The sequence below is a fragment of the Trachurus trachurus genome, assembly GCF_905171665.1.
Source record: "Trachurus trachurus genome assembly, chromosome: 13".
NCBI classification, from domain to species: Eukaryota; Metazoa; Chordata; class Actinopteri; order Carangiformes; family Carangidae; genus Trachurus; species Trachurus trachurus.
In genome coordinates this window covers 19,567,985-19,677,541 of record NC_139892.1, presented here as the reverse complement: position 1 = coordinate 19,677,541, position 109,557 = coordinate 19,567,985, and the positions used below count along the sequence as shown (strand labels likewise).

Below are 109,557 nucleotides of genomic sequence, written 5' to 3'. Positions count from 1 at the left end.
TGATGATGATGAAAACAATGTAGACTTAGTAAGGCGTTGTCAAAGGATGTGGCTTGTTGGCCAACATTGTCCAATGAAGACAGAGCAGGAACAGAGTTGTTTGGTTGTCTTTTCGTTGTTGTTGTTTTGTTTGTACCAGCAGCTGCGATCATCATCTTTATCACTATCATCATCATGATCAGTTTTGTGGTCATGTTCACAGCTCATGTTTAATTTCATTTAAGTCTGTGCTGGCTTTCCTGTTGGATTGTAGATATCAGGACGGTATCTTCCCCCAAAAAAAAAAAAAAAAATTAAAAAAAGAATGCTGCAGGCAAGTGTGATAGTCATAGTTGTCCTTTGTTTTTGTTTTTTCTCCGCCGTTCACTCCTCAGTTGTATTTCACTTGTCTCTTGTAAAATAAGTCAATGGCAACAAGAAAGTGAGATGATGATGCGCTGTGTGTGTTCGTGTGTTCAAGTGTGTAAAAGGTGTGTTCTGTATCTCTATGTCTGAGTATTTGTATTTGAGTTTCTGTAACTTTATCCATGTGTGTGTGCGTGTTACGTATGTATGCGTAGGTGTGTGTGTGTGTGTGTGTCCTTCCCGAAGTCTGTATGTTTGTGTGTCGTTAAGGCACGGCAGGTGTTTTTGGTTTTCAGGGCAGTCCAGAGGAGACCACTGCAAGGCCGGAGTGTCGGAGGGAGGCGTGGCCAGCATGCACGGCTTTGGGGCAGTCTGGCGTCAAGACGCGGCCATTCTCCCCCACACTTCCTGTGATGGACAGACGGGCCTTGTTCCGCATGGCTTCAGAAAACGACAGCTACATGAGGAAAGATGGAGAGGAGGACAGAGATGGCAGAGCGGAGAGCTTGTTTGGAAAAAAAATCATCTTATAGTCATAGAAACTAGTCATAGAAAAAAGCAACTATCTGTGTAAAGACATTTCTATACAAACACATGCACTAAAAACGTTTATACATGCATGTGCCTGTACACACACAGTACCCACGATACGATAACAGGTAGAAAAGTCTGAGGGTGCAATCACACTTACTGTGTATGTAGTTAAAACAATTCCATAAAATGTCTATGTTTGTACCATGTTCATCATCACAATTTTGAGCATTGCATTAAAAATGAACTGATTAATTACTCATCAAGATCATTGGCTGCAGCCCAAAAGCGTAAAGTTAGAAGTAAATTGCATACAGGAAACCTGCCAAATTGTGATTTCTTGTTTTTCATCTATCTATTTTGTGTTCCTAGCAAATTAGTGCATATCATATCATTCCTTATATCTATTTTTTAAAGCTAATTTTTATATTTTTCATTGTAGCTTGTTTGCTGCCATGTTTAATTACTAGAAGTCTTCTTCCCCGGCTTTGTCAGTGCATTACCATGTTTGTTAGAACATTACTGCCACCAACAGTTGATAAGGAACACCATGAAACTACAGCAGCATGTGAGTTACGCTCTCAGCATGCCTCTGTGTGTGTGTGTGTGTGTGTGTGTGTGGTGTGAATGCACCCCAAACATGTACACATTCAAATCTCACTATGGCGATAACACTGTCCAAATACGAGCACAGTTCTAATGAAGGCAAAAGTAAATTTAAAAAGCAGGCAACAACCAACAAACACGTACAAGGTGGATAAGAGGATTTAGGTTGTAGACATCTGCATTTCATAGGTGACCATGCATTTCTGGGTTTTGGGTTTCAGTAATCTGACAGATTCAGGTGAGGATTTGAAAGGATAGGATTTGGAAGGTGAGGACTTTGGTAAAAGACAAAAGGAAAACATGAAGGAGTGATTTTTTCATTCAAGGTTTCAGATTTATAGAGAGGGAGTGACTGACTATACTGCTCAGAGTCGGGTGACACTTCACACAGATGGGCTACTCTGTGTTTCTTATTTTTCAGTTCAGTCTGTGTTTCTATGTGCCAGAATAACCTCTGTAAATGATGCTAGGAAATAAAATATCATATTTGATTTCTAAAACTTAGCAATTCGATTTTTTTGTAAACAAATAGCCCTTATAAGCATCTACAAACAGCCAACTGAGTTTGGTAAGACAAGCGTCCTTCCCTCTGTTTCAGTGAATGCTATCACTTTGATGTACACCTCAATTAAAAACTAAAGACAACAATATAATTGACTGCTCTAAATGATCATTTAAGACAATTTTCAAGAAACCAATATGTTTTTTTAAAGATTGTTTTGTATTATATCATTGAAACTTGAATCTCTTTTGGATGATTAAAATAAAAAATATATGGCAAAAGTCCAGAGAGTTTCACAGCACATTGCAGTGAGGGAGGGAACGCTATTAAGAATAGCTTCTGAGTATAGGCCAAATGCTCCATTCTCAAATTGGTTTATCTCGACTTTGTGTTTCATCTCAAGTTGGTACCATTATCTTTGAACAGATAATAGCCAATATTTAGTGTACCACATTTAGCAATCTTTATTTTTGCATCCTCCGTATTGACCTGCTAATTATCTTAGGGTGGTCCTTAAATATAAACTTATAGGGCCTCTGAATGCTTGGCTCAGCCTATCACCAAAATGAGGTCCAGTGTTTCCTTTCACTTCAGTTAATTGCTTCAGTTAATTTCATTATCAATAAACATGAGTCATGTTTTTTACAACAATATCACTAAGTAGCCGTTCTATATGAAGTGTTAGATTCAACTGTTATTTCTCTGTATTCACATTAAATAGATGGGCTGTTTTGAAGTGGTTGGGGCTGGAATAAGTCAAAATGCCTGTGGAGCATCGATAGCAGGGGTGCACAACTCCGCTTCATGGATGACACATTTATACATACAGTATATACATAATGGCAATGGTTCTGAGTTTCAGCCATCATAGCTGTGAAATGTCCTTTCAGTAAAAATAAATCCTGGCTAAGATGCTTTAGGTTTTTTTACTGGTATAGTTGGTAAATTAAATGTACATGTGTATAGTAAATACTTGATACCCTCTTATGACCACTTTACAAAGTGGTAAAAATGTAATCAAATCAGACCTAGATCTGACAATAAGTAAACTCAGCTATTTCTCTACTCAACTTTTTCTCAACCACTGAATCAACAGTTTGACTCATTCAAGAGGAGGACACAAATTGTGATGAAAATCTCCAACTGGGAAAGAAAGTCACAGAACACAGAAACTTAACTTAAGCTGTCAAAACTCCATGTCTCACCTAAATTGGTTTGAATTGACTTAACAAGCACCAAAAACACTGACTATTTTCTGCTTTCATATCAACCTCACAAATAACTTCATCCTTACTTTTGATGCTGCTAGAAGTAACTGAGAAATCCAGTTATGGAAATTGTGTTGAAAGACAGAACACCCAGGCATAAAACTGTCTCACTGTGTATTTCTGGCAGATATATCTACGTATCACATTAAGGATGAAAACAATTTGGTCAGATGCAAATCAGTAATGACTAATTTTAGCCAATTAATTTGTAGCTAGGAGCAGTTACAGATTTTAATGAGAAACACTACACATAACTTTTTAGCAGAATAAATGTACTATCCCTACAAACTTTTAATAGCTTAGCCAGGAAAATACTGAAACATTATAAGTTAGCATCAAAAACCTGGACATTTTATAATGCATGCTAGAATATATGAGTGTGTTTCTTTTGCCATCAAAAACGGTTTGAGTTTTTGTATGTTTTGTTCGGACAAAACAAATGAAGTGAAATCACCAAATGATGAAACTATAAATGCTAAAACAATCAGAAGATTAATTGATGATGCAATTATCTATAACTTGAAGGATTATACAAATGGTAGACCCTGAGGCTGGAGTTGCACATCCCTGCTTCATCATTTTTTTTCCATTATTATCTAAGATTACAATGCAGGTGCCTAGTCAAGCCATTGACTAAGAGCATCACCATCACTGTCTTCATAATCATCATCATCACCATCATCATCATCATCTGCAGCCAAAGACGATGGAACCAAATATTTGGTTACTTAGCTAACCCCAATCTAGTGAGGTACTAAATGATAAAAAAAAAAAAAAAGTTATAACAAAACTCAAAGCAAATTTCAACCCCAAAAAATGGAAGAAAAATATTGGTCTAAAATCTAAATAAATAAATAAAAACAGGCAAAAAAATAATGTAAAATGTTACATTGGTTCCACAATGCTTGACCACATCCTCATCACCACATGAAGAACAACACGGTTGCGAGGGGCTGCTGCGACAGCCGCTACATTGACAATACAATAATCTACAGCACCATCACCATGATCAACACCACCATTACCCCACCTATATGGGAGCCTCTAAATCCTACCCCTATATCTTGACCCCCTCGGAGCCGTACACGTTGTACCCCTCCCTATAAGTGGCTAGATTCTGGGTGCTGGGGGAGGGGCTGGGGCAGTGGGGGGGGCTAAGGTCCACCTTCATGCGCTTGGCTTCGGCCCGTGACTTGTAGCAGAACTCGACCAGGGCCACCAGCATGGCCAGGCCCAAGCCGCCCACAAGGATGTAGAAGACCCCAGCCACGTTGGACAGGCTCAGAGCCTGAGACGACTTGTCCTGGAGAGAGGAAGCCAGAGTGGGGGAGGAGGGGAGGGGAGGGAGGTGTTGGCAGAGTTAAAGGACGGTTGTTGAGGGGAGGTGAGGTGAGGTAAGGTGGTTGGTTAGTTCAGGTGGGTGCATAGAAAAGAAGATTACAGAGGGGAGGGAGGTGGAGTGAAAAGGAAAAATAATTGAGAGAAGAATGAGAGAGGGGGGAGTGAACGATAGAGGACATGAAGAAAGCATGAAGAGAAAGCAGGAGGATGTTAGAATATGGAGGAGGGGTAAGAGCACAGATAAAGAGGTGGGAAAAAGCAGACAGAGAAAATAAGGTAGAAAAGATTAGACACAAAGAAGTGGATACCATCAGAGAAAAACAGACAAATTACTCATACTACATTGTTACTGCACTTCTACATCTATGTATTACAAATAATCACATTACTTCTACAGCTACAATTACTACTGTTACCACAACAACTTCTACATACTGTACATATACCCTACTTATCTCTAACAGTCAGTACAACTATAGCACACTACATTTCTACTGCAAGACATTCATGAAAAAACAGCTTGATTCAATATCTAATTTAAGTTAAAAAAAGGGTCTAAATCACTTTAAATAAATGACAGAGCTGGCTTTAATCTGAGTGGTGATGGCATTTCACAATACTTTTGCTGACACTTAAAGGCTCCAGTCTGTGTTAAACATCTATAGCAACTCCCATATCCTACATTTTATTTATACTAATTAAATACTTCCACTGTCCAACAATTTCTTTTCTACTCCTATTACTAAAATAATTGTAATTATTGTTTTTAAGTGCCAAGATATGCACAATAAATGAGCTGTAATAGCAATGCTAATATTAAACATGGTGGTGCTTTATTTCACAGGTCTGTCATTTCCAAATAATTTCATAGGAAACTTTCTGAATGAGAACAATGCAATTTGGTTCCAGAGGAAATAGTTATTTAGTTAAAGAGATGACCTGATGTGCACTGTGAACATTCATAAAGCTTAAATATTAATTTGCAATATTCTATTTAACCTATAATTAGTACCAAATAATAGAGTTGTCCCAGAAAGCTATCTAGGATATTATTTAAAACAACATGCACCTGTAAAATAAAGCATTAACAAGCATTCAAGTAAGAGAGATATATAGGTAGCCTATTCCTCATTAAATTTCAAAGATTAAGTCAAAAGCCAATATTGGCAAACAAGTTACTGTTACTGAAGCTTAAAGAGACAGATATATTTTCATCTGGTGGATGTGTAACAGGTTACCATAAATGGGCTGTGTATGAGATCAAAACAAAAACATGAGAGTGGAAATTGGCTGATGATCATCACAATTTACACTGGAGTTCTAATGCTGACTGTAATGAAGATGGGACTGCCACAGATTGCTACAGAAACTGAACAAGAATCTGAGTTTACTCTAATGCAGATTTAGATAAATGTGGTCCACCATCAAAATAGACATAGGAAAGAGAGTCTACTTTGGAGCACATTCAAGAAATGTTTCAGGCTAATTGAGAAGGTGTTTCAAAATCTATTTCTAAGACAGTAGTTGCAGTAATCTGGAGCGTATTCAGGATGAGAATTTCAGGCTAGCGTTCTGTGGGCCGCAGCAGCGTGAGACTGACCTTACTTCCAGAGTCCTTGGGTCCACACTCTCCCTTGTCATACCACCATTTGTTTTTCAGTTTGTCTAAGACGCCTGCTTCGCTCAGTTTCAAAACTGCAAGGTTTACCGGGGTTCTTTGCGTGTAAAAATAACATAAATAACATCATAGGTCATGTTATTTTATGTTATTACGGTATTTCACATTTGCATAGCACAGCTCAGTCACATAGAAACGTTTTGTTTAGATTAAGTGACCTAGCATGGATCCCACTGAGTACATGTGTGTATGCTCGTTGAGGAGGGGCTGGGGGGAGCAAGGAGCTAAGGCGAGCTACAGACATATGAGTGGGACCCACCTTTGTCACTTCAGGTAACACACCCATACTGCCCCAGCTAATCCTGAATTGAACCAGAGGCATGTACTGTTAAGCCAGGACTATTGGCATCTGGCTAGCACTGTGCTACAGCCGGGAGAGTGAGCTGCACTGAGACAGGTCTGAATCTCTGTGGATTTCATAAACTCTTTAAGGGTCAGAGGAAGCTCCTAACCTTTTACAAGAATGATCTTTTCTTGTTGCACTCAGGTCCCATGTCCCCTCCTTTACAGATTCACTGTACTGTTACCTAATAAATTCTTAAACTACTCTAAGATCATTTAAGCTATACTAGCAGTGTAGATGAATGCTAATGTTAGTTTAATGGTCGGCCCGACACTCAAGGCCCTTTCCGAATGAATTGTAATAACTTAAGCTGTGCCCTGACTGTCCCTCTAGTGCCTAAACTGGACACAGTATCAATCTGTCCAATACGTAAAATGTCCTGTGTAAAATTATTGCCATCATGCAGTCTTTTAATGTAGCACACGTTAGCACTTTAAATGAGGGGTGGGGAATGGTAAACACAAGCCTACTTCCAGAACATCAACGTGTTAGCATTATCAGTGTGACAAACGCCTTTTATCTCACTGTTAAACGATTTGAAGCTGGGTGGGCTGACAAATGGTTTCACATCTCAGTCTAGGGATTTGCTTTAGCCTATTACAAATGAGATGGGTTATAGCTACACTGGACGAAACCTTTGCTATTATTGGATAAAATAAGTAGAGGGCAGGATTTAAAGCCAGGTCGTGCTATTGACAACCTGGCTCTATACCAAACTCAAGACACATTTATTTACAACGGCTTTCAACATGCTGTTACACATTCCTGTTTTACATGTTTTTAATGTTTTAATGGTTGTTCTATTCTTGCTGTCAATTTAATTTGTATCTTTTTATCCACGTAAAGCACTTTAATGACCTTTCCAAATGTTGTAAAATTCTATAATAAACTTTGAATTGAACTGAATCGAATTACAGCTTTACTTAAACATACAGGAGATGACGAGTATTTTTCAGGACCTAAGAGTAACAAAAACTGTATAAATATTTGATTCTTCAACACAAAGCAGAAAACTGCACTGAGAGAAACTACCCCGAATAGAACAGTTGAAACTCTACAAACGATCAGGAGAACTAGGAAACTTTATCCTGTAATTGCATTCAGCTTCTATCAATTATTCATCCTTCCCTCTGCCTCGAGTCAACATGAGACTAAGGGAATCTGAGAGGCAGGTATAGTTTCACTTGGGTCTCATTTTCCCATTAAACACTTTAAGACCTGTTTTGTCTGCTGTGCACTTGTGCAACAGTGGAGTGATGAGGTTCGGTTTCACGTCTTCCTCTCATTCCTTTCGCTCCTCTCCCCAGAGCTGCCACTAGGGGGCAAATATTCCTGTCTCAGCAGTAACTGCTCTGCTTTCTTTTTCCACATATTCATCACTGAGCCATCCGCCCATTATTTCACTCTCTGTCCTTTCAGAGGGGCATAACCAGATCAAATTTGGAAATATTTATTATGATGGGTGCTTTATTTATCTTGGCAGGCACTCACCTGCAAACTAGACACATTTCCCTGCATGATTGTATATTTTTTTCTTTTTCTGATGATTCAACATAAATTTATATAATATATTGATCTTTTAAAAAGCACTTTGAGTCTCTAAAAGACAAATGACTGATTTCTCTCCAAAATCTCATTATTTTTGCTGTTCTTCCAGGATATAATATTCACTTTCTCCGCACCTCAACAAGCAAAGTGTTGTACCTTTGTCATTGAGTCTGAACCTTTTACATAAAAAGGCACACACCACTGACAACAGATGCAACATTGTGCCTATTTTTGAAGCCGCAGGGCATCTCAGGGGATTTTAGGGTGTCACTTTTGCCCTCCCTGTTTGCTGTTTGACTCTTTCCCAGGGCAGATGCATGCGTTACTCTCCCAGGACGGGGACTGTCGCAGGCTGCCTAGCCGGTGAGCAGCCCCCGTCCTCTAGTGGTGGGGTGGGCAGACAGAGAGGGCTAACCTTGGAATCCCCTCCCCCGCTGCCACATTCTCCTTTGTCATACCACCACTTGTTTTTCAATTTGTCCAACAGGCCCTGCTCGTTGAGCTTTAGCACGGCCAGGTTGACCGCATTTCTTTAAGTAAAAAAGGAGGGACAGATAAAATAGTTTGGTCAGAGCAGAGGATGGAGGGACAGACAGACAAGATGGGCGAGGGGACCACAGCCAGGAGGAAGAAGAGGGGGAGGGAAATGAGGAGGACAGGGAGCAAGGGGAGGACAAATCAGATGGGGTGAAGGGACAAAGTTAGGTTAGTGGGGGGGGGGGAGCACCCCAGACAACGCTCTCTCTTACTCTTTCTCTTTGACTTTCTTTCTACTTTTTTTAACCCATATTTAATTCTGTCCATGTCACACATTCTAACATTCGTTTTGTTATTTTGTGGTATTTGTTCTACACATCTTTCCTTTACCACTCTCTTTACTGCATTGCACTAACAGAGGATGCTCCACAGTGAGTGTCAGATTGCTAGTATAAATTGTGTTAACCAGGTCTCTGTAGCCTGCTGATGGTGTTCATGCACCCCTCCTGCTGTCTGTATGCCTGTGTGTGTGTATGTGTGTGTGTGCGTGCCGTGGCGTGCCTCCTGTTTCCTACAGCCCTCCTGCTCACACCCCTGAAGGGATTGACCTCAAAACAAATTTCAGGGACACAGGGCTAAATACTGGGCGTTCATGCTGCTTGTGCACATGTATTCATCTAAGCTCTTTACTCACGGCACGTTCATAAAGAGAGGAGCTGCAACTCATGTTAGAATACTATCCAAACATACTTTCTGATACTTTACAACCAATTACAAAAGGTAAAATCATTTTGTGGTTATTTTTCTAAAGCAGTTTTGATGGTTGCCTTGTAACACAGCTCAAAACGTGAATATTTTTCAAGAGCTTGAAAGGGTTGTCTATTTGAGACTCAGCTTCTAAAGATAACTAGACCATCTTTAGTCTGTTGTGTCAGTTCAGTTAGATTTGTCAGAACCTTGTGAATGCTGTGCCATTTAAACAAACTCTGCTGTCAGATGTTTGTGGCACTCCACTACATCAGTCACACTTCAAAGGATCCATGCTTCCAACTCTGTCACCGTGCAACAATAACTTCAACAGAGAAGTGGAGATGACAGAATGATCTGATATTATTTATCTTGAGAAATTTTCTCCCCAAGTTGCTTTCTGTGTGGTACTGACGTGACGTGTTTTTCTGGAAGGTAACACTCAATCTAAACTGCTGCGTAAGGTTCAGAATATGGATGGCAGCACAACACCCTTTATGTAAAGTCATGTAATATTTGGATAACAATGCCAATTTTGAGACATACAATCTGAGAGCTATAGTAAAACAGATAGAGACTCAAAACTTGAACTGCAATCAGCTGGACTGATGATTACACTTCAGTATTCCTCCGAGTGCCTCTCGATTGCCTGATGTGTTTCCTCACTGCAATGTCAACAAGAGCATCTATAAAACATGGCCATGGGAGCTGATGGATTTTTTCAATTTATTCAGAGCGTGTCCTTCATAAATTCATTTTGTCCTGTCTCTCTTTTTTAAGTACATCTCTGCTTTTTACAGCAACCCTATGAAAGACCCCTTTTTTCTCCTGCTAGTTGCCTGTCCACTGTTTTGTTTGCAAGAGATGCTGTAATCAGCTGGGCTAATCTCTACAAAAAGGTCACTGCAGCTACTGCCTGCTTGTTTGTTAGTCTACCCCTTTGTCTGTACACCTGCTTATCTGGAAGTCTGATCTCATCTCAAAAAAATGCTAAGTAAGTAAAACACTCTCCCTGCTCCAAAAATACCACTTTTCAATTTACTATTTACATATGTATTCACATTTTGCCAATGCTTAATTGAAAGGCGTGGAAGCCTCTGTGGGTTTAAAGATAATCAAGAGATACAGAGAGAGACAGTGTTCTCTGGGGGGGATCTGAGCTACAGGCCATGACTAATCTCATCAACAGAAAAGGTATGGATGAAAAACAGTTCACATATCTGTGAGTCATAATAATAACAGTCACACATCAACGATCATATCAAAAGGTGTCTAGACTTCAGAAAGAATACATTCCTAACGTTTGTTTCAATCATCAGTGTATTCACTCTTCTTATCATCATCATTAAGTCAAATTAACGTTGTCATTAGTGCAACCGAGAGGAGAGGCAGGCGCACCCGACGTGCACACTCCCAGCCACATGCGTGCACCAGGTAGATCGGGTTTCCACTGATTGAGAGAAGCCAGAGACAACCGTGGATAGTCCCGGGAATGTGTTTTGAGGGGGGCTTAAAAAGGGACCTATCCACCCGCTGTCTGTCACTTTTCCCCCATAAATGGAAAAACCTTTTTTATTTATTCATCTATTTTTGGAAATAACATGGGGATAAACTACAGTGACTTGGGTTTTTGTGAGACTTGTTTGCACCACACACAGGGGAAAGTTACAGAGACAGGATGTGAGGCTGATGCGCTGTTTGAGTTTTGCCTTTTATCAGGCAAATCTAAAATGCTGACAGAGAGAGATGGAGGGAGAGAAGAGAGAGCAAGTGGTCGGCTTTACTGAATTTAGTCAATTATTTTCCCTCGGCAGGCACTTGTCACTTTGTGAAGACAAAGTCTCTATACTGCTGTCACAGTCACCTGAGAAATGATTTTGCATTGCTGGCATACTGTACCTCAGTGAAGCCTATTGGGACTGTTGCTTTAGGCTCATGTTACGTAACAAGCCTGATAAACAATTGTCTGCTGGGGGAAAATCAAAACAAAAGGACCAACGTTCGTACGTATTTTCACTCACTTTCTCATTTGATCCCTCCATTTTATATTGTCCTTATTAAGAAACACAACATACACCTCTGATGACTCTGGGATTTGGCTTTTGATTTGGCATTGTTCAATTACCAACCAATTTAACTATTTTAAGAATTCAAATAACATTTCACTTTTTTTATTTGTGATCCAGGATTTTTAGAATGGGATCTTTGTGGTTACTTTCTAGTCCCCCCATTGTCCAGGCCCCTCTGCTTCCCATCTCTCACTTTTAGTTTCCTGCTCGTCTATAAATTCCCCTTTGTGGCCCTAGATGTAGTGGCAGCAGTCTGAGGCTCTGCCCCTCCTTGCGGTTATATTCAGTTAATAAATCTATCCTATAGTCATCATCATCATCATCATCATCATCATCATTAATCATCATCATCATCATCAACACCATTATGACTACCATTTCTAAGGATGAAAGGAACAAAGGGACGAGACAAGGGACAAATGGGCAGAGTTACCTGTAAGGTGGCCCTGTGGAGAAAGAGAGCACTCGAAGGAGCAACAGGGAGGAGAGGATGGATATGAGCATAAAGGGATGGACACGTGACAGTGACACGGGACTCAAGAAATGGAGCTAACAGGCTCTAAATTAGCAGAGAGATGGCAGTATAGAGTCAGGAAAAGAAAACAAGAAACAATAAGAGAGCCAGAAGGAGAAAGAATTTTTAAAAATCAAAAAGAGAAGAAAAGTATGATGAAATACATGATCTATCAACTCAACACACTATGTATATCGCTGCTGCCAGGTGAAAACCAATCAATTATAAATGAATAGATTGCACAGGTTCTATATTCTGTTTGATTTATCCTCATGACTAATAGCAGGAGAAAAAAATAGATCAAATTTGACTAAATCCATTTTTAGTGGGTGAGATGTTTCCACCTGACAGCAGTGACAGGCTAATCTAGGTGTAGCATAAAAGGCACAGCAGGGTAGGTGGAATATCGCAGCAATAGTACAGTATCAGCTTTGTTACTGTTTCCTATTGTTACACTATTCCACCCACCTTAACTGTGAGCCTTTCGGTGTAGCAATGCCATATCCTTTGGAGTCCAGGTTCCCCCCGACTTTCATGGTGTCACATGGCTTGCGCTGCTCCGTGTACTCGTTCATGGTGGACTCCAGGAGGAAGGCGTACTTCCCCTTGGACTTACGGACCCTCGCCACACCCTCCGCTGTGGTTTTGGTGAAGACAGTCGGCTCGGCAGATTTCATGTACGACCACATCTTCTCGTACACGGCTATTTTGGACCTCTGGGTTGGCAAAGGGTGAAGAGGACAGAGCAGAGGTTAATTAGGAGCGAGTAGGCATAATTTTGGATCGATTCTCTCCTGGATGATGGTTTTTGTACGTCAAGTGAGGGGAAGAGAAATTATTTCAATTGAAGGAAAAAAGATGACAGATTGAGAGAAAGATAGTCCCTCCTAAATAGACTGAGGTCTCACAAAGCAAAGAACACAGTGTGAGTTTTAAGACACTTGAACCTTTGAACACAATTCAAGTAATTGGACAAAAACTGACACTTAAGTAGCTCTCAGCTTGTTCCTATATGAGAATATGATTGGTGATAGTCTATATTCTTCATACTATTGGAAAATATATTGAAAAAAGGAAAACGAGAATTGATTAATCATCAAAATGTTTCTATATTGTAGAGTACAGACTCACAAAAACTGTCTTGTGCTGTGAATACTGAACAGCCAAACATGGATTAATCCACTGCGGAAAATAGTGCCTAGTAAATGAAGCAGTTACTCCTGACTGACTGAATAAAGTTTGCCAAAAACTACAGCGTCCAGCTTTTATGATAGAGGATTTAGCCCTTAATAAAACTAGAGCCACAGATATATGGAGGACCACCGGGAACACATCAATTAAAAAGAGGAATTTCAAAAAGGATTTGAAAAAGCAACTTTAAAACAGTCATTCAAAACAACCATTTAGAAAATCCACTATTAAATTCCCAAATTAATAACCAAATTTCAAAATCGATTTCAAAATGCATTGTGAAAAACAGAAATAAATACTGTAAATGAATTTGCAAACTGAATTAGAAAATACAACTTTTAATCAGTATTTTAAAAGGGCAATTCCATTTTCTATTTGGATTTCCATTTCCTAATTGTACTTTCAAATTCGATTTGAAAATGGATTTTCCAAATCAACCGTTGAAAGGCCCAGATAGGGTTTGGGGAAATTGAATTGAATTGAATGAAGTCTTGAGAAACCAACTAACACATTCTTGGCTTTCTGGGGAATTTGCTGACCCTTACAAATATGCTCAACAATGGCAGTGCTATCATTTAAGATTGGTGCATTATTGTTTAAGCACCCATGCAGTGTGTTTAGATCTGGATGGCCATTTACACCTCGCTGTGGTGCCCAAAGCAGCGTCTCTAACCACATATTTGATTATTCAAATCAACATGTCATCTTTACTGAGATGAATAAGAAAAATCTGAGATGTAAATATGAGGGCTGAGGAGATAACAACAACACACACTGTGCAGTACACTGACACAGTGGCACCAAATAATGTTTATTGATGAGACACAAGTGCTTTTTCCATGCTTCTTCCCTAGAAACAACAGTATGGTAGTGAGTTTTTACTGCATTTCATTTATTGCTCTAGTTTCTTATGATGTAGCGCAAACTGCTGAGGCTTCTGACTCTTAAAGTCCTTGAATAAAATTACGATGCTGATGGAGAGCTGTGTCTTCCATCTTCCATTTTGATCCTCCGGCATGTAATGACATTTATAACCACATTTAAAATGTAACACTTCAGCTCCCTTGACAAACGGGGCATCAATCTTTCGTCAAATGAGCTTATGACTGTAATGGTGGCACACTGATCTGATTGTGCAGTTATGAATTTGGTCACCTGCTCTAACTGAAGAGCTTTTCTGTGGATATCTGTCTGCTATGATGCATTAGATTGTATTATATTGTGTATATACCATGCATATGTGCATGTATGTGAGCGTCAGTGTGTGTATCTGCTTTTTCCATCTTCAAGTTTACATGTTAGAGTGTGAATTGTAGTGCGTGCGTGTGTGTGTGGACCGTGTGTACTCAAGAGTGAAAATAACAAGTGGAGGAGTCAAACTGTCATCCTCCACAAGCGTCAAGTTTCTTTCTTCCCCTTCTCTCCTGGTGATAAAGTGTTATTCTGTTGCACTGCAAGCGACAAGCCATGGCCTCAGCCACCGAAACCACTGCCTGGGGATGGTGTGTACGTGTGTGTGCACATGTGAGTGTGTTGTTAGTGCGTGACGGACACCTATCCCATAAAAATGTCATTCACATCCATAAGGACCAGCAAGTCCCCCATCTCTCATCCTACGCCTTTCCCTCTCTTTTTCTGCTTTTAGTCCCGCAGAGAAAAAAAAACCTTCTCATTATCCCAATTCTTTCCACCTCTGGCACTAACATCATTTTCATTCCTCAAGTTCCATCCATCCATTCATCCATCCATCATTTTTAACATTTTGCTCTCTATACTGTAGCTTCTCTGTCTTGCCCCAGCAAAACGTGTGCAGTGTGTGTGCATTGCTTTTGTGCACTGTATGTATGTGCCTGTGTATGTGTGTGTAGTGGACAGAGCGAGAGAGACGGCGATGTTGATGATGATGGCCGTGCACATGTAAGGCAACGTCTGGCCTTGGAGGGATGGATGTGTGACAATACGGTGCGACTCTTTCCAGATTCTTTAACAATGAGTGAGGCTGTGAAGGAGGAAATAGACGCTGCAAGTCACCTTCAGGCATCTGCACCATGGGAAACACTTTTAAATATACATCACCACGCAAAGTTTCTCATGTGAGCTCAACGCACTCACGCTGCACATATGTAAACACTCAGGCTGTGCATACATGGTTGAATATGCATACATGCCCGTTTGAAAACACGCTCGCACGCACACACTCACACACATACACACACACACAGATAATTAATGGTGGTGGCGAATCCCCCTCAGCTGTGGGAGAGTAAATTGCTTTTTCACCCTCCACAGATTTCAGTCCGCTCGTTATGTTGATGATGCCAGAGCCGCTCACAGAAGCACAAACTGTCTGCTACAACCTCCCTCCTCCTCTCTCCTGCCTCCCCCGCATCCCCAGATACACACTGCACATTTTTACAAAGCTGTAAATTGTAGACAGTATGTATATACTATGTGGTGGAACCAGATATCTTTTGTATTGCAGTTGCCACCCCCTAGTGGTTGTTCTGTGTAGCTCTTCCATTGACCCCAGCAATAAAACGTGTCCCAGTCACATTTGAAGCTGGCTTAATACCTTCCTGTTCTTCATGGTTATACATGGTATCACCTGTAAGTGACGTCTATCTATAATTGTTTCATGCTTAGATACAGTATTGTGTTAATGTATAAGAAAATGGTCTTGCTTTGTAATTACAAGTCTTGATTTTGTCTACAGTGTTTCTCAAAATCCCATTTACAGTAAATTACCAAGCCAGTGCCGATGAGCTTGTTTTGTTTTTTTTGTTTTACATGTGAATATGTTGCATTGTACATAACATGTATTGGTTGTGGTTTGAAATAAACAAATGAACGGAGCTGTCTGTATAGAGTATACGTCCATGGGGACAACCCTTAGTGAGGACACAACACATAATGCCTGAGAACACGATCAATTCTGTATATATCACAGACAATATGATGGAGCAGATATGTTTGTGAACATGCAATGATGACGCAGGTGTTTTGCACATCTCAGCAGAAAATTGTCTTTATCAGCATTGTGTGTGTGTGCGTGTTTGTTTGTTTATGGGGAACTTATGCAATTGCAATCCACATGGGTGAAAAGGTCACTGGGGGAGGCCACTCCAGGTCTGCTTAGGGTCAATTCACTACACTCAGTCATTTTCCTCTCGCTTTTTAATTGTTTACATCTCCCTGTGGTATACTTTCTCTGTTCCTGTTAAACCCACCTCTTCTGTCTATTGAGCCCACCCCCGCACTATATTACTTATTATTATGATGATTACTAGTTTATTTGAAATGCTAGGAGAGTGATTACAGTAAATGTAACATCGGTATGGTCAGTAATCACTGTTCCACTCTAATCATGATTGTTTGAGAGTTTCAATCAAATTTCCACCTGGCCCCTCCTCCTATCCAGTATATTCCTCTAAAACTTTAGTGTAAACTTGGATCAAGTCAACTTTTATAAACAAATTCACTGCAAAGTGAAAAGCAGACATTTCATCATAACGTCATTCCCAAAGTTAAAGTCTCTCTCAGTTCAAGATGAGGAGAGAGTCAACCATTCATTCTTCTCCTCCCACCTGGACTATTGTAAATCGCTTTACACCGTTATTAGTCACTCGTCCTTGTTCCGCCCACAGTCAGGGCAGAAATCTTCTGCTGAGCTTTTGTCTGGCTTCAGAAAAGGAGACAACACCTCCCTCATACATTATTTGCTTCCGCTCTCTGACTGCTTATTTACTCCAGAAGTAACTTAAAGTGTTTCTTCCTGATTTACCAACACTGTTTACGCTGCCACAAGATCTTTTATATTCCCGTTCATATCTCCATGTTACCCTTTTGCTGTAATGCTTACTGAAATGAAGAAGGTAAAAGATATAAGCAAGCAAAGCACAGAGAAATTCTCTAGTGAATGTACTGGATATATTATCCTGCACCATCATGCCATTGAAAGAACCAGAGATATATACGTAACGTAACAGTGGAGTTTTCTCATTTTTCACCAAAAATTCATTTTGAGTATCACTGATGCCTAATGGAGGCATTAATGTCTTTTCCATGCCCTTATAACATTTTCTTTTTACCCAACTTTTGCCATGGCAATGCTACATTTTGTAATATGTTACGGTTCTATCACTGTCACATCACTTATAAATACATCTTCTGGAATTCATCATTAACAATCTGGATGATTGTTTGACCAGGATCTCAAATGTGGTGTGAACATTGGTGGCGGTGTATGAAAGGTTAGGTTTTACAGTAATACGAACAGAGGGCCCAGCAGGATGAATATTGTCCTCCTGGTCCTCTGAGACATTTCTGCTTGAGCTCAGTAGCAAATTACCTCGATTTAACACTGTAAAAGCCTGAAACCTCTGAAGAAATCAAGTTAATGAGCAGAATGTGTGGAGTCCATACCCTGAAGAACTCCTTTGTAGAGCCTGAGTCCAATGTCCCGTAGGCGATCTCTGTCTGTTTGGCCAAGTCCTCTGCACTCTCTATGGGCGAGACCATCCTCTCCACAGTGAGGAAGGCAGCCAGGTTGGCTGTGTAAGAGGAGATGATGATGAGGGTGAAGAACCACCACACACCTCCAACAATACGTCCAGACAGAGACCTGTAGAGAAGACAGTGGAGTGGAGGTGATAAAGATGATGGGAGTAAGAGGTGGAAAGATACATAAGGTTAACAAGGAAGTAATGAGGAATGAGAAGATTCGGGAGATGAGGGGAAGGAATTGCAGATGAGAAATTAGAACAATGTTGAGAAAAAGACAAAGGAAAAGAAGAGAGTAAAGGATAAAGGGATACAAAGAACATGAAAGAAAGAAGGAAAAAAAGAGAGGGGAGGAAACACAATTAAGGCTAACTCCTGAATCAGAGATAAGCAACACAACACACTGCAGGGTAACAAAGCATTTTCAGCACCAAAGTGTGCATGACTCTGAATAAGACAGTGCTGCCAAGGTAATTGTCTTTCAACCCTCAAACTAATTCAGCACCAACAATAACAAAGGTTACATGAAACAGATTGTAATCAGGGTGCGCCTCCATCTCTCCAATCCTCATCTCACCTTCCCGTTCCTCCATGTTTACTTCCTTTATCTAGCAATTGTGAACAGAAGCACCAAAGTAAGTGGCAATTCACTTTGTTTACATGGACTTGTTTTTACAGAGTAAAGAAAGAAGGAGAGCAAGCAAGAGTGACCATATTAGAAAAGAAGGACACTAAGATGTGAGAAGGTGGAGCAATGTTGGGTTTCTTTTTGATCGCTGTGGTCAATAAAAGACCATAACATTTTGATCATCTCCATGATCTCTACAGCATGTATCCCCCAAACATCTTTACACATAGGCCTCCTGTATACAGAGTTAACATGATTAAATAACTCCAAGATAAATGTGCCATATACTGTAGCTCACTGGGTTGAGCAAGTGCCCCATAGACAGAGGCTATAGTCATCGCTGCAGAGGCCCCGGTTCAATTCCCCCAGCTGCCCTTTGCTGCATGTCATTCCCTCTCTCTTGTCTCCCCATTTCCTGTCTCTCTCCGACTATCCTGTCAATGAAAGGTGTAAAATCCCCCCCCCCCCCAAAAAAAATAAAAAAAAAATAAAAATAAAAAAAATTATAAGATGAATGGAAGATGAAAACCAAAAGCAGTTGACATGTAAGAAATAAAACAGCTTTAGCAAAAATATTTGAAAAAAATAAAATAAATAGAAAAAATATTTGTTTCAATACAGTATTAGAATATTGATACAGTAAACCAGAAAACTTGAGTTTTATTGAGACAATCACTTTGTCCCCCACTGCCAGTTGCAAGCCAACTAACAGCATGAAACATACAGGATGCTAACTCACTAATTGTTTTGATGTGTTTGTTAGTCACAGACTTTGGTGCACAACACGCTCCTCATCTGAGTCTGGGCCTGACGGAGGCTCAAACACATAACTGAGTCTCTCTGATGTTTCCCCCTGCCAACTACCTGGAAACACATCGTCCGTGTCAGTACAAAGAGTGAGAGTTTTCATTAGCAAAAGCCACTAACAGCTGTGTCAACCACTGCAAGTCATAAGCTAACAAACAAACAATAACTCTTCTAGTTAGCAATTTTGGTGCACAATAAACTGCCCCAAAACTCCTGAGTCTTGTCTGACTGAAGCTCAAACGTGGCTGAGTCTCTGCGACATTTTCTCCACTAATCATGTTGACAACACTGTGTCACCTACAGTAACACACGCAGATGTGGTGGGCGGGGCATAAGGCCTGATCCAGATTTCCTAATGAGGAAGTTGTTGTAGATGTCTGGAGAGGACCAGACTGAATCAAGACTGAATCTCTGGCTGTAAACACTGTTAACACCATGAAAACACTGTCATATTATCATCTTTCAAGTTGATTTGTCATGCCTCCAGATCATCTACAGAGTCAAATACATTAGTATTAATTTGGATTCAAGTTTCTGGCTCCTTGGCAAATGAGAGTCTATTGTTCCCTCCCTTGTAGCTCTGTTTTTTTGTGTGTGTTTTTTATGTGGTACAGTAAGTCTCCGCTGTGTTCACCTGTGAGCTGCCAACTTTGTCTATGGTCTGGTGCTGGGCAGACAGTGTATACTGGGTCTTAGCAGGGCTGAAATAAACTGCAGAACCATGTAAGGTTCATCCCTACATTTTTGTTCATATCCTCATACATGCATCCAAAAAATACGGCCAAACCTTCCTTGGACAGGTAGCTGCTTGGTGATGACCTCCACTCTGATGTGAAAGCAGCAATGTGTGAGTTATTTTTAGGGTGAGTTGGGTTTTAAGGAGTGCGTGCTGGAGAGAGAAAAGAGCAGTGAGGTAGCTGAGAGGTGCAGTGACGCCTGACTCGGCATAAATTGTCACCTTTCGGAGCAACTCCGCATTCTGCTGCTCTTCAAAAGCCAGCGCACCTCTTAATCCTCCCACACACACATACGCACACACTCACCTATGAATTGATAGTGTTTGTCCTTGAGGCATTGATCTGTTTACCTGAATTAATGAAACTGGCGTATACTGTAATGAATTCCCCCGAGAAGAAGTTGTTAGGTTGTGTTTTTATTTATTACGAGACCAAAGAAACTTTTTTTAAAGCAATGGTCAGGAGACTAAAGACTAAAAACATTTAAAGGACTAGCTCTGATTGAAAGCTGGTTGCTGTTATCAATGGAAAGGCTGGTTATAATGACAAAAGATTAAATAATATGTTTGTCTTGCATTTCCAAATAACAAGATGATCACCATGACAGTGTTTAAGAAGGAGGAGGACGTGCAAGAAGGTGAAGAAGAAGAAAAAGGGAAGGAAGGAATGAGGCTGCCATATTAGACATTCATTTTCATAGCTTTCTTAGGGTCTCCTACAGAGGACAGCAGGGGCATGTGATCTGACTGGTTGGATGCTAAATGAGCTGTGACAGCGTTTTTAATCTGACCTGATGGAGTGAGCAGACATCCAAAAGAGAAGGGGGGATAAATGCATGGCAAAGCAAAAGAGACCGATGGCCAGAGCACAGACAGAGAGAGAAAGACAAAAATGGAGAGGCGGAGAGAAGATTCAAAAGTCCCCTGTGTGTACCCTAATGCTTTGTATGTTCATGTTATTGCCTCATGAACTGCTGAGGCAGAGGGCAGTTGCATTGATTTGTGTACATTGCATTTTGGGAGAAACCTGTAACATGTAAGGAATCTGCCTTATTGATCATTTAAGTGAGATGTGTCCTCTGTTTCTGACCCATTGCTCACACTGGGAGCACTGGGCAGCTACAGCGTTTCCCGTCATCAGGGTTCAGGGAGTATTCTGGAAACACTTTACTGCAACCCCTCTAAGCTTTTGGACTGAAAAGCAGACAGACTTTAATAGAAAAGCAGAAACATTTTTTTAAAAACAACTGCTGTGTAAATGAACTCGTTTTGACTTGGATGAATAAAGTAAGATTTTTTAAATTTGGCTACAGCAGCGACACAAAGCTTCACAAATTATTTTTTTGTATGTGTGCAAAAGCCAACTGAACAAACTTCGAACACAAACCTTGTTAAGTATGAGAAATCAGTGTACTTGAAATGCTACACCCACAGACTCATGAGCACAGAGGGAATTTTGCTGAAAGAATTTAACCTTTTTATTATAGCATAACTCCCAAAATAAAAAGCTTGCTGCAAAACAACACTTTATTGAAATGTACAAAGATATGTCTATATTGGGGAATTGTAAGTGCACTTGTTAAAAATATTCTGGGATGCGCCAGCCCAAATACTTGGTTTATCTTGGGAACAGTGAAGGTGCTGTGATGAGAGAACATCACAGCACCTCTACCCGACCAAAGTTGTACAAAGTAAGAAAGCTGTTCCCAGAAATTGGCCAAAATATTTATTATTTGTTATTTTATTCCGTATTTTGTTGTTTACATGTGTCTTTTTTTGTATTGGTGTTGCCACACTGTTCTCTTCATATGCTAGTTGAAAACTCAAATTACGTGAGAAAAATAAATTGCATGCAAACAGTGTTCATCAGCTGATTGGAGCGGTCACCCAAAAACAAACATGCTGCGTTCTTGCAACTGCATTTCTAGCTGTGTTTTGTTGGAGGATATCTGCTTGATGGATGAATTTCTTAGGTCCATAAATATTCCTGCAGCAGCAACTGAATGCCTACAGTAGGCTATAGTGCATTTTCACAACAATTTGTTTTGGATAGAGACAACATTACTTTAGACTCAGTTAACCAGAGATGAAACATCCACAACTTGCTTGCAAAAAATAGGGGCTATAAAAAAAATCCACATCTTTTTATTCTTTTTAAGGTGTTCCTGCATGTTCCTGAAAGTTCAGGTAAGGATTTCAGAGCAAAAACATATGCTGGTGAAAAAAAAGATATTGTACATAAAACCAGATCTCACCCATATTGCATATAACTGACTGGGATGTTTAATCCAAGACAGAGCATCTACAGTAAAACGGCTACATATCTCTGGGGTCATGACAACTACACTGCAGAGAATAGAGAGATGGATTGGTTGAGGACAACATGATGAACAGCATGTCTCCTTCTAAATGTGTGTCCTTGATTTGTTTTTGAGTGTGTGTGTGTGTGTGTGTGTGTGTGTGTGTGTGTGTGTGTGTGTGTGTGTGTGTGTGTGTGTGTGTGTGTGTGTGTGTGTGTGTGTGTGTGTGTGTTAACCAGTGTTTGGCCTTGGAGTGAAGTTGGAGAACACGTTTACCCACCAAAGGCCAATGGAGCGTGTTTGATTCGGATGAGATATGTACAGTAAGAGTGTGAGTGCGTGCTCATTTGTGCACATACCCTTTGCTGCTGTTCAGCACACAGCCTATGCATTGTGGTGTATATCAGTGGTGCCGTCAGGATTCAATTTCATAGTACGCACAGTCATGGGTGGGCTTCAGAAGTGACGTCCTTGATTTTGAATTCTTTTTTATGCCTGTGTGAGTGAGCATTTGAGGCAGTGTAAGGCACTGTGTGTGGTGCTTGTGTGTGTAGTTGTGTGGCGTGTGTTGGTATGCAACAGGCGAGTCGTTCTATAGCGGGTCATGTATCATCTATGATAGCCAACAGATTGCCTCTGCAATCCTCTGTGTGAAAGATTAATGGCATGCTGTTCCTCTTTCTCTCGCTCACACACTCACACACACACACACACAGCACTGAGCTATGCAATTTCTTGTCATACAGTGGACCTAACATAAGTGCGTGCATGCGTCTTGCAAATGCTTTCTTTTTTTAAATCTCTATTAGACCTTATGGAAGACAGAGATGTTCCATGTAGTACAACTCTCTACTTAATTCTTCAGATCATGCGTTTTGTCAGTATGATCATCGCAATCTTCTAGGAATACCTGCTGACACCATTGCCACAGCAAAGCCACACACACACACACACACACACACACACACACACACACACACACACACACACACACACACACACACACACACACACACACACACACACACACACACACACACACACACACACACACACACACACACACACACACATCACCAACAACTGAATAAACAATTGTTGGATGTTGATTCCCTAACTTATCAAGACTGTCCCCCCAAGACAAACAACAGAATGAGACGATAAAGCAAGAGTCCCAAAACATATGTTTCCCTTCAACTAACCAAGTCCTCTGGTGGCTGTAGTAATTGTATGTGCACTGCAGAGGAGACGTTACTGTGATGTTATTGTAGAATGACAGAGTCTGTGTTGAGAGGGGGTCGGCTGCATGGAAGAGTCAACAAGACATCAGACGTCAATGTGTGAGAGAGCCATGTTCGCTCCTTGTCTCCCAACAGTGTGACCACAGTCCTTCACCAACCTTAACCACTTATTTATTGCTGTAACCTGACAAAACCAAATCTTAACCATGGCACTGTCCCCACATAAAACTATTCGCCAAATTATTAGAATATCAGATACTTAGTCTACTTAGCATTAGGTCAATTCATTTGAAGGACCTTTCAGCACATACAAATTGAAATTGTGCAATATTTTAGTTAATGACCAAATACTTGCAAAATCCAGCTGGTTGATATTTTTTTCTGTGATGCTACCTAAGTTTTGCTGCCACCATCAGCTCAGTTACATAAGTCAGGGCTTAAAATGCTACTATTTACGGTGGCATTACAATAACCTACATATGTCATTTGCCTGTTTTTGTATTTTTGTTGTTTATTCAATGCCATTTTACAGTACTGTAATGTCCTCCTATTGCAATATTTTGGCTATTTTACTTTGCTGTAACTTTTATTTCATTCTTTTGTCTTTTAAATACAATTTTAATGTCTTCTGAATATCTTTTTTTAATGTATTTATTTTCATTGCTTTTGGTTCTGTTTTTATTGTTATTTAAGTGCTTTTGTTTCTCTGTTTATTGTCTTTGAAATGCAATTTTAATGTCTTCTTAATGTCTATTTTTAATGTATTTCTATGCCTCAGTAAACCACTTTGAATTCCCATGTGTTTGAATGGAGCTACATAAATAACCTTTCCTTGCCTCCAAGAAAAGTGATGAAATCATATTTTCAAACTATTTCGGACACACCAGTCATCATGGGTGGCATGCGTTCCATTTGATTATGCAAATCATGAGCTTGTTAAAAACTCATTTCCGTGTTTGTTAAGGCCTGCTGACAGGGGAAATGCAACACTTTCTGCTGTTCTGCGATTGGGGAGCAAACAAGTCATGGTTTATCAAGTGAAGATTGTAGATATGTTAATAAATTCTGAGTTTGTCACTTACTAGTGTGTCTGATGTTTTGGGAAATCAAAGCGTGAATGTTTGATCAGGACACAATAGAGGATCAGAGGGACACTGAGAAAGTTTCTCCTCATTCTCCTCCTCATCTTTTACCTCTCTTATCGTTCGCTTATATATATAACACGGGTGTGAAACAAAGTAAATTGACTGATTGATTGAAACAGCCAGAGAGACTCAACGGTAGATTGAGGCAGAACAAAGGGCATAAAGGCAAACAGACACACATGAAAGCAAATCAGATGAACAGATTAAAGATTAAAGGTGCAACAGGCAGATAATGGAAGGCATAATAAAATAAAACAATAAGCGGGATCATGAAGGTGAAGTAGAAAAGAAGACACCCAGCATGAGTAGAACAGTGAAAGGATTATTAATAAGATTTATTGTACTAAAAAAAGTGTAAGGACTGGGTTGACTGGATTTTGCTCAGTGACCTTGAGAGTAATCATTAATAAGCGAGTAAGCCTCAGTGCTCCACTGTAGTTAGTTAGTCATGCCATTAGCTGGATCTGTTGCTACCATTAACTATTCAACACACCCACAGCCATTTACTCAATACTTACACATGACACTCACAAGCACACACAAGCACACACATAGAGAAGAGAGCTGTAATTTCAGATGTTTATTGACAGAGACAGATCCAATCCCTCTGGGATGTTCACTGGTGATCACTTTATCTATCTGCCCCTCTCTCCTGCACTTGCTCTTGGTCGCTCTCAGTGTACATCCTGTCACTTATTTTGCAATTTATTTATTTCCACTTTTTTTGAAATTCCAGCCTCATCACCTAACTGTCAATCACTTTGTTCCCTCCCTTTCGTGCAGCGACTGGGCCAATCACTGATATAAGGGTCCCACTAGCCTGGGCTTACGTAAAAGATGACAGGTGGGTGGTGCAAATGCCACCTCAAGGTCATTCTGACAATGTGTGTGAGTGTGTGTGAATGTGCTTATGCCTGCCTGCCTGCCATTACCTTCTGCTTGACAGAGCATGTATACATCTTAGAGAAAGAAATGTTTGATGTGTTTCATGAAACGGACAGACAGACATGCCAGATGGACAGACAGACAGACAGACAGACAGACAGACAGACAGACAGACAGACAGACAGACAGACAGACAGACAGACAGACAGACAGACAGACAGACAGACAGACAGACAGACAGACAGACAGACAGACAGACAGAGAGTTCAGAATGAGTGTGTTACACTGTGTCTCCCAGACTGCAGAGATGACTGCAGCAAGGAGAGAGGGACCCACACTGAATATAAATGGACCTACAATGGAAGCTCAATACACAACACACACATCCTCAAATGCACATACGGTATACACAGTGTATTAAGTCTAAACATATGGACCAGTTGGCCGACAGATGCTCATGAAGGTTATAAGACAGAGACGACATATAATACAAGAGGAGGATGCGTACTTCTAAGGAAAACACCAATACAACGTAAATAGCTAACCAGAGAGCCTGTAAAGAATACACATACAGATGCTTCAGAAGTCAACATATATAATAGACAATAAGTTATCTTCCTATAGGCTGCCTTTTCTATTTATTCCCACCTGCACTGTAAAAGTCAACCTCAATACTGCAGCAGTTGCAGCACAGCAGAGGACAGAGTGTTTTCAGATCAGGAGGTGTAGTGGGTATCAACAGTATTCACATCTCAATTAACACCACTTAAATCAGCTGGTCACAGGACTACTGTAGAATAAAGAATGAATAAAAGCTCATTTTTACTTTGATGGTATTCAAACTCATATGACATCAGTTTAATGGTTTAAAAGTAAACGTGAGTCTATTTTCTTAATACAAAATAAAATGTGAAATATTGGTTATTTCAGTTGGTTCAGAAACTCGAGGGACTTGCCTGGTCAGCGGGGATATGTCTGATTTGATAATATCTTTGTCTTTGTTGGAGCTACAGCACATTTCTGCTGTCAGTGAAGTTGGCATTATGACTTTGCCTGCCTGCAAAGGTGAACAAAGGCACGGGAGATTAAAGGAAATGTACAGAAGGGGAAAGAAAAAGATGATATGACATGATGATATGCATGATACGTCTCCCTTTCTAAGGACATGATCTAGTGTTTCTGCCAAGCACAGTGTTACAGTGGAGGCTCATCCATCACATGGTTTTTATGGCAGAAAGCCTGGTCTGCAGGCTTATTTAATTTCTTCATCAATTAATCTAATGAACAAGTTAATTTAACTCTTTGAACATGACCTCTTTTGAATTTTCTGCCTCTTCGTGTGTAATTATAAATTGTGTCATTACTTTGGCGTTTCAGTCAGTCAGTTTATGAGGAATGGTTTTTATGCGAGTACGTGTTTGATGTCCGAGCAAGTCGGTCAAAGCCCATCGCTCCCTGCAGCAGGAATGTAGCCCAGGGAGTGATGATTACAATTTTTCCTTCCCTCAGACTCCTTCACTACAATCAGTGGCTATAGGTTGATGCTGGGGCGGAGGTGAGGCTGATTAAATGCTATGCCCAGGCAGAATGATGATGGTGATGATGAAGCGGAGTGGTTTAGCAGTAGAAGTTTGACAGATTAAATAAGACTATGTGCGTGCTGGGGATGTGTGGCAAAGAGCAGACAGTCTAATGAGTGCAGCAGCACTTCATTTGTGCTTTGTTTGTGTTTGCCTCAAAACCATTGAGAGGCAGTGACAAGTGTCGCAGGCAGGGAGCTTGAGTCATGTCAACTGACCTGGATGATTAGTAATGATGACAATGACCTCTGGTGACACTATACAACTAATTGTATCCTGCATAGTCGTGAGAGGCTCAGTGCACTTAAAACAAACTGCTGATTAAATCACTCGTCACTTTTTATATGTACAGCTGAATGCAACACTAAGACTGACCTCGGGAAGAGACTCTCCAAGTCTGCACTGCCATCACCACTCAGATGATTCATTACATCTCACCACTCTCTTTCAACACTCCTGCTTTTAGACATGGTCAGATAACAAGGTGTGTGAATTAGTTGGTTCCAAACAGACAGAACCCCTTTACCTATGGTGCCACCACTGACACAAGGAAACACAAATTTGGAGAGCATCTTCATCAGTTTGACAAGACTATGCTGCAAATAATCACCGGAAACACAAATAAGTGGTGAACCTGGCTACGACTTGTTGTTTGATGCCCAGCAGTTGTTGTGGTGTAGGTTTTGAGCTGTACTCAGTCTGCAGAGAAGGACTCTCGTACAGTAAAACAAACAAAGATTTATCAAATCACAGGGGAAATAAAGAACACACGGACAGGAACATGCAGGAACACCAAGCAGGAAAACTGGATCTCTGACCATGAACACAAGGGACGAATGCAGGACCATGGGGCATGTAACACAGATGAACCGACAAAAGACAACAGGAAACACTGAGGTTGCAGCAAGTTTGTGTATTTGCATGTCTTGCAAACGTTTTTTATGTTGCAGCAAACATCATCATTCTATTTCTCTCACACCCCTCTAGCACCACAACCTCCCCCAACTCACTGTGAAAGAGTCATTTAGCTTATGTTTGTCACTGTGTCTCTATATTACAGTTAAATGCTACATACCTCCACAGCTCTGCTCTGCACACACCAGGGGGTTGCGTACCACAATTCAAATAAATGTTTTCATCAATTTTCTCCCACATTACAATGGAAACAGAGCCCCACCACTGAATATAGCTTCTGTGCCAGTCTCTGAACCAACAAATTATTAGTTTTTGAGATGCTTTTATGAGAAAGACACCTGAGACTTAAGTTTAGATGTGAAAAGGACGAACAAAACAGAAAGAACAAGAGGAAGAAAGGGCGTGCAAGTGACAGATTTCCCATTGTATGAATATAATCTGGCATTTTGACTGAGTAATCCTGACCTACAGAGGAGTTGTGCTGTATTGGAAGTGACAGGGCAGGGTGATTTACACGAACACTGGATTTGTGTTAAGTATCACATTATCGCTATGACAGGTGTAGCTTATGCACACACACCTGTATCAGAGCCTGCAAGTGACTGAAAGGTCTGAATGTGTGTGTGTTGGGATGTTATGAAACTGCACACAGGGCGTTTTATTCTGCATATGTGTGTGCAAATGTGTGAAGCGTCTGTGTATTTATGTGCACATTGTGCGTGTTTGCGTGAGTGTGGCTGCGTGCAGGTGCTGTGAGTGTTTTCTGTGTTGGGGGCTAGAATTGGCCTGTCAGTCACAGTAAAGTGGGAAGGAGTAGGAGACGACAGGTGTCGGAGAGGGGGGAGAAGAGGGAGTGAAAGAGATGGATGAAAGAGCAAAGGAGAAGGGCAGAGGAGCTAAAGAGGAAGAGGAAGAAAACAAAGTTTGGGCAGCTAATTTATAAGTTTGGTTACTTTCTCAAACACTGAGCTGATGGTAATGCAGTGGAAATGCTTGAGAGCAGCAACAGAAAGTTAAAGAATGTACTAAGTTCATGTCCATACAGTGTTTATATTACAACGTGATGAACCAGTGCCTTTATTCAAGTCAAAACCTCCCAACAACAACTGCTTCTCACTCCTTTTACCCAATTACATACAGTATCATGTTGGGGAATCAAAAAAACTCTGGATATTAAAAGTCAATTTGAATTTGTAATGATGCATCTCTTCCCAACACAATCACTGTGAAAAATATCACAGAATCTGGACTGGACATGCTCTGATCACAGCGTTGTAAGATGTCATATCAGAAAATCTTCAGATACGCTCCAGATATTAATCTCTGGATTCTCCGAGGTTTTGGCACAGTGAATATGAACCACTGACTGCTTCATCTCCACCTCTATGATGTAGTGAGAAGTGCCAATTCACATATTTGCAACCAGTTCTAATTATTCTACTCTCAAGCCCCTTTTGTTCAGTGGCTTTCACTTTTCCCTCTTCTTTCAGCTCATCACCTATCACTCTTTTCTGTCATTTGTTTTCGACGCACTCACTCCCAACTACTCCTTCTCTCCTTAGATTTGCTCCCTAAAGGTCTTGAGGATGACGGCCATGAATATTTCACTAAACTGCATTCTCAGGTTATCAATAATAAAATGCCATATTCTTATAAATATTCTAAAAATACTGCTGGACTCGGCCTCTTCAGTGGTGCATTAAAAATTCATACACACCTAGAAAACCCGCTAAATCTCCCACCATTGCACACCCATATGTACCGTGGAACTGCGTGCAGGTGGGTTCTTCTCACTGTTGTGTATGTGAGTGTGTTTGTGTGTTTCCAGCACATCTTAAGCTTCTGTAGCACACGGTGTCTTGGCGTATCAGTCCAGTTCAGAAAGCCAGAGAAGTGCTAAGAGAGGTGATTCACATTGTCAACAGTCTGAATCACCAAAGCCTAATACTACAGCACTCTAACATTGTAGGCAGTTAGACACACAGACACACTATTCACAGCCCACACACACACACACACACTCTCTTTTGAACACACCCTGCCTACTGACTCAAATACTTCCATTCTATGTCTGTCTGACTCATGCATTCACAAATGTTATCTGTTTGTCTCGCACACTACACTGCACCTCACTTACCGTGGTGAGATGTCGCAGCCCTGTTGCATGAAAGCTCCCAGTGAGAACCAGAGGGAGTTGAAGATGCCAAACTCGTTGGGCGGCTGGTCAGTGGGGCCCTGCTCCGTGGCACCCTCCTCTGGCTCCTCTGCGTGCCACTCATATGGACTGAAACGACTCACCTGGGAGGTAAAGAAAAGAAAGAGATGATGGAGATTGTTAAGGTCTATAAAGGAAGACAGGCCGTGTGGGTATATCGAAATGTGCATAGCACATTCATAAGACCTTTCACAAGGTGTTCGTAATGCATTCGCGATGGCTTCATAAGGCATTTACAGTATACATCGGGTTACATTGCTATGGAATAAAAAACTGGGAATTTGTTTCAGTTAGTCCCCTAATTGCACCTGGACATAAAAGAACAAAATACCCACATTCAGCATTCTATTGCAATGGTTCATGAAGGCCTCACAAAACAGTCACAAATGCGTAGTGTGTTACCCAGATGTTTCATCAAAGTCCCTTTATCACACCTGGCAGTAGGCCTGCTGGGATAAAATACCAATTTGTACGAAGGCTAAATTAAAGTCATCAATGTAGAATTGATGCATTGTTTGCTTTGTTCAAAGTTGCCCAGACACCAAACCATTCCAGTGGTAGCATCATTTGCCATTTATTTATGATCCTACACCACCTGTATAATAAAGTGACATACAAATTAACATTCATAAACCATGAACAACACCATGAAAGGTTTACAAATAACTCTTTGCCCTTATGAAGCCTTCACTGACTGTATTGTTAAGTGATCAGATGCTCTAGCCGAACTCTGAATTTTTTCCCCTGGAAGCCAAAAAAGAGCGCTACGCTTTCATCCCTGAACCTGAGTCTTTAATAAGTCTTCCAACAGCTGCAGTCCACCAACCAAGCTCATCCTCTCACTTCTGTGTTTCAAAACCACTCACCAAAAACAGCACAACGCTGACTCCAATGTAAGCGAACACAATACACATCCAGATCTCGTAGGCCAGTGGGTCCAGGAAAGAGAAAACACCTGGTTTAGACTTCTGTGGCTTCTTGATCATGATGGAGATGCCCAGAGACATGAAGGGCTTCGAGAAGTCGATCACTTCTTCTCTCACCAGAGTGATGGTCAACGGGGCCACAGCTATTTCTGCTTTCTACAAAAGAAAATAAAAGTGGGGGTTGGTGTTTTGTTTTGTTTATAAGGCAGTGCATGTGATTTGCTGCAGCTATATATAAAACAGGTGAGAAGAAACTGTCTATGAACCCTGCTGTCATTAGGGGTAGAAGGAAAAAGGAGAGAGGAAGAGAAACTGAAATAAAGAGAGAGTAGAAGTGTAGGATCAGTTTATTTGAAGCAGGAGCAATTAAGGGAAGGGAATGAAGGAAATAAAGGAAGCAAAGAAGGGGGAATGGTGCTGTGGGTGAGAGAAGAAGGGGAGATTGAAAGGTTGAGAGAGAGAGAAGAGCTGCAGGGAAAACTAGTACAATGACAGAGAAGTAATTCATACATAGGCATGAAAGTGACACTGCCAGAATATAAATTGGTCAGCAAAGTCTCATATACATCTGCATGTGTGCTCACCCCCACACACAAAATCTGTAAGAGTCAAAAACATCATTCATTCAGCACACTGAGTATCTGTTTCTAAGAGGCGAAGTGTGTCTAAACAGCATCTGCAGTCTTAACGGAAAAAGAGGCGACAATAACGGCATATCAAATAACCTCCCTCACTACAAGGATCGGATGTTGGGATGAAAGGAAAAGAAACAGCAAAAGAAAGAGAAGGAAATCAGAAGTGATATGAAAAAGAAAACCAGGGAGTAGAAAGCAGAGGGATATATATATATATATATATATAAAATTACAATGCACAACAGAAACAGATGAAATAAATTAGAGCTAGACAGTAGGAGACAAAAGTACACAACATGAAAGAAAAGGAGATGAAAGTCACACAGATAAACATAAAGTAAGGGGCATAAAGACAGAAAAATAACTGTGAAGAGACATGAAGGACAAAGTGCTGAAATGTTTCTCGATGTGGCAGACGAGTCATCGGAAAGGACGGCGAAATGTTGGGAACAAATCAGACCTGATTAGTCAATGCAGCCGTTCTGCTGTGTCACCTTCCACGACACGGATTCTGGAGGCTAATTAATTCTGTCCCTGTTCTGCAGCAACGTCTCCACTTTCACTCTTCCGCAAAGTGACGACTGACATTGTTTTGTGCATGCTGATAAAGTTTGCATTGAGACGAGTGATGTGAAATCCCAGACTGTGTATGGGCATCAATGGCATAATTAGCACGCTTGCCAAATTCTCATAAAAAATAAGTGCACCATTCTAGACACAGCGTATCTGCAGCAGACTACTACGGACGCAGGGTTAGAGAGTTTACTTCCAAAATGGGAGTCATAATGGAAGGATTCAAGGATAACATTAAAATTTAGTGTGATAGCACCAAAGTAGCCTATATATGACCTCTATGAAAATTACAATATTGAAGCAACGTTGCAGCCAGAGATGTGTTGATATGACTTAATTCCTGTGGCCAAAATGTGTGATATCGTTGCATTGGATTTATTTATTTATTTATTTATTACAGCATAGAGCTAAGTTGAACCAGTTATACTGTATGGGCCATCAACATCAACACAATCAACGTGTACTGTACAGTCCATTTCCATTCTTATATATGAACAAATCACTTCCGGGGTCATTGTGTGTACAATTAGAGATTTTAAAGTCTGAATTACTGGAGTCATCAATCAAGACAAATGAAATGACAGAAAATTCAGTTCAGATATTTTCCATCCAAACTTACCCCATACACAAGTTCTCCGACCATGCCATTCCATATCTTTGTCTCTGGGTCTCTGGCTCCATATTTCCCGTCTGGCACAATGGAGATCTTGTATTTGATTCCGATGTGTTTGGCGATCTCTGAAGCCAAGTCCACACAGTATCCCTCGAACTGGTCGTTGCCCTCATAGAGCTCCCAGTTCTTCTTTAGCATCACATAGGGACCCTCCTACAAAACCAGCACAAGGGGAGAAAGACACAACTGTTTGGAGGAACATGACAGCCACGATTATTTAAAAGAAGAAAAATAAAAATAAACTTATCAAAAGGCAACCACAGTTTGGTTGTAAACACTCCACCAGGGAAAAGCTGATACAAAGAAATGAAAATTATACCTCAGAAAAAATCTAGGCATATACATTCTCAAAATAAACATAAATTACTTTTTCTTATCATACCCAGAGGGGCACAACTCTGTGCAATGCAATGTTGCTGACAGATTTCAATTCTGTTGAACCTAGAAATAAATATATACAAAAGCAGGATTTTGATTAAAACATTAGAAGTGAAAAAAGAAAAAAAAAAAAAATCTAAATATATACAGCAGTACCAACTGCTTTTTTTTAACCACAGACCAAAGACAATCTTAAAGTCACACATGTGAAAGTATTTCTGATGATTTAAAACCCATCTTGTCAAGAACAGCCACCAAGGCCTGATAGAAACCGCTGCACAGTTTATAAAATGTGAAAAATAAATATATATACTGTATATATATTAGAACTGGATTTGAAAAGGCCATGTCTAAGGGAGATGTTTTATATCTTGTATTTCTGACTTCCACTATGTTTTATGCCTTTGTCTGACTCGACATGACTCCACTGGGACCTTCACCTGACTCAGAACAACACCAATGCTGAGAGGAGAGAAATGCACAAGAGAGATGAAAAATACAGAGTGGTAGAAAAAAAGGGAAGAAAGACTGCTGCTCTGATAATGTGCTGTGAAAGGTAAAATGATTGCTGTGCATGCGGTTAACAAAGATGAAAGCAAGGACGGACTCTAATGTCGCCTATGAGTGTTTTATGAATGACACATGCACACAGATCCAATCATGTACATGATCACAGAGAAACATGCGCACACACGCACACACACACACACACACACATTACTGCTGTCCACAGAGAAACACACGCGCACACACACACACACACACACACACACACACACACACACACACACACACACACACACACACACACACACACACACACACACACACACACACACACACACACACACACACACACACATTACTGCTGTCCACAGAGAAACACACGCACACATACACACACACACTTTTGAGTGACAGCATATCCATCAGGAGCAGTGAGTTATGGTATTATGCCTGAGGCTGCTCACCCTGTAATCCAACTGAAACCAAGCCTATTAAAATGCTATCAAACCCTTTTTAATCAAAGACTTATCTCATCTAATTAATCAAGCAGGCTTTTATAATATCCAACACTCCCAAGCTATGAAATGGTTTACGGAGATCATAAAACACAATAAAAAAAATGATAACATGTTTTGTATTGAATTTTTCATTCAGGAAATTGGTTCACATTGGAAACAAGGATTTTCAGACTGACATGTTTCACAGAGTGTCAAATGAGCAATAAAATTAGTCAGTTAGAAGAAACATGGGAATCTTAATTTGGTGTCTAAATTGAATAACAATGAGAGCAAGTCCAGATAAGAACAAGACAGGCAGAGGGATTTAAAATAAAACCGTACACTGGAAATTGAACAATACAAAGCACACCTAACATAGGGAAGCTGGATTTGGAAATTGATCCTTGTTCTTTTCAGCAAGGAGCATGAAATGAAGCCATTACCTTTCCTATTTATACACCTGCAGAAGTAATAATGTTCCCATTAGCTTCACCTGTACTTGTGTTTAGCGCTATTAATCAGATGTTAGCATGCTAACACACTAAGCCAAAGACAATGAACATGGTAAACATGTTATTGTGAGGTTGTCATTTTGAGTACCGTAAGTTAGCATTCTGATCTTTAGCTAATGTAAAAGCATCGGTGTGCAAAAGGCCTCCAGCCTTAAACAGGACTAGCATGGCTGCAGATCATTCTTGTTCCTAAATCCAGGATGTTCAGCATCATTTACTACACGGAAACTCCCCATGTTCACACCTGGCATTAACGCACGTCTCGGGTGGACAGCTCTGAATGCAGGTGTGAATGCAGCCAGGACGCACAGAGGACGCATTTGAGATCCAATCACCAGGTTTAGAGGTGATGTGGGCCACATGTGGTGTAAATGCAAGTCATTGAAATCCTCTGCCACAGTTTCATAACAAACCAAAAATGCAGCAGTTTTACATTTTTCACAGTATTTTCTCATACCTTGATTTATTTGTGGCTGCCTCAATGTCAACCTTGACAGTCACATATTGATTTCCATTTTCTTTTTCTTCCTTTTTTCCACAGTTTCAAATGGCTTAAACCTTATTTCATTGGAGAACTGCAGTGCATTGATTCACTCAGCCCCTCCTCCCCTCTGTCTCTCATAATATAAACACACACAGTCGCATTGACAATGGACTCGTTTGTCATAGTCAAGCTGGCTAAAGACAACAACGCATTTGGTCTATGCAAACACAAATTGCGTACATGTTTATTTGCATACAGAGCATAAAAGTGATCACTTGAGATGTATGTGGAGATGCATTTTAATGGCCGCTGTAAATTAACAAACTTAGAGCCGTCCATGTGTGAGCTGATCACGCAAGACGCATGTTAATGATAGGTCTGAACAGGGCCTTAGCTTTCTTTTTGTTGTCAGGTAATAAGAATAATCTTGAATTTACACATGAAAGGTCAATGTATTTAAACAAAATACCTTGCTTTGAAAAAACAACCACACAAATAAGAATCCAGTTGTTCATTTATACTGAACATTTTTTGTCAAACATTTCATCACCAAAATAAAAATAAAAAATAAAAAAGGGGTACATTGTGTAAAGTGGCAGAAGATACAAAAACATCATTATCAGAGCTATTAGCAGGTCCCAGGGTGCTCATGCCATTGAGCCAACATGAAGTAAATTCCCCCTAATACAGTACAGTAGATCAACACAGCCATCAAGACTGCTCTTTAGCAGGGATACAGACAAAAATAAATTAAGATGTGTGCAAAAAAACACGTTTTAAATTTGCAACCCCCTTTGATTTACAGTAAAGCTCACACAATGATTATTTCTTTTTGTTTTGCCCCCCCCCCAAAAAAAAAAACCTTGATGTTTTGCAACCACATTAACTGCGTAGAGACCCACCAAGTAGTACTGACAAAAATGTGACACTGCAGTTTGTCAGAGAACATGCTTGAATTTTGTGGCAGAGATTATTTGGTGCCTTTCCGCAGGTGAATGACACTAAGCTGCCTTTGATATTTTGGTGCATACTCAAAAACAACTCCATTTGAACACAAAGTCAAAAGCTAAACTTTCTACAAAAACAAAAATTGATCCAGCTATGTGTTACAATCAAATCTTTTTTTTAACAAGACAACAAATGAGCCTTCTTCTCAAAATGTTGATACTCATTTGCATTTTCACATAATGTACTGACATTTAAAATACCTTTTTCGATTAACATTTTGCGAAACTCCAGGTCAGAGGCAATACCAGGAGCTCTGTACAGCGAGACCACATCACCACCACATAACCAGTGTCTGGATCCTACAGTGGGAGATTGCAATTGTCTGGAGCCATGAAAAATTGAAGTGCTTTTATGCTTAAATCGCTGAATCCCAGGGAGAATCATTCCTTTAATTTGTTTCAACAGGGAGAATGTCTCTTCTTCCACCTCCATCAAATTACCTACAGGTTCATTATGTTAGAAGGTCATGTATTTGAATCAGAGCAGGTCACTTTGTTGAGTTGATTTAGCACAACGTAAGCAGCTATACTGTACATAAACAGACACACACACATACAGAAACACACATACCAATGGGAGCTCTGCCAAGAGTGGCACAGTTTCACTTTAAAGCATCCTTATGGTTTGTTATCAGTTTGCTCCAGATGCTTTTGTCTCGGTGTGAAGGTAGTAATGCCAACATTGTGTGCGAGTGCATTTGTGTGTACCGGATGTTAGTGTGTATAACCACTGCTAGGAGGAAAGTGTAATGTGGCATCATGAGTGAGGGCAAAAAGAAGAAGGTGAAAAGAGGAGAGAAAATGGGGGCTAAAGATCAGGGGGTTGAAAGGAAAATAAAGAGAAGAGAAATTGGTGGAAAAGCATCTGGAGAGAGGGATGTGTGGTGTGTTAGCCGCATGAAACTACAGAAGAAAGATGAAGGCGCAGATCAGAATACAAACAGAGATAGCTACAGGGAGAATAGACGACAGATAGAAACAGAAAAAGGGGAAAGTGAGAAGGAGAGATAAAGAGAGAGAGAGTGAGAGAATATGACAAAATGAAAAATGGGGAGGAAGGGGAGAGAGAAAGAGACAGAAAGGATGGGCTAAAAAAGACAGATGTAAAGAGGGAAAATGGGTGGGCGAAAGAAGGAGAACAGCTTTGTAGAAGCAAATGGTTGGGGCTGATAAGACATGAAACACTTCACACTGGAGCCAAAAAGGCAGACAGGACTTGCTATGTAAGCCAGTTAGAGAGCCAATGAAAAATACAGGCACCCAACTGGACGGTCACCTAACTGTCCAGTCATTCATTCAGGCTGCCAACTGGATACTCAATCAGTCCAGCATTTAAAAAGCCAGACTGTCACGTAACGAGTTAGCCAACTGCCGGGACGTTTAATCAGCCTGCAAGCATTCATTCAGATGGGGGGGGGGGGGTGGGGGGGGGGGGGGGGGGGGCAAGCCAGGCAGTCGGTTAGTCACAGTCTGTTTGACTCAGTCAGTTGGTCAATCAGTGCATTCATTAACTAATTACTGCGGTTACAGTACATAATCATCTATCCAGTCACACTGTTGGCCAGTGAGTCAGCATGATTATCTCCCAGCTTTTCAGCCATAAAGGAGGACAGGCAATGCAGCGGTTAGATAGTCAGTCAGTCAGTCAGTTGATGAGTCAACCAGTCAACAGTCGGCCAGTTGTTAAGTGAGTCAATCTAACCTACAGTTCAACCTGTTGACACCAGCTACTCCTTTCATCAGACACCCAGCCTTTCTCAGACCACCTCCTACACCATCATCTATAATACCCCAGAGTTTTTTCAGTCACAATTTGAGGTGCCACATATTGTGACGCAGCCAGTATATTCAGAAGCTTGGATATTTTGTCTTCTGTTTATATAATATGACTTAAAATTATAATTACAGAAATCATATATCCTGCATTTATGGTCCCGATCTTGAAGAAAAGCTTTGAAAGAGAAACATTCAATTGATAAATATAAAATTGAGGAAAGTTTAAGAATTCTAAGTTACTTGATTTATAGTGAGATATAGTATATCTATAATCTGGAATCATGTTTAAGTCAGTTAAACACACCATTAAATTAGCTTTTTGTACGTTGCAGCAAACTAAGGCCAAAACAAATTTATCAACAAATGATTGTCATATCCACAGGGGCCTTGTTAGGAGTTAACAAGCCCAGCAAGTGCACATTAGGCAAATTCCCAGATACTCCACAATCAATCTCCACCAATACACCCTGTTCATACTGGCCTTATTTGTGTAAATTTGCATGTATTTATACATGTGTGTATATATGACTTTTTGTACAAGGGTTTTAAAGCCTGCATGTGTAAATGATCTACACCACAGGGCAGATGTCATAATCCCTATAGTCATAGCAGTAGGTTTGTTACCTTTAATTGTCGGTGCAAGGCTATTTTTAGAACGGTGGAGCAGAGCTGCGAGCTGCTCGGAGCTATGCTATTGAGGCTAATGGGATGTCTTGGTTTCTCTCATCAAACTCATCAAATACACAATCCAACAACTCCAAAATGCTTTTGTGGACAAGTTGTGACCTGCACATTCACCACGCTATGAGATAATAACAGAACGTTACGAGACAGAGTTGTTTTAGAGGTAAATTCATGCAAAACTGCTGATGCATGTTCCTGTCAGGGGCAGTTTTTCAGCAAGCAGTCTCTGCATTTGCCTCCAAAACAACTCTCGTCTCGTAACGTTCCATTATATCTCATAGCGTGGTGCATGTGCAGGTTACAACTTGTCCACAAGAGCTTTTTGGAGTTGCTGGATTGTGTATTTGATGAGTTTGATGAGGGAAACCAAGAAATCCCATTAGCCTCCGTAGCGTAGCTCCGAGCAGCTCGTGGCTCGGCTCAGCAATTCTACAAATAGCTCGCACCGATAAATAAAGGTAACGTACCTACTGCTATGACTATAGGTTTTATAGTAATGGGCCAATTTGCCAAAATGTTGAACTATCCCTTTAAAACATAGATAATGATGCCAACCTTTAACATTTTCTGCTGTAGGATTTCCAGTAGAAAGACAGACCCAGTGCCTCAGACAACTGGCCATAGTGTTGAATACCCATAACTAAAAGGGTTTCTCGCTTTACCCTTTCATCCAGATGTGAGGATTCAGAAACCATTCTCAGAGAGAATTAAATGCAGAAGAGGAAAAGTTGAGTGAGTAGGCATGACTGAATAGATTTACAAAGTGACAGAGTGGAAAGATGAACACCTTCCCTTGGGTCACCCCCGCCCCCCCAAAAAAAAGAAAAAAAGAAAAAAGAAAAAGAAAAAGAAAAAGGAAATATAGAAATAATTTGTTGGGGTGATTTCTCCTGCAGGTGCTCTCTGGTGAGACAGAGAGCATGGCTGTGATTGTGGTGTCCTCAGAAAGAGTGAAAGAATCTGAATTAAAAGGGCTGTCCAATGGTCTGGTGGTTTTGTGCGGCTGAATGTCAGATCTTGACAGTGGCCACAGAATCCCTCGCAGAGCTCTCGTCCAACTGTGGCTTTTGTCATGAGAGGCAGACAGCAGCACAGTGAGCAAGGCATCCTGGTGCCTCACAGGCTCAGTGCCAACACACACAATTAAATCATTTCCATACAAAAGAAAATCAATGTTTTAAAGAAAAGATACATCACACAAAAAAAAGAGCGTACTGTGTCCTTGTAAAGAGCTTTAGAGACACTTAGTCTATCAGTCTGTTCTGTGTCTTTCCAGAGGTTTTGCAACTCAGGTGAGTTTGTGTGTCACTCTGTTGCCCTGTCTGCAGACCCGGCATCAGTGTCGAAGCAGAGGCTTCCTCATCATCAGAGGCTGCAAAGAGGAGGAGGTGGCTGAGCTAACATTAGCCAAGGCCTGCTGAGGTCACCATTCACAGAGAAATATGCAGGTGGGGGAGGCATGGAGGTAAAAACGAGGGGTCGCGGGGGTATTGAAGAGAGTTAAAGAAAGACAGCGTGACACAATGAGAGGGGGAGAGCGAAGGAGAAAGGGAGAAAACGGATAGGAGTGTTGGAAAAAGGCAGATGACAGACATGAGGAGCAAATAACAGGGAAGGAACAAACTTGGAAAACACAAAGACTGTTTTACTTATTTTACACACATAAAATGAATGTGATTGGGAACACAAGCCAAACAGCCAAAGTAACAACAACAGAGTCTGCTCTATTAACATTATACACACATATTTAAAATAGGTTTTTGTATCAGGCATAACAACTTGTCTTTTAATTTATTTGACTGCGTTGATGTGTTTGTTTCCTTGTCTTGCGTCTGGCTCTAGGCACCACACCACACACTACAGCAGGGATTTAATACATTCCCAGAGTGTGCATGTGTGGTGGCTGGGCTGTCACTGGAGACATTTAGTGAAACTGAATTATTTTGTCTAAAGACTTTCCTGCAGCATGTGTGGTTGTTTTCCTCAAAGCAGACCTGACCGTTACTACTGCGTCTAGCCACTCGGGGCGCTGTATAATCAAGGCAGAGGCTTTAAATAACCGTTTAGATATTTGGTCACATCACGACGCTACCATAAGTGCGATGACAGATATTTTGTTCGTACTCATGGGTTTGCTGGATGAAGCGATGGGCCTTGAAACAAAATACTGAACCTCTGAAGCTCAAGCATCTGTGACTTGTTTTTATCTCTGGGCTGAAATTAGTCTTTTCACTTGCTTTCACTTGCATCATTTTGCATGCCCAATTGAATTAGACTGATTGCATTTACAGGAAGGGGATGGCCACCATAAAAAGGCTGCAGATGGGTGAAGTGAAATCAAATGTAAGCAGAGGATGTGCAGAAATCCACCGATTAGCCCTCCTTTATCCTTGTTGGTAGAGGGAAAAGGAATAATTAAACTGGGCAGCAGACTGGTGTCTGTGTGAAAGCCATTAGAAAAGACTGGACCGAGGTCACTTCTAAATGGTGATCTGAGGTCAGTTTTAGATTTGCCTTCTAATGAGACATTAGTGTAATCTTCCAGCTGGACAAGTGCCACTCCCTCCTGGCTGTGCTCTGAGAGCTCTCATCATCTCGTACAGCTCATCCAGTACCAACCAGTTTTTTTTCTAATTCTGCCACGCGGCCTCTATCCCCTGGTTCTCTGACAGTGAATACATCTTGGTGAGGACCTCGAAGGCAAATGAACCTCTGATTTTCATGGGTATGGTTAATTGGAATTAATTGGAAAGGCAGAAATTTGGGTGAAGCTGTCCCACAGTCACAATTACACATTATCCAAACTATGTAGAACTGAAAGCAGTCAGAGGGTACATTACCATGATGGTGGTCACAACTACAGTCCGGTTCTCCATCGATGAGCTGTCATTGGACAGAGCATTTTCATTCTGGACCAACACAAGCTTGTCTATGTCGTTCCAGTAGCCGATCTGGAAGAGGCGAGAGGAAAACAAAGGGAGAAAAAGAGGATATGGATGACACAGTGGTGGGATGGAGATATAGTTTAAACAATCAGTCTTTATACTGTAGCAGAGTATAAACAAATATGTTATATAATAAAATCAAGACAGAGGGGAAAAAGAACAGTGAATCCGACATAAAAAAAGAAACTGAAGCTAAGATGGAGAGAGAGGAATTGAGAGCAAAAAATAAATAAAAAAAAGTCAACAGAATGAGCTAACTCCAGCAAATTTCCCATTGGAACTGTAGACGATATTGAGTTATTGAGTGTGAGCCAGGAATTTTCAATAAACACACATTGCTGTCGAAGGAACACTTCAGAAGCCAGAACATGGTGTTATTTCTTTATTATACACTAGGAGCTGCATGTATGTTATTTTCCTGGTAAAGAAGAAATTATGAATACTTTTCACCTGGAGCTTTATTCTCATCCTACTTTGTGCAATCATGAGGAAGAATCATGTTTAAATATTCCTTATTTACGTCACTGCAGAGTTTTATGTGCCTCCAGGATGTCTGGGAGGTGCTCCAAAAAGCTATTAAAACACAAGCTGCAGCGATTCACAATCATAGTTATAAAGATATTTATAACTGCAGGAGGACAGTTATTAATTAGGAATTATGGGGGAAATTATGCAGTAAATGTATTAATTTTTAACAATCACCCATCATGAGGGATACATGCAACGAACCCTGAAAATTACAGGAATACTTCTTGAACACTTAGAATAAATTCATGTCCTTTGTGTGAAGATTTAAATATAACTTTCCCACTGAGGAGTCACACTGGCTGACAAAACAGGCTTTCAGTTTTATGCAGTTTTATGTTGCCAATGGTGTCCAACTCAGAGATTCAAAGTGGTGTTTATCCTTGTTCATTGACCATTTGGAGAGTTTACCTTGCGTGGTCCGTTGCTCTTCAGTTCAAACACGTCCATGGTGTAGTTGACCCTCCGACCATAGTGATCAAACTGAATGTTTCCAGTCAGGCCCTGAATGCGCACCTGAAGTTAGAGCAACAATGACAGTGAGGACTGGGGGAAAATAAACATAAAAGACTCTGAATGTACTGTAAATTCACTGAATGCCTATTACAGAGAAAATGCTAACCACAAACATTTTCCAAAAATAGTGTTACTATAAGTATTTGAGAGTTTAGATTTACAACCAGGTTACAGTAAGAGTTAGACACAAATTGCTTACTGCGAATATTTATTAATCGATTGGAAGTCAATGCAATGGCCCTATAAATATAGCAGTACAAGTTTGTGTGTTAAGTTTGACTGTGGCCTCTTTATCAAAGTCCCAACAAGAATTTAAAATACATCAATGTCAGCATGGATTTCTGGAACATTCTTTCCTTTTACATGCCAGCTGTTTTGCTGGCACGGATATGTCTGTGTGTCTGCGAGTGTGTGTGTGTGTCTATGTGTCTGTGAACATCTGTTCTACTGTTTGCCAACCCATCCGAACCACACAAAACCATACAACATCAAAATTGTGCCAACCTGTTTGAGTGCACGCTCCATATCTATTCCTTGGTTCCAGGGAGCAGCTGGGTTGGCAAGGCAGTCACCGGCGTTGCCACGGCGACTGATATCAATTTTCTGACGGCGAAGGGTGCGGAAGGCCTCGGCCATCACAAGGACGCCATCATACGTTAGCGATGAGGTGTACTGAGAAATAAGAGAGAGCAGATAGAGGGAAAAGATAAATCAACAGCAAACTGATACCTCAGTCCAAGTACATTTACATTTATGGCAGAAGTTGCTTCTCTCATCTTCTCGTGTACAATTTGCTGTTAAAATTCAACGCAACCCCAACTTACTATTCAGAGGGAATGGGAATTACCGGCTTTTACTTGACTTCCTCAGTTAACACCTGTGACCACAAATCTTCACACCACTGCAAATGCAACATCCATGTAGATGTGCCAGTTTTAAATGGGCAGACAGTTTTGAACACAGTCTTTAGGCAAGAACCCAAAGTCATTAAAATTACATAAAAATGTGTTTAAATCGTGTCCTAAATACATTCATAAACTCCACTTCATCAGCGTTGGTGGCAGAGATCTTCAATGTCATTTTCTTATGTAATCCATATTATTTATCCATCTTTTTTTAATGTTGTTTATGTTTATACTCTTTCTATACTACATATTACTGTTTATCTTGTGTTTTACGTATCACTTCACTACAGTAGATGATGGGAGTGGAACTCTGTACAAGCCCCTTGGGCTTCGTTCCCTCCTTGCACTGTTTTTTAACTTGTGCTAAATAAATTCACTTCACTTCACTTCAAATTTGGACTCATAACAAGATTTCTAAAGGTGACTTCCATGGGGTTACAATTTAAAACAGGTCAGCCAAAGACTTAACAGGTCTACTGGACAAAGTCTCAGGTTTCAACAACTGAAGAAGTGCTACAAAGACACAAAAAACAAATACAAAACAAAAGGAGACAAAGAGCAGCCGAGCTTTTGTTTCTTTGAATCTGTGACTTGCTGTTCTGTGGGAGGTGTTGTGGCCTTTAGCATGTCTGCACCCAGGGACCCATTATCACATAAACCATCCCAAGTGAGTTGGAGTAAATTACAAAAATCCAATATGTGAAGAGCCCTTTGAAATGTAATAGCGAGTAAAAATAAAAGAAAGGCTAAGAGTTTATCAGTATCGCTTCTCTAATATAACTCTTAAAATTGGTTGTGATCTTGACAGATTGACAAATTCATTATAGGTAAAAAAAAAAAAAAAAAGAGAGAGAGAGAGAGAAGGAAAAAAAAGCAGCACAGCAGGGAACAGCAACACACACTCAGCAGCAACACCCCCATCCAGCCCACACACAGACACACAGCACCGCACAGACACAGGCAGTCAAACACACAGCAGGCTGCCTTCACATCACAGCAGAAACAAGAGGCAAGATGAAAATCGGATGGAAGAGGGAAACTCTGCTGACGCTCCCCACGCCTCCGCAGGTAGTTTTCTCTCTTACTGACATCCCTTGATTTGTATCCCACAAGGCGTGTTTTGGAAGGCTGCGCAACCATGTCATCCTCCTTTCATCTGTCCCCTTTGAAACTAAAGAAGCCTTTAGGCGGGCGACTGACAGATGACAACTATAGAATCCAAATCAAGGGGAAAACAACAACAAAACTGAGCCAACTAGCGAACAGTTTTCTGTTTTCTGTTTCTGTCAGGAGCAGGACGGAAACACCTTTGGGACATGTAGAAAACTGTGTTGGCTTTCAAAAACTCCAAATTTTGGATAATATTTCTAGGATCCACTGAAACCTCTGAGTACAGTAAAATCCATCACGTTAAAAGAGATTTCCTGTGAAAATGGGGATTTTCGGGGCGCAGTACTGTAGGTTGGGCAGGTGCCCCATACGTAGAGGCTACAGTCCGCAGCCCCCGGTTTGAGTCTTGCATCGGGCAGCCCTTTCCTACATGTCACTCCTCCTCTCTCTGCTCCCCATTTCCTGCCTCTCTCAACTGCAGCCTACTATCTAATAAAAAGGCATGAAAAGCTCCCCCCCAAAAAACTTTAAGAAAATGGGGGTTTTCAAATTGTAAAAAAAAAAAAAAAAAAAAAGCTTTGTTTAAGTTGACTATACTGTTCCATATCAGACAAACGGCTAGATTTATAAATGCTGAATGTACTAAAAGGAAGTATGCAGCACTTTTCACAACATACTGTAGTATGAAAAATGTATGCCAAGAATGTACACTCTGCATTTATACTTTACACATTGAGTACAGACTTTTATGTGTGAACAGAGGTAAAGCAAACAAATCAATCTTTTCATTATGTATTCATACTTTTTCTCACAAACTTGCTCTGGACGTCAAGGACAGCAATGTGTAAGCTTCTGTCTTTCCACCACTTTGGTCCAGATCAAAATGTTTCACCTATTGAATTGATTTTTATGAAATATTGTGTAGACTCTGTAGAGTTATTGCCCTATATTACGGCTTATGACCAAATACCTGCAAATGATATCAGCCTCAGTCGTCATTTGTGTTTAGCAATAATTGGAAAATGTTAACGCGATAACATACAATACATAGTGATTACAGTAAAGATTCAGTCATTAACATTTTCAATCAAGTCACTGTGCTCATAAGTAGAGCTTCACAGAGCAGTTAGCATGACTGCAGACTCTCAGTCTTGTTTTATGTTTTTGCCATATAACAATATGGACTCATCTCTCACTCAAATTATTATTCACATTGTAAAGTAAGATTGGAATGTGCATAATTCAACACAATTAACCAAATTGGAATCAATTACCAGGCAGTTATGAGTCACAACATCAGCAGAAGGACACAGTAATTAAAAGTTACACTATTAGAGGACGATGCCAGTGTCAAGCTAAGGACAGCGTGTGTGTGATTTGCATCCAAAAGTTTGTACCTGTACAAGTGGCTATTCCCCTCTTTCATGTGTGTAGCTAAACATGATGATATACAGTACCAGTATGCACTGCTCCATATTGATGCTTTTCATTGATATTAAAAAATCTACCATAAATAACATAAAGTGGATGTAGCGTAAATGCCATGGTACACCGAGAACAACAAATCAATAAAAAAAGTTATGTCTAAAATTATTTTTTATAGACATACTGAATTTAACTACTTAACTAAAGCTATTGATCAAGGTTGCCTGTTTATCGGTTAAGTATTCAAAACAGATGCTAAAACTATTTATATATTAAACATGCAATTAGGGGATGAGTGGGGGAAGAAAAGGGAAAATGCCTAAGAAGCAGTCTAACTTGGAGAAGATATGTGTAATCATAAGTACTGTGGCTTTGATGAACTTAAAGTATTACTTTGCCAGGTCACTGATCATTTTCATTACATTTCAACAAAATCTCCAGGCACACCGGAGCTCATTTCAGGGCACACCAGCCTACAATCACTGGGTTAAGAGATCTGGATTGACGGCCAAAAGCAGCTAGCTCGAAATCCAGTCTCCAGTGCAAAAGGGAGTCCCAACAGTGTTTTTCACACTGCACATTATTAGTTCTACTTGGCCTGAGGCTATGAGTTGGCCCAAGGCTAACTGAGCTCAGTTTTTACATTGCACCAATTAGCCTAGAGCTATTTGGAGGCATCTGTTGTCACCAGAGATATCTGGGTTTCTGTTGTTGTGTTAAATCATTAAACATGTTTTTTCGTGTTTTTTATTTGCAAATGGCAAAGGTACAACATCTTTTTTTGTGTGGATGCAATCAGGAGAGACAGGAAGAACGCACTTTGTCAGAGCAGTTTACAGGTCTGAGAGCTGAAAACACTAGCAGTTGTGTTTGTTGTGATATTGTTTATTTAAAGCTAAAGATATGTTTACCAAAATTACCATACAAAGTATTATATATGTAAATGTTAAGGGGTAATTTATGCAGCTGACATCTGCTAATGAGAATTCTTTAGGTGAGTCCCAGAATGATTAGTCCATTGACAGGTGAAAAATGACATGCCAATAATGAAAGAATATGATCATCAATATATATTTGCAACAACATCACCTTTTATAGTTACTACGTCATGTGTCTTCTGAAAGTGGCTGCATGCCTGCGAGCGTGAGCCAGAGAGCAAGGGACAGAAAGCTGCAGTGTGATGTATTTTTAATAGGTAGGTGGACATATTTCCAGTTAATATATGCACAAATAAACCGCAGTTGGCTGCAGGTCAGTACCCGGTCAATAGAGGTATGCAGAGGAAGGAGAGAGGGATAAAGAGACAGAAAAGAAGAGCAGAGTGGATAAGTCCTAATACAGGCACACAAAGGTGACAGAGGAGGAGACATGGTGAGAAGGAATAGACAATGAGGTTGGTGAATGGAGAGGGGAGAAGGGTTATACAGTGAAAGAGGCCCAAGTGGAGTCGTGCAAAACTGATGACAAGAAGTAGGAAAATTCTGAAAGGGGAGGGGCGAGGACAACTGAGCCATCAAAGAGGAATATCATGCTGTATAGACATTTCAAAGAAGTCTTTAACCTGGAGAATCTGAATACATCACTTTAACCTTGACGCTAAATGACAGAATCATTGAGGAATCTATCTACTCTCTCACAAGCTAATTCACCTCTCCCATCTCCTGAGGTCACAGTCTGATTGGACAGGGAGCTGCACCAAATGTACCATATCACGCTCTGAAAGGTTCAAATGCAGCAAATCTCCCAGTGACTGGTTACCTGATTGAAGAAGCTGGTGAATCTACACACAAGGAGAGCCAATGCCACCACCACAAAATTACGCTGTGTGTGGACATTTCAAATATTTGTATGAACTGCAACTGTCATTTAAGATATTTCAAAAGCTACTCGATGAGGTTGTGGCTGCTCTTAAGATGTACATTTTGTGGATAGGACATGTTCAATCACCTTAGGTGGGCTATCAGATCCAGGGTACTCTCTCTGATCCAGTTTGTTCCAGCGCTGCATCAGTTTAATCACTATAGGCTTACTGAAGTCCACCAGCTGGAAACCAGTAACGTTTGCCCCACCGTGCATGAACCTCTCCAGAGATATGTCCTTAAAACCCTGAGAGAGAAATAAATGACATGAAAGAAGGAATGATTCAATAAAAAATAAAAAGAAACAACTTATAATCCATCCCAAGCCAGATGCTAAAGAGTGGAAATTCATGAGAAAACCCTCTGACAAAGTATGTGCACTTAAACTGATGTATCATACTCCACAGTTTACCTGATTATTTATACCCCTACTATATGTGAAGTGGCTTCCACAGCTGCGAGTGTGACACTTCATAGTGAAGCAGTCGTGAAGAGGGATCCATTTGGGAATGGGCCAGACACAGAGGTAGAGAATAAAGACATGTGCAGGTTATCCTGGGTTGATGGATGCTAATTGCTAAAAGCTCTGAGAGCCTATCTAGCTTGACCCGAGCTCAGTGGCCCCTTTTTTCTCCGTCCCGCAGAGAACTGCTGTTGAACAGATTTTAGGGATTAAGCTTGTAGCAATACGTCATTTACTGATGTGAGTTCTGGCAACGTCCTACAGCTGTGACTTTGTCGACAAGAAGCAAATGGTTATATTCTAATTCTGGAGTAAAAGGAAAAATGGCACCTTGGTTGGATTATTAAAGGAGCAATAGGGGACTTGGCAAATACATTTTTTTTTTTCCTTCTGATAAGTGCAGATCAGTGAACAGCTTTGGGACAAGTTAAATGTCAAGTAATAGAGGCAAGCAGGGTATTGATTGTGTGTCATTGCAGATTCTCGTTTCGAAAGCTTCTTATTGCTACTATTTGTGTGTCTCTTGGGAGTCCGTCTGATCTCTCTGGCATGTTATAACACTGTTGCAAATGTATTTAAAAAAAAAAACCGCAAAGCAATGTAATTAACTAAGAGTTCTTACCAGGTTTGCTACAATGTAGTGGTAACCCTTCACATGTTTCCCCACACTGACAGCCTGCAAAAGAAAGAAAAGAGGGCAAGAGAGAGACGGAGAGAGAGAGAAAGAGAGAGAAAAAAAACATTATTATCTGTTGTTATGCAAGTAGAGTGACTAACCAGGGTACATTCACAATCAACACTGTGTTAATTAAGTTTTAGGGACTAAGGCAGCAGAGTCAAACTACAAATAAAGGAGACTCCCTCCCATCTGTGGCTCCCTTGCTTCCCCCAAACAGCGGTTGTGGTTATTTTCTTGTGCTGATTAAAAGCAGAAACAGGGATGAGTCTGTTAGGACTCCTCTGGTTGTTGGTACCATACTGTCTCTTTAGCCTTTAAAGAACTTCAGCTTCAGCAGCATTGTCTGGATCACGGGTCTGTTCGCCAGCCTGGTCCAACTTAATTAAAAAAAAAACCCTACATCCTGTGAGAAGGGCGATTTAACTTATTTTAGTAATATCCTTAGTTAAGTAGTTTAATTACAAGAATTAGATTCACATTTTGTATTCACAAAATACAGTTTGGGGAAATACAAAGTGAATATGTTATGGGGCTAATATTCAATAGTATTTTTGCAGGTGTGAACAAACATGCACAAGTACCTTTTTAGGATATTTATATTTCCCTACAGTACAGCATCATAATGCTGTTAAAGCCTATTTGGGTTATGGTTAAATACAGACAACTAAAACAGAGTTTCCAATGTCAACTGCTGCAGCATTATACACCACCTTGACCTCCACACCTTTTCTTTTCCACTTCATGCACTTCAACACGTGTTACCCCTGAACAGCAATTACTCCTGCCTGTCTGCATTGTGCGCCACTGTCAGTGTATTTGTGTGTGATTGCATAGCAGACAGTCTGGCACTGTAATCAAGCCTAACTTCAAATCTGTTCAAATCTCACATGTTTTTTATCATCATAATTTTCTCTACAGTGGAATGGAGTGAAATTTGTCACGCTGTGTTATATTAATGTAGTGCAAAGGCTTAATTAATATGTTGTTCACATTTTTTTCTTCTTTCTGTCTGGCTCACCCACACATAACAGCTATATACTGACACAGACAGAGGAGCGCACACACTCGCACACATACTCACAACCACGGATCGCAGCTGGCAGGGGCAGACAAACAGAGCAGTCTCTGTCTCAGAGCAGGAACACTAGCCAACGCCAGCACTGTAGAGCCCACTGTGATGGGAGTGTGTGCTTGTGTCTGTACGCCTGTCTCAGGATACACTTACCAGTGTATGAGAGTGGTTGTGTGTCTCTGTCTGTGTGTTCACTCACCACAGAAGCCAATTAAGAAACAGTCTGTTGGTCTGTCTGTCTGACTGGGATGCTGCCGCTGACGTGTGTCTGCGCGGCTGTATGAGTATCTGCGTTTACTGCGCCACATGTCAGAGCTCAAGACTCAAGCATCAAGCATGACAGATAATCTAATGAACTTGGACAAGCATAAGGTGCCAGAGTGTGTGCCGTCATATTCTGTATGTGTTTGTGTGTGTGTGTGTGTGTGTGTGTGTGTGTGTGTGTGTGTGCTCCATATCTGTATCTAAGTGTGGCTGTTGGGGAAGCCACATCTTTCATTCCACATTATGAACTCCAGGGGAAATCTCAAACCTTGTTTTCTTTCCACATGTCAGAAAGCATAAGGAGTGCTACTGCAACTAGCTGACTGGAGCAGACGGCAGGCAGACACCAGACACCAGCGTTACAGTAAAATAAAAATAAAAATGATGCAATACTAAAACAATTAGTAATGCAATACTGACTCAAATTGCTTTGCATTCTTTCTACAGGATCTCATTTTCATTACTTACTGCAGCCTATTCTGCTGACTATACCAGTTTAAATTGTAATAATGTGCCACTGCATTGTGGTTGCACCTCATTATGAAATATTAAGTGCAGTTAAGTCCAGATCAGTGATGTGATCTCTGTTCTGTCTGTATTACAGTGATAATAACAGAGTCACATAAAGTTTAACATGTTTAATTCATACTTAATTCCTTTTTAATTAATAATCATTTGCAGCATACGTACTGTATTACTTTGGTGTAAAAACTGTGGCTCATAGAAATAAAGTGGGTTTACCTCCTGATTACACAGCTGACCCCAGAACTGCAGTGCTCTAATAATACTGTTGGCATGGTTAATGTCATGTACTGTATAGTACTGAGTTAGTTTGGTTAATCCCATAATAACCAAAAGCATTACCTGTTCTAGGATGCTCTGTAGTCGCTCAGGCTCCAAATCAATGACATATTTCCTCTCTTGACGTCGATCCAGATCCTCCAGGAGTCGGCGATACGCTGCCTCATTGAAACTCTCCACACAGATTGCACTCACCTAGGTTAACACAGATGCATGCATGTGTGTGTGTGTGTGTGTGTGTGGGCATACAGGAAGGAAATGAGCAGCATGTTGGTATAATGTGAGGCACACACACCAGATGCAAATTAACAATGGTGTTTGTAAAATATATGACAAAAACCAAAGTATTATGTATGTATTGTGTGTGAAGTTGTATGTATGGCGCATGAGATTAAAGGGGTTCTTGCGTGCATGTGCGTGTTTCCAAGAATGTGGGTGTTCGTGTGTGTCCTGACCTGCCATCCGTTCTGCCCCGCTCTCTCCATAATTGCCTGCAGTATTGCATAACCTAGACAACAGAGAGTAAAGGCAGGGGGGGGAGAGAAAGAAATAATAGTGTAGTGAGAGGTAGAGGCTGTAGCAGGGGCATGGAGTAATTATATTTTGCAGTTTTTGCAAGTAAAACCTAAAGCCAATTACCACAATGTGACTACACTACAGTACATGCTTAACTCAGCACTGCGTTTCCAGGTGTTCATTACTTTCCAACAGCATCATCAGCCGAAATCATTTACCATAACAATACTCTAATCTCCAGAAGAAGGCGTAAAGCTCTTAGCACTCCCCGCAACAGTCCTCTCTTAAATGTGACTTTATCAAGCAACCCACAGAGCTTATCAGGACAAAAGACTTATGAACCAAAACAACCAAGCACCAGTTTAATTGAAAGTGATACCGTTGCTATGACATTTTTTTTATTGAAAATCTCGTTGCTTCTCTTTTAGTGGTGAACTTTGATTCAAATGCAACTCATCTGAGAACACACTGCCACTTATCAATTTCATATCCTGGAACAAAACACAGGCAGGAGAGTTCGTCTTCTATGAAATGATGGAGTGCAGCTTTGAGTGGGGTGAGTCTGCCTCTCAGGATTTTAGACAGGTCTAGGTTTCAAAGTTAATATGATCCTGTGAGTCGTATTAGACTGAAAACGCTGTCTGAATGGGTCAAAACAAAGCCAATTAAAAACAACTTAATATTACAGTGACAATCATTTACACACAACATTTGTATCATGATAACACGCTGTTTCACACTTCCAACTCTGCAGCAGTGGACTGGGAATTGAAGGAAAATGAAATAAAAATGCGTCATAATTGAAAGTCGTATTCACACACACAGTGAAAATCACACACCTTCACAGCAAATGTCTGCATGAAACACAATGACAGGAACCAACACATGTGTTACACCACCAAAAGACTCAAATGCAGCAGAACTAAATGTTGCAGAGTGTTTTCTACTTTTATGTTGGGAGCCATTTACCGCATCAGGTGAAGCAAAAGGCACATCTGAAGCCTCGGTAATCACAGTGTTTATGTGTCTGAATCAGGTTTACATTGCAAAAGAGGTGGAGTCGGACTTTATGTGAGCTGTAAGATTGTGCTTTCACCTTCTCGGGCTCACAGGTGGTGTTGTAAACAATTGTCCGAATGACTGTATTCATGTTAAGGGTTGAACTTGCCTCTGAGTTGTTTATGCAAATGTGTTTTGTTTGTAATTGAATGCACACACACAGAATGAACACACATATATTAATCCACTGCATGTGAATTTATGCCTGTCTTGGTATGTTTTTATCTGTGTGCACGTTTGCTACGATACCTGATTCTATGTATACATGATGTGTGTGTGTGAGAGTGTGTGTGTGTGTGTGTGTGTGTCAGCAGGCTGCCTGTGGAGCAGAGCAGAGCAGGGAGCATAAAACAGATCACAACGTTACTGCCCATTTTCCAGCACATTACCGGCAGCAGGGCCTGATGGGAGCCTATAATGAACGGCCCTGCCTTGGCCAAGTCACGGGTGAGCACAGCCCAAACTCTATGCATCCATCCTTCGCTCCATTTCCCCCTCCTTTTGCCCGATTCTCTCAATCTCTGCCCTTCCTCTGCCTGCTATATGCTACTGTATATCTCTAGAGGTTTGTGATCCTGTCTATCCTCTTGCTCCTTTCTGCCCTTTCTGTAATCTCCGGCTGCCTCCCTCCACTGCCTCCCATCTACCTCCCCAATCTCCTCTTCCTGCCACCTTGTTTGTCTCCTCCTCCCTTGTTCCGCACTTGTCTTTGCTGCTTTCTCGCTTATTTCTTTTTTCACCGTTCCGCCGGCTCAGCTCTCCTAACCTGTCTCTCCTGCTCTCCCCCTCTTCCTTTCTCTTTTCCCCCTCTGCTCCCCCCTGGGTTCTAACCCAGACAACCTGGACCAGAGGGAGGCTGGCAGAGGCACAGTCAGCACACAGACACACACAACTGCACACTCTCACAGATACACACACACACACACACACACCATGCAGCTCACTGATTCCCTAACACGCCACTATTCTGTGGTCTGGGGACTCTGCGTCATGTTTGACCTGTGTTTCTCTCCCTGTGGCAGGGAATTAGTCTCTGTTTGTGTGAGTGTGCGTCCGCATATGTGTGTGTGTAAGAGAAAAAGAGAGAGAGAGATAACGTGCCAAGCGTTCCCATGACAGTGGTTAGGGGCTGAGGGCATCAGCTGTGCCCGCTTCAGTAACTTACATGCCCTGCATGATGGGATGGTTAAATTAAAGGCAGGTGAACGCTGCGAGAGCTGAGACCAAACCCTGGTTCTGGCTAAAAAGGGCAGAATTACACCCTTGTTCCTGCAGCTGTATCTTTTCATTAGGATAGTGCAGCTTTACTGGCAACATGTCTGTACCATTTCCAGAAAACAAGTTGGCATTTGGGTTAAATTATGGCCAAATAATCCCAGGCAATTCCAGGCAAATAGACTTTTAACAATATGATTATGAATTTATGATATTAGGGTTAGCTAATATTGTTCTCTGTGTGTCATTCCAAATTAATGGCTAAATTCCTCATGCAAAAAGTATTCTGAATCAGACTAATTTGGGAATCTATTTTCATCTGGCATCACTGAGAACTGAATGTGGGCCCAGATATTGAAAACAGCAGATCTGCCCAGTGAGAGTAGCTCTTATTATCACAGCAGAGCTCATGAGTCTCTGCCATAAGAATACAATGCTGCTCCAGTTGTAATCATTTGGATATTTCTGGTATACAATGAGCATCGACTATAATACTTCCTGGTGTTCCAACCCATTTTGCATACGTTCCCCTAAATCCCTCTCTGACCTTTCTCTTTAAAACCAGCGAGGAAGGGAAATAGAGTAGAAAATAGATGAGGTAATGTAAGGCGAAGTCTTGGTTACAACAAAGCGTTGCTGGTGCAGCACTTTGAAGGCAACTGGTTGAATTTAAAACCTAACATATACTTCAACTCATTGCAGTCATTTCACTGCATTTCCCTCCCTCAGTCCCTGAGTCCACTGATTGATAATGACTATTTTATTTTATGCTTTCATATTATAAAAGGACAGATTCGCTTCAAGGTCCAGCAGTAAGACTGAGTGGATCGTTGTGGACGTTTCTTCCAGTGCCCTATAGAAAATGATGCATTTTTAAGCAAAGACAGTCAAACTGTCAGCGGTAATTTAGTAACACCAGCTCTTTGTATTCTTAGTTTAAGTACACTTACCTCTGTCTGTGTCGTAGAGGAAGACAAATCGGCTCCAGTCATAGTGGTCCAGCAGCGACAGCAAAGCCCCTCTGATGGACGGCCGGAGCTGCAGGGTGAATTGGCCCTCTCCTTCAGTGGGGAAACTGGGTGTCACAAGGCTGATGTGCAGGGCCCCACAGAATGACGTCAGCGTGTTCACTGAGCGCTTGTCGTAAAGGCCGAAGATGGCAAAGACCCCCCTTGAATACTGAGAACAGACTGAGAGTTGAGGATGGAAGAGGGGAAAAAAGGAGATAAAATGTAAAATAGAAAATTAGGAAAAAACTAATTTATTGCATACGCAGCAACACTTTGAATTGATTTTGCAAATAAAGTAGAAGAGTAGAAAAAAGAGCAAACAAGATGATGGAACAGAGACAGACATATGGTCCTTAAATAAATTCACACTGTGGAATCTGGTTAAACATGTCAACCATTTTAATGAGCGACAGCTTCAGCCTGTGTCAGCATCTCCTCACTGCTAATTAGACACACAAACACCACTCCCTTAGTGGTGTGTGTGAGAGAGCCTCCATAAGTGTGACTATTTTACGCAAAAACATCTGAGATTAAATTTATTTTGCCAAGTGACATCACATGCATGCATTGCTTTTGATTTATTTTATCAAAAGCAACATAAGACACCTCCTTCTCTCCCATCTCAGACACACACATGTGAAGTTATAAAGTCTAAGCCTACATGTGTGGAAATCAGACTACTCTACAAGACGTCTGCAAGCAATTTTCAAATTTTCTTACGAGCATAAAATCATTCCCACTAGCCAAAACTGGCATGGCAGCTCATACAGTTGTTAGGGAAATTAGAGTCAAATAACCCCACCTGCTTGGAGCTTAACATCCTTAAGATACCTGCATGCATGGACAGTCGGACACACACACACACACACAAACACACAGACACAGACACACACACACACAGACACAGACACACACACACACACACACAGACACACACACAGACACACACACACACACACACACACGCACACACACGTAGATACAAGACCCTTGACCAAGTAGCGAGCTCACTTCAAATGTGAAGTCATTTTCCACTACAACGCTGCAACTCAGTCTTCAAACGCCCTGAAGCTTTCAACCATGACAGAGTGGCACCAACGTCCTGCGCTATCTTGCTTCCACAAAAGTCTTCCCTCTGCTTTGGTTTGTTATTCATCCACCATTTTTGGCTTCACCAAAAGAAAAAATAAGTAAAGTACTTGGTGCGAAGGAGTCGGGGAGTCCTGCATATTCAGACAGATCAACCAAACAAAGATGTGTCACTTTCTAAGAATTAAGCAAGAGCAGGAACTTCAAGAGTGTGTCAACTCATTTTTCTTTTTACACTATTTAATGTCTATCCTTCCTTTATCTAATGATTCATCTCCCTTTCCTCCCCTCCTCTCTCTCTTTAGCTCCATTCATCCTTTCAGCTAGATTCTCTCAGGCAGGCATGCTTTGAGCTTGAGCTCTATCCTGCGTCATAATTCACTCTCCAGCCTGTAACACGTCACACTGGAGTAAACAGTAAGACAAGAGGACTGCAGACTTTGCTTTTGGCAACAGCCGACCATCACCCTGTAACTTCTTCTCTTTTTCTCCCTCTCTTGATCTCCTTTGTGTATCACATCATCTCATACCTTTCACTCTCTCTTCTCTTTTCAGGGAAAGACACTGAATCCATCCTCTCTCTTTCAGCTTCCACCATCCCCTCTCCTTCATCTCATCTGCCTCTCCTCCTATGTGACTGCCTCCTCTTTCTGCTCCTCTCTCGCCCTCTCTCTCCCTCCTCCTGGGACTCAGAGCAATTCCATTATCAGCTATAAGCCTCAGTGGGGGTAAACACTGAGGGAGATGCAGCTTTGACGGTTTGGCTTGTGGCAATTAAACAAAGCCGAGGCCTCTGCACCCAGGAGGCGATAAGGCAGGGATTTAGTCTCCGATTATGACAGGAGCTAAATGTCTTCAATTCAGAGTACTAGCATTCTACGTACTTAGCATGCGTCATTCAGCAAGAGCTGAGTCATGGTGTCCTCAAAGTCAACTTACTTAGTGTCTTCTGAGATGATTTTTATGGCATTTCCAGGTTTTTTTTATTTGGTACGTCATTGCACGTACCAACATGATAGATGGCTACAGAGATGAGGTGGTGTGTGATAAACTACTTAATGACAGGTGCTATATTTTACCTAGACAGCAGTCTAATAGCTGGAATGCACAAAGACGTTTACAGTAAATCAATGAGGTGGGCTTCACAATTAAGTGCTTCACAAGGGAAGAGAAATGTTCATCTAAAATGTAAAAAACCAAGAAATGACAAGAGTTGTGGCAAGTTGAGACATATTCAGACAGAAAAACACTGAGACAATTCATGATGGCAGCTTTAGTGATGAGACCTACAGTATAGCTCTTGGCTGGAAGAAATGACGTCCTTAAACTGTCTAACGACAAAAGAAAATCAACAAACAATTTAATTTCTTTGACAGCAGTGTCATGGCGAATGCCTGTCCCTTTGCTTTTAAAAGAATTTGTATTTCCGGCATCAGCTGTTTTTGGGAAACAGAGCAAAAATAGAAAGGCAATGCGCATTCCCTGCCAACCGATAACTTTTTTTTTTTTTTTTAACTACTGGCCTAGATGCAGTTTGTGACATCACTGTCTGGAAATCGTATTTTTCTATACACCTCTTGGGTCTTCATCAAAACTTAAGGAAATATTGATAGCCTTAATCCCAAACCATTCTATTTTTAAATAACACCAAGACTTCTGCAACCATACACTCAGACACACAGGCCCAGAGCACATAACAGAGTATTCTTCACTTTGCTCATTCTCTCACTGTTGCTCTCCTCCATCTCTTCCCTTCTCGCTCCCTTATTCCCTTCCTCTCTATCTATGCCTTCTGATCCTGGCATCATCTCTCTGACTTGCTCATTCTCAGCTTCTCCCATGTTCCTCTTTCTGATGTATGTCTCCATGGGCTTGTTTCTCTGCAATACTCTCCACCACCACCAACAACCCGCCGCAAGGCGGGAATGTGCCAGACAGTGGCGTCATTGTAATAAAATGTGTGCTAAGCTTGCCTCATAAAGCTTTAATGAGAGGAGGGGACCAGCGGCATGGTGCATCATCATCACAGTAAAAGAATCGGACACAATAGGTCTCCTGGGACTTCCTCTACCTCTCATTGCCTCACCTCACTTGTTGTCTCAGCAACTCCACATATGTTCTTTTGTTTACCATCTCCTGTCTTCTCAAGTTCTTAACTGCTCGCTCTTTATCTGCATTACTCAACACAGTATATCCAGTCTATGCATCCTCCTTGCATCTTCCTCTGCAGCCATCCCTGCCTCTCTCTGATTCACTGTATTTGCATCTGTGGATTTGGAAAGCCCTCTCCATCATGCAAACATTGGATTCAAATTTGTCTAAATTGTTTTATGGGGAAGAAAATATGATCTTGATGTAAGACAGTCTTTCACACATTATATATCTTTAGCTCCCTTTGCTCCTTTGGTGTCATTTTCCATGTCAGCTCTCCTCTGTATTCCCCTTCCCACCCTTATTCAGTATAGTGCTTTTTGTCTCCAGACCAGCTGCTTGTTTGTGTTTCAGATGACAGCAAGAACAAATTCACCGCAATACAGCACAACATAAAAAGTAACATATACAGACACACAGAGTCAGCTATACGCACTGTTCTGTGCAAACACACAAATCTAGTATAACGGCCCCATCCTCCAACACACACACACACACACACACACACACACACACACACACACACACACACACACACACACACACACACACACACACACACACACACACACACACACACACACACACACACACACACACACACACACACACACACACACGTGTACGGAGACGCACACACACTTTCACACTTTTCTGTCCTGATGCTGCAGTTGCTTCACACCCACTAGTCTGAATAACAATCCCCTAGCTCTGGAGAGAGACACTCCAGACAGCCACAGAAACACTGCAAAACGCTATCAACAGGTAAAAGACAAGACAAAAGAATCACCTGAATAAATGAAGAACACAAACTAGTTATAAAAGCAATAAGATGTTTTTTTCTTGACATTGCTCTGAGCTGTCTACAATGCAGCACAAGGATAGCTAGAGGGCGAAGGAAGGAAAATGCCAAGAATATAAGGTTTATGAGCTATATAATTAAAGAGTAATCTACCACCCAATGCCTCACATTGACATTTCACATCTAAGCCATTACAGTAGTAACCCCTAGAGATGCCAACTCATATTCTTTTTCAACTCTGCAAGAGATTTTCAGCAACAGTGGAGCATCCTGCAGGAGGTGGCGGAGTTTCCACAGTAACTAGCCTATATCTCTCCTGTAAAATAGATTTTACCTACTGCACATAAAAATTTGAGGCTGGTCCTGCTGGTCCATGCGCTGGAGCCAAAGTCAAATCACCACTAACAGGCTACGTTCTTCCAAAATAAACATATCAGTACTTTCACATGCTAAGTGAGTTCCCTGATGAAACTAATTCTGCATGAAATTATGGATGGGGTGACAGTGTCAGTCTCAAACCATTCAATGTTTACTTCATGTATGTATACAAAAATAACCGCAACAACAATTTAACAATATCACAATATTATTTCTATTATGATTATGAACCTGAGTTTTTTGTTGTCCAAAATCTTCATATATTTCACGTCAGATATGATGAAAAAACAGCAGATTCAGATCAGTTAGCACTAGCAAGTAAATAGTGAGGTCTCCCACTAAACACAAAGCAACTTCTCTTGTTTATTCAAAATAAGATTCAGAAATATTAAAAAGCAGTAAATAGGAATAAGTATAATTCCAATAGCCAAAAGACTGTTGTAAAGGCCTCATCTTTTAGAAACAGAAAAAGCGTAGTAAGCTGCAGCATCCGGGTGATGCTAGCTTACAACTATCAGAATTTGAGATCCAATTTGCAGCTCAACAAAAGAACACAGCTACTTTATCCTTCTCATATTGTCTAAAATTTGATGAAACACAATACAACAGACAGGAAAAACTGCACTCTGTCCTCCACAATAATCAGAGCACATCTAACCAGCTTTTTGGCAGACAAAAACAAGATGCACAAGTTAGCAGCAGTTGATAATTTAGATATTCAGCCGACTGAGCATTATTAGCCTTTATTTTGAGTTGTGAATTCATAATGAACACATTCCTACACCTTTTAGCTTTGTTTTAAGTCCCCAATATCCTGGATGGCATGTCTCTTTGAAGCTACCGGTAATGCTCCTTTACTTTCAGCTTGGTCACTAACTTTGTCTTTGCTGTTTAGTGGTGGCCACTTCATGAAGTAAGCCACTGGTTGTCAAATGTCTGTAATGCCCCTGGGTTTCTGGGTAACATTTGTTTGCTGAGTGATTCAATGAAGTGTGGAGCTCGCTCTGCCTCTGTGATTTCATTGGGATAGAAACTATCACTATCGGTGGATGGTAGGGTAACACTGCCTATTTTCTCTAGTGTGTGATAGCTGCTCTCAGCTCTCCAAAGCAGCAGCATTGTGACAACAGACAAAAGACCAAGTCAGGAGTTCAGAAATAAAGCAGACAGGACCAACTAAAAGTCACGCATGCGACTACCCTCCCTGCTTTCTCTCTCTCCATCTCCTCTGACATCAGCAGGGTCATCAGCGGCGTTGGCACCATGGGCTCTGGGAGGCTGTGGGCCTACAACACTTGCTGGTTCTCGCCCCTACCTGTGACACACCTTGGTTTTTGGTTGACATTCTTGTAATAAAGGCTATAACTGCCGCACCGGCAAGAGCGCACCCGAGCTCACGAGCGCATCCGAGTTCAGCCGAACGCACGAGCGCGTACGAGCGCACCCGAGTGAGACGTGACCGGCGAGATAGCCTGGAAACTGATGTTATAGTTTATGCTCCTTTTTTCCTTTATTGCTCGAGTTGCGAGCGGGACTTTATTGCTGCACTGACTGTCTCCTCCGTTATCTGACGGCCCTGTTCCTGTGTGCGTAGATGAACAGACAGTAAGTTTTGTTATGTGTTATTCTCTTGTGATTATGAACGATTAATATTTCATGTGAAGCTATCGCTAGTTCGGCTAATAATTAGTGTTTGTTGCGGCCGTTCCCGCTATACCGCTAATACACGTGATATTCCTGTTTGAATGTGAATGTAACTTTATACATTTGGAATAGACTTTATGTTTATTTGTAACCTGATCACTGTAATAACTGAGATTATTATTCTGTTACCAATATTAAGCTGATTTATGTTTATATTTCTTTCTATTGCAGACCACACACACACACACACACACGAACCTGCATTTAGCCTACCTGATTGCCATAGCCTACATTCAGTGGGTCTGCTGTACTGTTGTGCTGTACTGAAGAATATACAGTAAAGAGTTAAAGCTGCATCCTGCCTCCTGTCCAGTGTGTTTTGACTGACACCCCAGGGCGAGTAGTACTACTATCCAACCCTTATAACCAGAACCTCCTATTCAACAATTCTGATTCCTTTATTCCACCCCACACACACTCTTACACCCATGCACTCACTTACAGTATATTATTACTGATCCTACAGACCACACACACCATGATTAGTTATAGGTTGTCCCTGTTTATGTTAAAGCAGAAGTGAGTGATAGCCTATATTTGTGTTAATATAAGTCTTCCGACAGCAATCACTTACATAGAGTGTTTGGACTGAAACACGGGTCTCTCAGTCCCTCTGCTCTGCTCTGAGCCGAAGAGAAAACATTTATCGTATCCTACAGTTTTTATCCAATGAGGAGAGAGAACGGCATGCAGGGCTGTGTGTGCAGCCAAGGGACGCCGTGAATGTGGTGACGAAGCGACGAGGACTGTTATGGTGCGTTCAAGGAAACTCGTATTTTTCCGACCGTGAAGTCGTACCAGTTCGATCTGGTACGAGTTCACCGGTCGGAAGTTACGAGTGGCCGTTATAGTGACTTTCACCGGTAAAACAGGTCGGAAAAACACGAGTGGGTTGCCTGAAACGCTACAAAGTCGTAAGTTGTGACTTGAAGCTGTAATTTACGATTTCAAAAGCCTGCCTGGAACGCAGCATTAGCGAAAACGACCGGACCACTCACTTCTGCTTTAACTTTCTTTAAACAAATACCTGGGTTAATTGGTGCATCTCCCTCTTTTGTCATGGCCGTGTGGCCCAGTTTGGGACAATGCACAATATAAAATATTGTCAAGGACCTGGTTTTGTGGATTATGTGAATGCATTTTAAACTAATACATATAGCATTTCCCAAAAGGTACAGGTTATGCAGTGCCCTGGCTGCACCTGCAATAATGGTTGATAAACAACAACATTTCTGGGTGAAAACACCAGTGTAAAGGTTCCTCTTGTGATATAGTGAAAGATACATTTTCATATTGACAGTGGCACCTGAGCACCATTACAAGGGAGCATTATAAAGACAAGAGAGGGGATCAATAGCATCTGGCAGAGAGCAGAGTCACTGTATGGATTTCATATTTGTTCCCTTACACTATAACATGGATTATGGCACAATGGAGCAACTTCTCAGAAAAAAAAGAAATGCTGGCACCTCAGAGGGTGGGAAGGGAATTTTGTCAGATATGATGCTTGTAAAAGAGTAATACAGCACTGTTTAATAAAAAATATCTGTACAAATCACTTGCTACAGCTTATGAACAACTATTTGTTTTTAACAACTTGTCATCCGTCTTAACCAGCAATGTTATGACGACAAGCTAAAAGCCTAGATCGATATTTGTCCGGAGAGCATATGCTCGCTATGATGAATATGAGACGGCATACATGAGTGTGTTTCAAGCTGTGGCCAACCATTTTCAGCCAAGGACACCAAAGCAACCGTTATTAATGACTAAAACAGTCTTATATGGTTTTGGGCTTTAGAACACCGGGTTTTTGTTTGTTGTTTAAGGGGCTCTTTGGTTGTTTTGGCGAATAATAGATATTCCTTTTTACTTCATCATGAGTAGTCCACTCCTAGTTAGATATTATGTCCAGTGGGGTAGTAATTAAATTCACTTCTTGGAACTGCAGAGGGTTGCAAAAACTCAAAAAAGTTAAGCAAGTAATGGGGAGAAAGAGATACAGTCTAATATTATTTTTTCTGCAGGAAACGCATTTGGCAGTGAAGGAGGATTACAGGATAAGGAGGAGGTGGCGGGGGACAGTTTTTTCAGCTCCTTTCAATTCCCAGACAAGAGGGGTCATGACTTTGGTTCATAGGTCCATTTCACTGAATGTCACTAAGGTAATATTAGACAAATTTGGCAGATTCCTGATAGTCCAAGGTACGCTTTACACTAAATGCCTCAATTTGGTTAATATTTATGCACCAAATAATGATGACCCAAATTTCTTCAATAACTTATTTCTGACTACTTTAGCTTCACTTATACAATACATTATTGCTGGGGACTTTAATTGTACACTCAACCCCAACAAAAACAGATCAACACATTCACACTCATCCCACAGTAAAAGCAGAGCAATTATTCATTAGTTCATTAAGGATCTAAATCTGAGGGACATCTGGAGAGATAGAAACCCTGGTGTGGCAATGTATTCTTGCTTCTCCAAAACTCATCATATGTATTCACAAATGGACTATTTTCTAGTTTCAGCCAGCTTAATAGGTAAAATCAAGGACTGTAATTATGACAACACTCTAATTTCAGACCATGCCACAAATAACCTGGATCCAGGACAGCTACATGATCCCCCCCTAATGGACATTTCAACAGGACCCAGATCTAATAACTTTTCTTGGAAAACAAATAGATGAATATTTCATGATTAATACATACGAGACATCAGCATGCACTAGATGGGAGGCTTTCAAAGCCTTCCTCAGAGGCCAGATAATTAATTTAATCTCCAAATCTAAAAAAAATCAAACAAAAAACAGTATTATGAGAGGCAAAAATTAAAATTATGGAGGATATTTACTTAAAAAAAACACCCTGTTCTAAGATTCATCAAGACCTCTTATTATTGAGAGCTCAGTACAATTAAATTTCGGCTTCCTAGGCTGCTGGTAACCTTTTAAAACTTAAACGAAGTATCTTTGATCAAGGAGAAAAAGCAGGCAAGATTCTAGCTTGGCGCTTAAAACAACTTCAAATTGAAAGATCTTTTACCAATCTTAAAAATGAGAAGGGGGAATTGATAAATTTAGGAACTTTTATGACAGAGTTTACAGCTCTGAAGTAAAAAAAAAAGATAAAGCTTGACAATCAGTAGTCTGGCGGTGAGTTCAGCCACCTTATGGATTTCATATCTGATCCTCTCAACAGTTTACAAGATAACTGAGCCGCAATAGCTTCATCAACAGGGCAATGATTATTGAGAGTGATTGTGTTGGGCTTGTGTCTGTGGGTGTCTTGGTTGGCTGTGCCCGTGAATGAGGCCATTCATCCCTCTCTTTGCCTCCTTCTCCTGTCTGTCTATCTATCCCCCTTTCACAAAACTGCCTCACGCAGAGATAAGGGGAGAAGGGGGCTTCAGTTGTTCTTAGGGAGCGAAAGGAAAAGGAGAAGCAGACAGAGAGAGGAAGAGCAAGAGAGGAAGAGAGTAGTTCCAAAACCCACAAGGGGCTCTGACATTGACGAGAGAGAGCGTACTTCTGCCAAGCTGACACTGCAGAGAGCGGAGGAGAAATTGGATACTGAAGGTAGATATACACAAAGAGGCAGAGAAAGAAAGTGAGGAATTGCTGCCCTGCAGGCCAGAAAGGCACTAGAAGAAGGCTGGGAATTAGTCCTTAAGTGCTCAAACAGCTCTTCATCTGTGTGTGTCCATGTGTGTGTGCGCGCATGTGTTGGATCATACATACTGCCTCAAAGCCCATCCAAGATACTTTCTTTTTCTTTTAGGGTCAGAGGTGAGAGACAGCAGGGGAACAGGCTCCAGTGTGAGACAGCTCACTCCATTGTCACTTATTCATTCTCTTTGATTATATCTTTCCACTTTTCTGCACCTTTTCCTCCTCCCTGCTTCTCCCCAGACTTCTCCTCCAGGCCCAGCCCTGAGGCTGCATGAATAAAGCTTCTAAGAATAAGAGTACTGATTGGGGAAAATCAGGGCAGGTACCCAGGAGGGGGGACACAGTTACCTCTATGGCCTTTGGTGCTATCACAGTTAGTGAATATGCTAATAGTTGCTGACACACAGCTTCCTCCCTTGTGCAATGAAGTTAGGAAAAAAAAAATCCTTTAAAAATGAAAATCATTCACATCACCTGTGAAGCAGCTCTTGAGTTTTACGGTAATTTTTCTAAAGTTACAGCTATGATGATGTAGCCTGACAAGCCAGACTATATCATTAAAATGTATAGTCTGGCAACGACCGGTAGACCTCGGCTCAATCCAGGGGGCGGGATGAAGGCTGTCTTTCAAACTGCCTCTGCACGCAATAGGGTAGCGCTACGACTAATCAGAGCAAAGAGCAGGATGACGTTAGCCTGGCAAGCCAATTAAAATGTATGTCGTCATCGCGTTAAGCCCGCCCAACGACTCTCTAAACAGATAGAGCGCTGTGATTGGTGAACACAAACGGTGTTCGCGACTCAAAAAGTTCCTATGACTCGTTTCCAGACTGACCTGCGGAGCAAATATATTTGCTGCCGCTAGGGTGCGTCGAGATTTCTAGGCTAATGATGATATGAAATGAGAATGTAACAGTTAGAAAGTAAAGTAAACAACAAAGATCATAGGTATGTGGTAAATGTTTGGGATACTAAGCCGATAATAATTTACATTTCATTTTGTTTTATCATTGTGGTAAAGTAGATGGTGTCCACATTGGACAGGTTAACAGTCTATCACGGGATTGACAAACAACCATAATTTCCACTAACAGGTTATTTATTGTGGCCTTCTAATCTTTGGGTTGTGGGAGGAGGTTGGTACGTTCACCCCCAGAACCTCCTTGACTGATCATTTAAGACATGCATAAGTTCTTCTGGCAAAGACAAATCATTGAAGTAGAAGTAATATTTTGAGGCGAAAAGGTGTTAATGGGTGGCAAGACTGTGAAATTGACATTTTATAAGTAGCCATTTTTGGATTTTTCTGCACAAGTTTTTAAAACCCTGTGGTGATGTAGCGTGAGGCCCTGCACATTAAAACTATTCAAAAATCACATCGTAACATTTAGTGTGTGGCATTTCTCTGCATTAGTCAACAGGGAAAATGAAGAATGACAGGAAAATTGGAGAGGAAGGAAATTACACGCAGAAGTGATTGAACATTAATGTTGGTTGTAACTGGTACTATCTCAGGCCAATGAGCCATGGATACGACCAATCAGCATTTCTGTTTCTTTTTCTGTAAAGTCATGAGGAAATGAACACATTTTGGTGACATCTCATTAGTATCTCCAGCTCATATCTCTTAGCTCAGCACATTACTTGGAACATCAGGCTTGTCTAGCGCAGACAATCACACAAACACACACACACACACACTGACAGAGTTAGGGCCGGTTGTTGCTTTTCCATCAAAAGAAGTAATACCCGCAAAACTGCTGAAGCTGAGTATTGCATGTGAAGCTTCGTGGAACTGGGGCCTTTCATAACCATTGGCGGCCCGACAAGCCTTGAGCTGCTGTGCTTCACCACAGTATCTGCTGCATGTGAAGCTCATACACCTGTCACAACATTTCCAGATGATTTCAGCCAATTAACCACAAGCAGAGAATCCTTGGACTAAAGCTCCCAAAAATAGACACAATGGTGACACCATTTGCTTAGCAGGCATGGCTGCCAGATTGTGTAAATAAATAAATAAAAATACCGTCACTGGCGCTGCATTTGGTGGTGTGCATCACCATGTACAGGAGCGCCACTTGACCATAGCTTAATAACAGCAGGATTATCGGTCGCCTTTTCAGAGCCTTAACTGTAAATCAGAGTAGATATGAATGCGTAAGAAATCAGAACCTTTAAATTATGAGTTGACTGCTTACAGTGGCTACCATACACATTACACTGACATTAAAACATTCACTAGTTCATGGCATTCAAAAAAATGTCATCATGGCTAAGGAACATTTGGGTTAAGCATTCAAGCAGCAGCTACAATGAGCGTTCCAACTTTCTAAATCTTGTGCCCTTTAGGGAATAAAACAACGCTCATTATCATGGCAACATTATAAAGAAATGTCCCCAGGACCTGTGCTCACTGAGGCGTGTTATAAATCTTGTAATACTAAACCTGCAAAAAGAGGCTCAGGGCAAAACAGCATATCTGCTCACTGCATGATACACCAAGTAAAAATGCATTAACACATGCACACATACACACCCATACACACATGTTTGGAGGCGCATATACAATAATCACAATGTGCTGCAGAAAGTTTGCGTCACCAATGAGGTCTGCAGCCACCGAGATAAAAGATAGAAGGAGGGAGAGAGGCAGGGAAACGATAAGAGAGAAACGACATGTCACCTGTCACAGTGCTGTGCAGCATACCCCTAGGACACAGCCCTTTAAACAGGGCTAATCTGTGTGTGTGTGTGTGTGTGTGTGTGTGTGTGTGTGTGTGTGTGTGTGTGTGTGTGTGTGTGTGTGTGTGTGTGTGTGTGTGTGTGTGTGTGTGTGTGTGTGTGTGTGTGTGTGTGAGAGAGAGAGAGAGAGTGAGAGAGAGAGAAAGATGTGACAGAGAGCCTTTTTACTCGAGTCATCTTTAAGCACTACTAACAGTAGCTAAAGCCCCGCGGGCCTGTCCGGTACAAACACAGTCATTCATCACACACACACACACATGCGCACACACACGCACACACGCACACACACGCACACGCGCACACACACACAGAAACAGACACACACGGCCAATATCAAAACCATTCATCACAGCAGACAGGGGGAGAAGGAGGAGAAGAGAAGAAAGTGAGGAGGGGAGGAGAAAACTCACTCACTATGCTCGTCTCATACTGTATATGTAAGTGCTGCACTTTCATCTCCCTCCACACAGAGAAACCTGCTTTCCTGTGGTATGGCACACTTGGCATGCACTCCTCTCTTGTGATGTGCTTTTTATTTTCCTCACAGTTTTGTAGCCGAGCATAACCCTTCAAATTCCCTCAGTCAGTGGCCCGACAGCCCCCAGGTGCATGAAGGCATTTTGCTCGACGCGTTTTACCTATAGGCATTTTTTGGGGAGCAGATGCCTCCATTTTTTATGTGCCTCTGTGTGATTGCTCTTTAAGAGTGCTGTAATCCCACAGAGAGCTAACTAGGGCATAAGTAGATGCATTAATACAGAAGTGTGCATGTGGCAGGAGGGCTGGGAACATGGAGATATCAGTAAGCACCAAATGGTACAGTTCTTCATGTGGATCAAAAATCCCCCCTCACATTAGTGAACTGATGAACACAGGAAACAAACAGCTCTCTGCTCTGGCAATGACTGATGTTTTACTGACCCAGTCATCCGCACTAACCCCTTCTCTTGCACCTTAGTTCCTTCTCTTGACAGGAGTTATCATTCCTGCAGCAGCTAGAGGTCGTCACTTAAACCCAAACTGCAAAATGTCATTTTTTTGTGCATTTACCAAAACAACTGATGCACTCTGGGAGGGCTATCTGGAAACAGCAGCTGCAATTTGGACCGAATTTCCACTCATTTCAACTTTAATGCCGCAGTGAGGATTTGGATTAGTGTCCAGTGCCAAAGGTACTGCTGCATCTGGTGTTCTTTCCACATGAAAACAATAACTCAGTTTGACACTATTTAACAAGCAGCAAGTCTGAGAAGTAGCTTAGGGACAACAGAAGGTTTTTGTCTGATTCCCAGTTTCCGGCTCTAGGAAATTGGAGGATCACAAAGTTGTCCATCTTAAAAGTTTTTCCTGCAGTCCAATAATAGAACAAACCACTGACTACTGAGTGATGCTAAGTGATTCAGACCATGCAACAGATTGAGAATCTCCCAGGGAAAAATATATTTAACCTTCTCTTATAATGTAACTATTGTTGCCTGCTGTTGCTCTAAAAATGCAATATGTCTCTCTGTCAGTATCACTTTCATTTTATTTCTGACCCTGCCTCTTCTTCTTTGACGATAAAATAAGTAACAGAGATACCGAGTGAGAACTGAGGAGGAATGTGGTTTCCCAGTGGACCAGAAAGATGAGAAAGAAACACATCCAGCCAAAAACCACACTCTTCACAGTGTGTGTGTGTGTGTGTGTGTGTGTGTGTGTGTGTGTGTGTGTGTGTGTGTGTGTGTGTGTGTGTGTGTGTGTGTGTGTGTGTGTTGCACAGCTATCCTTTTCAATCCTTACAACAACAAAGAACGGAGGAATATTACGAGATGGAATGTCCTAAAAAGTAATAAAAATATGTCCTCATCCTCGTGTAGGTGTGTGTGTGTGTGTGTGTGTGTGTTGTGTGCCCTTCCAGCTGAGTGGGTCCACAGTGATTGAGTGAGCTCACAAGATAAACAGAGCAGTAATTTAACAGAGGAAATGACAACCCACCACTCATTTCTCTTGCTGTCTCAATCCTCACCTAACTATTCCTCATTCCTCCCTGGGTCCATCCATCTCACTCTCCCACTTGCTTCTCTTCATCCCCATCTCTCCTTTTATTCCAGCCGCTCATTGCCGATTCTCTTTATCAGACTTGATTTGATATGTTTTGGTCAACTCAGTTCAATTCAATTAAATTTCAACTGGCTCGTCTTGTCAGAGCGTGGTTCAAGCTTGGAGGTACACAAACAGTTTGATTAGTGATTTGATCTCTGGCTCCTCATGTCCTCATGTTAAAGTGTTCTTTAGAGAGATCAGGCACACATCACTGCAACTCCACTGCAAAATGCGGGCGAGTGAGAGACATATTGTAAATCGCTTTTATGCAATGGTAAAAGAGAGACATAAGGATATTTCCTATTCACACCATTTATTTTAAGTTACTCTGATCAAGCTAATCAAAGCTCAAATCTTCATAAGAAAATAATGATCTGCTTTTGTGCACATCCATTGCTGCTGAATGCAACACATTACTTTATTTGAATTTTGATGTACACATCAATAATAATAAGCAATGCCTCCTTCAGGACATTCATCACTTTATTTTTATGATTAAACTTTGAAAGCGTTTATTTTAGACTGATGAATTTTCACCCATAGATAGTTTTTTTTTTCAACACACAGATTCATGAAAACATCCTCTTCTGCTTTTTTATTTATTGTTAAAATATGCACATGTTATCTTTACAAAATTAAAGCAGTAATGAGTCTAACCTAGTCTGATGATTAAAAACATTTACTATAATTATATAACAAGTTTTGTCTGTTTTTTCCCAGATGTTTGAAGTTTGTGGTTGAGCTGTAAATGCCCGGGCATACACAGTCAAGCTGTGTGTTTTGAGGCTTTCTTCACTGGCCTTATTACCTCCTTGTTTGCAGAGAAAAAGATGCTCACTTCTTAAAATGCTGAGAGCTGAACATATTTTTTTTCTCAGTGTGCCAGTGTGATTAAAGTTAAAAACCAATTTTACCCAAAGAGCTTTGTGCTACCAGTCGTCTCCTATCGTCTCATAGCAACAGTAGAAACCATGACGAGCACTTTCCTCAAGCATCTGCTGAGTGTTGCTGCTAGCTGTGTGGCGTTCGGTGGACACAAGCCCAAGGTGCCTCCTTTCTCTCTTAGAATGGGCAAAGGCAGCTATTTAATTAGGAGTACCAAATCACATTTGTTTGTATTTATTCCAGTTCAGTGGTGTGCCTCCTGCTCCCACAGACACTGAGACTCTGCATCATGGTTCTTCAGCTGACCTGCTGGTCGGGGTGGATTTAGTGTTTGTGCACAGGTGTCAGTGAAGCATCTCTGACTCTGGATCAGCTCAACATGATCAGCACCATTATGTTAACTTATCAACTTTTTTACTTTGTGAAATAAATGGCCTACATACATCTGATATATATTTGTACAGTGTAGACACCAGCTGGCAGGTGTGGAAGTACAAGAGTTTTCACCACTTTGCACGCAATAAAATAGGAAGCACATACTTTTACAGTGACAATATACTGTAGTAGTAATATAGCACCATTTAGAAGAGGCTGCTATTATCTGCACTTATTGGTTTATTGCACAATTGACTATAAATATAGTTTTTTTCTCTCCAGTCCCTTATAACAAATTTACGATTTTGTGCAGCCCTACTGAACGGCATTGAAATCAGAAGCCAAAGTAGCACATGTGCATGTGAGGACAGCCTGGCTATGTGTACAATCAGCACCAGCAGGATGATCAGTATTCAAAGACCAAACATTCTGTGAAATATCCAAAACCAACCAAATGTCAAAACTTGTGACCAAATCTGCATCCTCTCAAACCCACCACCAGACTGTGGCGACTATGTGTATCTGCTGAGCTCTCAGCCTGGATAAACACAGATTGTCTTAGACAGAAGGTTTGGGAATCCAAAACCAACACATTAATCATTAAAGAAAACGTGTGAACAAAACTTGTCTGGTTATGACAAGTTATTTCTAATGCTAATGTACTTGTCAAGGACTTAAATGAGCTCCAAAGAACAATTTAGTGGGTCGAAAGTGGGTCGAGAAAAAAAAAAAAAACCAAAACCCCCAAAACATTGCTTAGCAAGACAGGCGACACTAATTAGTAAGAGAGCACTGAATAATCTTGCATAATTTGCTGGATTATGGGGTAGCTAGTGGCTGGTCAAAATCAGGTTGACCTCAATAAAATCTCTCATCTTTTAGGGAATACAGATGCAAGTCAGGTCGGATGGTCAAACACCATCAACAGGTCAAGGGCAGTCAGAAGCGCATCAGACATCTGCATCACTTACGGATAGTGTTAATGTACAACACAAATATGACTATGTCTGTAAATAATACTAATACTATTAGTACTAATACTTTACTTTTCTTTTTACTTTTAATGAACATTTATTCACACTATGAAAAATAGCAGGTAATTGCTGATAATATTGTTTAACCATTCTATTTTATTTGTTTAGAAAACATTGTGATTCCCTTGATTTTAATAAACTTTACATACATAACACACTCACTGATTAATACTGATTAATAATCAGCAATAAACCTGGTTCAGACTCTCAGAGGCAGAGCTGCCGGATAGGTCTGCTGTAATACTGATCTCCTGGAATCTGAGAAACCATTTGGTTCACAAGGCTTAGTATAGGATATCTAAAGTAATAAAAAAAAAAGTATAATGAGAGAGGAAGTGATGAGGAGACGGAGTGTGTATGAGAACAAGACCTTTCTCTCCTCCCTTTTCCTTCGAGTGTAACTACACTTTCAGTCCCTCCAGGACCCTTCACACACAGACACACTGCAGGGCAGCCGCACAGTGAACAGTCCTTGTCCCCAAGCAAAAAGTCAACCACTGCTGATGAAAGCTAAACAGACACATGCAGTGCATACACACACTCTGCCTTATTCACCATCGAAGTGTGCTCATAAGTTTCCCTCTTCCGTCCACCATAACCTTGGCTGAACTCAATGTTTCGCAGCATCGGTGCTGCAAACACACCAACAAAAAGTCAAGATGAAACAAACAAGAGCTCTCTGGAGACGAAGCCTCGCTTGACCAAACCACACATGGCGGATGAACTCTGCTCGGTCTTCAGCAATGTATCCAAGAAATTCACTGCCCACATAAGCATTTAAATTGACCTCTAAAACATAACTGCCAAGCTAATCTATTCTGAACATTGTCCTTGGTTTACGAGCACAGATTTATGTTGCCCTATAAGTGAAGGATTGATGAACTAGCTCCAAAAGTCTTAACACCCCTAAAGGTTGCCTCACACTCTTCAAACCTTTTTCCTTTACAAGTCATCTCAATTCAAATTTCAGCCTTTTGCTGGAGCTTTCATCCGGAGAATTACAAGCTGAGTTTTAGCATGGTGGTCAAACATTTCCAGGAACAAGAAACCGGTACCCTGAGGTTACTGTGATATAATAGTCAGTCGAAATGCTGGGGAAGCACTAGTAGATTAACCATGCAAAACATGTTTAAATGTCAAAGTAAACTGGAAAGGACTGTAGCCTGAGGATGGCTGGTTAAAGTGGAGCTACGGGGGGGGGGGGGCAATTAATACTCTTCTCAACAACCTCTGCTGAGGTGCCCTTGGACAAGGCATTGCTCCAGTGAAGATTATACAGGACAGAAAAGGCTGTAAAGGCCTTCAATTAGGTGTTTCTTGAATACTCAGCTCTCATGTGGGTGACACTTTATTTACAGTTTGGATAAAAGCCTATAGTTCCAACTTTTTGGAAAGAGTCGTAATAAAAAAAAAACCCTTTATTTATAACTCGGGACGCACTGAGGGAGACCCTCAATTTCAATGGGGCCGAGTGCACAATAACATGAATCACAAAAGCAAACAGAACAATTTCCAATTAATCAGTGAAGCAAGAACATGTTGTTTCATACTGTTGGGCAACAAGGTGATTAAATCTGTTTAGGGAGGGTGGAAAAGCCAACTTCAAAGATCGCGCAGCAGCTACAAAAAAGGCAGTTTTGCCCAAGTCTGTTTGGCTGTAAGGCACCGCTCCAGGAGAAACCAGTCTTTGTGTTGGGTGGGATAATGATTAGCATGCGGGGCTAACAATAATTAGGAAAAGGTCAGAAATCAAAATCAAAGTAATTCTTTTCCCCAATGAACATTTGCACATCATGTGATTTTAGGCAAAGTCAGATGTCAGTTAAAGTAACAAAGAGAGCAGACATACTGAGCTGCCAAGAAAATGGACATGAACAGCATGAGCAGAGATTGAACAGCAGAGATGAATATGCACCATAGGAGCAGCTAATTCAGCCTTCATGAACTTAAAGTGAGGGGAGAGCGCTGCACCTCCAGTTTGGATAAACCGGAAGCTGAAACCCTGCAGTTTTTAAATGCCTATAAATCATGACAGCAAAAAACATTTGGGTGATTAAATGCCTATGTGCATACCAATGCCGCAAGATGAATAAACACTCTGCAGCTATTGTACAGGTTTTTATGTTTGCGGTATGAGTCACAATACACAGATGTGGACTCAGCTTTCTGCTCTACATTTTTTTTCCTTCACTGTGTTTTTCATGGACTTTTTTTTCTTGTTTAGGGAATCTAATGCAGAGGATTTGCCTGATGAATACAATGCAAAAAGTTTATCACAGACAGACAGCACCAGAATGCCCTAGTTTGAGAGCTGTCTGAAGCACGTTTCTCCTTGACGGAGAAAGTCTGAAAGAGACATGTTGGGCAGGTTTTCTTTTCGTCAGTAAAGACATAGCAGCGGCTGATGTTGCCATTTTTAATTAAAGGTACAGCCACAGTTCAGACATGCATGAGGAACCAATAAATGAAAGTCCAGAGAAATGCATGAATTGGAGCAGGTTAGCCCTGTGAGTTCAGAATACATAATCAATTTACAAGTAATTGGCTTGGAAACTAGGGACAAACCACTGACAGGGACAATGGGAAGACTGTGCTGGATGTCAGCAGAATGCTTCTCACTATTGACAAAGTCTGTTTAACAAAAGATCTGCCATTATTTAGCCAGGCTCACACAGCTAGGGGTTACTTGAGATCAGGACATAACAAACAAATTCTACTCAAACAAGCATCACCAGCTTTTTTTTTTTTTTTGCATTTTTTGGTATCCAGATAATTTTGTGCATCTTAATTTCAGGGCAAAATCAATAAATTATTCATTTCTACAGTGTTTCTATGTTACGGGGTAACATGCATTCACTGGTGTAGGGCAGCTACACTAATTTCCCTGTAACAGAAGCCACGCTATTTACACACACCGCTGGGCTTTAATGCTATACTCACATCATCACACATGTGCAGATCCACATTCAGGGCCTTATCTGCACATCAAGCATCCAGGAGCCATGTTTGATAATGACTCACTTTTTCTTAGTCTCCAGGCTAAGCTGTTTGTATGCAGATAAGCACAAACAAGCAGGGCAAATAATTGCACACACAACATGAAATATGAAGAAGAATGCGCAAAGACATGTGGAAGGATAGGAACAAACGCTCAGATGGATGGTTGGACGAGCGCAAACGCAGGAGCAGTGAATTCAGTGAATACTATGGATTGTCACCTATAATCGGCCTGAGAGAAAATATCTCTTCTTGTTACAATGAATTACGAAAGAGATCTTTCTCAAGCTGGATATGTAGTTAAGTGTCATATGCGTCTACACAGTATCTGGTTCTCCCATCTCTCATTTTCTCTTAGTTGGCAGCGTTAGCATCCACAGCAGGCAAACACTCAAAAAGTCCAGGAAGTCTGCTCATGAAAAATAGATTTGCTCTATAAAAAGATCCTACAATATATAGCCTCAAGTCTTTTCGAGCTGTTTCTACAAAACTGGAAGTGATTCGGATTATGCAGCGTAAAGACACTGAACACGTCTAAGAACACATGACAAGAAACACAGGCTCGACTATTCTGCATGTACCGTGGTCATCTGTCAAAAACAACGCCTGCACGTTTTAAAAGAGGTTATACTGTAAAGCTAAGTTAGTTTATCTGCTCATTTATATAGAGGGTGGGTAAATAATTCTGAATGACACACCAAAAAAAGAAACCTATGTTGATGGGGCAACACTGAACAAACACATGTTTTGGTTTTATTTTAAATTGTATTCTGAGGTGTCCAAACATTATGGAAAAACATGCATTTATCAGACCATGGTATCAAATATGTAATGTAAATACCATGTAAAACAATATGTAACCCACATAAGGTTCACTTATTCTGATTCAAACCTGCATCATCTGTATGCAGGACGATCTACATAACAGTACAATGTCTTTTTTGAAGTAGAACTAATGACAACATATTAAAGAACCACAACATACAGTAAAGCAGGCTATTTGTGTCATTAGTTTCACATATACAGTAGATGCAATTAAAACAATTAGAAAATTATCATCATGAAACTGGTTGCAGGTCTTCATCTCTGTTTGCCTGTGTTGGAATTTAAATGAAGGGCGACCAAAGAGAAAATACTTGCAGGCAATTCAGTATTTTTTTTTTTTTGCCACAGTTTTACTGGGATTTGGATTTATCATGGTTTTGCCAAATGTGACGAAAATACCACTGCACAATGAAACTGTGTGCGGATATTAAATCTGATCCTTCCCGCAGTTTGAAACAGAATAGCCCTGCAAAATGGATATTTTGGGTAATAGCAACACTTGAATTAAGCAGAGTTGCTGTGAGCCTGGCTGATGCCTGAGTTTCAAAGAAGAGGAGGGAAGCGGTGTGTCATAAGCGCTGTCCGTGGTGCTGACTCTGTAACCCACCCTGGAGAGGCACAAGCTCAGGAATGCACCAGCGTCACCACCACACTAACTGAAGTCATCAGTCTTATTCTGTTTACCCTCTCCCTGTCGCAGCCCGCATCCACTCCCTCCCTGTAGCGCCAGTTAGAGGAGCTGAGCCTTCTCATTGCCAAGCCCTGAACAAACTGCAGCTCTCTGAACACACTTTTAACTGCTTATTTGGGAGGCTTTTACCCCCAAGTTTTCCAGCTATTGTTCCTTTACAGATGTTACACACTTAACATGAGTCATCTGCCAAATTATAATAATGTAACGTAATTAATCACATGTTCAAATATGCATTCACATAATTCCTATGCTCTCTGTATAGTTGCCTTAGTCTTGTGATATCCTACTGGAACACCAAGAGGGCTGAATCTCTGAGACAGTCGATGTGAATTAAGAATAACAGTGCTAAAGTGTATTGAGTAAATCTTTCCATTCAGAGTTATGGTGACTTTTATGTCTAAACTGACACAAAACTAAAGATATTGTACTTTCCCCTAAACGCCCTTCATCTCCATCTGTTGAAGGTTTGTTTCTTCTTCTAAAAAGAGTTTGTCACATTGTAAAATACACTGAGATAATGTATATTTTGATTTGGTGCTATATGCAAATAAAACTGAATTAAATTGAGTCAGCGTTCCACCAGCATTAGCACTACTAATGTCTAGTCATAAACTTCACAGCGTTAATTATTGATATGAAATATGCACAGCTACATGCCAAGTAACAAGAGAGACATTTAAAACATGACACAGATTAAACATAAAAAAGTGGACACCTACAGTTCTGTTATCTTGCTTTTTATAACTACATTTACTGCTATCTATTTAGTATAATAAAAACAGCAATTATTCTAAATGACTAAATTCAGTCCTGCATGATCCCATGGCCATGTACGACAGAACCTCCGTCTCTCTCTTCCACTGCAGATCTAATTTCCCTCTCTCCTTCTCCCCAGACGACTGCTCTGACGAAATTACCTTCCCATATGGAGAATATTACTCCAGTATGCCATCTGTACTATCATCCTATTATCCCCCTCGAGCATATGACCATGTGTGTGTGTGAGGACTAGAGCCTGTGGGAGAATGAGAGACGAGAGAGTAGGACATGTGTGTACGTGCATGTCCGCAGTCATGTGAATGAGTGAGATAGGGAGAGAGTTTAAGTGCATGAGCATCGGTGCCAGTAATTCACAGTCTGAATACCACTGCCAGGATAAGACACAGTGTAATAATCTGCACCAAGAGCTGATTGTCATAGCTGTTGCTCTTCATCTCTGGGAGTGTTTTCATGACTCTGTCACTGCCTCAAAAACACAATTATCATTTAATGCACACAACCCAGACAAGACGAAACTGTATTTTCTAGAACGTCAAGCAGACAACGATGTGTGTTATATCACGCAGCAGGTAAAACACTGTTTGTTTTCCACCAAGAGGAGAGACGTGATTATCTAAAAATTGAAACATATCTTTAAATAGAGATCTATACATAACAGACACACAGTTGTAAATTGTATATCTTGTTGAGAAGAGTTGCCTTCGTCTTCATTCCTCTCTTTGACTTTATCCCCCCTCCTCTCCTCCTTCCTCACCCTCCCCGGTCCCTCCCCTTCCATCCTCGAGCAGACACCAAACACATTCCTGACCCAAATCTTTCCTTTCGAGTATCACCTACTGCCTTACAAACACCATAATCTGTCTGAGGTAATATTCCTCCTACCTCCATCGCTCAGAGAAGAAAGAAAATTAAACAGAGCACAGTAAAGGGCTCCGTCTTGACACACCAAACATGCTCCCCCACGCTGTTTGACATTTACCTATGGGAGTCCTATATGTGTAATTACCAACTGTACTTTGACAGCTATTGCAATCAGGGACTTCGGGGAGAAGTGGTTCCCTCTAGCTGCTCAGTCAACACACAATAATAGCTGCTCATGAATGATGTTTAGCTCCTTGAATTAAAATGCAGTATGCACTGCGGGTACAGTAGATGGATGGATGGACACAGAAAGGCCATAGAGAGAGAGGCAGGACCCTGGATACACAAATGTATCTTTTTAGAAACGTATAGGTACTCACAACAGTCAGACGCTGCTCTATTAATGTGAAACGGACAGCGAGCAGTGCCCTCTACCTTTAGAGAATCTGGGGGGAGCAGCGGGCCAACAACAGCAGTGGGGTCCTCCAGGCAGTTGGTGATCCCATTTAGTAAGCACCCTCTAGTGACTCCTCCAACTAAAAGGGCCCCAGATGGGAAGGCTTTGACCTTGTTTTGAACTCTTTCACTGCCAAGAGGTAATGTGGTTGCTCGGCTAGTTTACATTTCCCAAACCAATGCCTCTCTAAATGGAGCCATCACAGATGCAACGGCTGAGAATATGTCACTGTGATTATCACACAGACTAACTGTGTTTGACACACACAGTTTGACATGACTGATCTTATAATATCAAATTATCCCATCCTTAATTAAGTGGGTGCAAACTCCACTTACGCTAACTTCTTTTTTGAATTGGTCTCCAATCAAGTTGTATTGCTGGCTGCTGGTTTAATTTGCTTTCCAATGAGAGGACACTTCACTAAAATAATGAAAATCTGTAGTGTCCTTTAGTGTAACCGATGACAATGACACAGTTTTTGAAGAAATATTTCTATTAATATTGGACAGCGAGGGGTCAAAGGAGGGAATACGGTGATCATTAACTGCAGCTTATCCCTTTACCTCAAATTGACCTTCTCAAATCATTCAGAGAGGTTAGGTCAGCAGAAAAAAATAATATTTAGTTAACTGTCCCTGGTGCAGGGAAGCTCTTAGGACAATTACATTACAGAGGATAAAAAAGGACAAGAAGGTCAGAGGGAGCCTGAGAATCTGCAGTTGACTGCAGCACAGTGACAAAAGCAATAGTAGACACTTTAATTAACTGTATTGACACAATGGTTAAATAACTGTAAAAATAAATAAATAATAGTAATTAAAATTAATAAATAAACATTGGAGCCCTGCACCCAGCCAGGAGGTTATCTATCATTGTAAAAAGATACATGCATTGCCTTGGATCATGAGCTGAGGTGAAATCTCAGTAAGACCCTCTATGGACCATTAACACTGCATATCTAAGCACCATGAGCAAGAGTCTGAAGCAACGCCCGGCCCGCCATCACTGCTCACTGGGTTTTGCTCCAACGTGTTTCTGTACGATTAGAGAAGTAAAACCACTCTGAAACCTCCTTGTGAGGCAGCACGTGGTGATGCTGAGCCTCACTGCTGTCTCAGAAGCAGCAGAGGCTGAACAAGAAGGATGTGGCTCGGCCAGGAAAAACCTGCTGGCCGTGAAAAACACACACTCGTCATAGGAATGCAGACAATAGCAAATACCCTACTGGCACAGACACAAAGACCAGTTTGTGTTCTGTATTTTGATACAGGGATATTCTCCATGTTCCCATAGTTGTGAGGTAGGAAAGCAGACACACACACACACACAGGCAAAAATAGAAGCAAGGGAGTGTCCATCCATCACTGTGACTGTCTGAAGAGCCAGATCGATTGTGTGTGCATGTGTGTGCGTGTGTGTGTGTGTGTGTGTGTGTGTGTATGTGTGTGTACGTGTGATTTGATGCACTACCTCAGCAAGACAAGCCAGAATGTGAGTGGGCAAACCGTGATGTGACTTTTGAAACTGACACACACACACACACGCATGCACTCTCTGTTTCTCTCTGTCTCTCTCTCTCGCACACACATGAACACACACTGGTAAACCAGTGAGCTTAAGGAGATAAATACCAATGCTGTCAGGAAGAAATTGACCTCTAATGCCAGCAAACAAACAAACAGAACATGTCCAAACAGACACAGCAGCCAGCTCTCAGTCCAGCACAGCGGTTAAATGACTCGCTTGAGGTGCACTGGTGAGTTTTTGAGTACATGTGTGTGTGTGTGTGTGTATGCTCATGCCAGCCCTTCCTACCGCTTTCTGTGCACCTGCCCCCATGATGATTGTCAGAAAATGCTTAATGAATTATTTCCCTCCATGAGAGTCTTTCTCTCTCTTCACATGAGCCCTGCTACTGCTCTGATCAGTTTAATAGCATTTTTTTTTGCTTCCTATCTCTATTTGTAAGTGTGATGAATTACCTGCTGGTTACCTATGAATCTATTACATTTGCTGAATACCAATGTGCCATTAGAGATTAATTGGTCCAAGGCCGACATTGGCTTAAAGGTTTGAGAGAATCTCAATGTTGAGAGTGAGTGAATGCAGGTTTTAACCAATGGCAATGCAGACCAAATCATATGTGAAATAGATAAATAGAGTAGTGAATGGCCTGAAGCTTTTGTGGGTGTTTATTGCATGTTATTTGTTTGTATGTACTATGTATGTATGCTGGGGTGCACACATTGGTGTGTGTGTGTGTGTGTGTGTGTGTGTGTGTGTGTGTGTGTGTGTGTGTGTGTGTGTGTGTGTGTGTGTGTGTGTGTAAAGGTCATGCCTCTCATCTCTAAGTGAGCCACAGTGAGAAGGACTGAGTGGCAGTACTCATCAATATTAACTAATGCCCTTCCTTTCATCCACATCATAAATCCATGGAAACACACAAACACACAGGTATGGGTACAAGCCTTGTGTGCATTTGTGTGTCTCTGTTTTAGAAAGAGAGACTGTGACAGCATGGTGACTATTACAATTAAGAGGAAGTGATATAAAAGTAAAATAAAAATCAAATGCAGTGAATGAGTCATTTAAAATATAAAACATGACATTAAATCGTTAGTATAATCTAGGTTTAACACAAGGAAATCAAAACAAACACAGAGACAAGTAGATGTAGGTGTATGATGTAACAACACAGGTGTTGGTACAGTCCTGCTTTAGCAGCTCATGTGTCAGTTTTAGTTTCATTAAACCCACTATGCACACGTCACAGCATTTTACCCACACTGCAAAACTTAACAGCTAATGAGTAATGAGCAATGGCACACAGAGAATGGTGTGTGTGTGTCTGTGTGAGTGAGTGTGATGGGGAGAGAGGGAAGGAGGAAGGAAATGCTGTAAGGGAGGCGAAAACAAAGATAGCGGGTGAGCATGACTCAAGGAATTTGGAGGTGAGGAATGAAGAAAAGAGGAAAATCAGACAACAGAAAAGCACCATGTTTTGTTTGTGAGTATGTGCGAGAGCATGCGTGTGCTTTACCACAGCAACATCGCAAAGTGAGAGGAATGAAAGGCAAAGAGAAGAAAGTCTACAAATGGAAATCCTTTGATCAGAACATGACAACAACAGCAGCTAAGCCGAGAGAGTGAAGAACAACAAAAAGATGTCACAGGCAATTACTGCGAACATGGCTCCATTCAGTATAAATACCCCTGTGTTTTGCTAAGGCGACGCATAACACTTAAAATCCACTGTCATCTCATCTCATGCTTTTCATCTTCCAAACGCCAGAGCGTGAAAAACAAACACAGAGGAAACAGACATTTTTTTCTGTTTACAGCGCAGCTATCATGCCCAGTGGGAAAGTAGGGGTCTTAATGAAACACATTTGACAGACAGAGGCTTGTATAGTGTGTGCGTGTGTGTACGCGTGTAGGTGTGGGTCAGTCAGCCTGTGTGTTTAAGAGACACAGTCTGCCTTTTATCCGAGTGAAGTCACATTACCTGGAGGGAATGTGGATATTATCCAGTGAGACATGCTGAATGGTCTAATAATATTATTCACTGTTCATTACAACTGAGGTTTGAACAAATACAGTACGTAGGGGAATTCAGCACTGACCTGGAATTCATATCCACAAAGAGAAAAAACAAAATCCTTCCTTCTTGACCTCAGAAAGTTAATGAAGCTGTTTTTTCTGATTGTTACTTTAATATCACTTGGCTGCACCAGACCAAAACGCTGCAGTTTGTTGTGGGAGGATTTAACTCAACCAGCTTCTGGGTTGGTATAGCCTGTAAGACCTGCAATAAAACTGTTTCACTGTGTCTCATCTAGCTTCAAGGAACTGCAGACACATACATTAAAGAAGAATTTCATTAATATGAGTTTCAGTGCAGCTTTAGTATCAGTAAGATTCCCTAAATGCTGTTTCATTGGCTTTTCCACTGTAATAACTAAAAGTTTTTGTGCACCTGGAGTTCATGAACATCAGAAGGAAATACTGCCAACAGGATCTGTTAGTCCAAATATATTTGTGATGATATTTGTCAGATGAGTGTATGTATATTTATTGGTTTTACTTATGTTTTATAGTGTAGGTTGTGGAATCTTACATTAGATTTATGGTTGTTTCGAGCTGTGCGTCAAGTATAAACAGAAGAAGACCACACCCCTACAGTCCAGGACTGGTGGACGGGACTTGGCATGGCCATTCACTCTGCCCATTGACACGACTTCCACACTACTACATTTTGAGAACTCTATCCAAGCCAGCATTTTAGCTCTGTGTATCAAAAACTATATCCGTCCATACTACCACATGCACATACGTACTGTATAAGCAATCATGTACTCTGGGCATAAATGAGCCAGTGTGTACACAGGAAGCAGATTGTCTTCTCTGCAGTTGATGAGCTGCAAAAAATACTACGAACAAGGAACAACAGAGACAGATGCAGCGTTAAAATGCAGAATTTGATCTGAACAACAGCTACAGCAAAAACAACAAGGTCAGTAACGATTGCAATTCATTATCCATGTGGCTTTCACCACTTCTAGTCAAGGCAGATAAGACCCAATTAGGGAGCGACTGTGGGTGTATTTCCAGTTTGCATTCATCTCTGCTTTTACCTGTCCACACTACAATGCAGGCCACAGAGTTTTCAAACTAAAAACAGGGTCATCAGCATTTCAAAAGTCTCTGTTTTTTAGTGTTCAAAAACTCATGAGTAGTTTGTGCAGGAGGAAACAGCCAAAGAGATATTTTCTCCTGTACAACAATGTAGTAGTGTGGATGCAGCCTCAAGTATCCCACCTCTCTCTGAGCTAATTGATCACCTCCTGGAAATCATTTAAAACAGAACTGATTGACTGTGTTTAAACCATACCTTTTCTTGAATTTTTTTTAACTGTCCTTGATTCTGCTCCAATTACCCAAGAGGTAATACAAAAGGAAACATCACACTGCTTTGTGATATCATTGGTCTTTTAAACTCTAAAAACTCACCACATCCACAGTGAAGTAGCTCCACTGCCTGTTAGCCTATATTTGAATTTGAGTAGTTTGATCAATGTTGTTTTGAAATGTCTTTAGAGACATTTTAACTGGTCCCATAGTAATTACATGACTCATTCAAGTGATTGGCTAATGCTTCAAAGTCCCACATGCAAAGAGTAATTTTAGGAAAACTGCATTTAGCGTTTGTACTGCACACACTTGGGACATTTTACACCACACACTAACTACAATTGTACCTTTTGGGCAATTTAAACATGGATCACAAATTGCTCTGCTCTTGAATGTAACTGGTTTTAACTGCTCGGATGTTGTGTTACTTCCTCATTAACTACTCTTATGAAAGTATATTCCTGATGAAATTAGGATTGTGAACGCATTTTAGGACATGTCTGAATGCAGTGCATATTCTAGTGCTCATGCATGATGTTTTTACATCCATTTACACATCCAGCTGATTCAGAGCAGCATTATTATTATTCATTTTGAGTTGTGCGTTAAATATTCGCTCTCCTTTTAGCCCTCCTTTTGGCCTTCATTAACTAGTGAGGGAAACATTTGGTTCTTAAGCCGCTAAATCCTCCACTGTGTTCATCAGCCATTCCTACTGTAACAGTGTCTGTTGTTTGGCAGTTGGTTAAGGAGTGTGAAGTAGCACTTCAAGGCTGAAAACCCACAAAAGCTTCCTGCTGTGACAAAAAATGATACAGTCTCAGACCAGGAAAACAAAACAAAGATGCTGAAAGACACTGAAAAGCTTTGTAGAGCTGAGGGGGATCTGAAACCACAGGTTAAATAAGCTCTTTGGGTCCAAAGCGACATGTAACTTCTGTCACACATGTAGTTATGTGATACTGTATGTGTAACATTGTGTGTGAAGAGTTAGAAATTGTGCAATAGGAGCCCATTCTTATTGCACAATTGTTACTAGAGAGAAAAATGTGTCATAACAGTTGAAAAATATTGTTAAATATTGCAGTCAATACCTGCATCACAGCTCTCAGTTCTGGCTGCAAAAGCAAGAACATTTACTGCCCTTGAAAACCCCTCTCACTGTGTCTAGTGCAGTGAGAGGGGGGTGAGAGTGAGGTTTCAGTTTTCCTCCCTCACAGTGGAGTTTTTAAATTAAAGAAGTGAGACACACTGAGAAAGAGTTTACCACCAAATGAAATCAGATTACCTGGAGCAAAAATGTGCGGATTCATTGCGACATGTTGCATGCTCTAACACTATTGCTTGCTGTTTGGTCATTACTTCTGAGGCAAGAAGAGAATGATGCAACAGGGCGATTCTTCAGGGAGCACTTAGAGCACTCCACAAGAGCCATAATACATATGCACACAGTGAATACTGCTCAGCAGTTTGGTCGTCACTGGTCATTAAAGGAAAATGAGAGGACGTGAAACGTGTTACTGTGGTAAGGAACTCCACCACAAGTGCATGTTGCACATAATGTCAGGAGATGTAAAATTAAATTTTGTGTGTGACTGCACAAAACTGAAGCCAATGCAGACAATCAAGATGGTGAAAAGCTAAGAGTCTATCTCCAAAATATAGGAGTTATGGAATAATGGCTGTCATCATGTTTGGAATGGTAACTGCAAAGACATTAATATTACAACTGTGAAAGGTGAACTGTGCACCCAAATGATTGATCGTTGAGAGAATTGGCAAACAAGCTACACTTGGAATGACTGAGGTTGTACAATGAAGATAGAGGAGCTGTGTTTGATAACACCTGAGACCCTGTGTTGAAACTCTTTCAGGCTAAGAATGAATGTGTTGGGTCCAGTGTTAAGCATCTACTGTAGCTGTGTATTTTGTTTTCCTTTTTTCTCTCTCAAAAAGATACTGTAAAATGTACTTCTTCTATTTTGTTACAGATCCCCTGCACTTAATTTATCTGTGACTGTGGCTATTTCTGTCATGAATGATGTGCTGTGTTTGGTTGCAACTTTCTTATTTCATCTAATTCTCCTTGTCTTAGTTTGTATTCTGAGATACAGACAAATAATGAACATGTTAAGATTTTTGACACTCGGTTTTCTTTTCACATGAAGTGTTTTGAGTTCACTGACCTCAGTGCTGCTGAAATAAAAGAGGAATATCAGCGATTAACTCAAATCCTGAATGACCACAAAAAGATATTTCTCTGCAGAATCTGATTTCCTTCATGTGCAATAAGCTTCAGGAAATTAAACAATCTGATTATTCCTTTTTGCAGCTTGCGCTTTGTGACAGTAATCCACGCATTGCATTGCCATGAGCTTTTAAGCATTTATTAACAGAGAAGTCTAAAAGCAATGGCTTTGTCAGCCAAACCATTACAATTCTACAATCCTAAAAGTTATTCGTGAAGCTAAGATTAAAAACAATCTTGAAAAAGGTTAACTCAGAAGGACTCATGATAAGACCTACAGTTTATATGTATATTTATTGTTTTTTCAGTACATAACTTTGCTTCAATAACACTACAAAAAATCCAGTGGCAGAGCTCAACTCAGTACTTTCCCACCATAACCTCGTCTTAGCAGCTCTCCACTTACGACTGAGAATTTAGAGGAACTTCTACAAGGTATGTCAGACAAAATGCTCTGAATGTGAGCACAGCTGATTCGCTAAACTGGTGGTTTTCAGACAGTTAGCTTGACTGGATGAAATAAGAGCCATTAAATTCGAGAGGCAGCTTTGAACCTCTTGATCAGTGGAGCTGCCATCTCCAGAGCTTGCAGGCACAGGATTCACAACATTACTGTACGTAAGGGCGCAGTACGCATAGAACAATATCAACTCAGCTGCAGTCTCTGTATGTACGGTTGTTCTTTTCTTCTGTTTCATTATGACTATTCCAGTCACAAAATCGCTTTTAACTCACAGCTGAATTGGAAATTGAAATAAAGCATTCAAATTACAGCTTTTTTACTAACTGGTGACTGAGAAAATAATGTTCCAATAAAGACATCTGTGGATGGGAAGTTTGAAATTAACATGCTATCATCCTGCATGTGACAATGCATCCAGATAACTAGAAAAGCACTGAGGACCCAGTCACAGTCATCCGGCATTTCCAGTGTGCCAGTAACATGAATAAACGAAGGTTTGCTGCAGTGTAAATCTCCTTGCCCTGCCAGGGTTTCAGATATCATTTGACTCTATTTCCCTCAGTGTGGCCATTAAGAAGACATATAACCATGCAAAACGTCACCAGTAAGGATGATGGTACAGTGCTATTATTGAGTGTCTCAAATCATCTACAAGATGACTGAGCCGTTTAATGAAAGAGGTGAGCCTGGAAAAGGCTGTATGAGAGGAAGCTGGAATGTATGGACCAGGCCGGCAAATCAATGTGCCTGCATGTCAGAGGGGGTGAGAGAGAGAGAGAGAAAGAAAGTGAGGGTGGGACTGTAAAATAAATTGTATGTATGCGTTTGTGTGCGTGGGTGCTGAAGCGTTGTAGCAGGGTGCTCCAGGAATCTATTTGATCAAAGCTCCCACCCTGGATAGAGTGAACATGTAGCGCTGATGAACTCCTTGAAAGTGTGCATTGATGTGTGTGTGTGTATTTACATGTGTGTCTTTATAGTCATCAGCACATTAACATCCTTTCAATTAACACCTAAATCACCACAGAAGCAGTTATTTTCCTGTCAGTGCAGGAACAAAGACATGTAAGGGTGTGTTCCCACTTGGCATTTTTAATGAGCAGCCAAGTGCTAAGAGACACTGAAAATGAAATCCTGAAAAATAGCAGCACTAAGAGCTGTTGTGAACAATGATGTCAACCAACCTCAAGATGTGATTGGTCAGTTTGTGCAGATGCACTGGAAAATTGACAGAATTAAATGTCAAATGTAAAGGCCACTGAAATGTGTTATTGCGTTATTGTGAACCTTGTAATTTAAGAAAGTTCCAAGGACAGATCTATAGTAAACATAATGGGCTCTAATTTCGTAGACCAGGCACAGGGCAGGTGCACTGCGCCTGCGCCTCGCCTGCGTCACTCCAATGGGGTTTGATGTCCAGGTCTGTGTCCAGGCGCACTTTGCAATTTTCATGCACGGCGTGGCGCAAGCCCGCCTCGTCCCTCCAACCGCGCAAATGGCAAAGAGGGAGGAGAGAAGGCGTGGAGTGTGTTTAACACAGCCGAGTCCGTTCTTCACCAATCTAATGAGCTCCTCTCTTCGCCTTTAAATGCGACGTGGGCGAGGCGCAGTGCAAGTATCATTTCACCATGGAAGAAGGAGACAGCGGTGTTAGACGGCCAGTCTTCTCCCAGGAGCAAACTGATGTTCTGGTCCGGCATGGTCCAAGCTCGCAGTAACACGAACAGACCTCAACGGACTGATGATGCAAAAGTAGTCTGGAAGGAGGTTACTGATATTGTTACCCAGGTTTGCTCTGACATACTCAGAACACACACACCCCTTTTCCACTAATAAAGATGCTCATATTTAGTAACCTATATTTAAACCCGTGTAACAAAGATGAGTAGTGTGCACAGATCACAACATAAACAAATATCATAACGAGAATTAAATCAGAAGCAGCTGTTCTTAAAGGATGCATTGCAAAGCGTCTCACTTTTTCTTTTGAATTTTCTGAGATGGGAGATGGCGAATATGTGCTCACTATCTGATGCCGAGGCTGAGAGATTATAGTTTGTTTTTAGTTTTTAGTTATGGCTAGTTATTGGTGGTGTGTGAGCAGCCAAATTACCAATGGGGCCGCTTTGCTGAGAGTAGACCAGGTTGGAGCTGGCAGGCTTTCGGCGCACCTTCGGTGCAGCCTTTTGGCACGAAACTGTCACTGCGCCAAGCCGAATCTGTCGACACCTCCCCCTGCTGCGCCACCACACCCATCTTGCTGCGCCTCAGTCTACCAAATTTCAAATTCACTGCGTATGGTGCTGCGCCAGACCAAATTACCACTGCCCCAGGCTGCGCCACCCTGCGCTGCGCCACGAAATTAGAGCCCAATGGTTCCAACTGCACATACCACATGCTCGCAACATGATGAGACACTTTCAATGTATGTGATCAGGCTGTGTTTACATTCATACATTCATAGAGAGCAGTGACAGCAGTGAGTAGAGGGTCTGAGGTGAGATTGCTTTCCTGAAGGTGTGTTGTTTGAAAGGAGAAGACTGAAGAGTTTCTTCAACTTTCTTAATGTTGTTTCATCATCAATATCTCCACTGTCCTGTACACTGGGGCCCATGTAGTGTTGTGGTTGCCACCAATATTTCTGGCTGAAGTGTGACATTACTGGGCAGGTTATGTGTAACAGCTTGTGTTTACATGACATAAAAAAGGACTTAAAAGTCTTTATTTAACTGCAATAGTTTAACTTCTCTCCTTTCTGCAGTGATGTACAAGACAGTATACTATCTAAGGTGGAGGCTGGTAAAGCAGGCTTTAAACCTTCAGCCAAGGAGGACAGCAACAAAAGACTATTTTAAAGCCCAATGTTCAGTCATCACATTGAAATGAACAGAAAGTAGTTCTGTGTTTTGTATGCTGGTGGTGGAACCACCCTTGTTTTTCCACTTCACAGGAGGAGAAACTGTGATGAGTAAAGAGATGATGGCGTTGAGAAAAAACACCCCATGACCCCATTCCCACCTCCTCTGTATAATGATGCTGATGTTGTTTAGTATTTCGATACTGCTTTTATGACATACTGACTTCCTTGATTGTACCCAGCAGAGTCAACAGATTCAATCTAACCTTCAGTTACACACTGATTGCTGCCCAGCTACACTGTATCCAAAATGATTTATTATGGCCCAGGTTCTGGTCCTCAGCTGTGTTTGAGAACAGCAGATGTCTATAAAAAAGGTGAACATCTAATAATAGGAGTCAGGTTTTCACTGAGGTAAAGCATACATATTTAATTACACTGTTTGATTAACCTAAATACAGTCAGTAAGATGAAGAACGATAAGATTTGAACTTTGGTCTTGTCATGAGTGCAGGTCTAAAAACCTTTACCCCATTCAGAATCTCCAGCACAGCTCCATGTTAATTAATTTTGTCCTCAACTCCAAACAACACAGAGGACAAGATGACTGACACCTCAAGGAGATTCTGACTCCAACAGTTTAACTCAATCAGGCTGCAAAGATAATCAGGCGCAGTCCACATGTAAATGCAATCTGTGGCAGTCAATAATACATAAACAGTATTGATTTGTGAATGATTCACTATAGGCACAATCTATATTAACTCTAGATGACAAATGAGGTTATGCATGACTGCAATAATCAACCATCAAAACCACCACACCACACCACACATTATCATCATTAGAATAAGTGCCGTAAAGTCGTGATGCAATATAACGGAATAAAATAGAATCCTTTTAATATTTTGGATATGAAATGCATTAAAGCACATAGCAAGAATCAAATTTACAGCCATGGCAACACATCACCATGTCTTTCAGCTCTGGCACCACGAATCAATCATAACAACCTCTTTGTTACAAATCCTTTCCTCTCCATTTCTTTCTCCTCCGTCTCTAATTCACCTTATCACTTTCTGTCTGTCTTCATCACATGCTGTCCCTGTAGGGTTGTTTCCACGGTACATGCACAGCCACATTCATGCACCTCTGTGACGCACAAGGGTTGTACTCAGGATGGACAGACTGCACATTCCACGTACGCACACACATACACACACACACTGCAGCTTTTGGTCATGCTAATTCATGTGCATTATTTTCTATAGGCCACTGAAGGGAGACACAGTACAGTGGGGCCCAGTGGAATAGAGTGCCTCAGCACACTGAGGCATCAAAAAGACACACACATAAATATATACAGATGCAAGATAGTAAGACACAACTACACATTTACAGTACACAGATATACACATATCTATGTACCAGAAAAGACACAGACAAGAAACAACAAAGAGAGATTGACAGCAGTAGAGGATATATGGATGTGCAACCCTGGGAGAAGGAAATGGGTTGTGTGCCTCTGTGAATAGTAAAAAAAAAAAAAAAGATGGGACCAGGGATTTTTATGATCCATTCATGCTTCCTGAATACTTGAATAGAAAGGAACTGGCCAAGGTCAGAGGCAGATTTCTCTATTCTAATTTGGAGCGTTGCTCACCACCCGGAGCAAGAGTCAGGGATTAATTTAGAGATCCATTCACCACGCCTGGGCGGGAGGGGTTGAGGGGGTGGACGGCAACACATGACGAAGAACTGAGGAGCAGAGGAAAGGGAGACAGAGTCTGAGGAGATGACGGCGACAAGGGAGAGGGTGGGAGCCAGAGAGGTGGAGCGAGAGAGATGGAACAAGCGGGAAGTAGGAATGGACAGAATAAAGGTACTGAGAAAGCGAGAGGTGAATATATGTATCCTGTGGAGAGACAGAGAGAGAGAGAGAGAGAGAGAGAGGATGGTTCACGTTGAACAGCTTCATTCTCCAAACACTCCTTCTCTTATGGCTCAGTGCCTCCATGAGTTTGTGTGAGTGTTTGTGTGTGTGAGTGTGTGTGTGTGTGTGTGTGTGTGTGTGTGTGTGTGTGTGTGTGTGTGTGTGTGTGTGTGTGTGTGTGTGTGTGTGTGTGTGTGTGTGTGTGTGTGTGTGTGTGTGTGTGTGTAGGTATGTGTGTGTGTGTGTGTGTCTGTACACCTTTGAAAAAAAGATGGACAGATGATATGTGGGCAGAGACAAACTCTGGAGAGGGAAATGGAAACAGACAAACAGGTACAAGAGACAAGACAAGCAGCAGCACAGTTGATATCTGAATAGGAACAGAAAACCCTGAAGAAAATCTTATAGTGAAATACAATAAGAAATATTGAGTATGTGCACACATACTGTAAGTATATACTGCTCTAAATACACACACACACAGGTATATACTTAAAAATACTGTAGTGTACACACACACGCACACACACACACACACACACACACACACACACACACACACACACACACACACACACACACACACACACACAGATGGATGAAGTGTTGTCTATATGTGTAAGTGCTGACTTCACTCTCCTGTCTGTGGCTCTGAGCTCTCAGCCCATGTGTTTCAACTAGAGACATATATCTTTAAAATTGGGTCATAAAAACTTACATAAATACAGTTTAACTTTTAAATAGGCTACTTTATTTCCTCAGACAGCTGGGCACTGTAGCTTTTAGTTAACTTCCACTCGAACAGGAATAAATTGTGTATTTGTTCGGGACTTTTCAGTCACGGATGAGTATTTGCAGCAGCGGGACATTACTGTACATGTGGGACTAACTCAAAATGAACCCCAGTGGCTGAGTGTGTGCGTGGTGATAAGGAACAAGCACAGGCGTGCGTGTCATCCTTGGGATGAACTGTGTTAACTTTGTCGATCTTTGAGTCTGTTAACCAGTTAGACTTGTTACTGTAATGCTGAGGTCTGTCACACACTGAAAGAAGCCATCTTGCTTTGGAAACACAGACAATATTAAGCAGGGATCAATTCATTGTTGGGTTTGGTCTTTAAATGTGATTTGTTTGACAATAATAATAAAAAAATATTGCTGGTCTTATCCTTTAACATACCCTTTCCAAGGTTTATTTTCCCTTAAGAAGATTAGAGAAATCCTCTTATTCCTCACTATCTGACAGTGTCACATATAAATTCTGTATCATGTTGTTTCAACTCTTCACTGAAGCTATACGCAATGTTTACACTTGCAGAAATCTTAAAAACCCAGACCCCATGCCTTTTTTTATGGCTGCACCATTCTGTCAGATGGAAACACTGTAGATGTCTGGTACATTCCACAGCGCGATTTTATTAGTGTGACTGCTGAGCAGTCACACTATTGTTCTTCTGTTTGGCCATTTTCTTCCGCCTTTTTACGGTCTTCTTCTAGTCCTTCATACTTTGTGCTATTTCAACAATTCATATATCAAAACGTGCAGCTTTTTCTGGACTTTATTGGCATTACTTTTCTCTTTTTAACTCTTTATACTTTTTAAAATATTTAACTTTTTCTGATTTTTTTCAGCTTTATAATGGGTGTGTATTGCGTCTAACGAGCAGAGCCAGAGTGGTGTCAGAGTGGATAGAGGCAAAAAAACATTCTAGAGTTTTTCTGGCTAAACTGTCAGCACGGCCACAAATTAAACTCTAGACAAATTATTTTCTCCAGTTTTGTAGCCACACTTGTCTTCTGGCTAAAATTCTGGTCAAAAATGCAAAGAGACTTAGATAATAATTTTAAATATTTTTTAAATGCAGCCAGGGAGCTCTCTGCTCTCATTCAGCTCAATGTATTTTTTTCACATCAGCAGGAGAAGGAGCTCAACTTTGTAACTTGCTGTTAAGTGCTTTTTAATTCATTTTAATTCACCAAAAAATAGTCACAGGTCACAAAAAAGTCCTCTTCTTGCTTGGTGTGGCTAATTTATACTAATTTCTCTTTATTTTAAGAATCATTGAAAGATCTCACATTCATCAAAGTCTCAACCTCTCTTCACCACAACTCCACTGTAGTGTAGGGGGTAGGGTGGCTGCTTCCCAACCCCAAGGTCACTGGTTCGAATCCAAGGGAAGAACTCTTGTTATGTTATGTTGAATTCTGCTCTCCTCCACCGCCTTCAATTGGTTAAAGGTGTTTGTTATCTCCTTGATTACTCATACCAGTTTGCAGCACATCATCACATTACAATGAATGACAACAGTCTTGAAAGCAGTGTGCTCTCTGTAGCCGAGTGGCAAAGTAAAGGTTTAGTGATCATATGGTCATGGGTTCGATTCCTGCCTCAGTCATTTCACATCATTGCTTGACTTTTGATTCCAATTATTCAGCTGTCATTGGACAGTCTTTGATTCCTCATAGTATAAAGCTCATTGTAACTCAGGTTCTCTGTGGCCATATGGTTAGTGTGTTAGGTGTTGTGCTATTTCAACAATTCATATATCAAAACGTGCAGCTTTTTTTTGAACTTTATCGGCATTACTTTTCTCTTTTTAACTATTTATACTTTTTAAAATATTTAACTTTTTCTGCCACGATTCCTTACTTTTTTTTTTAAGCAGAAGCCAGTGATCCTCTTATCAAAGGTTTTCTTTACCCCTCACATACTGTTTCTGTCTGTAGCCTAGTGGTTAGCTTGCTGGTCTGGAGACCTGAAGGTTGCTGGTTCAAATCTTGCCTCAACAACAATTATAGTGCATTATTTTCCCAGTTGTCCTCTGTTGACTTCTGATAACTTGCTTCATGTTGAAACTGCTGCTCTCAGCCTGAAATTCACAGAAATTTTCATTCTAAGTCATTCAAGCTTGACTCTCAAGCTTTCTTGATGTAAACTGTGTGTGCACCGTGGCCTAGAGGCAGAGTGGAAGTCTAATGACCATGAGGTTGTGGGTTCGATTCCGACCTTGGTAAAAAATTTGTATGGTGATCACTGCTTGCACTATTTGCTAATTCTGCAACAGCGTTCAGTTGCTATCAGCAGTCACACCATTTCCATTCTTGGAAATGCTTTTTCTAGTTATATCTAAGTCACTGATCATCGGTGGATATATTGTGGTAGAAATAGAAATGAGAGTTGTACTATGGTAGACAGAAAGTTTTCTGACAGGGTTAGACTGGCAATAAGACAATTCCCGGACCGTAGCATCATTGGGGAGGAGGTGTAGAAGTGCCAGTCTCTTTACAGACCTTCTATGTGCCCCTAATTCAGGATATGAGCACGGCCACACCCCAGTCAAGGTGGATAATTCTCAGTCTGGGGCAATTTCTTTTCTAGTCCGACCCTGGTTTCTGGCAACGCGCTGTGTCAGATCTTAGTCGGCTGGGATTCATGCAGACTTTAAAACATCTGCTGGATTTTTTTAAACTCTCAGAAATTATTGTGCCAAAGCTTTCCTGGCAGCACACCTCTTTCCTCAACACCAGTACAATTCATACCCCTCCCCTCACATCATAATAAGGGCACCTGATGTGAATTCAGAGTGTTCCTATTCCCACTCACGCAGTTTTAACAGTGATCAGAAATAGATGCAGCATGTGATGGTATTTGTTGGTGGGAGGAGGCAGATGGACTATTAATTTTCCAATCATTGTAGGTTGTCTGTTCATTCATGTGGGGTGACAATACAGGGGGTAGGAAACAACAAACTTGGAAATTACATTACACAGTTTGATTTATGACTCTATGTGACTTGCATTTGGCTGCAGTTAAATCCTATAATAATGCCTTCTGGGGATAGAAGATGTCTAAATTCATTTTACTCATGCATAAAACAATGTACAGCTACTGCCTGCTGATGAAAACCTTTCAGATTGTGAAGCCCATCGTCCCACAACCATTTCTTTGCCCTGTTCAGTGGCCTTATTCATTTTATTTTATTTTAACAGGACAGGTTGAGTCAGCGTTTGTTCACAACCTGGAGATATTTAAAGAATCTTGTTAAACACATTGACATAATACCATAAGGAGAAGCACTGTATTGTTGTATTATACCGTATTGATTTAGTTCACACTGCAGTCAACAGCCCCAGTGGTCAATTTGTTAAAGTTTAATGAGATAAGGAGGTAAAACATTCCACCACAATCTCTTGAAAATTTCCCTAAAATAAGATGGATACACCATAGGACTGATTTAACAAGGGGTATGATATGATGGGATGCCCTTGAAGAAAAATCAGCTTGCAAGGACAGCACAAAAGGTTTTTTGTCAGCTTACAGTGATGAAAAACACAGAGCACCATGATCATTTTGCAGCAAAGGAAACACAGAACTTCTTTAATCATCTTAACTACCCCACACTGCTCAGGTCCATGACTGCAATATTTCATTTTTTTTAAAGGAAAGTGAAAAAACATCAACTTACGCAAAAACCTATTAAGAGTAACAACTGAACCTTGGAGCCCTCTCATGCAATGGCATTACAGCACTCACTTCTCTCCCCAGGAGGCAGATGAGCAAGAGACTTACACAAAAGGTATCCCGTAGAGTTTGTTGCCATCTCAATCATAAACACACACAAGAACGCACACAGAGATACAACAAGGCATTTACATTTGCACGGCTTTAACTCAGTGTCACTCAAAGCAAAGTCAGTGAGTCACAGATAAAAAACAAAAAAGCCTTCGAAAGCAAGAAGTTTGGACAGCTTACAGGCCTGAGAGGTTAAAAAAATTGCAGTGATTGTTGCTAAACATTCCTCTTTGTTACGGCAACAAGATCACTCAGATAACTGTCAGTACATTGCACTCATTCAACCAAACTTTGCCAAGTGACACCTACTGTAAAGACAAGAGACACTCTGAAGGAATAAAGTTATCCCTTCCACCAGCCAGCTGTGTGCTCATATGGAAAATAGAGCACATCAAATAAGCACAAATTCAAAAAAGAAATACTCCAGCATGGGATGTTTGATTTCTCTTATTCTTTCCTGATCTAACACAAAACAGACCAGTGCACAAAATACTGTAATGCAGAGACATGCTCAAACTCAGACTGATGGCTGACTTTTACTAACTGCTCTTTAAACAAATTCATATTGGTTTTAATGACATTATAAAAAATAAGTATGGCAAATATATAATTTCATATTTAACACACACGCACACACTAACACCTGTGGCTAGGGTCAGTGGTTCTAAACTATTAAGCCTTGTTAACACCTACTTGCCAATACAAGCATCACCATGTCTTGGTCACAGGGTTCCAGGTGGAGAGGCCACATGAAGGATTATTATTATATTATTATTAGATCTCAACTCTCATAGCCCATAGCCATCCCATAAATGATCTTAGAGGACACAAGTACCAACTCCACCCCTCCCTAGTACCTACCCTCCCGTTCTGATCACAAAGGACCCATTTTCACCACTGTCTGCAAATGTTCCACGTCTAATTTTACAGTTGTAACAACCTGCAATATTTTGTGATGGATGATATCTTTTTTTGCAGATGGGGCGGATAATGCTAAGTGGGAATAGATGTGGATAACATATGGACGAGCAAAAGTATGATTGCGAAGCAGCACTGGCCATAATTGTTGGCAAAACTACCCAGTGACATTGCCCAGTACCTACAAATCAACATTTCAAAGGGACAATTTGTTCAGCAGCCGCTGCAGAAAAGCCACTTTCCAACCATAGCCCTCCATATAAAACTCAGCTCATGTATCGTGCGTGACAAAGATAATGAGGTTGCAATCTGATCCTTTAAATAACTTGAGTTGCTAATTAAACCACTTTATCCAAGAGTGTGGTGAGGAGTGAGAAGATAGAGACTGAAAAACAAACATGGAGGGAGAAAGTCAGTCAAAGATAGAGAGGAAGAAAGAGGAAAAAGATACTTGCATGTGTTTGCTTACTTACATGCATTGGTAACGGCAAAGCTGTTGGCGGTCTCTATGTTGTCGACATGCGGAACCAGGTTAAAGGGAGCTTCCGTAGCATTAGGGCTGGTGTTGTGAAGGAAGATAGCTAGTCGAAACGCTGTATACTCCTGATCAGTATTCCTAATGAACAACCCGCCTAGAGAGAAGGACAAAGAGAGAGGGCAAGGAGGAGAGGAACATGATGGAGAGGAAAGGAAGTGAGTTATTGTAGGGCGGAGCGGGGTCGGATGGGTGTGTGGTGAGAGAGAGAGAGAGAGAGAGAGAGAGAGAGAGAGAGAGAGATGGGTAGAGGTAGAGTAATGTGGGGAGAGAAAGATAGATAGGGGAGGAGTGCAGAGAAAACAGAGGAGGGGAGGGAAAGAAGAAAGCCAAGATCTTCATTAGCTTTGTTACAAAAGGTAATTTGTCTTTCAGCAGGTCCTCGCTCTCTCCCCCACACACACACACACACACACACACACACACACACACACACACACACACATAAACATGACTGCAGACAATTACGAATGTGTGTATTTCATTGATGAAACTGTAGAAAGACAGAAAGAAAGAAAGAGAGAGAGAGGGAGAGAGAGAGGAGAGACGAGAAACAACTGAGCTGACAGGAAGGCAGTCAAAGAGATAATGAGTAAGAAAGGATATAAAAGAAAAACGGGTGGGAGGGAGACCAGATCAAAAAGTGTCAGCTAAATAAAGGAGGCACAAGGGCCATAAAAAGAAAGGTAGGGAGGTTAGTGCTAAGTGTCAGTTGGCCTTTAAAAATGAGAGTATACCTCAATATGGTGCACCTGACAGAGTGAGAATGAAGAGAGACAAGAGATAATAAGAAATAGTGAAGACAGGGTTAGAAGGAGAGTTAAGGAACATGAAAGAAGTTTGGGAAAGACAGAGATCTGGTTTCTAAAGATCTCTATTTGACAAAAGCTTGGTGATGTCTGCTTAATCACACAGGTGCAGCACTCACACAACTAGACTGGATATATATAAATAAAACACTTATAAATACTTATATTATAAATGAAAGACAACTGGCAACATGTATGTGTAATATGATTCAGAGTGTTGTAGGTGGACATGGTCAGTCTGAGAGGATAGAAGAACTGCAACAGATCTGTGATCAGTGTATAGAGAGCAAAGATTCACAGAGAAAAGCTGAAATCGAGGCAGAAACATTTGTTTGCTAATGACACCTGCATGTAACTGCCCACTGTGTCTCTACCAAACTTCTACATTACTTCATACAAGTTGTTGGACTTAAGTGAACTGGTGTGACCCATGGTTAACTGGGTAAGACTCAGATAAAGCTGAATTACACTGGAACACTGTGAAGCCCCCACATTGAGAGAGAGAGAAAGTCATTTAATCTTGTTGTTGTTTTTTATTAGCATTTGTTAATATCAGAACCATTATTGATGTAATTTAATATTGTTGTCGTTTTTTTATTATCATTTGTTACTCTCATCATTTAAGAACAATATGTGTATGTTTTATATATATAACAACTTGCAACAGTCTAATGATGCCCAATTTTACCACACATATTTATTTTTTGTTTCATGTGATGTAGACTATGTATAAGAGAGAGAGAGAACTTGATCAGCACACACATGCATGCTCTCACACACGCATAGGGTAAATCATTTTATGTATATTTTTTATTTATTTGTATATTGTTGTATATATTTGGTTTCATGAGTTGTATTGTGTCATTGATTCCTAATGCTTTGGCAACATAGTTCTTTTAACTGTCATGCCAATAAAGCGAATTTGAATTTGAAAGAGAGAGAGAGAGAGTGTCCCTCTGAAGCATCACTTTGCTCCAATGTATACCACTTTCCAAAGCCAAACACTAAACACACACATCTTGTGCACGAGGAGACAAATGCAACGCATATGTTTATCCTTTCTATTATCTGATCAAGTTTAATTAACACAACTATGGTCACAAAGTTGAAGTACAATGGTGGCTGTCTTGTTTTAAGGTAGAATTGCACCTTAGCACATACACATTCACAGACAGGCCAATGTCCCATTATGACACTGTATTGCACCGGTTTCCTGAATACATTTCACAAACATTTTCATCTGTGTCAGTCTCTGTCTTTCTCTCCCTCTCTCCCTCTCCTAGACACACACATAGACAAAAAGAAACAGTTTGTGCCCCCAGTGATATTACACTTGTGTGCAATGCAGAGATATGCAAATGACTGAGCTGAGTGAATGATCAAGTATGTATATCCTCAGTGTTTAAGGAGGACGGCCAGTGGGCGAGAGGAAAAGTGTGGATGTGTGTTTTTCTGCACAAGCACATATGCTTTTGTGCATACATTCATGTTGAGTGTGTGGACACACACAAGGCGGTCCAAGTAAAACTGTGCACAGGCATGTTGTACATGTGTGAGGATGCATATTTGCAGCAGTGTGAACAGCATGAGGGCATTTTTATGATTACATGTCCACACTCTACATTCGCACATGCACGTTTGAAAAAAACAGTGGAAATGTGTGTGTGTGTGTGTGTGTGTGTACGTGTGCCAAGCAGAAGATATTTAGCGTATTAAGTTTATTGGCAGCTGTAGCGAGACAGAGTCAAGGAGCTGAATTTCATTATAGGACCTCCCAGCTGCCCCCCACAAGGAGTGATGCAGTGCATTCATTATCACACACATGCCTGCACAAATGTGTGTGTGTGTGTGTGTGTGTGTGTGTGTGTGTGTGTGTGTGTGTGTGTGTGTGTGTGTGTGTGTGTGTGTGTGTGTGTGTGTGTGTGTGTGTGTGTGTGTGAGTGAGTGAGTGAGTGAGTGAGTGAGTGAGTGAGTGAGTGAGAGAGAGAGAGAGAGAGAGAGAGAGAGAGAGAGAGAGAGAGAGAGAGAGAGAGAGAGAGAGAGAGAGAGATTTCATTCATGTGTGGTCAATATGCACTGAGCAAACCAATGATGATCTGGATTTTGTTAACTTATAAGGAAGGTTGACAGACAGGCTTCTCCCGCACTGACACAGGGAGGGTAACTGGAAAAGGGCAGACGGGGTGGGGTGGGAGGGGGGTGATAGAGGGAGAGAGAGAGAGAGAGAGAGAGAGAGAGAGAGAGAGAGAGAGAGAGAGAGAGAGAGAGAGAGAGAGAGAGAGAGAGAGACTGCTGCAGTGTCTAAACAGTGAAGAAGACTAGAAGGGAACAAAGCTTGCTGAAACATTCATGAGCCCAGAACAGCCTTTAAAATACACACAAATACAGGGATTGGACAGAGTGAGTGAAAGAGTTAGTGTGCATTTAGAAACCATATGAGTCACAACAGACATGCAAAATGTCTTGAATTAAAAAAAGAAAACACGAGGGAAAAGATGCACCAGAGGGAACATGTTTCTATAGTTGTGTGATCTTCTGTTCCATTATCCCTGCATGGATTTCTTGTGTCCGACACTGATTTTTTGTGTGTGCTTTGGTGTCTGAAGGGTCCCGGTGCAACCCCCTCCTCTTTTTCTCGGAGACTGGTGTCCGCTAAAGAAAATCCACTAATATTTAGTGTAGTGTGCAGATCTGAGTGTCCGTGCGTAAAATCAGCAACCCTTCCAACTCACCTATCTGCACTGAGCTGGGGAAAGCCCCCGTCGCCAGCCCCCAAAGGGCGGAATACACCCCGAGAAAGTGCCAAGAAAAAATAATAATCCTCATTTTTTTCCTTTCCTTCAATCCCTTCAGAAACTGTTGAGAGACATCGAGAGAGAGGGAGAGACAGATAGAGAGGGAGAGGGGGTGATGCGAAAGAGAGAGAGAGATAGAGAGAGAGAGTGGGGGAATAAAAGGCGTCAGAAAAAAAGGGGAATAAAGATGAGAAGATGAGAGTTTCTTCCCCCGGTGTGTCCAGCAGTATTCCTATTCCATGGTGGGTTCGTTCGTTTCTTCCCCCTGCAGTGTCCGCTCAGGAGAGAGCTGTGCGTCCGGTGCACATGTAAAGACGGGGAGAGGGAGAAAGAGAGAGAGAGGGAAAGAGTGGGGAAACTCGCTAGAATGATTGGAGAGCTGGGAGAACAGTCTGCATGGAGGAACTGGACATGCGCGCCCCGTCTCTCTCTCTCTCTCTCTCTCTCTCTCTCTCTCTCTCTCTCTCTCATTCCCACACACCCCCTTTTCCTCTCTCTCTCAGTGAGACGGTCCCCTCCTCTCCATCTCCCACTTTTCTCCTCCTTGTCTTTAACTTGCTGTAACACCGAATTCAGCTGAAGTCAATTGATATGGCTCAGTCTGGGGACAACTGAGAAGCCCCCCCCAAAGATCCGCGTGTGTGTGCTCTTAAGTCTTTGCGCGCACTATTTCGTGGTCAGGGTCCCCCTCCGCGTCCACAGTGCAGTCTTTAACCTAACCGTGTTCATGTTTTTAATCCGTCACCACTCCCTCACATCATTTGTGTTTAAGGTAAATGCACGTGCGCAAAACGAGAGACGCTTTAAAGTGGAAAAGGAAGACTCCTTTGGTCTGTTGTGCTTTGAGCGGTGATGCTGTCTGAAGTGAGAATGAGAGACAGATAGAGACGTTCCGCCTGCGCCTAATTGCATTACAAACCCAATCCATCCTGACGCATCGCGGCCACTCGCTCCGCTGCCAAACCTGAATCTCATCTGTCTGTCCCACCAAGGCAGCGGCAGCACGGCGGGCCAGCTGACAGGAGAGTAGAGGGAAAACCTCAGGCCGCCTACAGCTGCGGGACGCTGATGGCGCCCTAGGGACCCGCTAAAGTCATCGTTATTTCTACGTCACGACCTCATGATCAGAAACATCTGGCCGCGGAGAGGAAAGGAGAAAAAAACAACGAAAAAACAAGGTGCACTAAGAAAGAAAAGCGCGATCGTTCACAGCTGCACCGAATGACATATGCCCGAAATAATGAGGTGTTGCAATTTAAGACAATAAAAAAAAGAAAACCGCGGTAGCCTGGAGTATGATACATTCTGTGTACATTTGTGTGATAGCTGTATCCCATTCACAGTGGTTTTATCTCGCCTGCCGGTAGCAGGTCGGTAAAACTGACAGACGGTCTGGGATCGCGTAGTTACACGGTGGAGAGCACAGTTTCATTTTTCCAGATGGCAAAGCGAAAGGGATGCTTCACGGTTGTCCCAGTGAGAGATGCGGTCTGTCCATCTCTGAGGGGTTTTACCGGTCGACTGCAGAACATGCGAGGAAATCAAATAGGCTGAAGAAAACGCCACTTCAACGCTTTTACACCATACTTTTTTTCTTTCTTTTTTTTTAACAACCTTCTGGCAGGGTGTTAATTTACTTAAAATCTGATTTGGACCCTGTTCGCCCTCCAGCACGCACACAGGGTCGGCCTCCAGTTACAATTAAAGTTGATTTTATGAAACCACAGATGATACAGCCAACTAAAGAACACTAGGTACATCTGCTGCACAGTGCTTTCCTGCGATCGGCGTGCACCGGTTGATCAGTGGTGGGATGGGATATAGCCTACAACAGGATAAGTGCATGTTAGGCTGTGTGAACAGAACAGCCACTAAAACAACCCAGCACTCGTCATTTTCAACTTCATGCAGCCCGCGTCCACCTCGACTTCCCCATCAGACTCTGTCCATGGTGCTGAAATCAGACTGCGCTGGATGCAGGCAGCAGGGCGGAGGGGGGAGGAGGGAGGAAGGAGGAGGAGGAGGAGGACGAGGCTCCTCGCTGCTCTCACACCGTGCTCCAAAATGAGACACAGAGTCTGTAAAGCATTTTTTCCCCCTAATAAACAAACACCACGCCAGGAGATTTCACTGCGTTGTTTACTCGTCTCTAGGTGGGAGATGTGCTAATTGGTAGAATCACCTTACGCAGTACAGTGCAGGCTGCGACTTCACTGGCCTTCATGGCATATTAATGTGTGTGTGTGTGTGTGTGTGTGTGTGTGTGTGTGTGTGTGTGTGTGTGTGTGTGTGTGTGTGTGTGTGTGTGTGTGTGTGTGTGTGTGTGTGTGTGCGTGTGCGTGTGCGTGTGCGTGTGTGTGTGTGTGTGTGTGCGTGCGCGTGTGCCATAAATACAAACTTATGTATTATGTATCAAGTCAAATGTGGAACTGATTTTATGAGATTTCATTCTTGAGTCAACATGGGTCTGTGACTGTATTTATCAGTAATGCTTCAGACAGACTGGATGCAGACAGGTACATCAAAGCTTAGTGAGTGGCTGTGATTTTAAGTGGACATCACAATAATACGTCAGCTGCAGCATGGCTTATTTGCTGCATTGGGACTCTTTTTCCTAACTGAAGATTCAGCTTCTGCACAAGCTTAATTATGTTTTCCGATGCATGGTGAAATGTCCCCCTTTTATCCATCATAGTCCTCAATAGAAACATAAGACTTTAGAGAGAGCCTGTCCTGGTTGTACCTTCTCACAAAAAACAGCTACATTTCTCAGATGAGCAGGAAAATTCATCTTAAGCCATTTCTCCTCAACTTGTCTTAGTAAACCTGTGTTAAGCTGCTTGTACTTTAATTTGTTGGATTGTTTGTTTTGGTTGTAATGGTGATTCATAGCAGCTTATTTTTAGCTTGCCATTGCTGCATATGTGAAATTCAGAGCAAAATGTCTTGTAAAGGGAGTTGATTCACTCAGTTCTCTTACTTATTTATGGATGCTCGCTGAATGTGATAATGACTTGTACAGTACTGCTGTGTCCTAGCAGTGAGGTTTCTCATGCTTGTACAGTCCAACTTGGGACCTAAGGTTTTACTATGAGTGGGCTAAGTAATGGTGCTGAGGGTTGTGGCACAGTTACACATTTATTTTTTTCCCAACATAATTATATAAGCCTAATGAATGAGGGCAACAAACAGTATATATATATATATATATATATATATATATATATATATATATATATATATATATATATATATATAATTCCAGCTCTGCTTGCATGATCGCACTCACATAGCCTTTTTGTGAGGCCTCTCCATGGGGATATTGTCCTTGTACAGTGGACTGTGGGTTTTAAAGGGATGTTTAGAGGGATATGTCAGTTCTGCCGCTCTTGGAAAGCATATAAATTATGAACTTCCAACATTTTATTCAGCCGTAATCCACGTCAGTGAGAGGAAACCGTTTGAATTATGTGCTTTTATATAAAACAAAGCAAGCAGCAGAATAGTATAATTCTCAAGGTGATTCCTGTCATATGCATGCTCATATCAACCATGCTACTCAAGGTTAGCCAAGTGAATCTGATATTTCCCATAATAGTCCTTCAAGGGTAAAGTTTAGTGAGTAAATGTTCAGAAATTTAAAGAGAAGGAACTGTGACAAACACATTCCTAATGTATATACATCATTGCTAGTGTTTTTCCAGAGATGGATAAGTGTAGAAAAAGGAATGAGTATATACTGTGCTTTAATACACCTGAAAGAAGAAGGCAGTGACAGTGGACTGTGTCCCTGGCAGTCTGACCCTCATTGCCTCTTATTTCTTGGCAATAATCACCACAAAATTACTACATAATTAACAGCCTATGTGACTGTTATTTCTTGGAAATTACCACAAAATTACTGCAGAATTACTCTATAATTAACAGACTGTAAATTAATGAGTTATCTTAATCTAATATATTTCCCAGGTCTCTGTATAAATAACTTAAGGTCATGTTTTAGTATTATCATTTTTAATATGAAAACTAAATTAAGTTCTAGACAATCACTGACAGACAACTGGTGCACAGTAATTGTCCAGACACTAGTGTGTATATGTGGAGCTGACCATTTGACCCATGGTGTGTGCATCTACTAAAAGCCGGCCCTTCGCCTCCGTTTCCAATCAGTCCTATCCTAACAAGTTTAACTAGCACTAACTTACTTAAACAGATGTAATACTTACTATTTACACTGATGTTTCTAATACACTGAAGCTTACTGATGTCCTTCACTTGGATAAAAGCATTTGCCAAATTATCTATATTAGATTTGATCATTTTATGGTGGAAAGAGTGAGAAAGTATTGTATACACTTTGGGTCTAAAACTCTGCATGTCCTTTGTATGAACTTGGCTTGTGGCTGATGCCAGACCAGGTATGTCTGTTACATGCATTTGAATCCATATTTATCCTTGAGAGGATTTTCCCAGAGCCTGGTATTGTGAGTAATTAAATGAGAGATTCAAGCAATCAATACGCAAGCAAAAACCAAGCAATCATTCATTTACACACCAACACACACATACACACACACAACCTCTGCTCAACACAAAATGTTGAGAACAGATTGGTTTTATTTAACCTGACAGACATTTGGTTACTGTAAAACAAATCTTTTGTGGAATTCAGTGAATTGAAACTACTCCACATTACTGCCAAAAACAAATAATGTCACTGCTAAGGCACAACCTACTGTACATGTTCTCATCACACAGTTTGACTGGACACTTCGAATTAGTGGTCACAACACTAAATGCACATTGCACACTCTTGTGCTTGCCACATGATACCACAGAGGAAAAATATTGTTCCTTCACCAATACCTCACACCACATCTAAAGTATATATCTGATTCCAATGTATCTAAATCCATTCTTCAATATGCCCATTGCTCTCAGGCATTTTCCCTGTCTGCTGGATTGACCAAAGTCAATTACTTAGTTCGCAGTCAATATACCAACTTGGTAATAAAGACCAGAGAGTGCTATAGGCATGTGGTAATTGACACCCTGATGTTAGCTCTGTACTCTGACTCAAACCATATTGAGTGAGAATCGGCATTTTGATGGTGATGTTAAAGAGGAAATCTTCACCCCTCAGCTGGACACTTCTTGGTAAATCACTTGCAAGAATGCAATTTTGTACTGTGTTCATGGTAAAGAAAAATGTGTTGAATGACATCATTGTTGTGGCGCTACAGCAGTAGATATTTGTAGAACTAAATTAACAAGTCTAATGACAAGTCTTTACTGGCCAGAGTTCAAACATGACATGGACTATTGGGCCCAATGCCAGCATCTCCACTGTCTATAAGACACTGCCAAACCTGCATCATGACTGAAACAGCTACCTTTCACTACCAAGTCAGAAATGTAGTTATTGAGCCCAGAAACCAACAACCATTTCCTTCTTAATCCAGAAGAAAATCAATCGGATATTTAGAGTTTATTTCGGGCAAAAACCCTAGAGGTGGATTGCCATTAGATTTTGCCTTCACATTCCCCTCAGGATGAATCGTAACAACTTGAACTCCCATACCAACTAAACACATGCAATACTAATGATGTTCCCATCGAGTTTCAGTTGTGCTTTATGTCAGTTATGTTGCCAAGCAAGTGCACGGACTGCATGCATTTCACACTTTATCCTAAGTGCTTTACAATTACCTCTCATAGTCACTGAAGGTAATTTTGGGCAGAGTGGGAAGGAGGATTGGACCAGGATTAGTCAACAAACCATTATGACCTGTTAACCAGCAATTACTGTAACATGCTAACATGCAAAAGTAATGAGCATGTTATGTTCAAGATTCTTTAACCCTTTTCTTGATTTCAACCATCCAATGAGCCAAAGGGGTGTTTTAGTCTGTTTCGAGCAATTCCTTTTGAGTTCTAAAAGGATAAATATAAAGATTTACAGATTTCAAAGAACTGAAGATCACACATCTGTGAATCTATCCAAAGCATTATGATTGTGTATTGTTCTATTGTGCTATGAACAACAACGTTACAGCTAACTCTTCTGTTCCCCACTGTATAAGTCAATACACAGCATTAGCACCTATCTGTATCTGTCATCTGTATCTAGCCCTTGCAGTTGACCTTGTAGCACCCGCAGACAATAGCCAGAGACCTTGGAGGATAGATAAAGAGCCAGTGATCTTTAAAAAAGATAGGAAGCATGAAAAAAACACACTGGTAGACACCTTTGAAAATGATTCTCTTTATAATATGGTGACATATGGCAGTTCTATCTATCTATCTATCTATCTATCTATCTATCTATCTATCTATCTATCTATCTATCTATCTATCTATCTATCTATCTATCTATCTATCTATCTATCTATCTATCAAGTCATTACACTTTGTGTCGAGGGTGTGTTGCGACTGTAATGTTGTGCCAGCAGTCATCCTGCCAACTTGTCATCACTCCTGCTTTAAAGGTTAGAAAGAACAACCCTCCTCCCCTCCACTTTCATCTCCTGTTATTCCTCCATCCATCCTTCTATTTCTCTGTCTCTACCCTGCGTGTGATGACTCATCAATCTAAATGTCCTTCTCCACCTTCCCACCCTCTTCATGTTCCTCTTCCTACAGCTCAGTCCGCCACCTTAGCCACTCACCCTGTGACTCATCCCCTTACAGTAACTGTATTCGTCTAACTTTTCATCCCTCCCTTAACCCTCCTGTACTACCTTCAGCTCATCATTAGGGTAATATCAGGATCCACCAGCCCTCTCTGTATCCTTCCGTCACCTTTATCGTTTCATCTCCTTTTTGCCCTGAAGCCTTTTTTTCCCCTTCCAACTCATCCTACTGCGCCAAGAAAAATCGCTTCTTTTCTCCTTATTTCTGCTGAAGAATATCTCTCTTTGCCATACCTTCAACACTCCTTTCTTTTCCTCTACCCCCTCACCCAACCTCCCATAAACCCAGCAGCTATCTTGTATCTATTGGAAACCGACAAAAAGAACATTAGCAGATACAAATCAATTGATGGCGTTACACTGTGAGGTTGCAGCTGGGGACTCATTGCATTACTCTAAGTAAGGTGAGGATCAATGCAAGTCAATGGTGAACAGTGCCTTTATAACATGTGGCAGCAACTGTTCAGCCCCTGTGACTCCAGGCTGATTTTGTCATTGAAAAGATGGATGGAATATTTCAACAGTAATGAACAGAAGGCAGTGGGCATGCAAAAGAGTCATGGGTGTTGTTTTTCTCATTGTTATGCAAATCCATGCTCGTCCTGGTTGAGAAGCCTTTTTATTATAAAACTGCAACGTTCCTGGATTTGGGTAAAATACAGCTTTATTTTCAGCAAACAAGCATCTCTATTAAAAGTGGGAGCTGATGTGCCCTTGTGTTTTTGAAAGACCATTATAAAGTTCCATTGCAAATAAAAGAGTGCCATAACAATTCATTGCAGATTGTTCTATTACAGCGCAAGGCTGAACCAAGAGCCATTGCATCCTGTAGTTTCACACACCTTTGAATAGTTTTGAAGGTCTTTGTGAACACTCTGATGATTGACTGAGCGCGAACGCTCATTACAGTTACAGACTCCACTCAGTTTCCCAGACCTGTCAAATCATAGCCCTGTGTGCCGATAAACCGTGACTTGTAAATAAATGGTATTATGGTTTGATTCAGTGACAGAGTGGCAGCGTGCAGCATCAATATGACGACTGGCAAGAATTAACGTCAGGCTAAATTACAGGCAGCTGGAACTGTGAGGTAGCTAGTAATTCACAGATTAAGCCACAGGGGGACAGGGGGACTCCTCGTCATTGTCTCCAAAAGACACAACTTTTTGCTGCATTTTAAGACTGAGACCAATAGCCCAAACACATACTCTGATTAACAAATGCACAAACAGTATAGATGTGCTCTGTGGAGTGGATTCTCCCTGCGTTTATTTTGACTGATCAAAAGTAATATAGTATCTCTTACAAAAAATCGCAGGGACATTTTTTTCTAAGCCTTCTACAGTATGTCAGCATGGAAAAAATAATAGATTATATCATTATACTTTATGTACTTTGAAAATCAAATAAAATGGATATAATAATAAAAGAGAAGCAACTGATTTGGTGGAGGAGTAATGTTTGTTGTGTGTTCCTGTGATGTGTTCCTTTGAAAGCACTAATATTATTTGGCTGGTTACTTAGAAATCTAACACTTAAATTCACACACAGACTTTATAGAATACATACACAATTACATCTCAACATGTCGAATGTCCTCCTTAGATAAAGCGTGCTGTTTACTGTAAGTATATCTCTTGTATCTCTAGCAACATGCCCCTGTCCTGATTGAGAACTGCATAGATTGTGTTTGTATGAATAATGCTGACATTTTACATGAATGCATTAACATTGTCCAAGTCATTCAAATAATGTCACGTACATGTCTAATATTCCTAAATAATATGATGTTCAGAACTATGCATATTGCCAAAAACACAATAATCATCACAATCATAATCAATATTTTTGTGTTTGAATGTCTGTCCTCCTTTGCTCTTAACGATGTTTGTTCTGTTAAGTCTTTTAAATATACAGTATATACCTCGCAGAGACAAGTCACTGCTGAAATCATTATGTAGTTTATAAAACCAACTCATTCACAAGGAGACTACATAGTGTGCACATGTTGTGTTTCAGTCTGCACATTTCCCATGTTATTATCGCTTTGTTTTTGATGAGTCCTTGTGGAGATGCTATGAAGGCGACAGGCAAATGACTTAGCTGGGCTAGTTGCCAAAACCATTAAACGCCATCCCTGGATGCTTGTC

General features: G+C 41.0%; 1 protein-coding gene across 3 annotated transcripts; it reads right to left on the bottom strand.

Annotated features, from left to right (window-relative positions):
- Window positions 1-637: 637 nt before the first annotated feature.
- Window positions 638-100,746, bottom strand: gria4a (glutamate receptor, ionotropic, AMPA 4a; the record flags this gene model as incomplete). 3 transcript variants are annotated; one of them, XM_083985300.1, is made up of 18 exons in its annotated part: window positions 638-802; window positions 4,418-4,555; window positions 8,578-8,692; window positions 12,438-12,685; window positions 17,583-17,781; window positions 30,035-30,195; window positions 30,979-31,194; window positions 32,866-33,072; window positions 41,605-41,715; window positions 42,646-42,750; window positions 43,255-43,422; window positions 48,138-48,296; window positions 49,135-49,188; window positions 51,392-51,523; window positions 51,784-51,836; window positions 55,069-55,308; window positions 97,050-97,208; window positions 100,653-100,746. In XM_083985300.1, 18 exons carry the CDS (start codon window positions 100,744-100,746, stop codon window positions 638-640), a joined length of 2,724 nt encoding a protein of 907 aa, XP_083841426.1. The 3 variants fall into 3 exon arrangements, with proteins under 3 accessions (XP_083841426.1, XP_083841427.1, XP_083841425.1); XM_083985301.1 differs by lacking the exon at window positions 8,578-8,692 and adding an exon at window positions 6,194-6,308; XM_083985299.1 differs by lacking the exon at window positions 638-802 and adding an exon at window positions 6,194-6,308 and having other exon boundaries at window positions 4,310-4,555; window positions 8,489-8,692.
- Window positions 100,747-109,557: the final 8,811 nt, after the last annotated feature.